Source organism: Sceloporus occidentalis, unplaced genomic scaffold, assembly GCF_023333645.1.
Source record: "Sceloporus occidentalis isolate IW3139 unplaced genomic scaffold, rSceOcc1.0.p SCAF_2, whole genome shotgun sequence".
In the NCBI taxonomy this organism is placed as follows: Eukaryota; Metazoa; Chordata; class Lepidosauria; order Squamata; family Phrynosomatidae; genus Sceloporus; species Sceloporus occidentalis.
Genome location: NW_028316982.1, coordinates 176,494,105 through 176,638,283, shown reverse-complemented (window position 1 = coordinate 176,638,283; position 144,179 = coordinate 176,494,105). Strand labels below are relative to the sequence as shown.

Genomic DNA, 144,179 nt, shown 5'->3' with positions numbered 1-144,179 from the left:
AATATCTTGGTCCAAAGATTGTCAACAGTCAGTGCAACACAACTTTTTTTTCTTTTAAAGAAAAGAACAATTGTCCCTCCGAATTTTATAAAAGCTCTGTAGACGCAAAGGGGGAAGGGAACATATGAAAGAGAAAAGTCCTAGTTCATTGCTTTATTTATTCTGCTACTTTTCTTCTTTCACATTTTAAAAACAAATGGAACAGAGCAGTCAGACATTATATCTTCTCTCATTAATCTGCCTAAGTACAAACCATTATGTTACCAAAGGACTATGAAAATGTATTTCCTCCTCTTTCCTATTCATGTATGGATCATGTCTGAAAGAGCATTCCCATTTAAGGAATAGAAAGGGAACACAAAAAGTGAGGGAGGGGATCTACTGTACAGACCTAAATAAACCAAAGAATTGTGGTTGATCACTGATTTATCTTGTATTCCATTTGACAAAAAAAGGTGACATCCACAATTGTTCTAATAATTCTTTATGTATAATAGGAAATTACCACTTTGATAGCACTTGCAAAACAGGAGTTTTTAACAGATGTCATAGAGATGTTAGGTTACTGTTCTGTTTCCCTCTAGATAATAACCTCAAGGGCGGCTTTATGGTAAAAGATATGATTCTAATATTGTGAGCATGCCCTCTGTAAACATCCATTGAATTTGGATGAAATAAATCACATTTGAAACAAATGGGAATCTTTCCATTGATCTTAATGAGTTTTAAACTAGGCCTTTCATCTGTAATTCCACTCCATCCCCATCCTATTCAGCAGATCCATTTGCATGCACAGTGACATATGGTTAATTTTGAAATAACCTTTCTGCTCTAATCTTGTTTCTAATGGTCAATTTTTCTCACCACCCTTCCACAGAGCACAATTTGCTTGCCAGATGCACAAACCAGATGTGTGTGCTCTTTTCCTCCCTTCCCTGGATGCTTATTGTAGCAGTAGCATTTAGAGATGTGCTTAATTTTCTGCCAGGCTCTGCAACTAGCAGGAGCAGCAGATGTAGAAGAGCCTGAGGGGTCACTTTGGTAGTGTTGTACTAATAAACTGTTTCATACATTGTGTGTGTGTGGGGGGGGTGCATGCATGTGCATGCATCCACATGTGTTTGTATCTTTCTCTCTTTCTCTCTCTGTTTTTTTATTTTTTTTAAGAACTAGAGGATTTATATACAGCAGATCAGCTGTGGTGCAACCAATATCATGTTGGACTGAGACATGGATTAATTTCATTTCTCGTCTTTGAAGATCACTGTGTCATATTCAGTATATCACTGTTTGTTAATTTCATCAATTTCATGATGTTAGTGTAGGGTTAGGTAAACTCCATGAAACTAGTGTCAGAGTTTTGAAATTTTATTTTTTTGGATTACATCTTGTATATTCCCTTGATCAGCTAATTATAATGAAATAAGTAAATAAATAAATACATTGAAACCTTATCATATTATAAAACTAAGCTGGGATGAAGTGATAAAGAATCAGCTTTTTGCTTACCTCTCAGCAAGCCCTTGAATCATTTCCATTCTGTTCCTGAGGGAGATGGCTGTAAAAACCCACTTCTCTCTCTCACTGCATCTCGCTGTATTTTTTGTAATGTGATTCAGCTCTAACTAATAATTTTAATGATAATAAAATTTATTTCTATCCCACCTCTCCAATAAGATCGAGGCGGCTTACAGCAATAAAATCTATGCAATACAATAAAATAAATCCCACTATCCTCTCCCTCCTTAAAACAAATCAGCATAATAATTTCAACATGACAATAACAAATTACATTTAAAATCATTAACACAACCAGAGATAGGAAATAGGACATCTTGGGGTAGTCACTAGGATGGTCCATATCAGTGGGGCGACTGAGTTAATTATTCAGGGAAGGCTTGTCGGAAAAGATCCATCTTGACAGCCTTTTTAAAGCCATCATGGTTGGTAATATGTCAGATCTCCTGCAACAGGCCATTCCATAATTTGGCAGCAGCAGACGAAAATAACAAATTCCAGGAGAACATGATCACTCCCACCTAAGGATCCCACCACATTGGTTAGGATCAAATTTAAAATAGCTTGTCCCCTTGTTGCCTCTTCCACCTTTTGGACAATGAAATTGTCTTCCAGGCAAGTGAAGAATTTGCTAGACCTTTAGATTTTGGCTGAGTTTGACTTCCAGCAAATATCAGGATAGCTGAAGTCACCCATCACTACTACATCTCTCCTTTCTAAGTGTGTGGTTATCTGTTCTAGAAGGACATCATCCAATTCCTCAGTTTTACTTGGGGGTCTGTAGTAGACTCCCACAATAACATATCTGTTGTTTCTCTTCCCTTTAAATTTTGTCCAGATGCTTTCCACCTAGCTTCTAGAATATAAGTCCTGGATCTCTTCACAGGGGTAAACATCCCTGAGAATTAATGCTATTCCCCCTCCTTTTTTGTTTGGCCTATTTCTCTTTAAATGGTTCTACCGCTTTATTTCTACATTCCAATCATGAGACTCATCCCACCAGGTTTCAGTGATGCCTATTATATCATATTTGTTTTGTTGTGCTAGGAGCTCAGGTTCATCCTGTTTATTTCCTGTGCTCTGTGCATTAGTATAGAGACATCTAAGACCATGGGTGGTCCCCACTTGCTGCCTATGTAAGGATTTTTGCCTCTCATTGTTGGATCCTTGCATTATTTGGCTTGTTCCCGCTATAACAGTTTGACTATTATCTTCAGCACTTGATGAACTCCTGCCTTCCAAAATACTGTCTCCCTTCCCCATATAACTCAGTTTAAATCCCTCCTGATCAAATTTTTGAGACTATTGGCAAAAACATTTATGCCAACTGGACAGCAAACCATCCCTTGCCAGAAGTCCCCCCTCATAGAACTACATCCCACAATCCAAGAATCCAAATCATTCTTGGTGACACCACCTGTGGAGCCAGTTGTTTACATCTGCTATTTTCCTCTCCCTTCCTAGACCATGCCGTTCAACAAGGAGAAGAGATGTGATGACAACCTTTCCACCCATCCCTTTCAGCTTACTACCCAGAGCCTGATAAGCCCTTCTGATATTCTGAAGGCTGTACCTTGCAGTATCATTGGTTCCCACATGAACCAAAAGAAAGGGCTAATGGTCAGTAGGCTTGACAAGTCTTATTAGCCTCTCCACATCATGGATCTTTGCCCCAGGGTGACAACACACCTCCCAAGACATCTTGTAAGGTCCACACACCACTGTTTCTGTATTCATAAGCAAGGATTCCCTCATGACCACTACCCACCTCCTCCGAGGCTTAGCAGCAGCCATTTCCCATTTCTACAGGGATCTCTTGCACTTTCACAGAGGACTGTCCCTGCTGCTCTCCCTCATCATCCCTGATAAAGGATAGCACTTCAAATTGATTGTGTAGCTGCAAGCTCCCAGAACAATTCCTGGTGTTCCTATTTCTGTGTGTGACATTCCTCCAACTGTCTACCTCCTGTGTATGTGAAGTGACCTCCTCCCCAGAAATTTCCTCCACATTTTCCCCAACCAGGACAGTCCATTCTGTTCTGTCCAGGAAAACTTTTTGCTCTCTAACAAGCAGAAGGGTTGATACCCGGGCCTCCAGCTGCTGGACCTCCTTGTCCAACAGGGCTACCAACTTGCACTTGGTGCAGGTGAAGTTCCCCACATCCCTAGGCAAGAAGACAAACATCCCACAAGTGTTGCAGGTAGCTGCAGCAGCTCCCTCTCTGTCCATCCTCAGAAGTCTTAAGGAGGCACTGAAATAGGACTGTGAACTTTCCCCTCAAGAACTGATTATAAACACCCAGGAAAAAGACCACCATTGGTCTGGGTCTATTGCTAAATAGAGAGGTCCTGGCTGCTAGCTCCTTCCCGAGGCAAGTCTATGACTCGTGTCCGTCCAATAAAAGGAGGAGGAGGAGGAGGAGGAGGAGGAGGAGGAGGAGGAGGAGGAGGAGGAGACCAGAATCCTGTTGGTCCATGTGTTGATTTCCCCTGCACTGCAGAAATAATGCAGTTTGACATTGCTTTAACTGCCATGGCTTAATATTATGAAACCCTGGGATGTGTATCTCCTTGTGGTACTAGAGCTCTCTGACAAAGCAGGCTAAATATTTCATAAAACTCTAAATCTCAGAACTCTATAGCAATGAGCCATTGCAGTTAAAGTGTTTCCAAATTGCTTTATTTCTGCAGTGCAGCTTAGACTTTGGTTTAATTGTGTAACATTAGCACTCAACATAAGCAGTGAAAAGCAGGATTAATGCATAACTGTATGCAGAACACTATACAGTCCCAATGTAGGACCTCAGCTAAGTGAGGGGGCAGACCCTATCTTCTTCTGTGAAAATCATTAATATACCACTGCCACAATTCTGTGCCACCATTGTGTCTGGACAGTGTTGTCCATTGGAGCTGTCTCAGATGGTCAAGGGCCTGTTACACTCCGACCCACAAGAAGAACATAAAGAACATTCAATAGCCTGCTGTGACAAATTTGCATTACACTTTACAGACAACATAGTTCAGATTCATTCTGACTTGGATGTTGTAGTTGAGACAGATCCAGTGGATGTAATCATGGGACCTGCTTGCCCTGTATCATTGGCCCCCACCCTCTGGAACTTGCTGCCCACTGAGCTCCATTCAACAACCTCCCTGGCCCAATTCAAGAAGGGGTTGAAAACGTTCTTTTTCGAGCAGGCCTACCCCTGATTTACCTCCCTGAATGCCCTCCCCCCCCCCCTCTGTTAGCAGCTGGTGACCTGGCATGAGTTCTTTTATTGTTTTAATGGTATTGTTTTTATATGCTGCATTGTATTGTTATATTTATTGCTGTTCACCGCCCTGATGTTTTGAAGGGCAGTATATAAATAAAGCCTTTATTATTATTATTATTATTATTATTATTATTGGATACCATTCAATCTGTGCAGCCTGAGGATAAAGACAGGATCCTTGAAGAAGTGACAGACATCACAGGGATCAGTGCCTTTCCTGGCTTTTGGAAAGCAGCCAGAGGGGGTCTGGCCACGTGGGTAAGGGGAATGGTGAATGCATCATAGCAGCAAGGGAGACTTCCTCTGGAATGCCCTTTCATAGGAGGTTAGGCTGTCCCCCTTCTTGTTTTCCTTTCACCAGCAGACCTTTTGTTTTTTGTTTAAGCAAATGTAGTAGAAGCAGTGGGTTTCCATGACCAAACTGAGATTTGAACCCTGGTTTTCAAAGTTGGAGTCCAATGCTCAAACCACTGCATCATGCTGTCTCCCTTAGACTCTTTGATCTCCCAAATATTTTGGACAATATTTCCTATAATGCTTTACGATTGGCCATTCTGGCAGAAACTGCTGGGGGCTAAAGTCTAAAATATCTGGAAGGCCAAATCTTCCCACCCTGCCATCAATCTTAGGTTTGGTGTACATGTACAGCAAAATGAGGCAATGCATATGCTGCATGTACATTGAACTGTTCTGTAAAAATCCCCTCAAGCAGCTTTCTTCCAGTCTATCACAAGCCTTATGGTCGTCTAGAGGGAGAACTGCTATTGATTTTTTTATTTCTCTTACTATAAAGGATGATATTCAGTATTCTCCTATGGGGTCTCAAATTTGCTGATGTGGTTTAAATCTAGACTGATCTGTATTGACCCTACCTCTCTGTATGAACCGGCCTGGGCACTGTGATTCTCAGGAGAGGCTTTTATCTCCATCCCACTCTCATCACAAACATTGTTGGTGGTAACATGAGAGAGGGCCTTTTCTGTGGCTGTCCCTAGACTGTGGAATTCCCTGCCCAGGGAGGCCAGAATGGCCCCTTCCTTGTTCTCCTTCTGCTGGCAGACTAAGATCTACCTGTTCATACAGGCCATTAAAACAGAAAGTTTTTAAAGCATCAGATGGGGTATTGCTCTATTGTTTTAAAGTATTTTTTAAGCATTTTATCTTTTTAATTGTATTTTATTCTTTTAACATGTGACTTTTTAATATTGTAAGAATTTAATTCTATTTTAATGTACTAATTTTTGTATGCTTTTAATTGTACTGTTTTTTTTAATGTTGTGAGCCACCCTGAGTCCCAGTTTTGGGAAAAGAGTGGAATAATAATAATAATAATAATAATAATAATAGAGAAGTTTTTATTGGGATGTTTTATCAGTTTTTAGAACTTTGTGTATCTTTTAAATAATGTTATATTGTTGTGTGATTAATTAAATTATTTTTAATTCTTCCATGGGTCCCACTTTGGGAGAAAGGTGGCATACATATGAAATAAATAAATAACACTGGAAAACCCAATGTCCTACCAAGTGAGTAGTTCTGTGAATTATTATTTAAGTCTTAGAACAGCAGCTTTGCTTTTTCCTCCCACTTTTTCCCATCAGTTTAAGAGGTATCCATCATAATGGGGCTTATTTTTATGCCTGCTACTATAGTATGAATTATTTAATCCAAAGGGATAGCTTGACCTCATAAATAATCATCTGGATTAAACTGGATAGTTTTTTCAGAGAAGCGTCAGAAAGCATTTAATCCAGCATTCCTAGGACATGTTTTCTCAGGAAAGCAATGACAATCTTTGCCATTCTACATGGATTCATGTACAATTCCTTGCATTTAATATATCAGCCCAACAAGTGGTACAGTATTATGTTACTAGTGGTGTTTGTGCAATGGAAAACGGACAGATTTTCCCATATGGACCCCCATTCAAGTTCACACTGAAGCAATATTTTCATTGATGGATACACATTTTGATTGGACATTAAATGTCTGTTCTCAGCAAAGAACTAGGCTGCTTCTCTGCAATTCTTTGTTTCATTTTTTAAAAGGTACAGTGCACTGTATTTACACCATTTGGCTATTGATTATTATGCTGTCTAATCTGGTTTGTGCATCGGATACTAATAAATATTGAAAATTTTGGAAGCTCTAGGGAACATGTGAATTCTCTGTTTTTTAGCAATAAGCTACTGTATACCTGTCATACAAAAGCTTATGCTAGATATATCTGTTTCCCAGTTAGTCTCAAAGGTGCTACTGAATTCTTTTATGTTTTTTACATAAGGTAGAGTTCTTAAAACATATATCCCGTCATAGATATTATTGGAGTAGATCCATCAAAGCCCTTAGCTGTAATTTATCACTCCCAAACATTGGTTTGCCCTAGATAGGATTACTGTAAGATTTATCCCATGGAGTTAACCTGGTGGGTACAGTTTCATATGTGTATTTGCCACTTGGTGACTGCATCATTGTGAGGACAGTTACAGATGTGAAACACCCATTAACAATCAACCACTACTACCACCAGAAATTGTAATAAAGGTTTTTCATATTTCATGCTATCCTTTCACATTCTCACAATGTGAATAGCCTCTAAGGTCCATATAATGAACTGAACCTGTGCAGATTCCTTATTTCCTAATACAGTTGGCCCTCCTTATCCATGGATTTTTTATAAACAGAGTCAAGCATCCAGTTAAAATTTCAAGTCTCATACTTTGATTTTTCCATTTTATATAGGCGACACCATTTTGCTATGCCATTGTCTTTAATGGGACTTGAGCATACATGAATTTTGTTATTCATGAGGGTTCCTGGTACCAAACCCCAGCGGATAACAAGGGTCCACTGTATTTTTAGATTTAAGAAAACAACTTGCCATTCAACAAACAGGAGAATATCTTTTAAAATCTGATTCATATAAAAATATTTTCTAAAACCCATTCAACAATGCTATGGTAAAATTTCCGTATACAGTGGACCCTTGTTATACACTGGGGTTTGGTTCCAAGATCCATTGAGAATAACAAAATCCATGTATGCTCAAGTCCCATTAAATATAATGACATAGCAAAATGGTGTCCCTTATAAAAAATGGAAAATCAAGGTTTGATATTTGAAATTTATACTTTTTTTGAACATTTTCAAACTGTGGATGCTTGAATCCGTGTATAAAAATCCATGTATAAGAAGGGCCGACTGTACAGTCTTAAAAACTTAAAATATGTGCTTAAAAGAATATACTATTACTTTATTGCCTGGCCACACTTCTAGTCACTCTAATTCCATGTATTTTCAAGATTATGTGGATCTCCAGTACTCCCCCTCTCATTTTATAATTGTATTGTTGATTGTTCTCAGAAATTAACCAGGTGTCAGGGAAAGTTCCTCAGTACTGTACTTAAGGAATGATCTCTGAACAGGCATTTCATAGGCATAAGATAATGCTGAAAAGTTGAGGTACCCATATCATGGGTGTAAAGGTAGCGGATTTTTATTTCAGATTGTAAAGAAGCTGTCCAGCTCCTGGATCTATATTGGGATCAGCTTCACATTCCCTTGAAGTCTGAAATAAAATCTTGCAGATTCAGCACACCACTGTATTGGTGTATTGTATTGGTAGATGGTCTACTATCTTTACTTTCCCACAATGTGGGGAGTTGTATGTTCCATAGCAGTGCAATGTGTTAAAGATGGCTGCTATAAACACATATGTGTGCACAAGAATATAGAACATGGTGGCTTAGGCATTTGCTTAACTTCTGAAAACAAGCAACAATGCAATTATGAAATAGGAAAAAAAAAATAGTGATCGGCCTAACTGATGCTTGCCTTTGTAACTTTTCATCATCATGCAAAATAAAATCCGTTCTTCTGCTTTAATATTTTTCTTATAGATTTGATTCCATTATATTGGTAATATTAATACTGCTGTAAGCTTCCTTGAAAATACTCCTGGAGAAGAGAAACATGTTAAAAAATATTGATCATACTAGCTGTGCCTATAGAAGATGTTCTCAGGTTGTGGTCAACGGGTGGCCTATTTGTTCCATTTAGTTGGCCTGCAGAATGGTTTTGGATCAGTTGAGAATAACACCTGTACTAGGACCTACATTTCTATTTTCTGCAGTGCTTGGCAAATTTACACCTTTTAGGACTCCAGCTCAAAGAATCCTCCAGTCAATATCCAATATTCTGATTTTCTGATAACAAGGATCAATGACATTCTGAAAGACCAAACAATATCCTTCTTGAGAAACTCTTTCTTTCTTTTTTTGGTCTTAGTCTTGCTTACTGTGAAAATATTTGCTGCTCAGTTTCAGAGATCCATTTTATGCCACTTTATTTTTAGCCTTTGAGATCTTCCAGCAATATCCATAGTTGAAGGAGGCTCAGCAGAGGCTTGCCTGGCACATGCACAGCCAAACAATCACAGCACTCAGAATGCTAGGATGCCAGCTAAAAGGAAAATTATATACATAGAGAAGCTTGGCATTCTAATTGTCTGATAGACTGAACTTGTGACCTTGGTTTTCTGGGAGCTGTGCATGTTTGACATTGGAGAAAGGAGGCTGTAGTGCAATATCTGAAAGAGAAAACACTGGGAAGTTATACCACCAAATTAGCAACAATTCGTCACAGTGAAATAACAAGCAAAGCAACTTGCATGCTTGATGTTTGGAGTATATACAAACTATTGTTAGTGTTTTACATCTCTGCCTAAGCAGATTTTGAATAAAGTTTTTGAAAAGAAAATGATCATGCATATACAAAGCTGACCCCCATCTCCAAATTGTGACATGCACAAAGGCTACTTTTGACAAGCCTGCCAAGTCCTGCAAAATTTCTTTCTGTGGGAAAGTAGGAAAAGGAAAGAAACCCCTTGTGAACACCAGCCAGCCTGCCTCCTGAGAGGAACCTCTCCTGAATGCTGACCTTCCCTCCCTCTTCCCACTGCTCTGGGACTCCTTGGAAGTAGCAGCAGCATCTCCAGCTCAGCAGAGAGAGAGCTGGGGCAGCATCCCCTCAGCCATCCCTCCCTCCCTCACCCTTAGAACCTGTGACGTCCAGAGGCTCTTATAGCTACCCTTCTCCTCCGTCAACTCCCTCATTTCTTGGGATCGTCAGCCCATCCCATCCAGCACTGTTGGACTGTACCTTTATTTTTCTGCTTTTCTCTTTTCTACATTTTCTCCTGCCATCTGTTTGTCACCCAATCCTCTCTTCTCCATGGCTCCTCGCACCTCTCCTTCTCCTTATCTCATCCCTATCCACCCCCTCCCTATCTCCCAACTCCCATTTTCTTGCGCTCTCTGGAACTGCCGCTCCGCTGCGCCAAAAGCAGCGGCAATCTATGATCTTTTTCTTTCACAATCATTTAATATTCTTGCCCTCACTGAAACCTGGCTTCCGGCCCACGATACTGCTACCTCTGCTGCCCTTTCTCTTGGCAGTCCCTCTTTTACCCACACTGGCCGCCCTGAGGGTCGCGGAGGAGGGGTCGGCATCTTATCATCAAAGTCCTGCCAGTTTCAGGTTCTCTCTCCACCCCCCAGCTATTCCTTCTCTTCATTTGAATTACACTCCATTAGACTCTTTTTTCCTCTGCAACTTCGGGTTGCCATCATCTATCGTCCTCCTGGTTCAGCATCTCAGTTTTTCACAGATTTCGAGTCTTGGTTGACATTTTTTCTTTCAGATATTGTCCCCTCCCTGATCTTAGGTGACTTTAACATCCACCTTGACGACCCCAAGAACTCCGCAACCTCTCGCTTCAGCTCTCTCTTAGCTTCCTTCGGTCTTCAACCCCATTCCAACTCTCCAACCCATTCCCTTGGTCACTGTCTTGACTTAGTCCTCCCCTCCAAGTGTGTCGTGTCCGACTACTCGTCCTCTGATTTTCCACTATCTGACTATCACCTACTTTCCTTTACTCTTACCTACATCCCACCTCCCCGTCATACCGTCCTCCGCCAGTTCCGCGATCTTCATTATCTTAACCTTAACCATCTCACTCAGTCCTTGGACTCATCCTTCGCTTCTCTCAATCTTGGGGACTCTGCTGACTCAGCTATGTCTTTACTGAATTCTACTCTCTCTTCAACTCTTGACAGCTTTGTCTACGCACGTGTCCTCCTCTTCCTCTATGACTAGGCCTCAGCCCTGGATCACTCCCATTGTTAGATTTCTCCGGTCCTGCTCCCGAGCAGCCGAACGTCTCTGGAGAAAGTCCAGGGAGTGGGCCGACTTTATCCATTTTAAGTTCATTCTTTTATCCTTTTCACGCGCCCTGTCGATGGCAAAACAAGACTACTTCAAATCATTGATCTGCGCCAATGAGAGGCGCCCGCAGCGCTTGTTCTCCTGTTTCAACACACTGTTAAACCCTCTCCTCCCTCCGTCTCTCCATTATTTTCTCCCTCCGACTTCGCCAATTACTTCATTACAAAGATCACCACCATTCGTTCTGAGTTAACTCCTCATGATTTGGCTCCCACCATTAATCTCCTCGCCTCTCCTACTAATAAACTTTCTGTGTTTCCTCCTGTTTCTTTGGAAGAACTCTCTTTGCTGCTGAACTCATCAAAACCCACCACCTGCTCTCTTGACCCACTTCCTTCTCGTCTTCTAATCTCTATAGCCCCCTCTTTGTTACCCTTCCTCCTCTATATCTTCAATCTCTCTCTCTCCTCGGGTTCCTTCCCCTCAGTCTTCAAACATGCCTTAGTTTCCCCTATCCTGAAAAAACCCTCTCTCGACCCCTCTTCCTTGGCTAGCTATCGCCCAATCTCTCTTCTTCCTTTTCTCTCTAAGGTGTTGGAACGAGTTGTCTATTCATGCTGTCTTGAGTTTCTTGAAACCAACTCCATTCTGGATCCCTTCCAGTCTGGTTTTCGCCCACGGCACTCCACAGAGACGGCCCTTACTAAGATCTCGAATGATCTTTTGCGGGCCAAGGCGAATGGCCTTTATTCTATCCTTGTCCTTCTCGATCTGTCTGCGGCCTTCGACACCGTGGACCACTGTCTCCTAATAGATGTACTCTCTGACCTTGGTTTCTCGGGCCTTGTTCTCGATTGGTTCACATCTTACTTGTCAGATCGATCTTTTTCAGTGGTCTCGGGTGGTCAGACCTCGTCTTCTGTTCCCTTATCTGTTGGAGTTCCTCGGGGCTCTGTTTTGGGTCCCCTTCTGTTCTCTTTATACACACTCTCCCTTGGCAAACTTATCAGTTCTTTTGGTTTCTCCTACCATCTGTACGCCGATGATACCCAGCTGTACCTTTCCACCCCTAATCTTTCGCCTGAGCTAGAGCAGCAAGTGTCATCCTGTTTAACAGCTGTCTCCCACAGGATGCACCATCGGTGCCTGAAGCTCAATATGTCCAAGACCGAGCTTCTTGTTTTCCCTCCTAAGCCCACCCTTCACTACTCCTTTTCTATTTCTGTCAATAACATCTCTATCCAGCCGGTCCAGGAAGCCCGCAGTCTTGGTTTCATATTTGACTCCTCTTTGTCATTTATCCCTCAGATCCAGACTACAGCCAAAGTCTGCAGATTCTTTCTCTACAATATCGCCAAAATCCGTCCATATCTCTCAGCTTCTACCGCAAAGACACTGGTCCATGCCCTAGTGGTCTCACGACTAGACTACTGTAACCTCCTTTTGGCAGGGCTTCCCCTCTCTCATCTCCACCCATTAATTTCTGTTCAGCATTCAGCTGCATGCATTATTTCACTCGCTCGCCGTTATGATCATGTCTCCCCTCTGTTGTCCTCCCTTCACTGGCTCCCTTTTCCTTTCCGCATCAGGTACAAACTCTTGCTACTCACCTTTAAAGCCCTGCATGGGCTGGCCCTTCTTTATTTAACCGATCTTCTCTCTCCCTACATCCCTACTCGCACTCTCCGCTCTGGTAGCCAAAGTCTCCTCTTTCAACCCAGGATCTCCTCTGCCCCATCCCGGATCCGTCCCTTCTCTCTTGCTGCCCCTTATTCCTGGAACCATCTTCCTCTGCATGCACGGCTCATCACTTCCCTAACCAGCTTTAAGGCTGAGCTGAAAACCATATTGTTTAGGGAAGCGTTCTCAGGAAATTTGTGATTGTCATCTGGCTGTCTGACAATATTTGATGTGATGTGATTTGTTTGATATTTGATGTTTTTAATCTGTTTTTTCTTTTCTATATGGTAATTTTAACTATTTCTCTTTTAATTGTTATTACTTTAGAATGTACGCCTTGGGCAGGCTTTTATATTCTCTCTAATTTTACCGACTTTGTACAGTGCTGTGTATAATTACAGCGCTTTAGAAATAAAGTTTAATAATAATAATAATAATAATAATAAAAGGTTAAGATTTGTCCATCATTTTGTTGTTGTTGTGTGCCTTCAAGTTGTTTCTGTATTATGGTAACCCCAAGACAAAACTATCATAGGGTTTTTTTGTTTTTGTTTTTTGGCAATGTTCTTCAGAGGGAATTTGTCATTGCCATTCTCTGAGGCTGAGAGTGTGTGACTTGCCCCAGGTCACCCAATGTGTTTCCACGGCCATGTCAGGATTCAAACCCTGGTCTCCCAGTGTCCTAGTCCAATGCCCAAACAATTACACCACACTAGATCTACACAGGAGCAAGAATTCTTTGCTAGTTCTAGAATACATCAGGAAGTTATTCTCCTATTACCTGGGCAGCATTTACCTATTTATACTCACCACTATGAGTTCTTACTGTGACTATATGGATGGATATAGAATGGCTGCCTAAATGGACCAAGGGAGACCAATGAATTCTAAGAACCTGTCCCTTATGCATATCAAGACACCAGATGTTTTCCCTCAAAGGAGGAAGCAGGAGCTGTTTTTATTTATATGTACATTTTTACAACACTTGAATAAAAATGCATTAATTATTCAGTAAATCATTTCTTCTGAAACCTGCTGTCAGTTTTCCCTGGCTACAGATCAAACTAACCAAATTTGCACTATTGCCTGTTTTCATCTTTCATCATTGGTCAAATCTGCATCAGCTTAGGCTGCTGACACTGATTTCAGTTTTTCAAAGAGGAAATACAGTCCAGTTCATACAGTATTTACTGAAATCCACTGTGAGAAGACAGAAATCCACTGAGAATGCAAATGTTACTAGGAGGTAATATATGATCCAATGAGACCACAGAGCTTCCCGGTGGCAATTCATGGTAGTATGGAAGGCTGTGTTTCTGTACATATATAACTGTTGTGTCGTTACTGCTAGGAAGCAGTGATATAAATATTTGCTTATTTCATTTGGTGTATGCAAGAATGAATAATTTCCAAGATTTCTTCTTGACTCTTCAAGAACACAAGGCTTTCTGGTTAATTTTGGTATACATCAGGACTTCATTGGCAAATATTCATTTACACAAGAACACATATGGTTTTGTTGGGCAGAAAACATACTTTTAGCATATATTTTTATGCCTTTTTAGCATGTATTTTGTGAAAAATACTTTGATTTCTGCACATTTTTTTTTTTTTGCACTGAAGAACTGCAGGAAAATTGTACAGGACAACTATAGGAAAGCTAGCTACCCTGTCAATTTTAAATCATGAATATTTAAGTGTATATTTTAAAGAATGTATCATATGAGAGTATTTTAATGGTTTAATAATATTGTATTTTAACTGTTGGTTTTATGTATTTTCATTTTTAATTGTATTTTCTATTTTTATTTGTTGGACCCTGCTTCAAGCCATTAATAGAGTCAGGAAAGAAATATCAATAATGTTGTTGTTGCTATTATTATTACTGTTCAATAGTTATGATAGCATAAACTGGACCTAGGTTGTCATAACTACTGAGGATTCATGTTAACAGTCTCTAATGACCAGTAGTGACACCCCCCAAACCACCTTTTAAGCCAGGCAGTACTGCAGCGGAAAGATTTTCTAGGTGATGCAGATTGGGCTTCTGGGAAATGATGTCCTTTGCACTTTCCTGGTTGTAGGCTGCATTGCCACAAGCAATTTGCAGCAGAACTCAAAGGGGGTCTCCAGCTGCGTGTTCTTTATACATGACTGAGAGAGTATTGCAATAGTGATTTTCAGAACTCCAAACTGCAGCACCCCAGAAACGCTTTTGTTGGGTACATTTTTGGCAGGTGGCTTTTTCAGACCTAACTATGATGAAGCATCCCTATAATGCTAGTTATGTCTGATGATGCAGGATCTCAACCACGATTTTCCTTGATTTAAAGAAAGCTGATTTCTGTAAGCTTAGGGAAATTCTGAGTAAGATCCCATAGTCAAAAGTACTCATAGGAAAGGAAGGTCATGATGCATGGGAGTTTCTTAAACTTGAGATATTTAAGGCACAGTTATAAACAATTCAGAAGAAGAAATGTGGGAGGTGTCTAAAGAAACCAGAGTGTTTGTACAAGAAGTTTGCAGATGAGCTGTGATTTAAAAGAGTCATGTGTAAGAATTGGGGGCAGGGGGACCAAAGGGGAATACTAATGAATAGCCAATATTTAGGTGGAAATCCAGAAAAGCTGAAGTTGAGCATTATTCCAGGCACACTAGATAGACTAAAAATAATAAAAAATAAGAGTTTTGGCTATGTTCGGAGCAAAAGGAAGAACATGGAAACAATAAGCCACTGCAAAGAGGAGGAGATAAGATTCTAACAGGGACAGAAAGAAAGCCAAAATGTGTAATACATTCTTTTCCTCAGGAGATTATCAGAAGGGGGAAAATTGGGGATGAAAACCATATTTTCAGCAAAGTCACGTGATTGCACTGAAGATTTTCAGACAACGTTGTGCTTATCCAGAACTTAACCCATGAATATCCAGGAATGCTTGAGCAACAAACCATTCCTGCGACTTCCCTGTGAATGGTTTGTTGCTTCAGCATTCCTGGATCTTCATGGGTTAAATCCTGGATAAGCACAATGTGTCTGAAAATCTTCAGCACAATTGCACAACTTTGCTGGGAGTAGCCTTTTACTCCCGCTCCCCCCATCCCGATTTGATAATCTCCTCAGTCTTCTCTAAAAAGGAAAACAGTATTCTAACTGGTGAAAATAAATTAAATCAGGCAATAAAAGGACTACAGCCCAGAAAAGTAAAAAGATATTGAAAGAATACCTAGCTATTTTTAATGAGTTAAAATCTCCAGGGCTGGATGAGCTGCAGCCATAAATACTAAAGGAATTTACAGATGTAATCTCAGAGCCACTGTCAATAATTTTTGAGACTTCTTGCAGGACCAGAGAGGCTTTTCCTTTTTTTCCTGTCTCCTGTGAACCACGCAAGGCCTAATCTAATCAGCACAAGCATGCCTATATACAAGGGTCATTCAATAAATACTTAGCCTACAAAAGAAAAACGAAAATTTTGGAAAAGTGGCAATTTATTTTTCAACATAGTCTCCTTTTAGCTCGATACACTTGGCCCAGCGATGCTCCAACTTTTCAACCCATCTGAAAAATACGTTTTCCTGAGGTCTGCAAAATAGGCCTCCGTGGCGGTGATGACCTCCTCATTCGACCCAAATCTTTTCCCGACGAGTGACTTTTTCAGGTTTGGAAACAAAAAGAAGTCACAGGGGGCCAAATCTGGAGAATACGGTGGATGGGGCAGCAATTCGTAGCCCAATTCGACCAATTTGGCAACCACGGAGGTGTGAGCCGGCGCATTGGCGTGGTGGAGCAGCACTTTTTTCTTTGCTAAACGGGGCCGTTTTTTCTTCAATTCGGCGTCGAATCGGCCCAATAAGTCGGCATAGTAGATCCCCGTGACTGTTTTACCCTTCTCAAGGTAATTGATGAGAATCACACCTTGTGAATCCCAGAAAATGGTGGCCATCACCTTTCCGGCCGATAGAACAGGCACCTGGCTGTGGCTCATTAAAAACCGACGTGCGGCCACAAACAAACTTGTTGAACCAATTCTTGATGTTCGCCATCGAAGGAGAAGAGTACACAGCATCCAAGCGCTCTTTGATTTCACTGTGCGTTTTCCCTTCCAAAAACAAGAATCGAATCACCGAACGATACTGCTCTTTTTCCATTTTTGTAAAACCGACCGACATGCTCGCTTCCAAAGGCTATCAAAACAAAACAAATGAAGGGAATTGACTGAAACTTTGACAGTAGGGTTCTAAAAGAATGTACTGCACAATGGTAAAACTCTTTTGTAACAGCAGCGCCATCGGGCAGTGAGGCTAAGTACTTGTTGAATGACTCTCGTACCTTATACCTTGCCCCTTGGCTATTTCAGAGAAGACAGTGACATTGCATAGATACTGGAGCCATTCATTGACATTTCTGAAATATGTACCCATGTGCACACACAATCCAGATAGCATACTGTTCATTTCTGCTGATACAGGCTTTTTGAATAAATCACTTGACTTGTGTTACACAATGTTTTCCACACCAAAGAAATTCAGGTCTCCCACATGTTAGACAATCAACTGTTTCACACTATCCTCCATTTCAACATTTTCTATTAGACAAATGACAAGAAGGTTTCAGATGAAAACCCTAGAATCTGTGATTTGTACTGGCTGAAGATGTTGATCAGCCTGAAGATGTTGATCTGTTGTTGTTCAGGTCCACACTATCTAAAAGCAATTTCAAGAAACATTCCTGTGCAAAGCGAAAAGGAGTATTTGGTCATTTATTTCCATATTGAAGAGCAATCAACAACATGTATGAATTGTAGGTGCTCTTTCTGAGCGCATTGAAGTTATAAAAGGAACAGTATTTTTTAAAGATTGAAATGGATTGTAAAAATTCCACAGAGTAACCTCTCTGTTCATAAATGATCAAACTGGGTAAAATCTGACCTATTCTTCTTCTGGGGAGGGAGATGATTGTTTCTCAAGAGCAAGTTACTCAACTCACACCATACAGAATAAAGAGTTATGAAAAATGAAGTTTAGAACACCTTGTGTTTGTTGTAATGGCATACAGGCATTAATGCATGTCCAGCGGTTGTGAACTGTGTTCAGCATAAAACATGAGGCTATATGGAAGTTAATCAAAGGTTTTTCAATGAGTATATTGATCATGGCAGGAAAACCTCTATAATGCATGCCTGAACATGGGCATTTGACAAAATGCTCTGAAAGAGAGCACAATTGGATGGCCTCAAGAAATAAGAGGGCAGATTTAATTGGCCCGTTTGGGTGGCCGGATGTGACTTAAGATGGGTAGAGCTACAGGTGTTTTATGGCCTCTCCTGCAATCTCCACCCCTTCATGAACCCCCTTTAGATGTTCTTCTTGGTTCTATCTTAATGTCCTCAGGGCAGTGAGTTATGTTGATCACTTGGGGTCAGGTAGGAATTTCCACCTACCTGACCTTTTACATGGGATTTTTGCCTACTCTACACAGTAGCTGAGGGACACTGGCTCAGGTGTTCTCTGTAAATAGGTTTCACACCAGGACGATTGGCAGAGCCTTGAGGAAGGGTGGGGCTTTGATGCCCTCCATGATAGAGACCAGAATTTTCAATATAAGCAAGGTCCATTGGACTTAGCTGAGGCATGTGATGGGAGGCAGAGTCAGTATATAAGGACAGTGCACCCCTCATCCTGCCTCTTTTCCATGAAGCAGCCCACCCACCCACCCTAAATGCAGTATGAACTTTGTTGGTCGCTTCGGGGCCGAGTAGGATTTTCTCCCCTTTTCCCGGGGTTTTTTGCCTATCCCATACTGTGTGCCGGGACTGGTGATTGGCTTTGGGTGGCTGTTAAATAGATTTCACTGGCCCATATGGGGTTAAAGAACTGTTTGGTACGCACCATTGGCACCCCTTCGTGGTGAAAGGTTAGGCTCTTGATCAGCTTACGTTAAGGGGCATGGAGTTGTGAGAGAACCTGCCTTTGGGGTAGACATGGGGGTTTTGCTCAACCTTACAAATTCGTGGGGGTTTGGGGGAGAGTGCCTTATGTTTACCTTCCTAGGACTGGACTGAGGATGCAATCCGAATCATCGGATTTACCTTGGGCTTCAGTGTTTGTGCCCAAAGGGAAGGCTGAAGAGGAAGTCTAGGATTGACACCTGGCTTCAGCTGGACCCACACCAGGCTTTTCACTTTAATCAATTTGCTCAGAGTTTGAAGTTAAGGTTGAAGTTCAAGTGCTTAGCTTTAAATAGATTATAGGTCAAATAAATGGCCCTTTATTCATCCAATTTACGTGTCTGGTCTCATTACTTCATGGTTGGGTATCAATTGCCATTGACAGGTTAGGGAGTGGGTATCAAGATTTGGTGAATACCTTGATATTCTTTTGGTGAAATGTCAGGCTCTGAATCCACTTCCACAGGCTTGGGTTGTGGGGAAAATGTCTTCTCTTGAGGATGTCCAGGATGACCATGCTCTCTCCTGTAATGTCCACAGACTTGGGGGAGGGGCTGCCCTTGGTTTGCCTTCTAGTAAATGGGTGGCCAGGGAACAATCATGCTATGGATTGTCCTCAGGCCAGGTGTTACACCCAAGGGAAGGAGGTGGTCACATGTTGATACCTGTACTCAACTGGACCCACATCAGGCCCCTCACCCCATTGTTTAACCCCAGGTTCAGTTCATTAAATATGGTCTTAGGTCAAATAAAGTTGTTAACCCATTGCTTAACCCAATGCCATGTGTCTGGCCTCGTTATTCCATGGTTGGTCATCAAAAGTCAATTATGGAAAACACTTGCCACCTATCCTGTGCTTCAGAGATTTCCTGATTATTTTCCACAACTGCATCATTATACACATGCACACTGCATAAAGTGATACATATTATTCTGAATAGCTGAATATATTAATATCTTAACTCCATCCAGGTTTCCATTCAAGCCCTTCTTCATCTCTCCCAATTTTTGAATGACTTTCAGCATGACTTTCATGGGACCCTTGTACACTACAGTGTGATTCCACTTTAACATTCATGGCTGTATCTTATGAAACCCTGGGGTTTTAATTTGGTGAGGAATTAAAACACTCTTCCAGATAAATTGAAATACAGTTGGCCCTTCTTATACACAGATTTTTTATACACGGATTCAAGCATCCATGGTTTGAAAATGTTAAAAAAAAGTATAAATTTCAAATATCAAACCTTGATTTTCCATTTTTTATAAGGGGCACCATTTTCTATGTCATTATATTTAATGAAACTTGAGCATCTACGGATTTTGTTATCCACAGGGGATCTTGGAACCAACTCCCAGCATATAACAAGGGTTCACTGTACATTTAACGGTAACCAGCACTTTAAGTGGGGCTTGGATTGTGCATCAAGCTTTTAAATGCAGCTCAAAACCTTAGCTATTGAGCATTTGTACTTGGAATCATCTTTTCTAAAGCCATAATGTTCAAGGTTATATGCAAGACACTAACACTACTACAAGACTTTCTCCCTTCTATGAATGGTAATGCTGCATCCATACATTGCCAATTCAGGAGTTATTGTGCTATATAGATTTTTGTTTACTCTGTTTGTTTAATGGTGCACTCTCTTCACAATGGCAATACATTATTAATAACTGAAACACAAGAGACTTGGAAATAAGCATTCATTACAGAAGAAAACTATCCGCAGAACTGGGAGGTGCATTTTCTTCTCTCAGTGGAAAATGAGCTCCTGTCTCTTTCCCTCTTCTCTCTCCTTCTTTTGCAGATTCTTAATTTAAAGTCACTATAGAGTATAATTTCTTGTCAAACAAATTATAGTGGCCACATATTGCCACTGAGTGCACATTAGAGGACACACCATTTAGTACTAATCAGATAGGCTTTTCTGTGAACAATGTTTTAATTTCTGGAGTGTTTTCATGACAGCAATTCTTTTCATTTCCCCAGGAAAGACAAACCAATGCGTTGTTGATGAAGAGCTTTGGGAGGATTCAGGCAGGTGGACTGCTGAATTTTAAAGGGTAGTTCATGCATGATGCTTCAAACTTTCTTGTTTAGAAGTCAAATGATCAGCATCATCTTCTGAACAATCCAGGGTACTTTACTGTCATCAGCTTAAGTGCTCCCCATTTTTGATATCAGTTACAAAAATTAAAACAACTTTGTTGATGTAGTTCTTTTTATTCATGATTTTATCATACTATCAAACAACATAATTTTGTGTCATTTGAAAATTTGATAAAGATGCCTTCTATGCCATAATTCAAGTAATTGATAATAATGTTGAATAGCATTGGGCCCAGGACAGCCCTATGGCATCCTTGGGTTCAGTCAGTCAACCAATTATAAATCCATCTAATAGTAGCATTGTCTAGCCCACATTTTATGAGCTCATTTACAAGAATACTATGTGAAAGAGACACCAATCTGAATGTCTCTATTTTTTCTAAAAAAACAAAAACAAACCAAAAAAGAGAGAGAAACAAATGCCTCATTTAAAAAAGAATACCAGGCTTGTCTTATTTGAAATCCAAGTAAAAAGTATACTAAAGAAGTAGTGTTGCCAGGTTTTAAAATAACAATAAAGAACATTCTACATTCATGCTAGGCAGGCTTGATAATCAAGAAGCAGCTATTTACAAGTTTGTGACCCATTTAACTATTAAATGAATGCATTGATTTCTGTTAACTCAGCCATGTTTTTGGTACATTTAACATATTGTCCACATTTATAAATTCCATGATACACATATTTCTGTCATATATATGATTTTGGCACCTTGTTGAGTCTATATAATAACAAAAGCTTTCCATAAAATAGGATATTTCCTTTGTAATAAATCTGGCACATCCGGTATTCTATATCCCCAGCAACACAGTGACATATTTAATTTAGCCTCTCATACTAGGGTTTCAAATTCATACTGGGCTTCTGTAAAATGACTTTGTAAAAAGGAGCTTCTTTGTTGAAGGCTTTGTTGAGCGAGGAATTCCTGCCGTATTTTCTGTGTAGAAAAAAGAAAAAAAAGAAAAAAAGTCTGTTTCCTGCAGAAAGCAACCATGTGCCAATTTTGTGCAGAATAAGTCCTGAACTGTGAATATTCTTTGAAAATTACACAGTTTGTTTGTTTACTGTATTTATACCCCACTCTTCACCTACAAAGGCTCTCAGATCAGCTTACAGATAGTTAATTAGACATTTCCCTTTCTCAGGTTTACAATCTAAAAAGACATGACACAAAAGGAGTAGGGAATGGCAGTGGGGAAGGGGAATAAGTCCATCAGTTCTTCTCTCCCTTCAAGGCCCGCTGATGTCACATGGCAAAGAGGGAAGGCTCTTCTTCTTACTTTAGGCCAGGCCTGATGGAGCTGGCTGGCCTTGCTCTCCCTCTGAGGCTGGATCATGTCAGATGGCAGAGAGGGAGGGTTTCTCTTCTTTAGGACAGGCCTGATGGAGTTGTTGTTGAAGACTTTCTCACATAGTAGTTATCTCCGGATTTTCACCCTGCTCCCAGCTAATTTAAAGCCCACTTGGTAACATGCGTAAGTCTCCTACAATAAACATACTTTTCAGATCATGTCAGGTACACACCACTTCCCATAAGAAATTCTTCTGTTATCATAGATCATCATCCAAGAGATCATGGACCTTGAGATCTTATTTCAGCCCCCAGTCCACTTTCAGTATTCTTCTTTCCTACTAATGTCTTGACATTTGACAAGAAATGCTACCTGTGTCCTCAGTTCCTTTACTTTTCTACAAAAAAACTTTATATTTTAAGGATATCCTTGCAACATTTCATCTGACATCAGCAGGAAAGATTCACGAAGCCGTTTGTTTCATAAGTCCCGGTAACTTCTTTATTAGATATTGAATACATGGTTTTTATTCTATTTTCATCCAACTTTATTTATTTTATTTTATCATTATCTGTATTTATCATTACCTATATCTGTATTTTAGCATTACCTGTATTTAACACATTTTTATGGGTAATTCCTTTCTGCAACTTTACCCAAGTAATTTATCCTCTAGAGAATTAAAATAATTGTATTTATGTATTCTTAATCAGCATTCACATCATTTTGCTCTCTCTCTTTCCATGTTGAAGTAAAACCATCTGCTATGAAGGCCACTGCTGCACTACTAGTACCGTTTGGCTATTAATAAGATAAGGTACCGTTCAAGATCATATTGGATAACATTTAATCAGGAGCTCTGCTGTTAGACATCAATGCTTTCTGTTGATTCCAGCCATTTATTGTATTTAGCTAATTGAGATTATATCTTGCTACACACTTTAAGTCACATAATTTGCCTGGATCTAAATCAGAGATAATTGTCCTGAGTAATTCCATTATTGTTTTCTAGTGTGAGAGCCCGTAAGTGAACCTACTTGATTAGTATCAAGCAAAAGAACCAGTGGTTTCCAAAAGCATAACTTTTTGGACAACAATTCCTGATGTCAAGTTAAAACTTGTAAATGTAAAATTGATTCCTGACCAGTTTTGTTCATGTTGTTCAAAATTGTTGTAATCCTCATGAAACATAAACAAAATTGTTCAGGAGTTAATTTTACATTTATCTTTACATTTACATTTTACGCAATGTAAAGTTTTAACTTGACATCAGGAATGTGTCCTCAAAATAATTACAACACAGATGTATTTATTTTGTTCATTTCTTAAAATACACGTATCTCACCCTTTATTGTGAGACTTTTGGGCAGCATGCAGATAAAAAAATGAACAATCTAAAACAATTCCATATTACAACAGTAAAATAGCTTAACCAGTATAAAAACATATTAAACATAACAACAACTGCTTAAAGGGCTACAACTGTTAAAACCATGCACTTGAAAACTATATTAATCATAGAATCATAGTGTTGGAAGAGACTGCAAGGGCCATCCAGTCCAACCCCCTGCCATGCAGGAACTCTCAATCAAAGCATCCCCAACAGATGGCCATACAGCCTCTGCTTAAAGACATCCAAGGAAGGAGACTCCACTACACTCCGAGGAAGGAGTGTGTTCCACTGTCAAACAGCCCTTACTGTCAGGAAGTTCCTCCTAATGTTGAGGCGGAATCTCTTTTCCTGTAGCTTGCATCCATTGCTCTGGGTCCTAGTCTCTGGAGCAGCTGAAAACAAGTCAGCTCCCTCCTCAGTATGACATCCCTTCAAGTATTTAAACAGGGCTATCATATCACCTCTTCACCTTCTCTTCTCCAGGCTAAACATCCCCAGCTCTTTAAGTCATTCCTCATAGGACATGGTTTCCAGACTTTTCACCATTTTAGTCGATCCTTTGGGTGCCCAGAACTGGACACATTATTCCAGGTGGGGCCTGACCAAAGCAGAATATAGTGGCACTATTACTTTCCTTGATCTAGATACTATAATTTTTCTGATGCAGCCTAAAATCGCATTGGCCTTGTTAGCTGCCGCATAGAACTGTTGACTCATGTACAACTTGTGGTCTACTTGGACTCCCAGATCCCTTTCACACACAGTGTCGTTCAGCCATGTGTCCCCCATCCTATATCTGTGCATTTTATTTTTTCGCCCCAAGTGCAGTACCTTACATTTCTCCCTGTTGTAGTTCATTTTGTTAGCTGTGGCCCAACTTTGTAGTTTATTCAAGTTATTTTGAATTTTGATCCTGTCCTCTGGGGTGTTAGCTACTCCTCCTAATTTGGTGTCATCTGCAAATTTGATAAGTATGCTCCAAATTCTGTCATCCAAGTCATTGATAAAGATGTTGAATAGCACTGGGCCCAGGACAGAGCCCTGTGTGACCCCACTCGTCACTTCTCTCCAGGATGAAAAAGAGCCATTGTTGAGCACCCTTTGGCTTCGGCCAGTCAACCAGTTACAAATCCATGTAACAGTTACCTTGTCTAGCCCACATTTTACAAGCTTGTTTGCAAGAATGTCATGGGAAACCTTGTCAAAGGCCTTACTGAAATCAAGATATACTATATCCACAGCATTCCCTTCATCTACCAAGCTGGTAATTTAATCAAAAAAAGAGATCAGATTTGTCTGGCATTGACTTCTTTCTGTGAAACCCGTGTTGACTTTTTGTGATTATGGCATTGCTTTCTAAATGTTCACAGACTCTCTGTTTAATGATCTGCTCTAGAATCTTTCTTGGTACTGATGTCAGACTAACTGGATGATAATTGTTGAGATCCTCTTTTTTCCCCTTTTTGAAGATGAGGACAACGTTTGCCCTCCTCCGGTCTGCTGGGACTTCTCCTGTTCTCCAGGAGTTCTCAAAGATTATTGCCAATGGCTCCGATATTATTTTTGCCAGTTCTTTATCCCAAGGGCTTTAATAAAAAGTAATGTATTGACTTGGCTCAGAAAATCGATCCTGGAACTAATTGAACCTCTCAGGGAAGGGCATTCCACAAGTATGATGCTACAACCAAGAAGATTCTTTCCCATATTCTCCCACATCTTATTGTTCCCACTGAAGAAGCACAGAGAAGGCCACTTCCAGTAGACCTCCATTCGTATGCAGGTATATATAGGATTTAATTCCAGATCACCTTGTTTTTATATCAGTTAAAATTAGCTTGCCTACCTTTTTATTTGGATTCAGCTCTAGAACCAGTGCAACTCCTTCCCCCATTCTTTTATGAAGAAGAAAGCTGTAAATATATTATCTTCAAAAATGATGCAATTGAAATTCTCGCCCATCTGTATAGACAAAATTCAACAGATCAGTGTATTCCCACTGTAGACAGGCACTATGTTGTAGCTAAATGCCTTTAGCTGCTAAGGTAAGGATTCTGTTAGAAAGAAGAGGTGTCAGACACAATGCAACATTGTAATCAGAGGAGAACATAGAGATTTTAGCAAAGTCTTTTAAGAAATAAGCACTCAAAATTTTTTACCTGGATAGGGAAATCGGTAACTGAATCTGGCCACCCATACAGAAATATTAGAACAGTGTGTGTGTGTGTGTGTGTGTGTGCGCGCGTGTGCGCATGTGTGTACGTGCGTGTGCATGTGCGGGTGTGTGCACCCACGCACATGTATGTGTGTGTGTGAGAGAGAGACGATGCTGCTACACCTCAGAATAAATGCAGTTTGACACTGCTTTAACCATCATGGCTCCATTCTATGGAATCCTGGGGTTCTGTGGGAGAGAAGCTAATTATCTCACAACATTTCAAATCCCACAGTTACATAGCATTGAGCCATGGCAGTTAAAGCAGCATCAAACTGCATTAATTCTGTAGCGCAGACACACTCAGCCCCTGTGCAGACTGACAGTTTGGATCAGGTTGAGGGCGGAGTTGGGGTGTAGCATCTACATGATGCACGCACCAGCTCCGCGTCCCAGGGTGGTGTGACACTGCGCACTGTATTGCACGGCATGCAATGTCACAGCAGTCCTCTGGTGGTGCGTCCACATGGCACAGTGCCAAAGGAGCACCGTAAGGCCATGGTGCTGTAGCTATTGCACTTGGAAAGGCCAGATCAGGGCCACAGTGTGCAATTGCCATGGCCCAGATCTGGCTGTAAAAGGGGTGGCTAGAGCCTGCCCCTTCAGGGCTGTCTGCACAACCCCTCAGAGAGCTAGAACTAGAGAAAAGACAGACTCTCCTTAGGAAGTAAAAAGCTGCACCAGACCACATACATCTTGAGTGATTTATGAATAGATCAGGTGTCTGCACTGTGCCTTACACTCAGGAATACTTAGACGGTTTGCCCAGGAAGAAGCATGAGGGAAATTAGATTCAGGAAGAAATAGTAGGAGGAGAAAATGGCAGGGAGCCATGCCACTGCATCCTGTGGTTCTGAGCATGTTAGCTATGGGATCCTATTTGCAAAACTTACCTTCCAGTGGCTATTTTGGGATGGCTTCATATTACCTTGACAGCCTTCCAGTAAACGATACTGGCTGTACATGTCACTGGGTATAGCTCTCTTCCTCTCATCATTCTCCCTTATGAGAAAATAACAGTTTTCTCAGGATAGGATTTTATTTGGAGATGATTTGTCCTATGAATATGTTTTGACTGGTGGCCTAACCAAAATGTAGCAGGTAGTGGTGGCAAGGCTATATGTGTGTACTTGTGAGAGAGGAAGAAATAGAAATCGACTGACCTTTGGGCACTTTATATTTAGAAGTTAGATCTTTCCTCAAATACACCTGGGCCCCCAAATTGTCTGAAATATCCCTCTTCTCCATTTTCATGGGAAGCTAATGGATCTGTAAAAGTGTGTGTGGGAGGGAACTGTTTCAGTAATAACAGTCCAGTAGCTAATGCAGAGTTTCAAAGTGTTGTGAGAAGACTCACTTCTTGCATCTAAAATTCCTGACATAAAGCATGAACCCATAAAGAACAGAAGAGAACAGAACAGGTGGCCATCGTAATCACAGCAGCATCTGTGATCTTTCTTAAAAAGAAATTTCTCAGTCTTTGATGGATTTCTTCAAGGCACCCATGATCCTCCCTCCTTAATTTCAGAGATATAGGTCTCCCATCTGCATGCTGGAAAACAAGCAAAATAACATTTGCATTTTAAAGTGTTGTGGCAAAGTGTTGTTCTTGGATATTTATATGCAACATATGCCATCGCCTTCCATGATTACATAATGCATTCATCTGTATAGATAATAATTATCATCTGAATCCTTGCAGGTGCTGCAAAATGGCATGACCTGTACCACACATTAATTTTGGCAGGTATTTCAGGTTATTAATATGGCTTTCTTTACAATAAATATTATCACACTTCCTAAACAAGATGTTCCCCTACCCCAAGTTATTTGCGAATGCGACTTTGAGTTTACTGTGCAGTTGACTACTTAAAATTTTCTTGTCTATGGGCATAACAACAGTAGCAATGCCTTCTGTTTCAGATACATTATTCTTAGTTATTGTTTTTGTTTTAATAGTCAAGGAATCATCTTAATGAAATTTTGCTATTGTTCGTAATTGGATGCCAGTTGATAAAAGTCCCAAGTATCTCCAGCCAGCATGACCACAGCACAAGGCTAGAGGAGATCCATCTATATATTTCTGTGTCCCACTTCTCTAGGGAATTATTTCACAAGCAGCACTACAAAGCCAGATGTAAGCACTACTTAATACCCAGTAATTTAAACAACAGAGCAAGAGAAAGACAGAGGAAGAATTCATACAAAACCTATCCTACTTGATAAAAATCTGAGGTCTTCATGCTCCAATGATTCATTCTCTAATCCACAAAGTGATCTGCCATGCTAGTGCCATTCATTTCTTTGAAATGGGATTTGCTCAGGTAATTTGAAGATCAGGCTGCAAAATTATTAATGGAACATTAAGTATAAATGTTGCAAGAAAACTGAAATGATTATGTCCAGTTGCTTCTTGCTGCATTATTATGGAGGTATCAGGGACAAATATCAATAAATAAATCTTTCTAAATATACCTAGGCTACAAAAGGGGCTCAATCAGTCAAACAATTATTACTAGCAATGAGAGAAGGATGGAGCAAATGGGAACAATATGACTTTAAAGTCCCCAATAAACTCACCAGACTAGAGAGGTTTTGTTATTCAGCTTCAAAAGCCTCTGAGAGAACTAGCTGGATGAGGTAGAAGTGGCATGCTAGGAAAATCAAGATTAAATCATCTTTAATTTTAAACCGACAAGTAGCAAAATAATATAAGAGGTGCTATTTTGAGAGAAAGAATCAAAAAGCTAGCAGGAATTATCCCTTCACTAAATGAGGCAGGGAGGAATGGGAATTTAAATTAACAGGGACAGGAAGGAACTTACCCAAAAAGGCTTAGAAACCTTAGGAAAATGTTACTATGTTTAGAATAGTGTTACACTGACAGAGGCAGAAGGAAATACAGCATACTTTAGATTACATTTTTGTAGTGTATTGCATAAGGTTGAGGAATATTTCAAAGGAAGGAACAGGCATGTAACAAAAATCAGATTTTATATTTGTGGGATTTTAGTTCACAACAATGGATGTTAACCTTTATTACTAGTTGAAATGTTTACACAGAAACATGGGGATTTATACACTGTTTAACCAGCTGATTCTTCAGCGAAAACTGTCCAGCATGATTTAAAGAACTCTTTCATAACCTCCAGTATATTTAATGGGACCAGCCCCCTGGTAAATGTACAAGGGATTGATGCCTTTGCTGATAAATTCATATACATTACATTAGAAATGGGCTTGTGGGATATGGGGCACCACATTTGATTATCTTGTGTAGCTCAATAGCTTCTGATGTGTTAGCCTAATGGGAATTAGGACTATGCATTCATTTTATACTCAATGAAACATTGTGCCAAATCAACCCCATTTGGCTCCATGCATTATGAAACTAATGTCTAAAATAATGAATGAATAGGATTTGTTTTCATTATACTTTTCCTTTTGTCACTTATAAGGGTTGGAAGGAACTTACATTTTCTATTATCAGTGCAGGTCTTTCTCAGTAGCTATATCTTGGCAGTTGCAATAATGTCCTGTATGTTGTAAGGTATTTGGAGGGAGGAGAGATGATAGCTCCCATGAAAAAAGGGTGACTGTCAATGTTTTTGTTTCTTTCTATGGTTGCCATTTTCTCTGCGAAGAAAGAACAGCTGGAGCCATCTGGAAAAAAATGGCACTCATACGGACTTCTGCTGCTGCTGAAGCCACAAGCAGGACAAAAGACCAAGGAAAGAAAGACACACAGATTATCAGAAGTAGAGTTTAGGAAGCAACAACTGAAATGTGGTATAAAATAAAGGCTAACAATGGGGGTTTTTAAATTAAAAAAATTACCAAAATGTACGGTAAAATTAAGCATAATTAAAAGTTCTTTCATGCATGCACCTTAAATTGGTAATGCAAATCTTAACTTTTTTCTGAATAGGAATGGGTTCAACTCTGAGCCTGGAAGCTCAAGTATGAATTTGCATAGTTAAAGCTTGTTTGTCAGCTTCATTCCTTATTTGAAACATCAGATCTGGCCAGGGTGACACATGCCTTAGTTACATCCCAGGAGCATGACTGCTCTACTCTCTCTTTGAAGAGAGTTCAGAAACTTCAGCTTATCCCAAAAACTGCTGACAGATTGCTAACTTGGAACATAAAGGTCCCTTGTTGCAACAGCTTCATTGGCTGCCTGTCCATTTCTGTGCATTATTCAAAATGATGGCTCTGGCCTATAATGAAATCCACAGGGAAAAAAGGGGGAAGATGGCAATGGCAAACCCCCACTGAAGAAACTTGGCAAGAAACCCCCCATGATAGGGTTGACATAAGTTGGAAACAACTTGAAGGCACACAACAGCAACAACAACAGCTTCTCCAAGTGCTCAGTGAATTGCTATTTTTATTTTATTTTATTATTTTAGAAAATGCACAATGGAGTCTATGGGGATCACATTGCTGATGGGAGGGGCAGTAACTTGTTGGTGCAGATGTAGGACAGCTGCCCAGTCAGTCTTAATCACATTGATTGGCTGAGGTACAACCCCTATTAAAGGATTTAATGGGCAGGAGTGGGGGGACCCTCACTGTACAATTGGCTAAGTATCAAGCTGTCAGGCCTCATTTCCCTTCTACCTGAGTGTACATACGTCTTGTCATGAGTGATGATGTTATCTCGGCAATGATAGAGTTATGATGACATTATGATTGGTTTATGACCCCTGTAGTATGTATTAAATTTGTGGCCATCCTGATAACCCCTGCAATGGTGTCCAGTCCCCCTTTATTCCTATGCATGTAAATCTTAATCTTTTCTCTCAGGGTGATTTCAAGTCTGAGCCCTGAAGGTCGGGTAACAGCAGCAGCCAAGAATAAATTTGCATATTGACCTCATGGAATTCCATTTGTGGGTGAATTCTAGGAACGCCAATATACAATTTGATATAGAATTCAATAAATCAGATTTATTTATTTATTTTATTTAAAGATTTTAGAAAAAGCAGAGGATCACCTCACAACCTGTTTATACAGAAAACCTACAGATTACTACACTTATTTAAGATTTGACACTTTAGTTCCAGTGAAAGTGATTTCAGAAAAGAAATCTATGTTCAATCAATCAATCACCAATCAATCAATCAATTGACAGAGAGTAATCACGTGATGTGGTGGTTCAAGATTTACACAAGGCATCTCAAAAATCCACATTCTGAGCTTCTAAAAAGAAAAGCCCAGGGTAATCCAGTTATTTCAAATGCACTCTCACTTTCAGTCATATCACCAACAGTTTGCAGGGTTTCATTTAAAACACACACACACACACACACACAATAGCATATAGTTCAACACAAGCCTGGTTGTCAAGAAAAGCCCCAGATTTCATTTAAAATAACCAAAAACATCAGTGATATTTTGGTGAATAATAATTTCGGGGAACAAAAACAATCTAATCTAATCCTATTAATGCCCTGACTCGACTCTTTTGAATCTTCTCTTTATTATGCCTTTTTCTGCAGGACAAATTACTTTTATTCCAAGTATCTATAGCAGTGAAGAAAACAGTCATACCTTTTTAGGTTCCAAATTCATTCTTTATTGGCAGAATAACACTGACAATATGAAGTATTCCTATTGGACAAGAAGAACAAGGTGAAGGAGGAGAAGAAAATGCTCAAAAACAACTCTGAACAGAACAACTTCATTCACCTGCACTGTTGCTGCCTCTATAGCACTTAAGTATATAGCACATCAAGCCTAAAAAACTGGACTATTATTTGTAGACACTTCAGAAAAACAAGTCTTAAGCAATGGTTTAGTGGTAAATTTTGAAGTACAGACCTTCATCACAGCAGGTTCTATAGCAACACCTGTCTGGTGCCTCCAGATATGAAGATAGCTGTGCTGATTTCTATATAGAATGATAAATCATAGAAAAATAGAGTTGGAAGAGACCTCAAGGGCCATCAAGTCCAGCCTCCTGTCATGCAGGAATATACAATCAAAGCACAAAGAAGGAGACTCCATCACATTACAAGGTAGTATATTCCACTTAGGAAGATGGTTCTTTCTAATGTTAAGGTGGAATCTCTTTTCAAGTAGTCCTGTTGAGGTGGAAAGTCTTTTCCTGTATCCATTGCTCTGGGTCTTATTCTTTAGAGGTGCAAGAAACAAACTTGCTTCATCTTCAGTATGATATCCTTTCTTAAATTTAAATACGGCTATCATAACACCTCTTAACCTTCTATTCCCCAGGCTAAACATACCCAGCTCCCTAAGTTTCCCATGACAGGGCTTGGTATCCAGACGCTTCACCATTTTGTTCACCCTCCTCTGGACATACCCCAGCTTCTCTTTGAATTGTGGTGCCCAGAACTGGACACAGTACTCCAGGTGAGGCCAGACCAAAGCAGAATGGAGAGGTACAATTATTTCCCTTGATCTAGACACTATACTTCTATTGATGCATTGGCCTCTTTAGCTGCCAGATGACACTGTTGACTCATGTTCAATTTGTTATCTAATAGGACTCCTAGATCTGTGTCACATGTAGTCTTGTTCAGCCAGGTATCTCCCATCCTATATCTGTGCATTTCATTTTTCCACCCTACGTGCAAGTACCTTACATTTCTCTGTACTGAATTTCATTTTGTTAGCTTGTAAACATATGCTGCTCCCATGAATTTCATAGGGTTTTTGTGGACAAAGAATACTCACAAATGTTTTTGCTGGTCCCTTCTTTTGAAATATAGCCTACAGCACTTGGTAGTGATTGGAGGTCTGCCATCCAAGTACTAACCAGGGCTAATCATGTTTAGATCAGATGGTATCTGGTGCCTTTAGGGTACATCTCAGCCTTAGAGGTAAGCAATGACTAACTTATTCTGAATAAGTATCTTTCCGATAAACCCATATGAAAGAATATGGCATAGAAGTATGCGGCTGAATTTTTCCTAGGCAGGACATTCTGTTCTATCAACAGGGACCTCTCATCATCCTTCTAAGGAAATACCCTTCTTTGGAGGGATGGCTTCCCAAGTGATCCCCTGTCCCCAAAGGCACTCTGATCTCTGGCAGATCCTCTTTCTCTGGGCTCAGTGTCTTCAGCCATGGAGATTACTCCAGCATGGAGTAATAATAATAATAATTTGTTTTATTTATATACCGCTATTCCAAAGATCATAGCGGTGAACAGCAAGTAAGCTAATTAGCAAGTAAGCTAATTTGCCCCCAACAGTCTGGGTACTCATTTTAGCGACCTCGGAAGGATGCAAGCCTGAGTCGAGCTTGGGCCCTTTTGCTGGTCTTGAACTCGGAACCTTGTGGTTTCGAGTGAATGGCTGCAGTACAGGCATTTAACCACTGCGCCACCAGGGCTCCTGGTGTATACAACAATGAGTACAATTAGTTGTATTCAGGTGAATCTAGAAATGATTTTACACATTATTATTTTTACTGCACTTCTATACTTCCTAATAATGCAGGGCTGGGCAACCTGTGGATCTCCAGGAAATGGTTTAATAATGGATTCTGGGTACCCCTCACATATCAACCAACTCTGGCTCTGTTTCTTAGATCCTGCTTTTCAACATCCAATGTCTGCTTCATTTGCTGACTCAGTTTGTGACTAGACATGGTTCAGATTTCTGTACATTGCTTTTGGATCCTCCTTAGATGCTTTTTCTGACTGTGTGAAGGCTTCTCTTGCCTCTGTTGGAATTGCTGATATAGCAAAAGACACTTGCGACCTGGAGCCTGGATGCTTTTTCTCCCTCAATAAACTGTTGATTCAAGTACCCTAATCTCTAGTTTCCTGCATTATTCCGTTTTCTCATAGGTGGTTAAATATCATACTAAGAGTCCCTTCAATATATAGATTTATTGTCATAGATGTGCAGAGAAAATATGTGGTAACACTGAGAGATAGATTTACAGGAGGAATAAAGTTTTAACATTACAAAAGGCTGTGACTGCATTTTTTGACCAGATCATGATCTACCTTGTTCACAGTGAGCTATCTGATGCATGCCTAGATTTAAAGGATACAGTGACTTATTTGGATCACAGGATCCTTTAAACCTGGGGGTGGGGACCCCTTTGGGGGTTGAATTACAGTTTCATAGGGGTCGCCAGGGACACCCCCCCCCCCTTAGAGCACCACTTCCCAAACAAAGGGCTACCAAGCTAAACTCATTAAAGCAGCAGCCACCTCCAGGCCCCTCAGGTGCTTAGCAAATGCCCGCAACATCCCATTTCCTTCTTCTCTCAGGAACATAGAGCTCTGCAAAAAGGAAGAGAGACAGTACATCCAAAGAGTTCCAGTTTCATTTTGAAGCACTAACCCTCTGCCCATCTATCCTGGAGAAACCTGTCTAGAAAGCCCAAGGCTCAAGGCAAACCTATCCTGGGGCTTTCTGGACAGGTTTCTCCAGAGGGGTTGGCCATTGCCATCCTCTGAGGCTGAGAAAGTATGGCTTCATGCCCAAGGCTCAAGGTAAACCTATCCTGGAGCTTTCTGGACACGTTTCTTCAGAGGGGCTGGCCATTGCCATCCCCTGAGGCTGTGAGAGTGTGACTTCTTGCCCAAAGCTCAAGGCAAACCTATCCTGGGGTTTTCTGGACAGGTTTCTGCAGAGGAGATTGGTCATTGCCATCCTCTGAGGCTGAGAAAGTGTGGCTTCATGCCCAAGGCTCAAGGCAAACCTATCCTGGGGCTTTCTGAACAGGTTTCTCCAGAGGAGGTTGGCCACTGCCATCCTCTGAGGCTGTTTTGCGATTAATCACTATGCCTTACTTATGTTCAATTTGTAACAATGAAAATACGATTCATAACAGTAGCAAAATTAAAGTTATGAAGTAGCAACAAAAATAATTTTATGGTTGGGGGTTACCACAACATGACAAACTGTATTAAAGGGTCACGGCATTAGAAAGGTTGGGAACCACTGCTTTAAATCTAGATATGCATAATCTGTGTAGTGTTTTAGATTAAATACTTGTCTTACAAATGGAAAAAAATGAGTTGGATTAAGCTTTCAGGGTGGTGTAAGATTCCCCTTTCAGTGTATTTGAGACTGAATCTACAGATCTGAGTGTTACCTGGAATCATGTACAGAAAGAGAACTACACATAACGAGCAGAATATTTTCCCATCTACAAAGCAAGACAAGAATAAGATAGTAGGTTCTGTCAGTTCAATAATTTCAAGTGAATGCAGTCTGCTGTAGCAAACCAGACAGCCTGTGCATCTACAGTACTTGAATTTTGTCTGGTAGCATTCTGGCTTTTATTTGAAGAATGTGATATGAAGTATATTTTGTAAATGTATCTATGTGTGAGCCAGTATGGTGCTGTAGTTTGAGTGAATGGCCAGGATTTGAATCTGGGAGACCAGTAGTCCAATCCCTATTTGACTATGTAAACCCTCTAGGTGACCTTGAACAAATCACTCTCTCAGACTAAGAGGAAGGCAGCGACAAACCTCTGAACTTATCTTGCCAAGAAAGCCCTATTGGTGTGTGTGTGTGTGTGTGTGTGTCAGAATAGGGACTGACTCAATCAGCCAGTCTTGTGTTGAATAAGCAGAACTTTATTGAAGGAACCAGGGTCAGCAATCCACACCATTCAGCATTTAAGCTTAGACTGCCCAACATCACACCTATAAGCAACCGTAAAGCTCACCCCACCCCCTCAGTCAAAGCCTGTAAACTTCCCATAGTTCAGTCTCCCTTAACCCCTAACACTCCAAGTCAGCAAACTAAACTTTCAAGGCCTCAACTGATAACAGCCACCTGGAGATACTTAGCTCCTGCATGCTCAGTCAGCCAAACAGTTATAGTTATAGTTGAGTATGTATGTATATGAACATCCAAGTATGTATATGAACATCCAAGCATATAACTTGTAACCACTCCCAGTTATATATATGAGCTTCCAAGCATATAGCTTGCACATACAGATACACATGATTATCTGGTAGAATTCATTGCCCCAATTTATAACATCCATGGATCCTAACAATGTTTTACTAGAAAATGGAGGAACCACAATGCATGATAAAATGAAGGCTCTGGTACATGAAGTGAGAAAAACTGAAATTGTTGAATTGGAGAAGGAAAGGAATGTGCATAAACAAACTAAGAATAAGGACTACCTGGTGGAAGGAGTCCATGACATGAAACTGAGATGTACCAGAACAAGAATAGACTGTGAAAAACAAGTCAATCATCAAGAAAAATGATGCACATGTTAAAAAGTATAAAGGAGTCCTCAAAAACATAATGGGGGTGCCAGAAAACAGTTGCTTCTGACTCCCTTGTTCTTACTGAGAAATCAGTCTCTGGGAAAAGTTGGATGTGTGAGTACTGAATGAATGTATGTATGAGGTCTCTTCATATGTGATTTGTTAAAATAAATGTTACATGCAAAGTGTTCAACCCAGATCTGGTCTCTCATGCGTCTTATTGAAAGTCCTATAGTCTAATTCTGTATTTATTCACCTCTCTGGATTTAAGGAACAACACCTAAATTTAAAGAATAACACCTAGACACCATGAAAGGATTGCTTCAAGTCAGAGTTGAAGACACATAGCAATAAATAAATAAATAAATAAATAAATAAAATAAAAAAATAAAAAAAAATCTCTTCACTGCAGAATGTTACAAAACTATGTGTCTGGGGTCTGTTGGATCCCATATATTAAACAATATACTTCTTCCTCCTTTTCCTTTGTCTTTCTTGATATGGGGAAGAAAAATAGATTTGAGGGCAGTGTTCTCAATCTCAGGATCCCCTCAGTCAACCTGTCTTCTAGCCATTTATTGCTTTCCAGGTTCAAAGTTCAGCAGGACAGGATCTCACCATTCCTTCTACATCAATTCATTCTGAGTCAGAGGAATCCTGACCTACACCAAATAACATAAGATTCTAAGAATGATAAGCCAAACAATAGTCCATGGTCTAAAGCCTTAGAGAACAGTAACCAAAGCTCCAAGAGGATAATTCCTACCAAGGCATAAATACATTTAGCACCGAAATGAGATGAGTCTATTTATACAAGATAAGAGAATAGAAATGAATGTTTATAAACCAAGATGTTCTTTGCAAAATATGATTTAACAAGCAGAAAATAATGAAGATGGTGTGTATTAGCAGGATCTCCAACCACAAAACATATTCTGAATTCAATACTCAAAATAACAAGGCAGATACAGTGGCGCATATACTGTGTTGAGTCAAGAGCATTCTGTGAAGCAAGAAACGTGAGCTAATAAAAGCTTTTTCTCTCTCATTCTCCAAGCAACCATGTGGGCTTGATTAACCAATCAGGAAGACACAGGTTTCAAACCTTCCTGGGATGATACATGTGTAACTTCACACAGTATTTCAGCCATCAGCGTTTTTGCTTAGTAACTCTCTGTCTGACTTTAACTAGGCCAAAACACTACTTTGAAAGTGTTGATAATAATGAAATAGCTTGGCTGGAAAGTTAATAATAGCAACAGATTTTTTTCTCTTCTCGCAACCCTTCACTATGTAGAAAAAGAAAGCTGGAGATCTATATTAATATATGCACTGTATCTGCAAAAATCATGTTTAAATCTACTATTTTGGCTAAATGTTTTAGATTATCTGCGTGTTAACATTGGGGGGGGGGGATTCTGTATTTCCAGTGACACATCTTACAACGTGTTATGGTTTTTCCAGGTTTGCTTTTGTCTTTATTGTCACCGATCATTCACTTTCAATGCTTTAATAAAGATTTTGTTATTCTGATGCTTAAAAACGCATCAGATGGGCGGCGGCGCTCGTGGGCGGCGGCGCGGAGGGAGAAGGAGAGGCCGGAACAGCTGGGGCCATAAAGCCCCCAACGCTCCTGACTCCGGTGGCGGCGGCGCTCGTGGGCGGCGGCGCGGAGGGAGAAGGAGAGGCCGGAATAGCTGGGGCCATAAAGCCCCCAAAGCACTCGACTCCGGCGGCGGCGGCGCTCGTGGGCGGCGGCGCGGAGGGAGGAGGAGAGGCCGGAACAGCTGGGGCCATAAAGCCCCCAACGCTCCCGACTCCGGCGGCGGCGGCGCTCGTGGGCGGCGGCGCGGAGGGAGAAGGAGAGGCCGGAACAGCTGGGGCCATAAAGCCCCCAAAGCACCCGACTCCGGCGGCGGCGGCGCTCGTGGGCGGCGGCGCGGAGGGAGGAAGAGAGGCCGGAACAGCTGGGGCCATAAAGCCCCCAACGCTCCCGACTCCGGCGGCGGCGGCGCTCGTGGGCGGCAGCGCGGAGGGAGAAGGAGAGGCCGGTACAGCTGGGGCCATAAAGCCCCCAACGCTCCCGACTCCGGCGGCGGCGGCGCTCGTGGGCGGCGGCGCGGAGGGAGAAGGAGAGGCCGGAACAGCTGGGGCCATAAAGCCCCCAAAGCACCCGACTCCGGCAGCGGCGGCGCTCGTGGGCGGCGGCGCGGAGGGAGGAGGAGAGGCCGGAACAGCTGGGGCCATAAAGCCCCCAACGCACCCGACTCCGGCGGCGGCGGCGCTTGTGGGCGGCGGCGCGGAGGGAGGAGGAGAGGCCGGAACAGCTGGGGCCATAAAGCCCCCAATGCTCCCAACTCCAGTGATCTCCCATGCTTAGTGGTGAGACAGGCGCCTTTTGTACATCAGCCACCCCGACGCCACGTATTGGGAAGGCAGACGAGAGGTGATGTGAGATATAATCTCACTAGCCCTTCTGTCAGTGATAAGTCAGGTCCTTATTAGGATTCTGGGTTTCCGCCCCACGAAGGGGGGTTACTTTGGGGGGCTCGTAGGGGGCCTGTGCTACCTCCCTGACATTGATTCTCATGGGGAAATTGGTGTGGGAGGTAGAGAGGGCCGCAGAGTAGCCATTATCACTGCAGAAAGCCTTTGGCTCCAGTTTGCCTTTTTTTTTCTATTTAGCATCTACAAGAAAGGAAGAAACAAGGAAGGAAGTTCTAACTCAATTGCATGAGAAGTGGCCCGGACTATAAATCATACTTCTTAGTGTAAATGGGATAAACATAGAGTGAATGTTGGTTTGATTGATATTATTGCTGCAAGGAAGGTAAAAGATATAAATAAGAAGAAGGACTTGATGACACACTGGCCTAGAAAAATAAGAACTAGTTAAAATATGGCAACAGGTACTAGATCTAAAACACAAACTCAACTGCAAACTTTTGGCCAAACAAAAAATTTTTCAAATTCAAACTCAAGAAGGGGGTCAATGGAATTACCGACCAAACAAACTGATATCACAATGACAATATTAAAAGAATTGAGAGAATTCAAAGTACAGAGTAGACAGGAACTCAAGGAGACCAGGGAAGAAATCAGGTCAGATATGCATAAAGAAATTGAGGGATTAGCAAAAAAAATAGACAAGATTACAAGAGAGGTAACGGAAATAAGAGAGGAAGTAGAGGAATTAACAGGGAAAACTAAAGAATTAGATAAAAAGACAGAAAAAATTAAAAAGGACAGAGAGCAAGACAAGAGAGATATATTACTGCAGGACATAAGATATAGGGAAAGGAGTGCCAAGATTAGAGGATTACCAGAAAGAGAAAATGAGCAATTATTTGAGAGACTGATACCGGAACTAGCAAAAATTATGGAAATGACAGATGATTTTTTGGATATGCAAGTTGAAAAAATATTCAGAATAAACTCAACATTTGCAAGGGAAAGAAACTTACCGAGGGATGTGGCAATTTGTTTTACAAATATAAGAATTCGAGAGAGGTTATGTCAGTCAAGCTACGAGGGGAAGTTAGTGATTGAGGGGAAAGAAATTGAGGTTTTTCGAGATTTACCTGCTTATGTGTTAAAAAAAAAAGGCAAGAATACAGATTCCTCACACAACTTCTACAAAGAAAAGATATAAGATATCGTTGGGAAAAGGTAGAAGGCATTACATTGACATACAAACAGAGAAGATATAAAATAAACACTATAGATAAAGCAAAGGAATTCTTTAGGAGATTAAGAGGACAGATGAGAAAAGAGAAAGAGGAGGATCTCATAAAAGAAAGAGACGAGAATAGAAAAAAAGAAAAATTCCAGGAAGAAAGGAATAAAAGTAATGAGGATATAGAACCATTGGAATTAGGAGAAGAGGAAGATATACTAGACACTGATTTAGAAAGACAAAGCTCAGTAGGAGAAGAGTTGGAAGAAGGTGAAGTTAATTTGGTAGAAGAGTGATTGAGAAAAAATATACGACTATATGATGGGGACAGAAGGAATTAAAATTAAAATTGGATCCCTTAATGTAAAAGGTTTGAACAAAAATCAGAAAAGAAGGGAGATATTTCATTATTTGGAAAAAAGTCAATTGGACATAATATGTATTCAAGAGACAAAAATCAGGGATAATGAAATAAAATACTTAAGAAACCCGAAATTAGGAAGTCTCTTTTATTCTTCGGATGAGAAAAAGAGGAGAAGAGGAGTTGCAGTTTTTGTTAATAGAAAATACGAGGCTACAGAGATTTTCAAAGATAAAGATGGCAGATATGTTGCCATTGAACTTACAGTTGGAAATGAAAAAATAGAAATAATCAACGTATATGCTCCCCTAGAAAATAAGAATGCATTTTTTAAAAATTTAAATAAAGACTTGACAAAATGTACTAGAAATAATATAATCATAGCTGGTGACTTCAATGGAGTTTTAAAACCAAAGAGAGACAGGCAATCAAAAAGAAAAATTAAGAATAACCAGGGAAAGTTACCTAAGGCTTGTTTTGAGATGATAGAGGAATACAATTTGATGGACGTTTGGTCATTCCTGTATGAGAATAAAAAAGGATTTACTTTCTGTTCAGAATCATATACCTCCCTTTCTAGTATAGACTTATTTTTAGTTACCGGAAATATGCTTACAAAAACAGAAAAAATGGATATAGCACCTAGGGTGCTATCTGACCATAATCAAATAGAATTGACTTTGAGATTACCTGTGGAGAAGAAACAATGGCATTGGAAACTAAATGATAGAATAATTAAAGATGATAAATTTAAAGAAACTTTGAGGAGGGAAATAAAATATTTTTTTAAAGAAAATCTTACAGATGAGGTAAAAGCAAAAACAGTATGGGATACATTTAAATCAGTGGCACGAGGACTATTAATTAAAAGAGGGGCAGAAATAAAAAGACAAAAACAAAAGGCAGAGGAAAAAGATAGACAAGAATTAAAAAAATTAGAAGAAGCAATAAGACAAAATAAAGCTACCAACAAAATTAAAAAACAATACATTTTGGTAAAACATAAACTACAACGGAAAAATACAGAAGAACTAGCCAATAAATTAAAATTTACAAGACAAAAATATTTTGAAGGCGCAAATAAAACCGGAAGATGGCTTGCATACAAATTAAAAAAGGAAAGAGATAATAAAAGGATAAATAAGATCAAGGTAGGTGAGAAAATCATAACTAAACAAGATAAAATTATGAAAGTATTTCAAGAGTACTATAAAGAATTATTTAAAGAAAATACAAATGATAGTGACATGGTTGGGAAAATAAAGAATTATTTAGAAAAGAAGAAAATAAATAAACTCATGAGAGAACAAATAGAAGATTTGGAAAGACCCATACGAAAAGAGGAAATTATACAAGTAATAAGATCATTAAAGGAGGATAAATCTCCCGGACCAGACGGCTTTACGCCAATATTTTATAAAACCTTTGAAGAGGAGGTGGTAAATGCATTAAATATAGTATTTGACAACATTGTAGAAGAAGGGACTCCTGATACGTGGCATATGGCTAATGTCTCGCTTATCCCTAAGGAAGGAAAAGATATTACAAATGTGTCAAACTACTGACCGATAGCCTTACTGAATATTGATTATAAAATATTTACGGGATTACTAGCCAATAGATTGAAAAAGATATTATGTAAGGTTATTGATAAAGATCAGAATGGTTTCTTACCAGAAAGACAAATGAGATATAATACAAGAACGATAATAAATATAATAGAATATTATACTATCAATAAGAATAAAGAAATGGCATTAGTATTTGTAGATGCCGAAAAGGCCTTTGATAGCATACGGTGGGAGTTTATGTTAAAAGTATTACAAAGTATGGGAATAGAATCTCGCTTTTTGACAAATATATCTCAATTATATACAAAACAGAAAATACAATTAATAATAAATAGACAAAAAACGGACTATATTTCAGTGGAAAAAGGAACAAAACAAGGATGTCCGCTTTCCCCCTTACTTTTTATAGCAACCCTCGAAGTTCTAAATAATGCGATCAGGGATAATAGGGAAATAAGGGGAACTAAGATTAAAGGGTGTGAATATAAACTCCGCGCATATGCGGATGATATGGTCATAATTCTGGAGGACCCATTAGAAAGTATAGACAACTTATTAATGGAATTGAAAGAATTTGGGGAATACTCCGGTATCAAAATAAATAAAGAAAAGACTCAGATGATTACTAAAAATATGAAAAAGGAAAAGGAGATGGAATTGACTAATAAAGCAGGGATTAAAGTAGCGAAGAAAGTAAAATATTTGGGCATTTGGTTAACCAATAAAAATATAGAATTGTTTGAAAATAATTATAAAAAAACTTGGTTACAAATTAAGAAAGATCTTTTAATGTGGAATAATTTAGATTTGTCATTATTGGGTAGAGTGGCAACTCTGAAAATGAATGTATTGCCAAAAATTATGTTTTTATATCAAAATATACCTATTATAGTTAAAGATAAAGTATTTACAGATTGGGATAAAGATATTAAAAAATTTCTATGGAAAGGGAAAAAACCCAGAATTAAGTATCAAATTTTAAAGAAGGGAAGTGAAAAAGGAGGATGTGCCTTACCGGATTTAAAAATTTATTTTTGGGCATGTGGACTACTGTGGATTCAGGATTGGATAAAAGTGGATAAAAATACAATGTTGAATGTAGAAGCATGTAATATGCGATACGGATGGCATGCGTACCTATGGTACCAGAGGCACCAGATTAACATAGATTTTTTACATCATGTGATTCGTAAATCTCTATTTAGAATATGGAATATAATTAGGAAACGATATTATTAAAAAATCCCTTTATGGATATCAACTCAGGAGGCATTCTTTGGTAGATGGGAAACGAAGAACGACTGGATGAGATATAGGGACTTGTTAAAAATAAAAAAGAATGGGGAAATAGACATAAAAACTAAAGAAGAGTTGGAAAAAGAAGGAAAGAATGTACAATGGTTCGGATACTTACAAATTAAATCCAAGTTTAAACAAGATTTAATGAATGATGGATTTGAAACAAAAGAAAATAATTTGGATAAAATTTTGTGGGGAAAGGATAAAGGTAAAATTGCAAAGTTATATAAGATTCTTATGGCATACGAATTAGAAAATGAAAATGTCACTGACAATATGACGAAATGGGCTCAAGAGATAGGGCGGATAATTCTGATGGAAAATTGGGAGAACGCATGGAAAAGAACTGCCAAATTCACAGTAGCACAAGACTTAAAAGAAAATTACCTGAAAGTGTATAATCGCTGGTATTTTACACCGGTAAAAATTGCTAAGATGTATAAATTGGTAAAGACAAATGCTGGAAATGTGGAAAAGAAAGGGGATCCTATTATCATATGTGGTGGAGTTGTTCCCGAATTAAGTGCTTTTGGAGAAAGATACATAATATTATACAAACAATGTTAGATATTCATTATACTATGCGACCGGAAATTTACTTATTGAACATGACAGTATTTTTGGGGGAAAAAAATGAAAAAAAATATTGGAGAATTATGCTCTACCTAATAACAGCTGCCAGAATATTGTTAGCAAAAAACTGGAAAAATAAGATGGTACCGGACATAGAGGAATGGTTACAAAAAGTTTTGGACTTAAAGAATATGGATGAGTTGACATTGATATTACAAAATAAGAAAGAAAAGATGGATGATTGGAAGATTGTAGAAGATTTTTTGAAGAAATATTGGCATTTAAATAGAAAGCAATAATATGATGACAATTACTATATGTGAGGAAAAAGAAATTCAGAAGAATGATAACAGGAATGAATAGATTGATGAATTATGGTGTATCTTGTTATTAAAAGAAATGAAAGCAAGGATGGGTTATACATGGAATATATGATTGCAATTGACTGGGACAACAGAAAATAAGATGTAACAGAAATATCTGGAAGTGTGGAAGTGAAAATGTGTAACTTCAATGTATGCTGTGTTTTAATTAATAAAATAATTAAAAACAAAAACAAAAAAACGCATCAGATAGTATCCCTCCAGAGCTTTATGTGCACATAATCACACAATTTCAGGACTGAAAACAAACAAACAGTGGTCTGCTATTGAAATTCTATATTTTCTAGCTTTTACATGGAAATCAAAAAGAATTTGCATGTGGTGGCATTTCATACACTGGTTATGGCCATTGCACTAATGTTTTGCTGGCCATCTTCTCATAGGCTCATAGGTTGGCTACTGTGATGTTGAACTCAATCGGCCTTTGGTCTGATCCAGCATAACTCTTATATTTCAATAGCCTTACATCCATCAACTCATTATTATTTTGGTTGCATCGCCATGTGAGTTCCATTTGCCAGCAGAGATATGTGACTCAGGCGCGTTATAGATAGGCCCATGAGGCGCCATCATTGCGTCGCGATTACATGTGAGGGGCAGCGCTTCCGGACGCGCCTTGCCCCTCGTGCGTAATCCATACGTTAAAATGGCGGCGCCCTATACAGATGGGTGCCGCCATCTTGACGTAGCGGACGCTCTGTGTCCGCATGTCCAAACCCAGAAGAGACATCGCGAGTGCGCACTTTAGCACTTGCGATGTCTCTTCCGGGTTGCCGGAAGGAGCGCAATTTTCGCGCTCTTTTTTGCAGCGCAGAAGAGTCGTGCGGTTTGGCTGCTGCGGCTCCTCCGCGCTGCAAGTGGCAGCAGCCTGAGACCGCCCCTTTTGGGAGGTCTGTAACGGGCCTCAGATTTGATCTATGTGATAAGCAGGGTTTATTTTTTTAAAACTATATTGAGTTCTTCACAGAACATTTTTTTTACTGACCATCATGGACTGTTCTGAATATTTGTTTACAAATATACTGCACATGCACACACACAAACATAAACTCTACAATTTTTTGGGATACAAAATCACAGCTCATTCTCTATAGGGATCTTTGTAAAACTCTGCTTGTAGTTGTTTTTAGTGAATGTATCCTTGTTCAAAGTTTCTTGTCTCCACACTGACCAGCCAATCAGTAATTACAATGTTTTTACTCAATTGTTTATTGGATGCATATCTCAAATACACATAGCCACTTTGAAAAGTTTCTCTCCCACTTTCCAGTCTGACAAGTATATATTAAGTAGGATAACATCACGAAATTACCTAGCCAACTGCATACCCAATTTTATTACATGAAAATCACAAGAAATCTATTTATAGAGTGATGGTAAGAAGCACTGTCAGCACTCTGAATAGGTGAATATTTTTATCCAATTCACTGGTCCATCCCATTAACAATTACTAAATGGTGGTTGACTTTTGCATGTCGTGAAAGTTTTCACTCAAATTACCCTCCCATTTTGGGTTTACTGTAGCTGCATTAAATCAGAGATGTAGTTCCTCATTTGATGTGGATACAAAATATATTTCTTGGAATGTCGTTTTGAATATTTCCAGTAGATTGTTGTTTCCCATATTATCTGGAAGGAAATAAGATTCTTGAAAATGGAGAGACCAAGGCCCAGTGCACCTATGCATGGTCATATTTTGGTGACTGAAGAATCAAGCAATTACTTGGAAACAGATTAACACAGGCTGTGTCCACACTGATGAGGAAACGGTTGGAACCTAGCATACCATCAGGCATTCAAGGTCCATGGGGACTATGAGATGTCTGTATAACCAGCACCCACAATGGGACAATATCAGCAGCACTGTCTACACACTCTGCAAGAGATCCCTCTTCCTCCTTTGCTCATGGGAGCAATGGCCATCCTCTTAAACATCGGTGTGCTATACTGATAGTATTGTGCTAACAAGTGCTTGTGAAAACAATTTGCATGTCTGCAAAAGGAATAGCACCACAGGAACCACACAAATGTGAAAGGAAAAAGTGCTGTTGCAGGAGTTGGCATTGCCATGTGGGAAGAAGTCAGTTGCATGCCCAGCCCAGGGCACCTTCTGTTCACCCAACAATGCTTCTTCTCATCCACTGGCATATAGTTTACATGCTCAGGGGATTCTCTGGAATTTCTGCCCTGATTCAGAGCAAACTAGGACACTTATTATTCCAGAGAATCACCTTGGAGCACAAATTGGCCCAGTTCTGGCCCTGTGCTTCATCTAAACAGGTCAGTGAAGGAATGGGGAAGAAATGTTTATTTTCCTCCTTTGGGGTATACTGAAAGATATAACATAACATATAACTTTATATCTGCTGGTTCACAATCCCATCTTTCAATTTCATCATGTGTGACTGTGTTGATGTATATGAAGCAGGTCAGCACAGGTCAAATGTCAGAAGAACCAGAAGAACGTGCAATAAAATTGTCTTCCTGTCTAGAAAAAAAAACCTGTTTTTCTGAGCAACAATATTTATGCAAAATGGTAATGTACATCACTCAGTTCCTCTCATTAGTTAGCCATGATAATATCTTTAGTGCATGCACACTTCCCCTTTATTCCGATTTTAAAACTAACAGACACTTCAAGAATTTCTCAATCCAGCTTTCAAATTTATTTTATTTAATTAAAGCAACCACCTTCCAAATAAAACTTGGGATTTTGAAAGTGTAAGAGGCAAGCCAAAATTATGTAACTACAGTATCCCCTGGTGGCTCCTTGGTGTTACTTCAGGATTTAAACTGTCCATAGCTATTATGCAAATTCATTGTGGCAACAGCCTACAACATCCATACTGTGACATAAAATAGATTACTTGGCAGCCACAATGGTGAAGGGTGTGAAAACCATGCCCTATGAGGAGCAACTTAGGGAGCTGGGTATGTTTAGCCTGGAGAAGAGATGATTAAGTGGTGATATGATAGCCCTGTTTAAGTATTTGAAGGGATGTCATATTGACCCAGAACAATGGATGCAAGCTATGGGAAAAGATTCCACCTAAACATTAAAAGGAACTTCCTGATAGTCAGAGCTGTTTGACAGTTGAACACACCCCCTCAACGTGTGGTGGAGTCTCCTTCCTTAGAGGTCTTCAAACAGAGGCTGGATGGCCATCTGTCACGGATGGTTTGGTTGTACGTTCCTGCATGGCAGGGGGTTGGACTGGATGGCCCTTGTGGTCTTTTCCAACTCTATGATTCTATGATTCTTTGGTGGCTCCATGTACTAAGTATTCAAAAGTAGTTGAAGTGACAGATACTACATTAAGACAGTGGAATACAGTAAGAGCTTTTTAATGGGCTGAAATAGATTTCTGTGATGGAGACCAGAAAATCAGGTTCTCTATGTTCCATGAAAAGCTGGGGATTAAGTACAGTACATCCAGCTTTATGAACATCCTTTTCTTCTAGAACCACAGTTATTTATCCTGACTCCACCCTTCAAACTAAAATAACTAATCAGGATGCATCCAACAATCCACCAGTATGAAATAATGCATATTTGTTGCACATTGTGTCTCTTCATCTTCTGCTTTCATCACACTTGTACTCTTCCCTACAGTGTCTATCTCCTCTGTTTTCCCTGTTACTCTAATTGGTTTGACAGTGAAGGAGAGAGTCTGGCCCGTTCAACTGTTGTGTGGTGTCATGGTGGAACTGAGGAATCTGCAGAGCCAATCAATGGAATGCCATGAGAGACTAGTGAGGCCTAGGAGTTTAATTACTGTGTCAGTGACCAAAGTTGAAACTATGTCCTCTACAGCCTTTACACTGGGGCCAGTTGTAAGCAAGGGTGATCAGCAGTCATGCAGCAGGTATGGGCAAAAACTATGGGAGGTCATTAATTCTAGGACTTCCTGTTCTAGTAGCCTCAGTGGCCATGGCAATCATCTTTATTTTCTAAAAAAATCAATACATTGGGAGCTCTGTTTCTGATAAATTGTGAATGAATGAATGAATGAATGAATGAATGAATGAATATGATCATACCCAGATGCCCATATCCAAGCAGGGCTGGGGTGATACCCCAATTGATAGACCAATTCTAGCAGCTAGTTGTTTATAAAAACTGACAACATCAGATATGGATAAATATTCTTATTCATATCCAATGAGGAACTCATGCTCAGCCAGATTATTGTCACAGTGCAGTTACACATGCATACCCATATTCATGACATATTTAGTTGGATTGGGTTATATAGTTTAGGATTTAAGGCTTTCATTAAGAAACATATAGAAGGCATTTGATGCCTATCTTGAAGGGTAAGCATCTTTGGGGCAGAACAGACTGGCACGAAGGGATGACTTCAAACCACCCCTGAAAAAGCCTGATTGGGGCCACTGCAACTGCACACTGTGGCTCCTATCCGTTTTTTGCATGCCTAAAAAGAAGCGGCAAAGAGCCATTCTTTTTTGTGCCAGCAACAAGCTGGCTTTTCTGTGCCTTGGAGGCTTTAAGGAACTCCGGCAGTGTGCTGAGTCTAAACACCATGCCGCCAGAGCCCCTGCATACACCACCACTCCAAGCCAGCTGGAAGCTGGCTTTACATGCTGATCTGTACCAGCCCTTTGTTTCGTAGTATAGTGATTCGTTCTAAGAATGTAAAACTAGTCAGCAATAATATTAAAAATCTTAAATGTACATATTTGTAATGCAGACTCTGGAGTCAGAGGGATTCAATTCACAGGATCGTCAAGGAGGAAATGATGTGTATAAGCTATTCACACCCATTTTCATCTGCCCGAATCAGCCCACGGAGTAGTTTTCACTTTGCTTGGTAGCATTATTCATAGCGATAACAGTTGCAACAAATTTCGGCTCTAGCGTATGAATTGCATGAACAATGCAAACACTTGTGTTTATTCAAGCAGTTCTATTTTTGAAGTGTATGCCTCAGAGCCCATTTTCTCTGCAGTCTTTTATTTCCTCCAAATGAGTAATGCCAAAACTCTGTTTCCATTCAGGTTTTCTCTTCTTTACTGAGAACCAGCTTCAGTGTAGCAGAGCAAGATTTTTCTACATTCCAGGATATTTAACACTTGAGCAGTTTCTGTTTGTGGTTTTGTTTACTCTGGATTCCTTGAGTGTATTTTGGAATTAAACAATTTTCTCCCCCTATACATCTGGGCTGAGTACTTTCCCCCTCTGAACAGGAAGACAATCAGATGTTAGGCCTGCAAATGGATACATAGCCTCTAGTGGTCTCCCCTTATTAAAGTACTGCACAGCTTGGGAGGCCACCTGTGGTGAGGAATTGAAAATTCCACAAGGCAATCTGGTGGAGACATACTGATATATGAATCACCTTCCATCCAACTTAATTCTTTGCCTTTAGGGAAAGAAATATGAAGTTGAAGATATTTTTAACACAGCCAAGATGGTGCTATCAGAACCTCCCTTTCAAGTGTAATAAGACACAGACTGCAACTAAAGAAGGACCCATTAATAATCTATCTCCCCCCATTCCTTTTTTAGTTTTAAAGAAGATCCTGCTGCAAATACTTTTTCCAATGGACAATAAATATCACTACCATCATACACATTGTTTGATTGTAGTCAGTTATAAATCTAGAGTGGGGGTGCATGTAGGGTCAACAAAGTGGGTAACCTACATCATTGGGTTTACTGGATACCATTTTTATGTATCCTAGCATCCCTCAGTGTGCCTTAAATTCTATATTGTTGGGGAAAAGTGGGAGATCCACAGTTTTGGAATGAATACTTTTTATTTATAGGTTCAATTCTGACCAGTCTGACCCAGAAGTGGCTGCAAAATGTCTACAGAAAGCAAGCAAATATGCTAGCCCTGAACACTTTATTTTTTTTGTTTTTTTTTTAAAAGAAGAACCACGGAACATATAGGTATTGGCTTTCAATAAACCAGTGGGAAAAGTGATTTGTAACCCAGTTTGCACAAGCCTCAGGCAGCTGTCTATTCACTGGATGAGAGTTGACTGGACAAAAGGATTCCTAACATACGTAAATGCAAAGAATGTGTGACTCATGTCATTGTATACTGTACCTCTCAGTGACCATCATCTTAGCTAATCTGTGGGGCAGGGATGGGCAGGGGAAAGTCTGAAAGAAAAAACAGATGGATCTGTCCTTTAGTAATAAATTATATGCAATTTCTATCACTAAACAAACTAGGTGACTGTGAGCATAGAGGGTTGCCAGAGTAAAACCTGGAGATGCTTCCTATACATTTAATGGTTGTGTAGAAGAGGGAATTTCAACAGGCTTGCTTCTCATGAAACCAGGTAACACATAATACCCATTGAAATCCCCTCTTCTACATAAATATTAAGGTAGATGAGCCATTAAAAGTACAGATTTTTCACTCTGTCAACTCTAACATGTATACATATTTCAGCCTTGAAATGGCACAGGCAGAACTCTTATTTGTATTTTACTGTCAGATATTCCAACAAAGCATGCCTTGCATCTCTTAGTACTTGTTTACAGGGGTAAAGAGGTATTTCTTTTTTTAAAAAAAAAAATCCTACTTTTAGATGCTCTCAGCAGCATCATATTAATTTTTAGGAAGTTCAGCAGATATCCAGGAGACAATGCTTGCATGTCATTTTCACTAAAATATTGGCTGGCACTCCAAAATAAAATGTGCATCTACAGTAGGTGTTCGAATCTTTGCCAATTTGACACCTGCACAGAGCAGCTGACTTCCCCTGGTGTAATTTAATACAATGTCTTTTGTTATTAAAACCAGAATTTTAGATTGCAAGCAGTCCACCGGTAGAGTGGAAAATAGGTCCCAAAGGTTGCTTTCCATCTCTTCTACCTGTAGTTATTTTTAAAGAGGTTTAATATTTAAAAGTCTATTGCTAATTTCACTGCTTCCCTTCCCAAACCTGCTTTGTAGTGCTGTTGCCAAATTATCCCTTCAAGGCAAGTGCTGTAAATAATTCCTCAGTTCTGTTCCTAGTCACTTGCCAAGGTCATTATCTAACTTTCCCAGATCCCCTTCATTCTGCCTTTGATTGTACGTGATAACTATGGCACAGTTATGGGATGCACTCACAAGCTGTGACAGTCTTATCAAAAGCTGAAGACAGTCCCAGGGCTCTGCAATGAAGCTGGTGGCTCAGCTGTTCTTCTCTCCTTAATACTTCATTTACCCTACATGTTAGTCAGTCAGCAGAGTGAAATAGGAAGAAACATTAAAGAAGTACACTTCCACCTTGAGTAGAAATAAGGGCCTAAATCGAATGAGGATCCTGCCAGGAAGAGCGAGCAAGCAAAACAACACTTTGTTTATATAGTACTAATGTAAATTTCCCAGTGGCACTCCACATAGCAGCACTGATTAACTCTGTTTCTATTCACACAGAATTGCTACTGAAATATCCATATTGTAGTTTGTCTAAGAACATTTCTCTGAATGTATCTTACATCCTTCACTGCCTTAGATATCTAATGTGGGGGTAGGGGTGGTATCATTGCCATCACAATATAATATAAAGAGACAAACTGTACCAATGATATATATAAAAAGAAAAGAAAATATGTGTCTATGCACACACCTTTGGGTAAGTGTGTGTGTTCTGCCATAGCACCAAGACCATGAAATGTAAACACCTAAAACCTGGTATACTTTGTTAGGAATGTACATCTCAGAGTTATGTGAGGGTTTTTTTTTAAAGTAAATTCAAAAGAAGACTTTGGGCAAACCTTGCACATCTATTTCTTTACAGGGCTTGTAGGTAATTTTTGGAATCAGAAATGCATTTCATAATAAAGCTGATTCCCTTATCCCCAATTCACCAATGGGCTCCCATCTAAATTCTGAGGTGACAAAAGGAACTTTTCCTTAGCACATACCAAGTTAGGAAAGCATCAATGAAGCTTATTCCATAATAAAATCATTAAAGTGTTACAAAATTGCTTATTGCTTTTGCTGGATAAAACTTAAATTCTGATGTGTGGAATGTGATTTTTGGAAAACAATAACTTCTTTCTGTCCTGAAAGAACTGCTTCATTCATTGTGGGTCTCCAGCCTTTCTTTGAATTGGCAGCATCAAAACAGACTTAGATATAGTGGTGTTTCTGTGTTTCCTTACTATGCATATGCTCCAATAAATAATCCCAGCTTGCCATGTTGAGACTGAAGGAAAACTAAAAAGTTCTGGCATAAGAGATGGATGTCTCTCCCATCCCATTACTGATAAAGGTTCTTCTTCCACCTCTTTCTGTCCCTTGTTTTCACATTTTCTTGTTGCTTGTATTACAGACCAAATCAAATGGTACAAGCCCTTGCATGCTCCTCACTTCTCACTTGCAACAAAGTATGTAAGAAGGGGAAAATGTTAGTATCTCATCATAATGATAATTCAAATCAACATATTCCTGTTTGGGGCATGTTTCTGCAGATGTTTAAATGTTTGAACTGTTTTCTCCATCCCCCATCTCAAATGAATGAATCATTAAAGAGGATTCAAGTCAATGCAAGGACAGTTCTTTGTTTCAGATTTATGTCTCAGAATTCAGAGATAAGATTTCTCCAATGCATTCTGTGTAGGCACTCTTGGACAAATTGCACAGACCACAGATGCCAAAGGCTGGATAATCAAGGATAGGGAGATTGTCACTCTGAGGATATTCACAGCAGTCTAGGTGAGACCCCATATTACTATCCCATCAACGCACAGCATCATATCTGCTAATTATGAATTTACCATTTATCATTTATTAGTTACATTTGATTTGAATTATGCAGCATTTGTGGCTTTCTTCCTCCCCATTTTATCTTTACACTAATAATGTGAGATGTGGTAGACAGAGGAAAAATGGCTAGTCTAAAGTCAGCAGTGAATTTTAGTGGAACTAGAACCAAGAGACTGCAAATCCCAGTCTAACCTTAACTATTACCAGAGACCATCTCCCTCTCTCGGTCTTGGTTTTGGTCTCTCTCTCTCTCTCTCTCTCTCTCTCTCTCTATATATATATATATATATATATATATATATATATATGAAAAAAATTAAGTAATGAGCCGACAGAACTTGGTAAACTTGGGTGGGGCAGAGACTACAATTCCCAGAATTCAGGGGGATTCTGGGAGTTATAGTCCCAATAATAACTTCTCCAAGGCCTGCAAGCAGCCATAGGCACATCATTCCTCAGATGATAAAGCACAACACAGCACAGAAACAAATGAAATACTTACAAAGCTGTTCCAAGCAGAAAATCCAGATCAGAAAACCAAGTGCATGAGGTTAGTGCAAGACACAATTTGTGAAATGGTGGGTCAGTGTTTCTTTTCCTTACTGACTTACTGCATTATTAAGTCAGTTATTAAAGGATAGCGCAACCCAAACTACAGTTCAATCAATCAAGGAGAGAAAAATAATCTCAGGTCATCTATGTTGGCCAGAATACAAACTACAAATCCCAGGATTTCATAGCACTGAGCCATGCAACTTAAAATGCTATCAAGCTACTTTATTTCTGCAGGGCAGATTAGACCCAAGTCAGTCCATTAGTCCAGCTAGCTCCGCACTGGCTACCTCAGGGGAGACAATCATGTAGCTCTCATCTGTGTACTTTGAAAGCTATCTAGATGACGACTCTCACCATTCCCCATTGCATATGCTTTTTGGACAAGAAGTCAAATAATATTTAAAGGGACATATGATTCTCAGCCCTGGTTTCCACTGACTGTCAACATCTCCCCAGGAATTCAGATCACTGACTTTCACAGAAATATCTGAACTCAGGAACATTTGAATGGAATGCCACCAGTTCTGCCACTAATTCATACCGGCCTCTTTCTCCCTCAGTGTGTGTGTGTGTGTGTGTCTGTGTGTGTGTGTGCTGAGAGAGAGATGGCATGCATGTCTTTCTACTTCCAAAATTCATCTTCATACTAACTTGTGAAGTAGACCAGGCTGAAATAGAGTGACTGGACCATAAAGTTTCATGGCTCAGTGGGGACTTGAACTTGGATCTTGTCAGTCTCAGTTCAGCACACTAGACAGTAGGCCTCACTGGAACACTCTTGATGAGAGAGCTCTGTATGGACATTATACCACCTTCAAAGGTTTTCATCACAGGCAATGATTATAAACCCAGAATGTTTTTTGTTAGATCAATGGGCTTTGTGCCTATGAGTGAGGGAGTCTAATATCACTCTAAAATAAATGTGTGTGCGGGACCAATTTCAAAGGATTAAGTTTAGCAATTCATTTGACTTTTCCAAATTTCATTCACTTTGAGATATATTACTAATACTGTAAAACAAGATGGCAGTAGACCAAATTTCAGATGTGCATATAGGATCAGAAAGTTCAATATAATCTGTTTGTATGAAGTTCATTTTGAAAGTTGAAATGGGGTTGGGGGGGGGGTTGCTCATTTATTTACAGCACATAAAGAAACATTTGATAATGACCTGGATCAGAAACCAAATATCACTTGAGGAACAACTCCTTTTAAACACTGAATACATTATTACCTCTTTTGAAGATATGGCCAAGCTCAAAATCTCCAAAGTATGTATTTAAATGTTGAAAAAAATGTTTGTGTGCACCGAATTATTATGTTATCTAACAAAGGGAGACATGCATTTGGTTCTGGAGCAAATCTACATCGAGGAATGGTTTTCCGTGCAGCAGTTTTCAAATTAGGAAACTACACTTTTCACCCAGTTGCATCTCATCAGCTACTATGAATCTGATATGAGAAACGTGTCTGAGAAGTTGCATCAGAAACTGTGAACAAAGTTAAGGTCCTGGTTTTAACCTTGTCACCTTCCAGAGAAGTGGCCTCAATCATTGATCATCTATCAATAGACAAAGCCTAATATCATCTTTTCTTGGGGTGCTCAAGATTGTAGGCAGCAAATGTGGGCACTTTTGTATACTGGAACACAGGGATGGCCAGCAAGGAGAAAGGATTCCACATTTATAGCCACTCATCCTTTAGCCTTCTGAGTTGGATAAGTGTAATCCCACTACTGCCCAAAGAGATTTAACATATCTCAGACAGAGTGCAGAAGGTGTGGCTATAAATTCAATCATAAATTTTTCATCCCTCTGGGAGTGAGAGGCTGTGCAGAGTGCACCTAAGCATCCTGTAGCTGCCTCCAGCTGCGCCGCATTGAGCCATAATAACTGCATGTCTCAGCCTTTCCAGGGCACAAAAAGGAGCCACAAAAAGGGAGGGAGGGTAAATGAGGACCAGTGAAGTTCCATTGTTCCCAATGGTGGCATGGCCACACCACCATTAGAAATAATGGAACTTGAGGATTTTGGTATCTGTGGGGCTGGGGCTGGAACGGATCCCACACAGATACTGTAAAATGGCATTTTATGTTCACAAATGTTATTTTTCATGCAGACAGTGCTATTTTCTGCCCCTCCCCCCATCCCACTACATTGGGAGAGAATAAGTCCCAAAGTGTAAAGATGCTTTTCCATCTAGGATTCTCCTCATCAGGCTTTCCTGATTTTTAAACACACACACACACACACACAGAGAGAGAGAGAGAGAGAGAGAGAGAGAGACAGAGACAGAGAGACAGAGAGACAGAGAGAGACAGAGAGACAGAGAGAGAGAGAGGAATACTCTCCCCATCCTTATAGGTACCATGTCTATTGTGCCACAAGGAGCAGACAGACCTAAAAAAAAATAGTCCTTCATTACCACCAGACTTTCCTGTCATCATTTCCCTTCTTTTCCATCTTGAGTTTGAGAAAAGGGAGGTCAGAAAAGTAGAAAGGAATACCAAGAACTGTCAGGAAAGAGGTGAACTAATTATGAACTCATCTGTGTTTACAGCTTGGGAGTGCTCCTGGATCTGTCTTTCCAAATGTCAGCACAGGTACATGTGACAGTCAGGAGTACTTACTATTAGCTTTGGCTGATATGGCAGCTGTCCCCTTCCTAGATCTGGAGGACCTAAAGATAGTGGTGCATGCGCTAGTAACCTCAAGGTTGGACTTCTGCAATGCACTTTATATTGGGCTACCTCTGTGTCAAGTTTGGAAACTTCAGTTGGTTCAAAATATGGCAGCCAGATTGGTTACAGGAACATCCAGCAGGGAACATATTGCACCCATACCCAAGTCACTCCATTGGCTGCCAATTAGTTTCCAGGCAAAGTACAAAGTGTTGGTTTTGACCTTTAAAGCCCTATGTGGTTTGGGTCCAGGTTATCTACAGAATCGCCTTTTCCTGTACAATCTGCCCCGAACACTGAGGTTCTCTGGGGGGCAGTTGCTGCTGCTTGCAAGAACCCAACTGGCAGCCGTTACCCAGAGGACCTTCTCATCAGCCTCCCCAAGACTGTGGACTGACCAGCCGGAAGAGATCCAACAGCTAAACCATTTGAAGCCCCATCTCTTCTGGCAAGCCTATCCAGGCAGTTTTTAATCATGGATTTTAAACATAAATGTTATTGTTCTACGTATTGTAATATGAATATTGCATAAATTTCTTAATTTTATGCATTTATGTATTTTATGCAGCTTAATATGTGTATTTTATGTAAGGATTGTGTTTTAAATATGTTGTAACCCTCTTCAAACCATGAGGAGAGGCAGGTAAGAAGTATCATCATCATCATCATCATCATCATCATCATCATCATCATCATCATCATCATCATGTCAGAATTGCCACAGTCTTTCATTTCCAAGGGGTCTTTTTCCAGTCTCCCCCTAAAAACCAATTCCTTTCACAGTTTGCACATACATAATAAAAAAAGAAAATTGTAAATTTGTACCTTATGGTAACAGCCTCCTTGACACATTTCAAAAAGTACCAAAGAAATGTCAAGAGATGATTAAATCTAAGCAGCAGACAAATTCAGCTGTCTTTAGCTTTTGACTAAATGAAGGACATAATTCACTGAAAGAGTGGAGAAGGTTACACTTATTTATTATCTTGGAAGAATATCCTTTCACATTCAACCCTGTTCCTTTCTGTGGAATTACACTTAAAGGATTTCTTCCCTTGAAGTCAAATTGTAAATTACGGAAACTTTAAAGAAATTGTTCTCCAAGAACTGTTTCATAGTGATTGTCTAGTAGTGTGACAATTACAGCTGATACGTGCAAACTGTACCGGTCTATTGACACACTCAAACCTCTGCAGTGTTAGATTATGGTGTTTCTGTTACCTAGGAACTGAAAGCCAATAATGTTAATCCATCAATGGAATTCTTAAATCCTGCCTGTGACTCAGGAAAATGGCAGTATTGCCTATAACCTTGCACGTTACTGTGCTGGTTAATATTGTTTCCTGACAGCTGGTTGAATAAATAACCATCTGCTGAGAAAGGGATATTACTTTTAGAATTGCTTATGTTCCTTTGTATTTAAGAGGCTGGTCTTGAGAAGAATTTTGAAAAGAAGATGACTTTATTCAGCACCACCATGTTCTTTGCAGATCTTCAGAGGTCGGTAGATCACAACATGGGATTGTAGAGAGAAAATGACAGCTGTAAGGCACCTCATCTTCCAAATAGCAGCCTGTCTTAAAAATGACAAGCCCTTGAACTGGCAAAAGTATTTTCTTCCTTAGAGTCATAAAATTTGTATTATGTTTTTGAAACCTGACCCTAATTCATATTACATGAATTAAATACCAGACTTTGAGAGTTTCTAGCTATTTTTCATTTGCCATTTGATCCCCTGCAATCACTTGCCAAGTGTGGATGCAAAAATAAATGAGTAGAATGTAGGCAGGGTTTGTCTGTATATTAGGTGTAGCAACCTTCATTGTTTATGTAGGCCAAGTAAAATGGAAAGAAATATTAATAAGCCTTTCTATTCAGACCCATTTCCCAGATTTACTGGGTACAAACGAGAAGTGCAGTATTCCTTTTTTTAAAAAAAATCTAATACACAGATTTGATATGTTAGTTTCAAGCTCATTTCAAATGTATTTATATTTTATAATGTATAAAGTCCTATATGGATGAAAATTTCATCATTTTGAAAGATTATGATTAGCCTGTGTACATGTGTCATGTGGCTGTATCTCATTCCCACAGTGAATATTAACCCATTATGATTCTTAACATCTGAGATATGACATTAATATTGCTAGGAAGGAAGGCCTCATTGCAACAAAGTGATCTGGAATACTTTAAAAGGTTGCTTGCTCCTGTTTCCTTTGCTTGGCCTAATCAGAGTATTGTACTGATATGTATTTTGGCAATAGCAATTTAATATGCCAGAGCAGCCCTTCCCAAATCAGATCAAGGGATGGATTATTATATGTTCTGCACTTCCATGTCATGCCCACTACCAAATTCATGTAGGTTATCCAGTTTCATGTTCTATGTTCTACAAATTCCATGTTCTGTACAAAGTTCATACGCATATGCTGAGACAATCACAGCCTCTGAGCTTAAAATATATCACCGGATAAAAATGTGTGTGTGGAGGGGGAATCAAAGCCTAAATACCCTAAAGACACCAGATCCCTTCTGATCTTGGAAGCAAAGCAAGATCAGCCCTGGATAATACTTGGATCAGAGACTGTCAACAAATACCAGGCTCTCCCACCCCATCTCATTGCATCAAAAAATACAATTAAAAAAACAAGTGGTATAGATTAGAGAAAAAGTTGCTGAACCAAAGTGGGCTAGTTACTTGTCCCCATCAGTTACTTGCATTCTGTCATCTTGGCTTCCTCACTCTTTCCTCCTCATTGGCTGTTTCAGCCCACCTTTTTCATGGGTGCGAAATACCTTGTGAGACAGATAGACAGCAATTAATCTCAGAAGAAAAGCTGAAGGTCACTGGAACCTTGACAGCTGTGGAGTGTTGTCCATTGCATTCCTTGCAGCCCTTCTGTAGTCACCTCTGCTACTAAAGGCTATGTGAATCCAATGCTAAATCCACTCTAAAAGGTGCCATATCTGTCACGGCGTGGCCTGATTACCCCTTTTGGTGCTGCATCATGCAGATGCAGCACCAGAGTGGAGTCATCATGGTGCACACCGTGTTAACAGGCAAACACCAAAATGGTGCCATGGGGACAGGGTCACAGCATCAAGCCATGACTCCACCCACAGGCCATGACTCCACTCCACTTTCGGGCAGGTCTGTAGAGGCTCTCCGTTAATTCCACAGAAACTCCCTCAGGCATAAGGCTTACTCTGTTGGGTACTCACTTATGGTACCCAGTAGAAGACTCCTATAGAACACTCTGGGTCATAGATACACTAAAACTTCCCAATTTTTCTGGGCCTCATAGTAGACACTTTAGATATTGCTTTCAATGGAGAAAAAATTAGATTAAAGATTAAAATACTAACGATTAAAGAACCACCAGGCAAAAAGCCCTAGTTTTATTCTCTCGCCCCCCCCCCCCAAACTTCCCATAATATTATTCTGCCTTTAATAATACTTCCGCTTAGCCCAAGATTTAAATGGCAATTAAGTTATAATAAGTACAGTATTCTTCAAATATGCAATAGTCCAAAATCTGGCAAACTTCACATGATAGAAGTGGAATCAATACGTCTACTTTCCAAAAAGGAGGAGTAAATATCCTTGTAGAGATTAAATTCTTATGCAAGCCTTCTCTAATTAATCCTAATATCAGAATTCTTCCCTTATCATCTCCACTTAAAAATGTATAGCACTGGGAATAGTAGAAGAGAATAAAAGGATAAAAGAATCAGAAATTACTTTTGTAATGGTCTTAAAGCCTGGTTACTGTTATTTATTTATTTAAAATGATTTGTTACAATCCTTGTCTCCTGCCAATCAGACTGACAGGTCCCCTGAAGTCATTGGAACAGATGGAAACAAACAAACAAACACACACACACAGAGTACACAGAATTAAAACAGCCCTAAATGTTGTTCTTAAGGACATCCAAAGCAGTGTAACAGTGCCCTCCAGATCTGACTTCATTTGTGGAGGAATTTCACAAGCATGCTGAAGGGAAACTCCTGTCTATTTGCTCATATAGCCTCTTCAAAGGCCTCAAATGCTAGATATCAAATTTTAGGAAGGCTCATGTGGGAGGAGGCCCACTATTAAATATGCTGACTCTTAACTCTTTAGGGCTTTTAATGTCAAAACCAGCACCTAGAATTGACTCTGGAAGCAACTGGTACAACACATTGACATGTGTGGTTTCTAAAACACACACCAGACAACAGTCTGACTGCTTACACACCCTTTTCAAATACTCCTGAATACTTTTCAATTAGAACCACACAGACCCCATTACAGTAGTTTAATGAGGACATGATGCAGCAGATCCATTTCTTGATCTAGGCCAGATCAGTCAGAATGTTCTAGATTAGTCATATTCCATATATTTGTTTTAGCCCCTGGGTGATCACATCATATAGTCTTATCCTCAGAGACAACCCCCTTCTTAATAAATCTTCTTGAGAAAACCTCATGGTAGTTTAGCCTTAGGGTTAACATATCAGAAATGTCTTGAAGACATATAGCAGCGGCAGAGACAACAACATTTGGACAAATATGAATCTAAGCAATGTAATGCAATGATGGACTTACCATCTGAAGAAATTCCTCCTTCACGTAGCTACAGGGGGCAATTCCCCCATGTATGTGTCAGTGTCAAGAGGTTGGATATAGAGGTATCATGCATGAGGGAAAGGACACTTTCCCTTTAGCTATGGAGTGGTTTTCCACTGGCTCCTCCTGACACCTTCTGGCAATAGTTGCATGATATTATTATTATTATTAACCTTTATTTATGAAGCGCTGTAAATTTACACAGCGCTGTACATGCAATCTTTTTAGCTAGACGGATCCCTGCCCTCGGGCTTACAATCTAAAAAGACATGACACAGAAGGAGAAGGGAGTGGTGGAGGGAAAGGGTAAGAGGTCCAGCAGTTCCTCTCTACCTCTGAGGCCTTTTACCATTATGATTTTCTTGTCTGGAGGGTAGCAGGAGATACAGAAAGGAGAAAGAGTGGGGAGGTCCCATTCCATAAGTGGAAAACAGTTTTCTGCATAAAAGTCAACTGTTGATTTTATGGGCGGTCAGATGCAATCCAATCTCAGAGAAGAACCAAGGGGGCAGGGTTGGTGGTATGATATGAGTCCAATAAGATTCAAGCATACTCTGCAGTATCCAAAGCTCATCCAGTTATCAATCATGAACCCAATAGAGGGAAGCATTTAAATTAGCCTTGTAGTTTCTATAATATGTTTCCTTCAAAGTGGTAAAAAAAAACTTTAAAAAGCCAGAATAAACAGAGGAAGAGTGGCAAACATCACATTTCCCTCCTATTTACCTCGATAGAAGAATGGCAGGTCTTTGAGTATGTTGGAGTGCTCTGATCCTGGAAGAACCCTCCAATTAAATTTTAAGAAAGTCATGTTGTTGTTGTTGTTGGTGGTGGTGGTAGTGGCAGTGGTGGTTTTCCTTTAATTTACCTCTGATTTCATATGGTGCAGTGGTTTGAGTGTTCGACTACAATTCTTGAGAGCAGCTTTCAAATCCCCACTTGACCATGGAACCCCCACTGAGTTGGAAAATTTACACTCTCTCAGCCTAGAGGATGGCCATATCAAACCCTTTTTAAGAAACTTGCCAAGAAAACCTCATGATAGGTTCACCTTAGGGTCACCACAAGCCAAGAAACTACTTTAAGGCATACAGTAACAACTGATTGACTTGTCCAAGGTCCACCAAACTTACCCCTAGGCCTTTGCATTAGGGTTTACTTCAACTTCGCTGGCTATTTGTGATGCCTTCTAAGGTATACTGATTAAGTGCACTGGAGCAAATGAAGAAGCAATTTATTTTCCACAGTATTTATTGTAACATTGATGTGTCATATTATAAGTCTCCAAATTACTTCCCATATTTCATGATTACAATTTAAACACAGCTGCATGTTTTTGTTTTTTCTCCATTATAAAATTCACATTCCTTATGACTTCACACATCAAGCATTGATTGTTTTATATTCTAATTGCTACTTAAGTGATTCATGGCCAAAGGGGAATGGTTCATTCTATAGTCTTGACATTTATATACACTTTGAGCCTCCATAGCTGCTAAACATTAAAGTGCTGCTGCAGTCTCTTAAGAAACCTTACTTGAGTATGACAAGAAGAATTTCTTCACATTGAACCCATTGTCATCTGATATTCAGACCAAATCCAGTCTGGTGTATTCTATACAAATATATGTCAATAGTTCTGGATTCTGGACTTCAGTTCAGGTTAAATTCTAAATAATTAATATAAATGAAATATATCCTGATTACACAAAGTGTCACTTTGTTTTTGTTTTTTTACACTGTAAGCATTTATTTTTATTCCCCCTTAGATTTTTCAAAGGCAAAATACAAAAACCTGTGTGGGCAGATTTATCTCATACCCCATGGCTATCCTTTTCTGGGTAGTGAGACAGTCTTCAGAAGAAATCCCCACAATACTTACAATGACACTACCTGACATAACCTTGCTGTTCTTGCATCTTACTGTCTCTGACCTTAGCAGAAATGAATTATGCTTCTTTCTGAAATACTTGAGAAATCGTGGGGTTATAGGGGCCTAGCTACTCATCCCTGTTCTATTTCTTAATAGCATACAAGCATAAAAGGGGGATTTGTGGAAATTTTGAAATGTTCCCACATGATACCTGTTTCTTGAAAGATTTATACCTGCTACTTCATCCAGAAAGAAAAATGTGTCTGCTTCAGCTGGTAGGCCAGCTACTACTACCAGAAACCTCAGAGCTTAGAAGACACAGCTCTAAGGTCTTCTCCAGCTTACCCCCAACATTAAGTTTCTCCGGTCCTGCTCTAGAGCAGCCGAACGTCTTTGGAGAAAGTCCAAAGAGTGGGCTGATTTTATCCATTTCAAATTTGTTCTTTCTTCCTTCTCACGCGCCCTCTCTATGGCAAAACAGAATTATTACAAATCATTGATCTCCGCCAATGAGAGGTGCCCACAGCGTTTGTTCTCCACCTTCAACACTTTGCTTAAACCTCCCTCTCCTCCTGTCTCTTCATCATTCTATCCTAACGACTTTGCTAACTATTTCATCTCTAAGATTACCACTATTCGCTCTGAGATAGTCCCTCCTGATTCTTCTTCTGCTCTTAATCTTCTATCGCCTTCGCCTAACAAATTTTCTGTGTTTCCTCCTGCTTCTTTGGATGAACTCTCTACACTTCTGAACTCTGCCAACCCTGCAACTTGCTCTCTTGATCCAATTCCTACTCGTCTTCTAATCTCTATAGCTCCCTCCTTTCTGCCCTCACTTCTCCATATCTTCAATCTCTCTCTCTCTACAGGCTCCTTCCCGTCGGACTTCAAACATGCTCTCATTTCCCCAATTCTGAAAAAACCTTCTCTTGACCCCTCCTCCTTGTCTAGCTATCGTCCGATTTCTCTTCTTCCCTTTCTTTCTAAGGTTTTGGAACGGGTTGTCTATTCGCGCTGTCTTGAGTTTCTTGAAGCCAATTCCATCCTCGATCCCTTTCAGTCTGGCTTCCGCCCAAGGCATTCTACAGAGACAGCTCTCACCAAGATCTCGAATGACCTTTTACAGGCCAAGGCTAATGGCCTTTACTCTGTTCTCATCCTTCTTGATCTGTCTGCAGCCTTTGACACCGTTGATCACTGTCTTCTAGTTGATATCCTCTCTGATCTTGGGTTCTCAGACTCTGTTCTCGACTGGTTTAGATCTTACTTGTCTGGCAGATCTTTTGCAGTAGTTGCAGGTGGTCAGACTTCATCTCCTGTTCCCTTATCTGTTGGAGTTCCCCAGGGCTCTGTTCTGGGTCCCCTTCTGTTTTCTCTCTACACACTGTCCTTAGGAAAACTCATCAGCTCTTTTGGCTTTTCCTACCATCTGTATGCCGATGACACCCAGCTGTATCTTTCCGCCCCTGACCTTTCTCCAAGGCTTGAACAGCAAGTTTCGTCTTGCCTCACAGCTGTCTCGCAGTGGATGTGCCATCGGCGTTTGAAGCTCAACATGTCCAAGACGGAGCTTCTTGTCTTTCCTCCTAAGCCCATCCTTCAACACTCCTTTTCTGTCTCTGTGGACAACATTTCTATTCAACCAGTCCAGAAAGCCCGCAGTCTTGGTTTTATCTTTGACTCTTCTCTGTCATGTATCCCTCAGATCCAGACCACAGCCAAGGCTTGTAGATTCTTTTTATACAATATTGCCAAAATCCGACCATATCTCTCCGCCTCTACTGCCAAGATCCTGGTCCATGCCCTAGTGGTCTCACGACTTGATTACTGTAATGTCCTCCTGGCTGGGCTTCCTCTTTCTCACCTCCGTCCTTTAATCTCTGTTCAGCATTCAGCTGCACGCATTATCACTTCCTCCCACCGCTCTGACCACATCTCTCCTGTGTTGGCATCCCTTCACTGGCTCCCCCTCCCTTTCCGCATTCAGTATAAGCTCCTGCTGTCCACGTTTAAAGCCCTCCATGGACTGGCCCCTCCCTACTTATCAGGCCTTCTTTCTCCTCACCTTCCCACCAGGGCGCTCCGTTCTGGTAGTCAAGGTCTGCTATCTCAGCCAAGGATTTCCTCTGCCCCATCCCAGATTCGCCCCTTTTCACTTGCTGCCCCTCACTCCTGGAACCTTCTTCCCCCACAAGCAAGAGCCATCACTTCTTTAACCAGCTTCAAAACGGAGTTGAAAACCATCCTGTTCAGAGAAGCGTTCCCAGGCATTGCATAATTGTCGCTCACTATTTGATGTTCTTGTGGTGCCTGTTTATTGAACCCTTTCCTGTATTGCTATGTACTGTATATGTATTATCCTACTTGAGAGTATGTATTTTCCCTGGAAAATGATTAACCATCCATTATGAAGCCTCCCCCTCCCTCCAGTCCATCTGCCTTGGTCCAGGCCTTGGAGGTAGAGAGGAACTGCTGGACCTCTTACCCTTTCCCTCCACCACTCCCTTCTCCTTCTGTGTCATGTCTTTTTAGATTGTAAGCCCGGGGGCAGGGAATCGTCTAACTAAAAGATTGTATGTACAGCGCTGTGTAAATTTACAGCGCTTCATAAATAAAGGTTAATAATAATAATAATAATAATAATAATAAAATTTCACCTTGGGGAGAGGGGAATAACTGCAAAGACATTAGTGCCATGAACTTTTCCAAGTCTGTTTTCCCCTGGTAGTATTGATACTACCATAAAATCATGGACTAGTTTCATAACAATAGGTTTCTTAGAATCGCTGAATCATAGAATTCAGCCATCCAGTCCAACCTCCTGCCATGCAGGAACTCACAATCAAAGCATCCCCGAATGATGGCCATCCTGCCTCTGTTTAAAGACCTCCACTACACTCCGAGGGAGTTTGTTCCACTTTCAAACAACTCTTACTGTCAGGAAGTTCCTCCTAATGTTGAGGTGGAATCTCTTTTCCTGTAACTTGCATCCATTGTTCTGTGTTCTAGTTTCTGGAACAGCAAAAAACAGGCTTGCTCCATCTACAGTGTGACACCCCTTCAAATACTTAAACAGAGCTATCATATCACTTCTTAATCATTTCTTCTCCAGGCCTAACATACCTAGCTTCTTAAGTCTTTCCTCATAGGGTATGGTTTCAAGAGTCTTCATCATTTTGGTGGCCCTCCTCTGGACATGCTCCAACTTGTCAACATCTTTTTTGAACTGAGGTGCCCAGAAGTGGACATAGTATTCCAGGTGAGGCCTGACCAAATCAAAATAGAGTGGCACTATTATTTCCCTAGATCTAGACACTATACTACTATTAACACAGCCTAAAATCACATTGACCTTTCTAGCTGCCACATCACACTGTTGACTCATGTTCAACTTGTTGTCTGCTAGGACTCTTAGATCCCTTTCACATGTAATCTCATTAAGCCAGGTGTCCCCCATCCTATATCTGTGCATTTCATTTTCCTACCCTAAATGCAGTACCTTACATTTCTCTGTTTTGGAATTCATTTTGTTAGCTCTGGCTCAGCTTTTTAATCTATTAAGGTCATCATTAATTTTTATCCTGTCCTCTGGGGTATTATCTACTCCTCCTAATTTGCTGTCATCTGTAAATTTGATAAGCCTGCCCTCTATCCTATCATCCAGTTCATTAATAAAGATGATGAACAGCACTGGGCCCAGGCAGAATCCTGTGGCACCCCACTAGTCACTTCTCTCCAAGATGAAGAGGAGCCATTATTGACGATCCTTTGGGTTCGATTGGCCAACCAATTACAAATCCAACTAACAGTCACACTGTCTAGCTCATATTTTATCAGCTTGTTTGCAAGAATCTTATGGGGGACCTTATCAAAGGCCTTACTGAAATCAAGATATGCTATATCTACAGCATTCCCTTCATCTACCAAACTAGGTAATTTTATCAAATAAAAGGAGATTAGATTATAGTTTTTTGTGGGTTTTTCGGGCTATGTGGCCATGTTCTAGAAGAGTTTCTTCCTGACGTTTCGCCAGCATCTGTGGCTGGCATCTTCAGAGAGTGCTGGCATGGAAGAGATTGGGGTATATACACTGTTGCTTAAGAGAAGCCGACCCCAAATCCCCTAAATTGACTAATCCACAGGTCAATGTAATTACTGAAGGGAGAAAGTCTAGTAGTAATATTAGTGTCTTGCAGATAACCTTGAACATTATGGCTTTCGAAAAGATTATGCCAAGTACAAATGCTCAATAGCTAAGATTTTGAGCTGCATTTAAAAGCTCGATGCACAATCGAAGCCCCACTTAAAGTACTGGTTACCATTAAATGTACAGTGGACCCTTGTTATATGCTGGGAGTTGGTTCCAAGATCGCCCGTGAATCATTCACAGAGCAGCAATTTCCTATGAATGGAAATGATTCAAGAATGCTAGAGGTGAGGGAACAATTCCCTGACGTTTAGAAGCACATCAAGCTTTCACACAGGTGCACCTCCCTGATGTTTTACTGTCATTTTACCAGTGGTAAGAGCTGGTGTGAAACTCTTCTTTATGATGATGGAGGTTTGTTGCTGATATAATACAAAACCATTTTAGATAATTATGTTGTTGTACAATGATGTATAGCATGATGTTGTGGTTTAAGGACTGGAGCGTGGCTTTGGTGTGGCTTCCAGACTCTTAGGACACATGGCTGAAAAAGAAGTCCTCTTGTTGAAGGAACCAACCAGGTAATTGGCTGACTGGAGTAAATGTCTACCAGAGCACATGAGTGTACAAGGTGTTTATATCAGAGGAGGCAATCCTTCAGGTGACTGGGCCAAAACATGTAGGGCTTTAAAGGTAATAACCAACACTTTGTACCTTGCCTGGAAACTAACTGGCAGCCAGTGGAAGGATTTTAATATTGGTGTAATATGATCACTCCTGGATGTCCCAGTAACCAATCTGGCTGTTGTGTTTTGAACTAACTGAAGTTTCCAAACTTGATACAGAGGTAGCCCAACATATAGTGCATTTCAGAAGTCCAAACTTGAGGTGGCACTACCTCACGGACATGCACTACCATCTCTAGGTTCTCCAGCAGAGCTAGCATATCAGTTGAAGCTGATAGTAAGTTCTCCTGGCCATCACATCTATCTGAGCTATCATTTGGAGCAATTAATCCAGAAGCACCCCAAGCTGTGAACACAATCTTACAGGGGGAGTGTAACCCCATTTAGGACTGGTTGACACAGCTATGAATAGGTGACCATAGTGTGAAACATTCCTTGAGATACCTGGTTGCAAACTACTGTTGTTTTTTTAATCATTTTATAGTTTTGTTTTTCTTCTGCATCTACTCTATCTGCCCCAGCTATTTCCCCATACATGAATGGTTCCAATCCAGCATTTATCCTTTCTCCACATATCTGGACTGTCACAGGGGAATCTTGGGCCAAGAAGGGGGAATATCCATGAAAATGAACAGGTGAGAAAGGTCAAGTATCTCCTCATGCACTGCTTTCCAGATCATACCAACCTAAACCTGTTCTCCCTAAAACAAGTAGTGGCTGGGCTTCACTCACATGGATTTACATTTAACAAATACAAATTGCACACAAAATCTTCTCTTTTATCAAAGAGAGAACAGACTTTTCCAGTTTAGCCTGGACTTTGATTTAAACTTTTATCTACAGCGCTATTGTCCTAAACAAATAAAGCAAGAATAAGAATTTGTTTATTCAATATGATAATGAACTGGGGCTAACAGCAAGAATCGCTGGACTATTTTTCTCCTCATCAATAGATGCCACCATATCACTTGAGAATATGTTCAGAGATAGATATCTTTTTTGAAAAAGAAAACCTTGAGATATCCCATCCAAACAAACCCATTTCATGGGAATGAGATCCGAAACAGTCATGTTTCAAAATAAATTCCAATTCAGTCTGCAGAGAGATTGAGAGTGCACCAATGTTTTGTCAAAGATATTGTTTAGAACAAAAGAGAAAATCTATTCCATAGGACCCTGTGCATGTTTTGTTCTTGCAAATGCAATACAGAAAAGGTCTGCAAGGGAGAGAAAAGCAGGGTAGAGGGGATAAAATGTAAGAATTTCTAGCTGCTATTCCATAAAAAAAAACTGTCTTGCTTGTTCCTCATGAAACACATTGAGTTCTAACTGATTTTAATGTTTTCTGAGGAGAATATGTTTTTAAAAGGGCTTATTCAAGTTATATTCTTCCAAGTGCAACTGGGATAACATCTTTGATTTGTCTTCACTTCACAGTACAGGAATGTGAGGAGCAGAAAATAAGTTCAGAGTCTGTTGTTCACTTCACAACAACAACAACAAAAATGTTTTTATTAAAGTTGGTGGGGGGGGGGGACCAAACAGACACAACACACAAACAAGACAAGCACCCTGAATGAATTTATTCAACCCACTTCATATTTGTGACTCAGTTTGGTACTTTGTGAACCCCAGGGACAGGTGTACATCCATCTTTCAAATAAAAGTCTAAAGAAGGACTGCCTCATTTGTCCCACTCCCTGACTTCATTGTGTCTCACTGATCTTGGTCTGAGAACTCTAAACATTAGTACAGAAGTCTGAAAGAAATATTTGCACTGTGAGTTAACACTTAAAGGGCTGAGTGTAGCAATTAGAAAGGAAAAGAATACTAAACATTATTCTTTTCCAGGTATAAAAAAATGGGCTTCCTGACACTCAGGAACTCCAATCAGGAAGATTAATACAGTAGCAAGATTTTTTCCCAATTTTCAAGTAGTATTCCCACATCCCAAAGTGTTTTAAGAAATTAATCTGAGCAGAAATGTGTGTAGGCTGTTATTCATTTCAATATACATGGAATCATAACTTATGATCTCATAACTTTTGGGATACACATTTGTACAGTAGACCCTTGGTATCCACTTGGGTTTGATTGCAGGACCCACCATGGATACCAAAATGTGTGGATGCTTATGGCCTGTTACAGACTGCCAAAATAAAGCTGCTTCGGGTCTCTTTGGAGGTATGCTATTTAAATGATGCATGGGTCCTAAGAGTCCGGAGGTCGCGCCAAAGCCACACTCCATTCCTAAGCACTGGAGTGCAGCTTTGGTGCAGCTTCTGGATTCTTAGGATGCATGCGTCATTTAAACAGCATACTTCCAAAGAGACCCGAAGCAGCTTTATTTTGGCAGTCTGTAACAGGCCTATGTCTATGGTTTTCATATGTCAGAAACAACTTGAAAGCACACTACTACTACTACTACTACTACTACTACTTTCATATTGGATTCTGGCTGATATTTTTTCCTGCCCAAGATTTTTTGTGTGTGTGTGTGTGCAGAATTTATGTTGTGCAAGATGGCTTCTTTTGTTTAAACATAAGTTTCGAACTCACATTCCCATGGCTATCAAGAAACAATGGATTTTGAACAAATCCCCACAGTTATCATATAAGAAAGTGACACATATTCCCATACAAAATAATTTAAAAATCTATGCTGGCTAGCAGTAGAGAAATACAATTCTAATCACAAGTCCCATTAAGTTCAGTGGAATTAACCTTCAGCTAAGTGACTGCAGCTGAAGCGGCATCAAATATTCTCCGATTTAGAATACTAATACCACTGCACTTTTTCTTCTTTCATTGTTAATGATTACAGTAAAATGTTACATTATTGACGGAAGAGCAGAATATTTAAAATGTACAGAATTATTTACATCTATTTTCTTAACAACATTTACAAACAATAAATAAAATAAAAAGATACATGAAGGTGCATATAATAATATAAAAGTATTTGCAAACCTTCTGGAAATTCTAAGAGCCTTAAAGCTTCCTTTTAAAAAGTTCACTTACACATCTTTGATAATTAAAAACAGTGAATCAGATATAAGATGATAGATTATGAATTAATATTCTGTCAAAAGAGGCAGAAATAAGGTGCTATTTAAAAATACTTTTAATTTTTGAGGATCTTCTGGTTTAGGAATGTTGTCTTCCTGATTCAGGGGATTCAAGGCAACAGTTGCAGATGATCAATGGTCTTTGAGTCAACTCCATGTGTAACATGATGTTGTGTAAATTCACCTGCTTGCTTTCAACTTGGGAGTGGACTGCAAAGCATTTTTTGTATTCTCCCAGTAGACAAAAACAATGACACAGTAATCATGGGAAAAGGACAACGCAAAGCAAAAAATCAAGGAATTCCTGGATTCTGCAATATATATTTTAAAAAAAACTGAAAGAAGACCTGATCAACAAAATCACCAGGAAAACAAACACGTTGATCAAGATCTCCTCAATTCAGCCAACCACATGGCAAAGTTTATGCAAATCGGAGGCTCTCCCACCAAGACTGTATGGACTTCCCAAGATCCACGAGGATTCCATTCCATCCCAACCCATAGGGTTGCTATTGGATCTCCACATATGACTTGGTTACATTTCTGGCCACATACTTACAAACCCATGTAGGGCAACTCCCCCACTACATCAAGGACTTAGGCTACTTCATTAAAAAAATCAACAACCTTGAACTCAAACATACTAATCAGCTTTGATGTGGTCTTCCAGTTTACCACAGTTCCCATAATGGACACTATGGGGCTTAACAGGCGCCCCAAAAGGGTGGACTGGAGCCATCCGTTTTAGCTTCTTAGGGAGCCCGCAGCAGCCAAAGCACATGGAATTTACAAAGTTGCATTATTCACAAATTATTTAATTAAAAAAATTTACATTGATTTACAAAAGTTAAAAAGAAATATCAATATTATTAAAACATGACTAAAGACAGCTAAAGACATTTCAAGAGTGAGTTATGATACCAGTCCCCACAACAGCTCAGTAATGTAGATTTGTCAAAGTGTATTTACAGTTCTTTCCATGACTAAGCAGAGATTTGAATTGGGGTCTATTCTACATCCAGCATTTTAATCTCTACTAGTTCTATCTGAAGAGTACTTACTATTTTAAATGGGACCAAAGCTGAAAGAGAGTCATAGAAACAATGCAATTATCAATGGATTGAATTTACATAGTTATAATTACAATAATAATAATAATAATAATAATAATAATTATTATTATTATTATTATTTATATACCACCTTTCCAAGGATCAAGGCAACAACACAGTTAAAAACATCCACATACAGTTAAAATCGACAACAAGATAAAACACAATTACATCGTCACCTAAAAAATCTCAAGCCAGCTTCCAATGCTGCTGAGAGGGGAGGGGGGGAGTACTTCAGGGGTCAGGGGTATGCCTGCTGGAACAAGTGTGTCTTCAGCCCCTTCTTGAATTGGTCCAGCAAGGCAGCTGAGCAGAGCTCGCCGGGAAGCGAGTTCCAGAGCTTGGGGGCAGAGATAGAAAAGGCCCTCTGAGTAGTGATGGCATACCTAGCCTCTGGAACCCTTAACAATTGCTTCCCGGCTGACCTGAGTGTGCGAGGCGGATTGTATGGAGAGAGGCGGTCCTCCAAGTACCCTGGGCCCAAGCCATTTAATTATTAGATGCTTAGCTTTGAGAACCTGAAATATTGTAACCCTATCCTTTGCCTAATTATTTTAGCAGGAATGTATAACTTCATAACCATTAATGTCATTATTTTTGTTATGCTCAGCAGTATCGCGTTAAAATAAGACCAGTAAAGCATTTCATCTGATCACATTGCGAGCAATTCAAGACATGTGTTTAATGTCTTTTTTTCAATCTTGTATGCATGTAGATACCCTCCACCACATGTGAGAAAAGTGTTACAAGTTTAACTGAGAACATCTTGCAGTTCTTTGCTTGTGTTAAATGCCATCTAAGCATTCATTTGTATTGTGTTTCAAGCTCTGGGAGGCTTACAGCAGGGGTAGGGAACCTGTGATCCCCCATATCTTGGCCTTTAGATAGTCAACATAGCAAGTACATGATGGGAGCTGTAGTTCAGCAACATCTAGAGGACCAAAAGTTAACCATCTCTGAAATATGCAAGCAATGAGAAATGTGGAATCAGGTACAGAAGTAATAATCCTTGCCAAGAGAAACTTTAGCCTGGTACAAACGGGCCTTTCTGATGCCCTCGTCACGTGCTAGGATTGCCTGGGGAATGGAGCACCCACCCACACCGGAATCCTCACATGTGATGAGGGTGTAACAATGGTGGTGCCCTGTATAAATGGGCACTGCCATTGTTACGTAAGTGCCGTGTGGTGTCTGCCTGGAGCAAGGCACGGTGCTTATGTAATGAGTGCGCCGGTGGCTCACTCATTACACCACCACAAGAATCTGCTTTTTGTGGGTTCTTTTTCCGCCAACAGGAAGCCGTGCAGTTTGGCGGCTGTGGCTTCCCTCCAGAGGAAAAACAGGCACCGGGAGGCCACCCTTTTGGGGTGGTCTGTACCATGCCTTTGTTACATTACAAGTGCATCTATGAGTTTCTCTGATTTCATCTGTAGTGTTGGCTAGTAAGACAATTTGGACACTGAAAGTAAAGCCCTTCAAAAAAGCTTCTGGAAAATTAAATCAACTTCTAAGGTGCTCTTTGGACTTCTGTATCCAACTTATACTGCATGACTGATTATTTACCTTAGAGACAGAGACAGAGAGGGGATGGAATGAATGAAGAAGGTGGAAAGACATGAATGTACAGGGAGTGAAGTAAGAGATGAAACTGTAGATCTACCCAGTTGAATGCACTCCAGGAAGCATATTCAAATATGATAACCTTAACTTTAATCCATAGAAATGATCATCACATCATTCTACCTTTCCCATTTGAGATAAACCACATGAAGCAAGATTATCAGTACTTTTTTACACTTTAAGAGTGAATGTCGGTTGAAGAAACCCATGCATGACAGATGTTGCACTTTCCCTGAAGCCTGTCAGCACCAGGACAGAGTCAATGGGCATGTGCTGAATTATGTGCCCAAGGGACTATACATGAATGCCAGGCAGAGTGTTCTAAAAGAAGCAACCAATATTACCTTCACATGAATTACCTACTGTGTTATGATGGCACTCTTATTTCAAATCACATTACAAAGAGAGAAATTGCATGTCCGACGATGTTTTTTCAGGTCAAATATTCTGTTCTGAGAAAACTTTCTCAAACTGGTCAAGTAGCATTTAAGTTTTGAATGCCTCGGTTATACTTTATGAGCTGGATTTATTATTATTATTATTATTATTATTATTATTATTATTATTATTTTAACAAATTCAGCTATGTATAGACTTTCAGTGCTTAAGCACATGATACTGGTAGTTTTGAAGATTTGTATTTCAAACCTATTGCCATATTTGATTCAATATTCTACAAGGGAACCAAATTGAACTATTCCACAATAATGCCCAAAATGTGTAGCAGTATTCTGAACAGAATTCATGCAATTCCATCTAAAATTGTTCAGTACAGTTTATAAGTTAATGCAAGCTTTTTAAATATTTCTTGCCCCAAAATTTATTTTGCTTATGGTGATATTAATTTATAATAATACACTCTCTCTGCTTGGGTTTGTAATGTTCTTAATATTTACTAAGATTTCTTACTGAATGTTCAATAAACCCACATTCTTTTCCAAAGAATTGTTTCTAGTCCTGTATGCATGCACATTTATAGTGTTATCTCCAATTCAGCAAATGGAATAGTTTAACTAATTACCATGAGCAGTTCAGAAACATATTTATTCAAGATGGATGTTTAAACTTCCAGGACAGTAAAATATCCAAACATCAGTATCAACTGACCTATTTAGTTTTATGATTCTCTCCCTGCCTGTGTCCCACTATGGCACTATTTTTATGCAGTGATGGGATTTTGTGCTCATATGAAGCAAGATTCGCTCTTGCTGATAGTACTGCTTTGGGTAGGGTCTCACTTGTCAGACAGGATTTTGATGAAGAGCCAGACTAAATGTGGCAAAAAGCTACTGTAGTTGTACAGTTACTGCAGTAATAATAGTAGATAGAGTCACTGGTGGAGAATCTTTCAAATGAAAAATGGATAGAAAAGCCAATTCACACCAGCACCACACAACTACTTGAGCAGATGAAACTTCATCTGTACAGTCGGCTCCCTTATCCACAGATTCTGCATCCATGGGCTTAACCATCCGTGGCTTGAGAATATTGCATAAAGCAAACATTGATTTTATTAAGGGACATCATTTTACTATGTTATTATATATAATGGGACTTGAGCATCTATGGATTTTGGTATTCATAAGGATACCAAAACCCAGTGGATATACCAAGGGCTTTCTGTATTCCCTTTAGGTCTTGACAGCTCTCAGATGACTAGGCCTAAAGTTCATTCTTCCCATTTTCACTCTAGGTTACACTGGAGATTATTGAGGGGAGGGGAAGAAGGAAGGACAGAATCTATTTTGCCTCTGTGAGTTTTTCACAGCCTCCACTCATATTTCTGCCCTTAGAACGAACAGTATGGTGGTTTTTGTTTGCATGGTGGAAGGTCTGGTGAAGAGAAGAGAAGCAGGGGTATGTATTTGTTGGATGACATCTTTGAACAGAAGAGAAACAAGGGTACATAATTATTGGATGACATCTTATTTAGAGTACTTAGAATTCAAGGAAGAGAAGCTCAGAGAGCATGCTTTTGGTCAGTTGTTCCATGTAATCAATAGTGAGTCAAACTCTGTCCAACTCTTGTGCATTCCTAATTAAGATGGAGATAAAGTGAAAAATAAACAAAATGTCCTCATGAATTGCAAAACCACCAGAACATAAAACAACCCTAAACACTCATAGCTATAGGGTACTGAGATGCAAAACTGGACAAAGTTCCTGTACTGATAAGAGTTTTGCAGAAGACAGTATTTAAAAATCTGTAGCTTGGCCTGATGAAAGACAGCTATTAAAGCAGAAGAGTCCTCTATCACATAGAGCTACCTTATATGTTTGTACACTCCACAGAAAAGTAGAGCAATCTTACTTGAAAAAAAATACTTAGAAAGGATTTTATATTCCTACTGTCATGTGTCATTTTCAGTTATGGCTGGATTGATATAGAAGAATAAGAAAGAAGGAGAAAATGCAGTTTGGCAATTTTTGAATTGGCAACTCTAGCTGAGCCTTTAACAGCTGAATGATCCATAGCAATTAGGAGGTGATGATTATGCTTTAAAACTTTTCCTGGTCATTTCAACATATCAAGTAACCTTTAAACAAACAACTATGGCCCAGACATTTATTTATTTTTCTTTCCAGTTGGCAACCCTAAAAGCAGAAACAAAGGATGAAATGGATGTTTAGAAAAATATACACAGTGGGCCCTCAGTATCTGCAGGGGATCTGTTCCAGATCTCCTACGGATACCAAAATCAAAGGATGCTCAAGTCCCATAGCACTCAATAGTGGCACAGCCATGCGGCTGCACCACCATTAAGGACAATGGCACTTTGCCCTCTGCCTCTCTTGAAGCCAGCCTCGCTGCTCTCACCATGGCAAGCAGCAGGGGACTACCTTTTCTTCCTCCTCTTCTCTTCTTTCCCCCTCCCATTGCCAGGGCTCTTCCTCTTTTTCCCTTCTCTTTTTTCCTCCTCCTCTTCCCCCCTCTGTTGCCGACACTTGTCCTTCCTCCTCCACCACCATCCTCCTCCCATAGGTTTGCCATGTGTGAATGCCCAAATCCACACATGGCAAGTCTGTGGATATGGAGGGTGGACTGTATGTGACAGAATCAACTGATTAATCATTTTGTGGAAAATCATAAATAGCTTTGCATTTGTGAAGTTTCTTCCAATGACTCTGGCTGAATCTACATTGCAGAATTAATACAGTTTCACGCCACTTTAACTGCCATGGCTCAATACTATGGAATTATGAGATTTGTATTTTTTAAAAAAACATTTCTCTGTCATAGAATTCTGGTGCCACAATAAACTGCATGTCCTAACATTCCATAGCATGGAGACATGATAATTAAAGTGGTGTCAAACTGCATTAATTCTGCTGTGGCGCAGCAGCTCAAATAGCCAATTGTTTTGCTTGCTGTTATGCAACATGAACACATGAACAATGTTCTTTACTAAGTAAGTATCCTTGATGATGGTCAACATTCTATGGGTAACATCTGTTGATGGGACTACTTTCATCAGCAGCATTGAAGGAGAGCAATGCCCTTCCCCCCACTGCAGCTATTTTGTACCCTTTGCAAACTTCTTTGGATGCTGGAAAGCCCTTGAGAGCCAGTTTTCTAAGCATTCATAATGAAGGTTATGTTCTGGAATGAGCAAGAAGATCAACCATGCTGGATCTGCAATGCCAATGCAACTTTGGCTTTCTGCCTATGATTTTAGATGTTCCGGTGTGAAAACTAGCAAGGACCTGGGTCAGGCAGTCAAATAGGTGACCTAGCTGCATACTAGGCTCCAGTTCTTTAGGAGTAAACATGCAGCTAGTCCACAGAGCCCCCAGTTGAAGTTCTCTGGAACATGGACAAAACAAGGAACATAACACTATAATACATATCTACTTAGAATTCATTCATTCATTTACAGTCATAGACCAAATATAAAAATAAAATTGCTTCTCAGCCTTTTGGCTGGGAAAGAATTCTCTACTATTTAAAGTCCCACTGGATTTTATGGGCTTATTCTGAAGTAAAATAATATAGAGTTGTGACCTAAAAATTTTTTGCCTACTCTTTGAACAATACCTTTTACTCTCACCCCGGAAAAAATAAGGGGGGGGGGGAGAAAAAAGAATACAAATCTTTGTTTCATGGACAGTCAATTAAGTCTAACATTGGTGGTATCCAGACCAGCGCAAAGCACCGGCCTGGATACATACTAGAGTTGCCTCAGGGCGTCCTTTCCAGACGCTTCGCAACCCTAGTAGGTTGTAATGGTGGCACCCTTTCTACATGGGCGCCACCATTATGAGGTCACAGCCACACCGCAGCCAAATGGCATGGCGCATACGTGATGTCCTGACACCGCTGGAGGGCACTTGTGGCGCCCTTTCAGCTGCTCCAGAAGGAGCTCCATTTCGGAGCTTCTTCGGCCGTGCATATCACTGGTGTGGCCTTTAAATGGCCACGCCAGCGATACAAAGAGAAAGGGCCTGAGCAGCCCCTTTCTCCCTTTCCCCGCCACTGTCGGAGTGTCCTTGGGGAATGAAGCCCCAAGGACACCTCTTTCCAGGCCACGGGGAAGCGGCTTTTTGCCGCTTCCCCGAGGCCAGGAAAAGCGGGGGATTGGGGCCTCTGGGGCTGCCGCTGTGGCAGCTGAGGCACCGATCCATTGGGAAAGGGCCGCCCCTGCCCAAAGGGGCAGCCTGTATCCCGCCATTGAGAGTCAATGTGGTGTAGTAGTTTAAAAGCATTGGATTATGATTCTGGAGCCCCTGGAGCCTCTGAAAACCACATGATAGATTCACCATTAGGGTCACCATTAAGTCAGAAATCGCTTGAAGGAGCACAGCAACAGCAGCAGCAGCAACAACAACAAAACAACAATAACAACAACATGCTATATGACAAGTGAATGAACCTCTTCTCAGCACAGTTCAGTACAACACATTAATTCCATCTTTTCTACTGGAAACATTATCTGTATACTGACGTTAATCAACCATTTTGCTTTTTGAGGCAAACACTTCCAGTGCTATAAACAAAATCAAGCTGATATAGATGGGATAGACAAATGATGGCCCAATTATTTTTAAGTAATATTAGTGTTTCAAAATTTGCAATAGCAGCAACAAATTTCTCTCACATTTGAATTTTGTGACAAATACCGTTTGTTTGGTTTTTTTTTTTTTTTTAAAAATGGAAATGCAGAATCTAACTGCTCACCATGGGATAGAGACCAATACCCATGGTAGAACATCTTCTTCTACCATACCTAATGGTGATTAGAGACAGAAAGGAAATTATATGACTTTCCTGCCCTCCAGTATCTGCCACTGGGGCAGATTATTTATACATCCTAATGGTAGGGTCAGTCTTTGTCACTAAAAAGAAGGGGAAGGGCGTATGTATTCAAAATTCTTCTAATATTAAATAGCATTAATATGTGACTTGTTATGCAAACAATGTGGTACAGCATCCCTGTTCAAAGTCTCTAGGTTATCAATACAGGTTCTCCTCTTTTTTGAGATTCAACTGAATTCTGAACAAAAAAAAGTCCATCCCACATAAAAATTATTCCAAAATGAATTTTAACCAGCTCTTCAGTTTTTTTTATTATTTCTTTTTTTAAAAATGGTTTTAAGTAGACAGGCCTTCAAGCAATAATGCAAAGTTTTGCTGCTACTGCAATTTCCAAAACACTAATATTACATGAAAATAATTAGGCCATCATTTCATGACAATGTATAATTCATCCAAGACTATCCTGAAAAGAGTTTCTTAAACTACAGAATGAAAGTTTCACTTTTTCTGAAGATTAATGTGAAGCCTGAAAGCACAGTTCTCCATTCTAATTTTTCATGTTCCTCAAATGTATTCTATGATTTCTTTTCTGAATAGTGATGTTACTCACACCATAATTAGCTGGACTCATTCATTCATTTACAATCCAAAAATCTGCCTAGTGTGCAATGATTTAATCAGTGTGGTAGCCATCTGTAACCTAGACCATCCAGATGTGATGGACTTTAACTCCCACCATCCATAGCCAGCATGACCAACAGGCATGCTTTTTGGGAATGAAGAGAGTTGTTGGCCAACACATATGGTTGTTGGAAGTGAAACACAATTGGAAGGCACTAGATGGAGAAAGCTGTGATATGAACTAAGCATTTGAACTATTAAAAACACTTGTTTTTATTTGTGTCAATGCATTTCAAAATCAAACTGAAGGTATTCTTCTCCTAGTCAGACTTCAGTGTGGGATTTATAGATGCATAAACACCTTAGCTGCAGTAATATGCAGTGAATCCTGGCACAATCCCCACTTGCCAGGAAGCAGCCACTGCAAACTACAGACTTAGAGGACTGTTCTCCTGCTACTTGTGAAGCAGTCCCACTTCCACGAGCAATCTCCAGTGTCCCAGTCAAAACAGGATCACTGTTGCAATGTCCCTTCATGCCAAAGACTGCTCCTGGTGTGTGGTGGTGGGAGACCATCAGCCAGCTGCTTCCTGAGTACCAGAGGAACAGAGTCCCCTTGGATTGCAGCAGCTTTTACCTTGTAAATTTCCACCAGAAACGGCCACTACGTAATTCCTTACATGATACTTAAACTATACAACAGCACAAGTGTAGAATATGAATTTATAACTGCCATACAGGATTCTGGCCTCAATCATTAATTTTTACTAGGCCTCTATTAAATATTTTGCCTGAATTTCAATTGACATGTTTGCTTGTCTTTTCCACATGTCTGAGGTATTATGTTCTTTCAGTGACCAACTGTTACATTACATTAGCAAAGCCATGTATCTGAATGTGCCATGGATTCCACAGGGATTTCTTAGGCAAGGAACTAGCCAATTGCCAAATATTTTCTTCTCACATTGCTCCAATAGTGTCAAAACCTGAAGACAGCTTGAGAAAAACATAAAGCATTTATAATTTAAAATCAGTGATGGACAACCTCTGGAGCTCTGGGCCAGTTTTTGATCCTTGGGACCTATCATGTGTTCAAGTCCCAGAAAATGTATTTTAAAAATCAGAATCCATCCACAGGAAACATTAAAAAAAAAAAATATGAAACCCAATTTTGTAAAACCACTTATCCTTCTCTTCCTCCTCCTTTTTGCCCCCCCCCCTTTTTTTTTGTCATAAAACAAGGTGGAAGGGAACAGTACACTTTAAGGAACTTTTTAGGAGGGGGAAAAAAAACATATCTGGCCTGCATCTACACTGCAGAATTAATGCAGTTTGCCATCACTTTAACTACCATGGTTCAATGCTATGGAATTCTGGGATTTGTAGTTTTGTGAGCTATTTAGCCTTCTCTGTTACAGAGGTCTGGTGCCACAACAAACTAAAAAAATCCTAGGATTTCATAGGATAGAGCCATGACAGGAAAAGCAGTGTCAAATTACGTTAATTCTGCAGAGTAGCAGCAGACATGACCATCCAATCTCTGTTTAAAACCTCTCAAGAAAGATAGTTCATCACCCTCCAAGGCAGTCTATCCCATTGCCAAGCAGTCTTAATCCTAATGCTTAGGTGGAATATCTTTTCTTGTAATTTGAATCCATTAGTTCATGATCTAGTTCATGAGCAGCAGAAAAGAATTGCCATATTCAGCAGAAAACAATCTGCACAGCATCTTCTACATTGCATCTCTTCAGATATTTAAATATGACTACCATGTAGGCTCCCAGTGTTCTCTTCGCTAAGCTAAACAGACATGACACCCTAAATTGTTCATCATCATTAGGCTTGGTTTCCAGACCAGTGATATTCTTGGTCACCCTCTATTAGAGTCACAAAATCTAGACACTTCTATGCAGTACAAGCCATTTTTATTTCTCTGATGAATATCAACAGATCTTTTGGGCGGGGGGGAAATCCTTTAAAGAATGGGGATTGCTAATATATGTTATACATTCAGTTCTTCAGTTATATACCAGAAGCCTACATGAGAGCTCTAAGCTGCAATGCTGCAAAAGAGCCCATTACAAGTCTTTTAACCTTGAAAGAGATCCACAGAGATTAACCTCTTGAGGAGCAGGTATCATATACAGCATCTTTAGCCTCAGGTTAATGGGATGAATAATTGAAGTAAGTATGCTGGGTAATGAGGTGAATTTTAACATTTTAATATAATAATCTGCTTCAGCCTGCAGTCAAGCTTTTCAACAAACCAGGAATACACTGAAGGATGCAAATTATTACAAGATTGTGTCAGCCCTGGACAAAAATAGAACACAGGGTTTTTTTCTGAATAAAAATCCTCATTACATCTATTTGTTTTGTTTTGGTTTTTGTTTACTTTCCTCTGTAGCTATTGTGAACATATCCTTTAAAAAATCATATTTAGTGCCTTCACAGTTTTGTCAGAATGTGATGTGTGATCAGTATCCTTTAAAATAACATCTTTTAGCAGTCTTACTACTGGTTACAGGGGCAAGACTATACAAAATACTTGCATAGTATTCAACAGTGGTTGTGATGCAGAAACTGCAAGAGCTTATCTTTCATTAAAGATAATGATATTAAATTTCCTTTTATTTTGTTCACTTCCTAAAAACCACCATGGTTAATCACTGTATGAAATCAAAGTAACCAAAGTTATTAAAACAATTAATGCAGACTATAAGCCAATTAATGCAGACTATAATCCACAGCATCAAAACAACATTATTTAACTCTAAATAAATTTTTTAAAAATGTAGTTTCAACACAGTAACATCAAGAGCAGTCAACAAACTGAAAGGGCAGTTGTTGCATTGAGAAAGTTAAAGCTGAAAGGGGGTAAGATGAAGTTAGACGAATTATTAATAAGGTATTACACATTATGGGTAATGGGTTCTAATTTATTTGGTCATAGCCATTAGAGAGGGAGGAGGGAGAGAAGGGGGAAATAATGACAATTACATCAGCATTCTCTGAAGATGCCAGCCACAGATGCTGGCGAAACATCAGGAAGAAACTCTTCTAGAACATGGCCACATAGCCCGAAAACCCCACAAAAAACTAATAATGATAATATTTATTATATATGTGGTATTATGAACCATAAAATTTATAAAGTAAGTTAAAAAGAACATCAATAATCATTACAATATGTTGATTCTAATTGATTTTTGGGAAATTATATATTTTCCCCACTGTTTATGTGTGGCAATATTGGGACCAGTTGGATATTCCAGGATTGGACATTCCATAGACTAGATTATGCCACAGTAGCTGCTGCAACACTGCAGAATTAATGTAGTTTGGCACACTTTAACGGTCATGGTTCCATCATATGGAATCTTGCTATTTGTAGTTTGTTATGGTGTCAGAGCTTTCAAGGCTAAATATTGCACAAAACTGCAAATCCCAGAATTCCATGGCATTGAGCCATGGCAGTTAAAGCAGTATCAAATAGCATTAATTCTGCAGTGAAACTAGAATCAATGAGGATACACAAAGCACTACTGAAAAAGAGATATTGGGAGGTACAGAAGATGATCCTTAAAGGGCTCAGGTCCTAAGTAAGGGAATAAAAACATTACAGTTATTTTCATCCTTGACAAGAAAATGTATCTCAAGTATAGGACAGGATACCTTGTCAAAAATTATCAAGTAGTATGGGATATGTTTCCCCAACAAGAAAGAAAGAAAAAGTGACCAGACCCAACCAATATAATCTTGAACATCTTTCCCTTTTATTTAACTGTGCACATCCAATATTTGCTTTCTGGTAGGGTTGGACATTTGCAAAGTAAAGCTGGACAGATCCCATAGTTCAGTGTATTTGACAGTGCAGCTTTATTGAACTGGTTGTGATGGGTAACAGGGAAAGGGGACCCATAGTAGCATTGGAATTAAATGTTTTTATGACCTGTTGCTGATGTGTGAGGTTAAACAAAGCTTTACAAATACTTTTATTTATGTTTTTGGGGATTGTTGAAGGCAATCAAGATAGAGAGAACACCACTAATCTAAGGAAGTAGTCAAGTCAACTATGTCACCAAGCTGGAAAGAGAAAAATGGCTGCTTCTTTTTCTCTGACAGAAACACAAATTTGAATTATCTGTGGTTTGGAGAAAGGGCCACAATGTAAAGCTATTATCCTTAGCCTCCACTATGCTGGTCAGTCTCTGCAGGGGAACTGATGCACTAGTTCTTTCTTTTGATAGAGCATCTGTCTGATCTGTGTACTTTTCTCTTAAGCCATGGGAGTAAACATATTGGGAAGGTCTGAATGGTTCACCCTGCAGCCCTGGCACAACAACACACTTTTAAAAAGTTTTTAATTGCTAGACATGACCCATGCAAGGGTAACAAGCTGTGAAAGGTTGACTGTTTTAGCCTGGAGCCATGTTAAGGCAACTTACCTTTCTTTTGAAGATTTTACTAGACATGAGTTACACAAGGGCAATATACTGTGAAGTTTTGACTGCTTAGCCTGGAGCCATACTTCTCTTTCAAGGCTTTAGTAACACAGGCCTGCAATAAGATTCACTCCCCACTCCACTATTTTATCTGTTTTTAATGTCTCTTTGGATGCTGAATTAAAAAAACACAATAAAAATGTTGAACCCCACACAGTCCTTTCACTAATTTCATATTTTTATCAAGTTATTTGTTACTCAGCTTTGGTTAAGTGTGGATGCTGATATTCCATCACAATTTCTTTTAGTGCTTTTCAATAGATTTTTGTGTTTTATATCAGCAAATTAAAGTGTTTTGAAAGTCTGTTAGAAGACTTAAACCCCTTTCTTTCCTCTTTGCAGAATACGTCTCTGCAGGATCATTTCATTCAGTCACATACTACAACACAGAAATGTTATTTTTTTTTTAAAAAACAAACAAACCTCTGAACACAAATATGAGGTCATTTTTGGATTCAGAATATCACATTCCTATCAAACCAGCATACTGTTTTTGCAGGCCTGTGTAATTACTGCACCTGAGCCTCAGGAAGGCAGTAGATGTTCCAGGTTAGCATGGAAACCTGCTAGAAAGAAAGTTGCTGTAAATCAGAGAACTGCCCATTGCCTCAGTCTCTCCTAGAAAGAGACTGTTTCCAGAATGCATTGCTAGATGTGACCCATACCTTAAACACTGTCCTGTGAGTTGTTCAGCTTGCAAGCTCAACTGAAGGTCTCAGGCTATTTGTTTTCTTTGTTCTCTACTTTTCCTTTCCTTTCCTTTTTTTTTCCTTTTTGTATTTTCAAGTATTTGTGTGTGTGCATGCACGCACACATATGTACTGTCTAATGCAGGCTTCTGGAAGACTCAAAAACTTGCATATGTTTTGTTGCAGCTTTGCTCATCCCAATAAAAGTTTGTCTCAGTGGAGGAGTTTGCATTTCTTTGTTCTCATGGACCAGCAAGGTTACTTTTTATTTTTATTTTTTAAAAAAATATAATATAATTTACATTTTCCAAAAAGGGCACCTGGTGAACATTAGTGGAAATGACACATTTGCATTTTGAAAAGATCCACTATTTTCCTATTAACATCACAAAGCAATCCTGTATATTCTTGCTCAAAAGTAAATCCAATTGCCTTCAATGGAGCGTATTCCCAGGGAAGTGCCTAAAGGACTGTAACCTCAGTCTATTACTGGAAGTGCCTATTAGAAAATTGCGCATCTATTTTTATACATGATCTGTAGAACAAAAGCTAACAATATAGCAAAACCTATCACAATAAAACAGTAAAAGGAAGTTTTTATTTGGTTTTGCAATTGGAAGAAAGAATTTAGCTGCTTTATTGGAAGGAGAACTCACTTCAGGTGCAATACATTGCACACTGTGGAGACCAATTTATCTTAGAATTACATTGAAGTCAGCTGTCTATTGCATTGTGGGAAGCTTTACGATTGTTCTTTGTTCTTACTGGTAATCAGCTAGAGGAACACAATTTCTGTACTGCGACTGTTTTCAGGTAGCCTTTATGCCATAGTGTTAGACCTGTACTAAATCTCACTTGCAGTCATCAACCTACAATGCAATTGTTTAGCACAAAGCCTGGCTTATCTAACATCTTGTTAAATAAAGTCTGCATCTGAAGTTAACAACTTTATATTTAGCTTGAGACTGGAACAATTATAATGCTGTGAAGTGTGTGTGTGTAGCACCTTCATAACATTATAATTCTCTCGGCTGGGGATGTTTAAGAAATTTCTCTTGGTGGACATTTTTTAGCAGATTCCTCCTAGTCCTCACTCCCAGGCTAAGTACAGACTGGACAAATATGATATCCTGGAATCTGCACATTAGTAGATAAAGTTCAAGGTGTACATAGAAAAATGTGAATATTTCATATATACACAAAACAAAAGTGGCTGGGAAATTTCAGGTGTTCTTGCAGAAAACTGTCATACTGAAACCCCAGACACTTGGACTACCTAACGATTGTGCTTGCTCAAACCCTGATGACCCTGCTTTCTGCTATTCTGAACTCTTTGTATGCTCTGATTTCTTGGCCTTCTGATACTCTAGACCAGTGGTCCCCAGACTCTGCCCTTTAAGAAATTTTGAATTTAAGCTCCCATAAGCCTGAGCCATGTTGGCCAATAGTCTGGGATTCTGGGAGCTGAAGTCAAAAAAATCTCTTGAATACAGTTTGGGAACCATTGCTGTAGACTTTGGATTCTTTCAGACACTATGTTCTTGTTTCTCCTTTGCCTGGTTGTCACTTTACAACCAAAGACTCTGTAGCCCCATTGCTATGGGCTGCTGGCAGCTTTCCAAGACAATAATGTGGCCATTAAAATATTACACTTTTACAAGGACTGAACTTTTATCTCTCTTTGAAAGGCTTTGTAATGGTTTTCGCACAGTGGAACATTACAACCTTAACAATATATTTAGTCATATATCAATCAGCAGCAGCACCACCTCCACCACCAGGTTATTTCAGATTTTCCATAGTATCTGTTAAGACATTATACAGACATTTTATAAATGCTTTCACTTGCACAGAATTCTGTCCCTGTATCAGTTCTAACTGTCTCTCCATCAAGAATACAATCTCATCCATTGCAGATACTACATATTTCTAAATAGGCTTCTGTGATCATGCAGGCATTCAAAATATAATCTCCTTGAGTGTTGTTAAATCTCAACAACATGCATCTGTTACACTCATAAGCACCCTAACGGCATCCAGTGCTCTCATATGAGACCTATATCTATTTCAGCATAGCCTCAAATGAATTTTTTAAAAAATAAAAAAACTCTCTTCCCAGCATGATCTATCTTTCAGCATGTCTAGAGAGTTTATCAGTTGTCAGGCTAGCAGAAACAGCACAGCTGTCAAGGATAGCATTCTTCATATCTTGAAGACTACCAATCTATTCTGATTCTACCTTGGCTCCTCTATCCATATCCTTGCACAGGTTATCAATTATCCAATCAAAATAACCAAAACAAAGCTGCTGATGAGATCTTAGGCATAACAGCACGTTTGGTACACCTGGAGTCTTATATCTAAATTTTGTGGTACACTAGAAGTCTTTGACTGGCTGCCATAAGTTGTTACACTTCACATGAAATTATCTTCAATAAAATCTGTAATAAAATCTACTCACATATCATAGCACTAGAGGTTATTATAGGGCACATCACTTTTCTTACTTGCATTGTACTTGGTATTTTCCCCAGACTTTGGATACCACTGGGTTCTCAGTTAATACATACACACATTATAATACATCTAGCCTTATCTCATACCATATATGCTACACTCTACACATTATATCAAGTTACACTCTAAAGTTCATAGGTTTATTTTCAAGATGTAAAGTTGGCAATGGAATATGCCTGGCTTGTAGGAATTTTCCCCTGCATTTGGTACATTATTGTACCACTTCACCATCTTTAAATGGATACTTAACACATTATGATTAATAGAAACCTTTTCTGAGACCCAAAGACCAAACAAAACTTATTTGAAATAAAAAGCACCTTGATTATTTTAAACATGTTACACACACACACATTGTGATTTATAACTAATATTTATAAAATAAAAGTTTATTGTGTTATTAGTCTAAATGACTTCAATCTTTTTTTTACTAAATGATATAACCATTTTACCAGCCACAATTCAGGCTGACTGAAAAAGCGTAGAGAAAATTGTTCATTACATACATTTAATTTGTTTGTAACCTGAACAGTTAATAAACTAAGAAAATGCCAGTGAATTGGATAAGTGATTAAATAAAATAAAATTCAGTTACAAAAAACAAATGATTAGATCAATCTTAACAAGATTGCATATAATTTGGAATAGTTCATTACCTAGAGGAAGTCACTTTTATGCTGTAACTTCAAAATATGAGGGGAAAATAGTGAAGTTTTCTTCTTATTTAAATTTAAACCAATCAAGACCTTTTTTTAAAAAAAAATCATCAATCTTTTCCAAAGTATTCTAAATAAGAATGACTTAATATTTCAGTTTTTTTCTCCTACATTTGTTATCTAAAAAAAGTCTTAGGGTAAAATTGATAGGGAAAGTGTGATTATTTGAAATTTCATATAAAAAATTGAACCAAATTAAATTCTCACTTAGCTGTAGTTCTCATCATGTATTTTGGAATATGAAATGCATAATGAATTAGACCCAGGACAAAATTAATCCTATGCAGAGCTATCTCATGGAATCAATTGTTATCTGGTTGACTGAACCCAGACAGGGTTCAAGAGTATCAGTTAATTATTTGGAGTAAAGTGGCAAGAAGCAATATGGCTGAGTGACATCAAAATGTTGTGACATGAATAGGTTGATATCACATGTCATTCTAAAGCTGTAAATAAATAGATCAACTCTAGTCTACTTAGGGGACTATGTGGTGTTGGTTAGATGGAGGGTCTTGAGATCAACCAATACATATATCCATCAATTTATGTTTCAGGGGAGTGGTTAGATGTTTTCACGGAGCGGCAGTTCAAGTTGTGCGGGGCAATGGAAGATATGGTGTTAGCAGGGCAAAAGGTCGTGACAGAAGAAGACGCGTTAGATGTCTGATATCTATCCCACCTTCCATTCGCCCTGCTACCTCAAAAGATCTGAAGAGCATGCCTTATCTGCTCTTATGTAATGCCAGGTCAGTGAAGAATAAGTCCCATATCATATATGACTTACTGATAGATCACACTGCTGACCTGGCCTGTATCACAGAGACCTGGCTAGGAGCAGATAGCTCTACAACTTGGGCTCAGGCCTTTTTGCCTGGGTACTCTGTCAATGAGCAGGTAAGGGGAAGCGGGTAGGAGGGCGGGCATAGCCATAATCCAATCTCACCTTTACCAGGATATCTACGCTGATGACACCCAAATCTATTTCTCCGTATCTCGTTCATCGGCCTCAAATTCCGATGGCATCTCTTCTCTCAATGAATGTCTTCAGGCGGTAATGGGCTGGATGAGGAAAAACAGATTGAAACTGAATCCAGACAAGATGGAGGTGCTCATGGTAGCGGCCCTGAAACCAAGAATTGGGTTGCAACCTCCAGTCCTGGATGGGGTCACACTCTCCTCCAGCGACTGTGTTCACAGTCTGGGGGTGCTCCTTGACTCATTGCTCCTGATGACAAATCAGGTAAATGCGACGGTCAGGAGTGCCTGTTATCAGCTTCGGCTGATACGTCAGCTGCGCCCTTTTCTGGAAGTAAGGGATCTCGAGACGGTTGTGCACGCGCTGGTAACCTCACGCCTTGACTTCTGTAATGCACTCTACATGGGGCTACCCCTGTGCTTGACTCGGAAATTACAGCTGGTTCAAAACATGGCAGCCAGGCTTGTCTCAGGAACATCTAGGAGGGACCACATTACTCCGGTTTTGAGGTCCCTCCACTGGCTGCCTATCAGCTTCCGGGCCCAGTACAAGGTGTTGGTTATCACCTTTAAAGCCCTAAATGGCTTGGGTCCAAGCTATCTCAGGGACCGCCTCCTCCTGTACAATCCTCCCCGCGCTCTCCGGTCCTCTGGGAGGAACTTACTGCAGCCTCTAAAATCTAGGCTTGCGGCGACCTCCCAGAGGGCGTTCTCTGCTGTCGCCCCCAAACTCTGGAACAACCTGCCGGATGAGATCCGTCAGATAACATCATTAGACAGCTTTAAAAAAGCGGTCAAGACGGATCTCTTCCGGCAGGCCTTTCCAGATTAACCATCCCGGCCCAGGTTCCCTGATTCCCTCATTCCTCCCATGGCCCCATCTTAGTGATGGTTGAGGATCAACAGAGGGATACCAGGGTTTTTAGTTTTTAATTGTTGTTTTTATGCTTTGATATTGTGTTTTTAATATGTTATACTGTTTAATACTGTCTTAAGGGGGGAGGGATAAAGTGTTTTAATTGTTATATTTTATATTTTACTGTTGTCAGCCGCCCGGATTGGTTTGCCATAGGGCGGTATACAAATAAATATTATTATTATTATTATTATTATTATTATTATCCATGCATTAAACAACTTCAAGTGCATTTACCTTAGCTTGAAGACCAGGGAGAGTCTGGGGATTCTGTTGGTCTACCGTCTACCCCGTAACTTAACAGACTCCCTAGCCGAACTGACACAGCTAGTTTCGGAGCTGGTGTTGGAATCGCCTGGGCTGTTAGTCTGAGCGACCTCAACATCCCCCTCAAGGCTGTGAAAAAGAGAGACCCAGTTCCATCAGGTCTAGCTGTGAATTCTGTGACTTCCGTCACTCTCTTTTATCTTATCTTAGTATATTGTATTCTCTGTATTTTTATTGCTGTAACCGACCCAGATTCCTTGTTATTGGTTGGGCTATAAATTATTATTATTATTATTATTATTATTATTATTATTATTTAAATGATCTCCCTCAGTAGGTTTGAAAAAATACTGAATACAACAACGTAAGGGTTAGAATAAAACTCATGATTATATCCTATGTGACCCTGGGGTTTGTAGTTTGGTGAAGCACTAGACTTTTCTCGATGAGAATTCTAAGTACTCCACCCTAAACTGAACATCCCAGGATTCTGCCAGAGGTTCCCTAGGGAGCTGAAGTGTGTAGTGTAAAAAAGTAGTGTTGTGAAACAATAGTGTAGTGAAAAAAAGGCTCTACACTGAAGATGTGTTACTAGACCACTCACTTGCAGTGTTGTACCCAGGGACCTGTATAGTTTACCTCTCCCCACTTTTCTGCCTTATAAGTTATATATTTATTTGATTCATTTATTATGATGATTTTAATGCTGGCTGACTGTAAAACCTATGTACAATCATTTATACAAAGAGTAAAAACAGTGATGTCTCTCTCTCTCTCTCTCTCTCTCACACACACACACACACACACACATCACTCAGTCAAAAGATCAAAAGCAACCTCTAGCAACTAAAAGCAATTTTAAAAGTCAAGCTTAGAAGATGTGTCTTCTCACTTTTTGCAAAAGAAGAGAGAAGGCTGAGGGAAGCTCTGAAGAGAATGTGTTCTCCAACTTGAAAATGGTGAAGAGGGGGTTTGCTTCTGACTGTCAGTGGGTATCAACAAAGAGGATGGGAATGATGTGAGCAGTCAAAAATAAGGTGGCATATTTCCAACAATATGTGAAAGATCTGAAAGAGATGCCAGTTACCTAATCAAGCATAGGAGGGAGAGAGGACAGAGGGGGCTAATATGGCAAACCTCTTCCTCATAAAACAAACAAAAAAAGAAGCAAGCAATAACAAGTCTATGCTTTGAACAGTGGCCAGATACTCAGCTTTATAAAACCTAAGGCATTTGGGGCTCTGGGAATGGGAGGAGGGAGCTCTCTTCCCAGTGGCTGTGCAATGCATTCATTCATTCATTCATTCAATTCATTCATTCTCCCACCTGCATCAACCATTCATTTATCCTATTCATCTCTTCCGCATCATGTGTTTGTTTATTCTATTCATTCTAATTCATTCATCCCTCTCTCCCTCACTTTCATTCAACCTTCTTTTTTTTTTTGAGACATTCATCTTCATCCTTATTTTTCTCCCTCTTCAGTCTCATTAATTCTTCTTCCCCTCTTTCATCCCATTCACCCCCCAATTCATGCATTCATTGGGGCATTTCTCCTTTTTTTCTTAAACACCCACGCTATGTATCCTCTCTGTTGCTTTGTCATCATCAACTCATCTCCCCCTTCACAGTCTCTGTTTTCCCATGTCCATTTCTCTATTTCCAATCCCTTCCATTTGTTCCATGTCCCTAATAATACTCCACACTATCTTGAGTCTAATTAGGGGGATTCCCCTTTGTGAAGTATTCAATTTTAAAAATTATCCTAAATAATCAAAGGGGCCATAGTTTCACATGTGTTGATAACAATGAAAGAATCTGGGAGCAAATTACAAACAACATCTAAATATGAGACTTTAAATTGTAGGATTTTATTTTATTTTATGAAAGTACAACTCACACCCAGTAGAAACTTTATCAGGTAAGAAATACCTTTCTATTGGCAGTTTTGGGGGTGTTTTTGTTAGATTATACCAGAGCTTCAAAGGACATGTCTTTAAAAAATAATTAGCAACAGCTACTTGTAATTAAGGCTAGAGATGAGTCTGGGCAATTCATACTCTCTTAACCTGAGAGACAAGTAATAGCAAAACTCCTTGGAATAAAAATTGCCAAGAAGACCCTATTATAGGGTCACTATAAGTCAGAGTCAACTTAAAGGCGCAAAACAACAAATTTCTAATGAATTTCTTTCTTCTATAATGAATATATAACAGAATTATTACTTTAGGAGTGTATTTTAATGAGGGCTAGGATCACCTCTTTTGTGGTGTTGTAACTTTGTAAGTAATCATTTCCAATCAGTAGTGGCCAATGGTTTCCATGTAGAATTATAGATTGACTTGGGCTTTAATTGAATAAAGAATTGTCCATAATTCATTGTTGTGTGCCTTCAAGTCATTTCTGACTTATGGCAACACTAATAGGAATATATCACAGGGTTTTCTTGGCTTTCCACTGAGGCTGAGAGAGTGTGGCTTTCACCCAGGTCTCCCAGTGGGTTTCCATGATTAAGCAGAGATTTGAACCCTGGTCTCCAGAGTTGTAGTCCAACACTCAAACTCCTATACCACATTGGCTCTCAACCATGAGGATTCTTTGTGCTAATGTCTGTGGTGCCTTAAGAAAATAGTAGAATTTGATGGTCTTTTGTTCTCTTCTGCTTCTAAGATGCCATGAACCTATACCCCCTCCTCCTCTGTGTGTGTGTGTGTATGTGTCTGAAAATGGCAAGGAAAACCTGCTTGGAAGTTCTGTCTCAATTTTTCTAACACAGGCTTTATTAGGATTCAAATAAACTGGTCTCCAGAATCATAGTCCAATATTCAAATGACTACACCACATTGGGTCCACTGCACATAATGTTGAATCTCGATTAGAGGTCTGCTCCTTGGATAATTGCTTTAAAGTTTCGACTAAAACTGAGAACAGATTCATAGCCTTGCTTACATAAAAGGGAGTCCATCACCAATGCTTCCAACCTCTGAGCAAAGGAGAAGCGTCTAAAATCCTCCAGAGTTCCAAGCTCTCTGAGAGTATATCCCACCGAACGTACAGAGACATACTTAAGAATAACAAGAATAGGATTGTTTTCTTAATCAAGAGAATGTATACCACTAAAAGATTTCCAACAAGATTGCACATTATTTAAATGTTGTATCAGCTCTCATTGTAAATCTCATGTTGAAATCTGTTTGAAACATGTTCTGTGATGGCCAAATTTACTTCATTACACCATGCTGGCCAAATTTATTTCGGTGGTTCTCTTTATTCTGATCACTTGAAAATTTTGGTTTTTGTTCTGATCATTTGAAAAATATGCATTAATTTTTTTGTGGCATTACAACTTCGTTGTTTATTCTCTTAGAAAGAATTCATCTGTATGCTGTCTGTTGATCTAAGATGTGAACACACCTTATTCTTTTTAATATGTGATTTTCTTCTCTCAGTAAACCCACTGATTTTACATGTTCTATATTTATGAAAACATTTGCAGGTAACCTGGCATTATTCTACATGGCAAAATTCTGATTAATACCTCTATTTCTCATTGGGATTATTGTAACAGCTTACGAGTACTTGCCCAAGTTTCATAATCATCTATTTGAACTGTGCTTTATTTTTCACTCCTAGAATAACTGATTACTAAAGAGAGAGAAAAACATCCTTCCTTTCATTTGTACATAATTATTGACAACTGTAGTAAAACTTCATTTCAAGTGCTTTTGCATTCAAATGATGGAAAATGACATTTTCCTTTTATGCAAATAACTTCTCTTTTCTATTACTCTTTGAGCCAACACTACTATTTCTTTTTTGTTAGTTTAGCATAGGCAGGTAGAAGGTAACCGCTGAATCTGAAGAAGTAGACTCAAGTCTATCAAATCTCATTCTAGAAAGAAGTATTCTTTCTTTCAGTTAGTCTCAAGGATGCTACAAAATCTTGTTGCATGTTGATTTTCCAGAATAACATGCTTATGTTTCTAAATTCTACCACTGTGGATTTTGTTGTTGTTTCTAGATTTTTTTAAACTCAAGATCCAATGGTTTTATCCAATTTCTCCATTTATATTGTTTTAACTATTCTAAATTGTTTTGATTTGTTATATCATTTAATTTGGTTTAGACTATTAAAAGGTTTTTAATAGAGTTTAATGTATTCAGACCTGAAATCCTTGGATATAGAGCCAGGCATACATATTTTATAAAATAAAAAATAAATAAAAAGGTTCTAATAATTTGAGGGAAGATTTCTTCTGAACTTTACAGGCCTCCAGAGATTCCAAAACTACAGTTTCTGTTGGTCCTAAGCAACTCAGCAAGTTGTGAGGAGCTATCCATGGTGCTGTAAAAATTGGAAAGAAGGTTGAGTGTCTTTGGGGTGAACTAGCATCTTGGAGTGGCTTCTGGCTGATCTAGCCCGGGGGTTAGCCCTTCATTATCCCAGGACCGCAGCAACCTGATGCCACAATCCTGAAGGTGGTTGCTGCTGTGGACCTGATGCCACAATCCTGAAGGTGGTTGCTGCTGTGGACCTCAACAAGCTGCTAGCAAGGAGGAGCTTTTTACCGCTCCTTCTCTAGCTTGCTTTGGGCTGCCTTAGACAACTGCAGAACAGCTTCTGGTTGATCTGCAGGCATGCATAGTTTGCATGTTATGCCCCCAAAGTGTCTGGAAGCCACACTTTTTGGCCGGTCTGTTTTGGGCCTTTGCCATCTCCTTTAACAGCCAGATTAAAACCTAGAACAGTTACACTGCTTTACTGACATAAGAGCCTTCAGGTCAGTAAGGAGGTTAATGCAGTAAACACAGTAACAGGTTCTTGCAACCTGCAGAGAATATTTTAGGTTGTGAATGTCTGTCTTCATAGCTTATCTATATATTCAGAAAGCAATCACATAGTGGCCCTATGGAGAAATTCAATGTTTATTTATTGTGGGGGTGGAAATGAGGAGGCATACTGGCCTCAGCCCTACTAGCTATCATTTCCATCACCTCTTCACATGGATGTCAATGTTATGAATAGTATTCATTCTGTTTAACTATGGAGATTCTCTGCAGGAGTTTCAGTACTGAAACATCAACATTCAAAGTCAAGTGGAAAGCCTCTAGGGATACAAGAAGCTCTTACTTTCAGGGAAAGAGGCAATGAAAATGATGACAAAGTTGGTAGCGAGAAGATCAAACCTGCAAAGCTCCAAAATAAAGATGCAGTATTTCTTTCCTGAAAAAAAAAATTGATATTAGGGAAGGGAGTTCTAAAAATAAAAAGAATGTGTTTATTGCCCGCTTTTTTCCTGGTGGCCCTAGATTAAAAAAAAACACCTTTCAAATAGGGGAATAGTTGCAAGGTTTTAGAGAAAAAGGGGGTATTGAAATGTAATCATTGAGAGAGGTTTTATTTTTCCCATGCCTTTCCATGGGTTAGGAGGTAGTTTGTATAGAAATGGCATACACCATAGACATGTTCCTAGGCAAGAGGAAACATGTCCTCAGTTGATGTCACAGAGATGAGTGGATTATGGATGTGGCAGAAGCAGAAGGATGTGAAAGTGAGCACATACAAAATGCTGCACCTTCCTAGGCCCAACAGATTCCATTAAAACACATTTAATCTTACTGTTCTTGGGAGAGAGAACTAGCAAAAACAACAACAAAACAAAACACTGAGACAAGAATCCTTTCAGCCTTGTAATATATAATTTCAGGATATCTCCCACAAAAACTAACAAACAACAAAACACTGGGATTGAAGAGCCAGAGTAAAAGCTTTTAGTTCTATTAGAAGTCGCCAGTTGCAAAATTGCATTCTTCTCCCCACTCTTATTGTTTTCCTCAGTCAAGGTTGGGGGCTTCAATAGCAGGGATGTGATGAATCCATTCTGTTTCATTAGAACTTAAAGCAACTACCTAGGCTTCTGAAGTTGATGCCTAAAAATAGACACCAGATCCACCAGCCTCCTACTGGTTTCCTTTGTGTGGCAAATTTGGAGAAAAAATTAACAGTTTTGGGAAACACACAATCTGTTTTTCTGTCACTTCCAATCTACATGGCTAACTTAACTTCAGGAGTTCTCAGATTCACTTGTGCTCTGACTCACTCAAATCCTTCTCCTGCTATTCTGAGTCTATACAAACTGGCCTGATTCAGTTTTGAATTCATTTCAATATGAAACCCAGACTGGTAGTTATCATTTCAAGTTATTTCCATAGGAAGGTATCTGAACATCGACATGAAATCTGTTTAAGAAGGGATTCTCTTGGTTGATTTTCATCAGTGACACCTGTTGCTTTGTCATAGTAGGGAGTGATGTGTTGTAGAGTTCCAGGAATTTATATAAAAGGAAGCTGAAAGCATGGTCTGATTTCATCACAGCATGGTGCTATAGCAGTCCTGTCCTTGGCAAAGAATGTAACTTCCGCCCAATAATCAATTCTTCTGGAATCCAGTCTTCTACAGTCATGGATGATTCAGGTGCTGATCTTAAAAGTTTCTATGTATTCCAGAGATAATGCTGATTCAAGTTAAAAATGGTAAGTGTTCTAAAGGTAATGCAAAATATTATAGTACTAAAATGGCAGTTGATGAGTTGCTGGTGTGAAAATACAAAAGTTTATATCTTGAATAGCAATGTAAATCCTCAAGAAGTATTTAATTTGGCAATTATAACAGATGACATTGTCAATATTATTAAAATATGTGAATTTATTTGGTTCATAAATGAAAACTGAACCAAAGGAAATCAAAAACAGCTCATATTATATATATATATATATATAGGAGATTTTCTAACTTGCTAGGACTATTCAGGGCCAAAACAGACTGGTAGGTTTAGCTAGCTTCAAGATGGCTTGGGGAATGGCATTTATATATGCCATGCCCCCAAGTCACCTAGAAGTCACATCAGTAATTACATGCTGGGCAGCTTCTGAGTGACCTGGGGTTGTGGTGTTTAGATGCCAGATGAAAAGCTGGCTCCAGAGGCAAATAGGAGTGGATTTCGTTTGCTCTTATTTAGGGCAGAAGCTGGCTGGATTGGGCCCATGCATCTGTTTGCCACAGCCCAATCCAGCCTAAACGGGGCAGCTCCAAGCCACCTCATCAGAACCCCTTAGTGTATTTTTCCAACTGATTAGGTTTGTAATCTCTTATACACACCTATGCAAATAATTCTTTGATAGTCAGTTCATGGTGAAAGAAATTTTTGTTCCTATTGTGTACAAATCAGTGAAAAGAAACTTGAATCTCACCTAGAAAAAGATGCTAACTAAAAATAACTTTCTGAACCAGGTTTGAAATAAAAGACAAATTGATACAGCAGCCTCAAGTGGTTTCAAGATCAACTTGAATGAATCAAATTAAGAGACTGTGCATAAATGGTTGTGCCTACAATTGTCAAAGAAGTGCAAACCTAGAATAAAAAAGTGAATAGCTCAGGCTTTTAAAGCCTTTTTTTATTTCTGTTTGGTTGTTCTTAAATTCTTTATTGCTCTTGGATGCTATGCTAAAAATACATCCCATTGTATTATCATGGGAGTCTTGAATGTGATGATGAATTTGACATGAACCTCTAAAAGTATTGAAGTGGCTTAGCAATCTCAGCTATTTGATGTCCTTGAACAGCAAACAGACATGGAAGAAAAATAGGCTGGTAGGTATCTTCTATCAACCTCTTAAAACAGTGTCCAACATAAGATTTAGGAACAGAACAGGTCTATCTAGTCTAGTATCTGTCTCTGATATCAGCTATTGCTTGAGGCTTAATACTAAGGCATAAAATCCACCTTCAGCTTGAAGAATGGATATTTATGCTCTAAAACACATCTAGCCAATTCCCTGTTGACAAGGAAATGCTTGGTCATGTCCATTTGTTGTGGGAAATGCCTCAGCCAATGCCTCTTCTGTTTTAAAATGGATTTGTGAACAAAAAGAAAAGATTGGTAAAGACAGCTGAGCAAACAATTCACAATGAGCAATTCATTTGGCCCATTGACCACACTTTCTTGTTTGCGAACTGCTTACAAATAGCTAACAAATTCCCAAAGAACAGTTTGCCTACACAGCCTTGGCTTGGTTTCAGGGCAGGAAAATTCCAGTCCTAGAAATGTCTGTATGCTTATACCATTTTGGTTATATCAAGTCTACTTCCTAGAAGCTCAAGGACTTTTAGGTCACTTGGTACTTTTAAACAGAGGTACACACCTCTGTGCACATGTTCTTTGTCTAACGATATTACTGCTGTTCATGAGTGAGTTTCCTTACCCATCTCATGAACATTAGCTCTGAGAGCCTTTGTGGCTGAAGAGCAGGGTATAAATATTCTAAATAATAATAATAATAATAATAATAATAATAATACAGTGGACCCTTGTTATACGCTGGGGTTTGGTTCCAAGATCCCCCGTGGATAACAAAATCCATGGATACTCAAGTCCCATTAAATATAATGACATAACAAAATGGTGTCCCTTATAAAAATGGAAAATCAAGGTTTGATATTTGAAATTTATACTTTTTTTGAACATTTTCAAACCATGGATGCTTGAATCCATGTATAAAAAATCTGTGTATAAGAGGGGCCGACTGTAATAGAGGAAAAATTAATTGTCATATGTAATTAATACAGTGGAATCATCAACATATGTACATTCTGAGGATGCCTCTACCACCAGCAGCTCATGGTGCAAATGGGGGGGGGGGGCTAACCCCATCATTTGATGATAGTCCTTTGCCTCTTGGACCACAGGTCACCTCTGGTAACCATAGAAACATGCTAAATAAATTATCATAAGAAATGATGAGTATCCAGTCATGGGAGTCTCTGGTGGGAGGAGGGGGAGAAAGGATAGCATATAGTAGTCTCATGAGAGGGTGAATACATTTGGATACAGCAATGTATCAAATACAGCAAGAATGAAAAATCCTACAATCCTTAGGGATTTCAGATGAGAAGAGAAAATAGCTCCTTTATATCATCATTGTGTCATTATGTGTCCTTGTCAATACATGAAATGCTCACATATTAAACAAGAAGAATATGTGCAAATAAAATCAGTCCAGATTCATGGGGTGCAAAATAGGAATTAGGATGCTCAGGTGTGTGTGGCAGCAGGACTGGGACAAGTGAGAAATTAGCAATAAGAACAGAGCCAGGGATTAACATAATGATGGATAGTTCATTTCAAATATAAATAGAGTATTTACACAGTCAGCACTCAGATAGCAACAATGACTATTTAATTAACTCTGTACAGGACTTTGCGTCTGGGTCTAAAGGGCTAAGAGATTAATTCAATGTGATGGTAAGTGGAAGACATGATGGCACAAGTGGTTGGATGTGCAGGAGGTGGTTCTAATTGAGGCTATAGGGACTTGAAGGCAAATAACTAGACCAGCAGGCGACCTGTAGGAAAGCTAAAAGGAGGAAAAATAAAAATACAAATATTGTTTATTCCAGAACAAAGGGTATGAACAGGGACTGTTCCTCTGATAACTGCTGTTATCTAGGAGCTCCTTTTGAAACCCAGAATACTAGTATCTTTAACTGGATCGCTAAGTATCCTGACCCTCAAAGCACATTCTTGATCTCTTCAGGCATTTACTCAAGAGGACTCTACAGCGGACTATATAGTATGGTAGATCATGTGTTTCATGGAATGGAGTTGGACATACATTTCTACTCCTTCCTCTCCCCTCTCTCTTGCCCATCTCCCCATGATGAAAGGGAAGATGTACAGATGTGGTACAATAGAACAGGGCTCCACAGGACTTGAAACAAAGTAAGTCAGGATCCTTCATCATGTGGAATAGTGTAAGAACATCCAAAATCCTTGGCACTAAGATTTCATTCATTAATAGCTCCAATAGCATGGAAAGTAAGGCATGATACAAAGGGGCAACAAGCGCTGTCCTGGGGCTGAAAATAGGGCTCGGGAGCGTGGAGCAACCACATGCTCCGGAGTCCTACCGTGCCATAATGGCACGCCCCAACTACACAGGGGACGCCATGATGACGTAGTGTGGTGCAGCATCCAAATGGTGAAGTGCTGCATGGACATCATCAGCATGTGGGAGGACGCCAATGACACCGTGCACACGCACACTAAAAAGAACCGCCAGGAGTGGGTTCTTTTTAGGGTTCCCGGAGGCCATGGCGTTTGGTTGCTGCAGCCTCCGTGTGGGGCAGAAAGGGATGGCGTGTTGCCGCTCCTTTCTGCCCGTTTGTATCAGGCCTAATTCTCTATAAAGTGAGCACTCCATATCCATGGATTCTTTATTCATAGATTCAACCATCCATGGCTTGCTATTTGTTGTGTGTGTGTGTATGTGCACACACATACATATATATTCCAAGAAGCAAACCTTGGTTTTGCCATTTTATATAAGGAACACCATTGCATTTAATGAGATTTGAACATTCATAAATTTTGGTATCTCTGGGGGAGGGGTTTTTTTTGGAACTAAACTATAACAGATGCCAAGGGCCCATTGTATTATAATTATTGGAACCGTGCACATTAAACCAGTAGAACAGATTTTTCCCTGACAAATCTTTACAAATTTGCTGACAGAATACGTTAGGCCTATCCAATTTGTTTGCTGTTGATTGTATATTTTTTTACATTTAGTTTTCTGTATAAGAGAAAAAGTTGTTTTCAATAATGGTATTATGGTTTCAGAAGTTGCTAGTTTCAGTGAATAAATGTTACTCTGCAAAATGTTAACTTGTTTAAATTTATTGAGCTGCATTTTGGAAGACTTCCCAGGTTTCAAAATTAGTTTAACAAATATTACAATCGTTTTTGTGGCTATGTGGCCATGTTCTGGAAAAATTTATCCCTGACATTTCACCTGCATCTGTGGCTGGCATCTGCAGAGGTTGGTAGCATGGAGGTGAATGGGGTATATATATACATCTTAGACACTATCATGTGTTTGTTTATGTGCATGTGGTGGGTTGGAAATATTCTGCTTTTTTCTATACATTCTGCATCCAGAAGAACAGTATATGTGTAGATGTATATTTCAGTGCATGGATCACACATTCTGGATTAAAATACTAGTTAATATATTATTTTAAAGGTTAACTAGTTCACTATATAAACAAAGTGCCTAACTGGATGACAAAGGTCCATCCAATTTTTCTGTTTACAATGAATCCTGTTTCTGGTAATCTCAAAGAGGAAAATAAGAAAGCAATAGTCTGTTTCTTCCATTTGCATCCACTATTCACAAGCATAAGACTTAAATACATAAAAGCGACAGATCCTGCCTGTCTGTTGTCAGACCAACATGCATTCATTGTGGCCATTTTCTCCAGGCGATGTGTCATTTACACCAGTCTGAAGGGCATATAAGCATACCAATTCATGAACGTGGTACTCCTGAGCAACCTGATCTCTCATGAAATCTATGATCAGTTAACCAGGGTTGAGTGGTGGCATAAGTGGAATCAAAATCAGTGTCTCAAGAAAAAGAGTAGTTGGATATGTGTTGCAGACTGACATAAGAGAAACTCTTAAGTTAATTGAAATGGGGTCAGCAAAATGTGGCCAACAGTATCAAAGGTCTTTTTGCACCCCTCCAACTCCTAATATCACCAACCCTCTGTGCATGTTTTCATGAATTTTTGGGAGTCCCTGTCTTCTTTTTATGCCTGTCAGGGCTTTCCATTAACACATACAGGACCCCCCCCCCCCAAAAAAAAAAAAAAAAAGAAAACCCCAGGAAATATTAGCAATAGAAAGTTGAATCGCCTCTGGATTTGGAAAAAGGCACTGACAGGCCTAAAAGGGAGGTGGGGGAAATAACTGAATAAATGGCAAAATGGCTTAGAGTGTGATATTGGTCTTTTAGAAGCAATAATTCCACCCCATTGTGGGGGTGCAGAGGTGACAATGGAGGAGTGTGTCTTTTTAAGGTCTCACAGGGGACCAATATGCCATCGCTGTTCTAGATTAAACAAATTGTGCACCTTGTTTCTGCTTAGCATTCTAAGCTGAAAATACAACCACCATTAATTTAGTTACTCAGAAGAACGAGGTGTCAGTATTATATAAATTCAGTGACTAAACAATTAAATGTGAATGGTACTATCACTTTATTTCAATTTTGCCTTGAAATTTTATATATATATATATATATATATATATATATATATATATATCAGTAGAATCTGGCCAAGTAATGAGTTCCCTATTTCTGTTAATGTGAATCAATATTCAATCCTGTTTCGGTGGCTTATTCCACACACTGATGCAACATTTGATTAATTAATTGACCCAGTGCCGAGCAACCATAGCATTATGAATTTGCATTGCAATTTAAATTAAACAAAATGATTTGTTCCACTATGTCAAATTACTATTTGCAAGGTGTCCTTGAGTTTGCCATATTTGTCAAAATCCAAATGCAAAACAACATGTTTAGTTAGTTATTTTCAGTACTATTTCATGGTGTAGTTTTGCAATTTTAGAATATCCCTACAGCAATGCTTATATCCTGTTTACAGTTAATGTATGCTGTACATGACTTTTGAAAGAACATGCATTTTGTGTGTGTGTGTGTGTGTGTGTGTGTGTGTATACACATATATATAATCTGGATTTGTATGCTTCCCTATCCCAAAAGCTCAAAGTGGCATGCAATATATAATTCCAAGATATAAGTCATAAGACAAGAGAGCTCCTTTCCCCACAGGCCAGTAAACACCTATAAAATGACTATTTCTCCAGCTGAATAGATTCACAAGCTTCAGGAGCCCTAACAGTGGTTAAATGCCTGTACTGCAGCCACTTACTCATAAACCAAAAAGTTGTGAGTTCAATACCAGCCAGGGGCTTAGGTTTGACTCAGCCTGGCATCCTTCCAAGGTTGCTAAAATTAGTACCCAGCTTGTTGGAGGCAACTAGCTTACACATTGTAAACTGCTTAGGGAGTGCTTAAGTGCACTGATAAGTGGTATAGAAATATAGTTGCTTGCTATTGCTATTCACTGAACCCTGATCATTAATTGCTATCTCAAATCATATTTGTAACACTGAAAGTTTTTTGGGCTTTGGTGAATTTCTATCATTGGAGATTCTATTTAGTTGTCCAGTCAAAAAGGAGCACAAAAAGCTTTACACATAAAGGGAAATGAACAAGAAACACTTTTAAATATAGCAAAAAATATATGATTGTGATATCTAGATTATATTCACAAAGCTCAGATATTGCATGCTTTCAGGCTGCTGAAATGTGTTAACATCATTTATAGTTGAAAGTCTGAACATAATTTCTTTGAGACCATTGTACCTGCATGGTGTTTTCAACAGAGAACCTTTTTCTTCCAATTTAGGATTCTGTTATGGTGGTCAACTGAACAGGGGGAAGGACCCAGTTTTCCTTGTAGACTCTCTGGGGACCATAACCTCCTACAGAAAAGTGAAATACTCTATTTTCTTCTACAGTCCCTCTCAAAATCTCACCACTTCTTGTCACTGTTTTGAGAGGAACTGCATGGATTTGGGGCTACATTGCTTGTGGGGTATTCTCATATGTTTACATGTGATTGGAGGACTGTCTGTGATGTCTGGGAGAGCATTTGGAGGATAGGTGGATTCCTTTTCGGGGGGGAGGGGGAAGAGGCCTCATGCTGCTCCAAGGTTACTTTTTATCCACTTTTTTCTGTAGTAGAACATGAGAAAATTCTACACCTGAAATTCACATAGGTCTATTTAATTGGCAAACCATTGTCTGCGGGGAAACCCCTTGAGCCTGGGTGGTGCTCATTTGCTTGTCTTGAGTTTTGACTTTGGTGTTTTTCAGGACTAGTAGCCAAATCTTGTTTACATTCAGCATTTCTTCTTTTCTGCTGACATTGTCCATGCGTTTCTGGATTTCAATGGCCTCCCTCTGCATTGGTAGTTTTTGGCCTGGTGCAAAATTTCAGTGTTTTCACCCAGCATTCTATGCCGTGGGTGGCTTATAACATGTTCGGCTACTGCTGATTTTTCTAGCAAGCCTAGACTGCTTTTTTGTCCCAGTCTACTTAGGACAAGAAAGGAGCACAATAAAAACATTGGTAGACAGTACAAAAAGGATCTGCACACCCTACTTCCTGGAAGATGAACTGAAGCACCTAAACTGGGCTCTACAGGTCAATGGTTATGCCAGCTGAGATATCAAAAGAGCTAACAGAGCCAGAAAAAAACCCCAGAGGAACGAGGACAAACAACTATCCAAAAGGAAGGTATTTTAACCATCCATCAAAGGAGGCACGAACAGAATAGGGAAACTGGTGAGGAAACATAATCTTCAAATGATCTAAAGATTGAACAGGAAAATCCAGCAAACGCTGTGCTCAGCGAAGAACAGGAGAGACCCTCTTATGGCTGCAGGTGTACCATATACTGTGCAGCTGTGGGCAGGACTACATAGGGACCACCAAACACAACATTCAAAGACAAGTCAAGGAACACAAGAGACACTGCAGTCTGGGTCAGCCAGAAAAATCAGCAGTAGCAGAACATATTATAAACCATCGGGGCACTGAATGCTATTTGAAAACACAGCCAACAACTACTGGGCCAGAATGCACAGGGAGGCCATTGAAATGCACAAACACCTGGACAACTTCAACAGAAAAGAAGAAATGCTGAAAGTAAACAAGGTTTGGTTACCAGTCCGTAAAAACACCAAAATTAAGACTCAAGACAAGCAAATGAACACCACATAGGCTCAAGGGGTTTCCCCATAGACAACAGAATACCAATTAAATAGACACAAATCCCCCTCGCATATCCTTCACACAACACACCTCCAGGCTGTGCCATTCCACACAGTACAACACACATATTAACTCCACCATTAACATATAAAAAACAATGTCTTCCCAAACAAGGATCCTGCAGGCATATATACTCCATGCACTTCCACACCACCACCCCCTGTCACAGTTGCAGGTGAAACATAAGGAATAAATTCTTCCAGAATACAGCCACACAGCCAAAAAAAAAAAAAAAAAAAAAAACCCACAGAAAAGTAAAGACGACATTCATGAAAGCCTTTGACTTCACATTGAACATCTACAGAAATTCCCTCTTCTGCATAACCATTAAAGAGACAGGAGCCTTCCCCAGTTTTCAGTCTGAAAAACCTAGAACAAGATCTTACTGAACAACCCAGAGGCTAGAGAGGCTTATCAGTTAAACTGCACTTGCACTCAGTTAAATTGCACCAGTTTTGCCCCTGTCATGGGTTTCCCTAGTGAGGAATAATAGTAAAAGTTACATGTTGCATGTTACATATCTTTTTATTTTTGTATATAAAATAGACTCTACTATTGTATTTGAATTAGTGTATGTTCATTTTTGCACTTAATGCCTTTCCCTCCAGTCTTCAGGCATATTCAAAACATTCAAGTAGTTTTGATATGACTCTACTCAATGGGAGATTGCCTATGGAATATACCTTAACAAAACCTCTTCCTGTCATTTGCTCTAAATGAATGAATGAATGAATGAATGAATGTGGAAGGATGGAATAGTGGAGAAGGCTAGACTAAACACTAGGAAGGAAGCAATTTAGATAGATTTGTCAAATGTGAGATTGGTGTATAGAAAGGTTTATTTTTTTAAAAAAAGTGTAGAATTGGGGGGAGTAGTATTTGAAATTTCATAAAATTATAAAATTGAAAGAACCAAAAGAAAGGATAAATGACATATTACATGAAAGCAGAATATTAATTAACAGAAATAATAGAATACTACAAGTTGCCATTGCTTACTTAAAACATTCTCTGAAGACATATGTAAATTTCAGTAAACTTAGAGAAGTACTGAGGGCGATTCCATGGTCAGAAATACTAAAAGATAAAGGAGTTCAGGACGGATGGGACTTTCTCAAAAGGGAGATACTGAAGGCACAATTTCAAACAGTTCCAGTGAGAAAGAAAAACGGGAGGTGTCTCAAGAAACCAGGATGGATGACTAAGGAACTTTCAACCGAGCTAAGTTTGAAACGGAACATGTATAAGAAATGGAAAAAGGGGGAAATCACGAAAAAGGAATTCAAAGAAATAGCAGGCATGTGTAGGGGTAAAGTCAGAAAAGCTAAAGCGCAGAATGAACTCAGGCTTGCTAGAGAGGCTAAAAACAATAAAAAGAGCTTTTTTGGATATGTCCGCAGCAAGAGGAAGAAGAAGGAAACGGTAGGGCCACTGCGTGGAGAAGATGGCAAAATGCTAACAGGAGATAGAGAAAAGGCAGAATTACTCAACACCTTCTTTGCCTCAGTCTTCTCAGAAAAGGCAAAGGGTGCTCAACTTGAGGATAATGGAGCAGAGGACAGAATAGGGGAATTTCAGCACAGAATAAGTAAAGAGAAAGTAGAGGAACACCTTGTTAATCTAAATGAATTTAAGTCTCCGGGACCAGATGAACTCCATCCAAGGGTATTAAAAGAACTGGCAAAAGTAATATCGGAGCCATTGGCAATCATATTTGAAAACTCCTGGAGAACAGGAGAGATCCCAGCAGACTGGCGAAGGGCAAACGTTGTCCCCATCTTCAAAAAGGGGAAAAAAGAGGATCCCAACAATTATCGTCCAGTTAGTCTGACATCAGTTCTAGGAAAGATTCTGGAGCAGATCATTAAACAGAGAGTCTGTGAACATCTAGAAGGCAATGCCATAATCACAAAAAGTCAACATGGGTTTCAGAGAAACAAGTCATGCCAGACAAATCTAATCTCTTTCTTTGACAAAATTACCAGCTTGGTAGATGAAGGGAATGCTGTGGATATAGTATATCTTGATTTCAGTAAGGCCTTTGACAAGGTTTCCCATGACATTCTTGCAAACAAGCTTGTAAAATGTGGGCTAGACAAAGGAACTGTTAAATGGATCTGTAATTGGTTGACCGGCCGAACCCAAAGGGTGCTCAACAATGGCTCCTTTTCATCCTGGAGAGAAGTGACCAGTGGGGTCCCACAGGGCTCTGTCCTGGGCCCAGTGCTATTCAACATCTTTATCAATGACCTGGATGACAGAATTGGGAGCATACTTATCAAATTTGCAGATGACACCAAATTAGGGGGAATAGCTAATACCCCAGAGGACAGGATCAAGATTCAAAATGACCTGAATAGACTAGAAAGCTGGGCCAAAGCTAACAAAATGAAATTCAACACAGAGACATGTAAGGTATTGCACTTAGGGCGGAAAAATAAAATGCACAGATATAGGATGGGTGACACCTGGCTGAATGAAACTACGTGTGAAAGGGATCTAGGAGTCCAAGTAGACCACAAGTTGAACATGAGTGAACAGTGTGATGCGGCAGCTAAAAAGGCCAATGCTATTTTAGGCTGCATCAATAGAAGTATAGTGTCTAGATCAAGAGAAGTAATAGTGCCACTGTATTCTGCTTTGGTCAGGCCCCACCTAGAATATTGTGTCCAGTTCTGGGCGCCACAATTCAAAAAGGACATTGAGAAACTGGAGCGTGTCCAAAGGAGGGCGACAAAAATGGTGAAGGGTCTGGAAACCATGCCCTATGAGGAACGACTTAGGGGGCTGGGGATGTTTAGCCTGGAGAAAAGAAGGTTAAGAGGTGATATGATAGCCCTGTTTAAATATTTGAAAGGATGTCATATTGAGGAGGGAGCAAGCTTGTTTTCTGCTGCTCCAGAGAACAGGACCCGGAACAATGGATGCAAGCTACAGGAAAAGAGATTCCACCTGAACATTAGGAGAAACTTCCTGACAGTAAGGGCTGTTCGGCAGTGGAATGCACTTCCTCGAAAGGTGATAGAGTCTCCTTCCTTGGAGGTCTTTAAACAGAGGCTGGATGGCCATCTGTCAGGGATGCTTTGATTTGGATTTCCTGCATGGCAGGGGGTTGGACTGGATGGCCCTAGTGGTCTCTTCCAACTCTACGATTCTATGATTCTATGATTCTATGAAATTAATGATGAAATGTCAAATTTACTCACTTTGTGACATTAAGTGGAGTTTTAAAATTACCTAGCAATCTCATGTGTGAAACAGCATGTGGTCAAAAATGAATTGTGGCAAAATTCCAGCTGTGCAAACAGTTTAATATGCAGCTGCAAACATTTCATGCAGTAGGAAAATGAAACATACATTAGGAAACAGGTTTTAGTGCAACTGGCAATACATACTTATATTTTTAAAAAGCAAATAAATAGATGGAAAGAGACAAAGAAAGAGAAAATTGAAATGACCATGGTTACCTTTTAATCTTCATAAATTTATATTAATAGTGTATTACTGAAACCAACTTCCTACCTGTTCTATTTGTCACCAAAGGAGACTATCAGAAGACATGTCTGTCTTCTTTGGAATCAGTGCTGTAGGCATTGTCAACTGCATCCAGAGCTCCTTTTGTACCACAGCTTCAGGATTTACTGGAACATGGAAAATACTACTATTCGTCATTATATTTTGTAATTACTTGCACCATTACCTAACTTTGCTCAATTCTGGTTTGGTCCACAGTGCTATCACACTTCAGGGACAAGTATATGTCTGGTACTTGCCTTCTGGGTTGTTGTGCAGTAGGAAATAAAGCTTGGAGTAACCCTATTCCCCTAACAGAGAGATAAATCAGATAGATAAAGTGAATTTTTTACAAAAAAGTTACCAAAATGCAAAATAATAGTATAAAGAAAAGTGTGAAGATTTGTAAATGTACCCACCAAGGAGCAAATTGTCAATATTTGTCATTTTAATGTGTGAATTTACATCCCTAAAACCAAGTGACAGCAAACTGTTTTATACTGTATTGTTGCACCATCCCCCCCTCCTCTCTCTCTCTCTCTCTCTCTCATTCCTCACAGCTTGCTTGCAGAACAGTGAAAAATAGACATAAAAGGGATATGCAGGTATGAACTGGATATGCTGTAGGAAAGACAGAAGGAAATCAAGCTATAACTGGAAGCCTTGCCAATTATACAATCTGGGGAGTGAATATAATTGTTTCAGACACCAACTGATGTGAGAAAAAGGGTGACTGTTGTCCCTCTATGGTTCTCACTAGTTAAGCCTTCTCAGGTTTTGCCACCCTCCTGCTTCATCAGATTGGCAGTGGTTCTGCTCATCACAGGAGATGGCAAAGAAAAGTAAAGAGAAGGACTACAGAGGGCAGGAGATGTGCTGGCTGGCTGTTCTTCCTTCACTGAAGATTTAAAGTAGAGATTTAAAATTTTGTGCACAATTTTTCAGTTGCCCTGACAAGTTAGAACTGTAATAGCAAGTCTTCTTCCTTGGCCTCTTCCTATCTAAGGAGAGAGTTTTTCGCATAATGGATAGTAATCCATCCTTGGTTAATACAGATGGATCTCGATCACTGTAGTGTATTGATCCGAGGAACATAACTTCTGTGCACTGAATCTGTTGCCTATTCCACTTGGAGGCATTTGATGTGTGCAGCATGAGAGTTTAAACTAAAAACAGATGTCTAAAAGGATGTGATTTAACTGTGTGAAAGCTAGTGTAAGTCAAAGAAATCTCAGGTGCCTACATCAGAGTTCATTCAAGGGTCAGCCTCAGAAAACAACAGTAAATAGTTCCCAAACTTAGTCAAACAACACTAAATAACTTTCCATAGCTTCCCACTATATACTGACTACTTTCACCATATGCCAGTAATTTGGATATGGCTCAGAAAAACATCTTAAAGCATCTCAAACCTATCATTAGGTAATACCTGACTTCAAAAGGTTGAGTTTTATTTTTTTTAACTTTTATGTGTTTCAGTTTTACAAAGAACATTAAACCAACAATAACAACAAAATGTTCAAACAGACTTGACTAAATTCTATAATTAAGTGTGGTAAAATATGCTGCTCCCTATTGGAGTTGCTAACTCCTATTATTTCATTTAAATGTAAATTAATATACAGTCATTCCTCCATATTTGCAGATTTGATATTTGCGGATTTGATTATTCACGGATTTCATTAATATGTTCTCTCTAGAACTGTCTAGGTCCTCCAGTGCAACTCTGTGGTCAACTTTAAAAGTTGCACTGAAAGACTACTCCAGTGCCATTCTATGGTCAGTGTATGTTGGACATTGACCACAGAGTTGCACTGGAGGACCTAGAGATTCCTAGAGAAGTGTCCTCTCAGGTTAAAACAGTGTTTTTGTTATTTGCGGTTTTTCCATATTCACAGGGGTCTTGTTCCCCTAACCCTAGCAAATATGGAGGGACAACTGTACAACTTATTTACCAAATAACTGATCATAGCAGTTGAAACGAGTAATTAGAATAAAGATATAGAACTACAAATACTGGGTTATATCCAGTGATGTTTATTCACCAAAGGAATGGATGCTGTTGTTCCAACAGCTTACCTCTCCCACTCCAGAACCCTTTTCACCCTCAAAATCTATGCTTGGGAGTCTTTCCAGAGCTGATTTTACTGATATTAAAGTGTGTGTTTGGGGGGGGGGGGGAGGGGTAGGAAAAGAAAAGAAAGGAAAATAACTTAACAAATGTAGATTTTAAAATATATATATTTAACTCACAAACTGATGGTCAGAGAAATGCTCTTTTGTCATTGCAAGTTCTGGAGAAAGCAAACTTAAGTAAGGTGAGGCAGTTGCAGACCATACAGAGGTCGTTATCCAAAATGGAGAGGAAGTATAGTAGCAAGATTTCAGTTATTTCAAAGTCACGGACAAAAAGCAAGCAGTCACAGTCACAATGAGCAAAGATGAAGAAGGGGGAAAAAACAAGTGCACTACTTTAACGAGGGGACAGCAGTCAAGGAAAGCATATACCAGTTTGCTGACATCTTGCCTTACAACAAGATTCCCCTCAGTTTCTGGGAGATTTATCACTACTTGACCATGACATGGCAGGTGGCTGGTTAATGCAATGCTTCTTATCAAAAGATCCAATATGGTGTAGTGGTTTGGATGTTGGACTAGGGCTCCAGGAGCCCTGGCTTGAAATGGCCTGTCAAGCATGGAAATCCACTGGGTGACTTTAGGCAAATCACACTATCTCAGCTTAGGAAGAAGGTGGTGGCAAACTTCCCCTGAATAAATATTACTAAGAAAATCCTGTGACAGTTTTGTCATAAGTCAGAGTTGATTTGTTGCCAGATAATAACAAAACAACAAGAGGTGTTATTGATGCTGCACACTGCTGTTTTTCTTGACATCAAGGTGTGATTCCTCACCACTATCTCTTTAGGCTGGGAGACTGGGATTAGTCAGGTAACATGTATCTGAATTTGTCAGGTAACCTGTATTTGAATTCAGAAAACTTGTAGGGGTAGCTGTGTTGAAATGTTTGGTGTGTAACATTTGGGCTGATGAAAAAGCCAATGGAGCTTCGAAAGCTTGCAACAAGTATATTGTGCATTTCAGTATCATTGTTTGGTGGAATTTTGTTTGAATTTACTAAATGGCAAACACAGTTACCCCTGCATGTTTTCTGGATTTTGAGATACCGCATTATAGCTGCAGCAGGGGAACCCTGAAGAGTGAGCCAATGGACTGGGACTTTCAAAGAAGGTAATTTTTTTTCTTCTCAGATTTGGACTGGATTGCCATGTTTTACCTCTGCACCTAACAAAATGTTCCTGATGTAAAAACATGGAGACTTCTTGAGGAATCCATTGGCCTCTGCCTAAAAAGAGGCCTGTGGTCTCACAGGAATGGAGACATATTGTATTGCAAAAGAGGGGTCTTAGTTGATATGCAAATGCACTTTAAATTTTCTTGACTTTGAAAATCTCCCTATTGCCACATGGCCAGAGGAGGAGGGGCCAGCCTGCTAAAGATACTATCCTCATATCATCTTAACTAAGGACAGAAACAAAAAAAAATGCAGACATCTTACTAACATCTCCAATTTTTCTCCTATTTGGTATGTAACATCTTGCCTGATGAATAAGCCATTGGAGATTTGAAAGCTTACAACAAGTATATTGTGCCTTTTGGTTGGCCAATAAAGGTATCACTCTGTGGTGAATTTCTCTTTTTATTATTATTATTATTATTAACCTTTATTTATGAAGCGCTGTAAATTTACACAGCGCTGTACATACAATCTTTTAGTTAGATGATTCCCTGCCCTCGGGCTTACAGTCTAAAAAGACATGACACAGAAGGAGAAGGGAGTGGTGGGGGGAAAGGGGATGAGGGCCAGCAGTTCCTCTCTACCTCCAAGGCCTGGACCAAGGCAGATGGACTGGAGGGAGGGCGAGGCTCCATAATGGATGGTTAATCATTTTCCAGGGAAAATACATACTCTCAAGTAGGATAATACATATACAGTACATAGCAATACAGGAAATGGTTCAATAAACAGGCACCACAAGAACATCAAATAGTAAGCGACAATTATGCAATGCCTGGGAACGCTTCTCTGAACAGGATGGTTTTCAACTCCGTTTTGAAGCTGGTAAAAGAAGTGATGGCTCTTGCTTGTGGGGGAAGAAGGTTCCAGGAGTGAGGGGCAGCGTCACCTTCTAGTTCTCTGGGCTCCCAACTTACACACAACAGTATAGTCCAAGCAGGTACATTTAGCATCAGTGTTACACTTTGCACTCTTAAGTAGTGGAGGCTAGGATTTTTACATAGGAGAATGAGCAAGGTTTCTACTATTCTTTCAGGTTATTTTATTGAAATGCAGAAAATAGTAAATACACAAATACATACTTCCCTTAGGGGCCTAGACTTTTCATTGTCTAGGCACATAGCTTATCATCTACTTTATATTTCATGTAAGGCATTCCATATCTTACATTATATTCCTTCATATTCAGCATAGCAAATAGTTACTAAGAGGCAGCTATATATAGTCAAACATTTATAAGGAAACGAACCTTTATATGTCTTCTGTGTGTTAAACACACAGGCATTAAAATTCATGGCGTCATTGGATATATATGTAACTGGCATTTCTCTATTGTAAATAAAAATTGAATTGGCTGCATCTTCACTGAATAAATAATATATTGGATAGCACTTTAATTGTCATGACTGAATGCTATGGAATCCTGGGAATTGTAGTTTCTTGTGACACTAAAGCTCTCTGACAGAGAAGGCTGAATGTCTACAATTCCCTAGCACTGAGCCATGGAAGTTAAAGTGGTGTCAGACTGAATTGTTTCTGCAGTGCGAATGTGATCATAGTGACTATCACTCATTTTAATGATAATTGGAAAGGTTTTCTTATTCTTATTCTTCATCTTATTATTATTACTCTGCTTTCCCCCAAAAATTTGGACTCAAAGCATCTTACAATTTAAAAACACAGTACAATTAAAAAAAACATATGAAAGTGGTCATTAAAATAGAATTAACTTTAAAATTGATCACTAGTAAAAAAAAGATTAAAAAGATAAATGCACTTTAAAACCAAACACTTTAAAACATTACAACCCCCCCCCCCCCCATAGGTTCTTTTAAAGCTTTCTTATCTTAGAGCCCAAGCCAGCTCATACACGGGCTATTTGTTAGTCCAAACAGGATGTAACTAAGCAATGTTCCACAATGGCCAGATCTGTTGTCTCAAGGAATGGGTGCAGTTAGGGCACAAGCTTTAGATATCCAAAAGCATTCCTGGTAACTGCAAAGACCTGGGCCTCCAGGTTCAAAGTTGAGCTCAAGAGTTCATCCAAACTGTGAATCTGCATCTTCAAGGGGAATGTAACCCCACATAACATAGGCTAAATCTCTATTCCCTGATCTGCCTTCTGACTGACCAGGAGAACCTCTGTCTTGTCTGGATTATTTCAATTTGTTTGCTTTCATCCAGTCCATTACTGATGACAGACACTGGTTTAGGACCAGGACAGCATTTTTGGATTGAGTTGGAAAGCAGTAGTAGCGTTGGGCATCACCTGCATATTGATGGCACCATAGCCCAAAACACCAGATGACCGCTCCCAGCATTTTCATGTATGTGTGGAATAGTATAGGGGTCAACACAATGGCCAGGGGTAGCACCCCTAGCACCACTCCAGGTTCACCTCTTTAGGAAAGAAGAGATTCACTGTGAAATAATACCTTCAGGTCCCATCCCAGAGAGGCAGCCCAGAAGGATACCACAGTTTATCTGGAATAATATTATCTTGCAAAGATTTTTATTTTCCTCTCAGTGACAGAATGATTATTGTTTGGTTTGTACAATTGACCTAACTTACACAATTGACTTAACTTATCACGGACACATCGGTCACATTCTTACTTGGTTTTGTTTGTCTCAGCTTACAGTAGCACATAGTCAAATCTGTTTGACTTGTAGTGTTGCAACTGCATCTTTTGTTGGGGTGGGATTATTCCCGTGAAATTAATAAAGAGAAAGAATAAGACCCATCTAAAAAGACTAATATTGCACCCCAGCAGCAGCACATAAGGGAAAAAATGTGGCAGGAAGCAGAATAGAAAGAACATAAATATTTGTCCATTGCAAGGATTTGTTGGAAAGCATTTCTCCTGAAAACATTATTTCTTAGCCCTCTACTTGAACTACAGTTTGGCACAGAACTAATGAAAAATGTAAATTCATTTGCTTTGTATGGGTAAGGATATAGGACAATTTGCAAGTCAATCTGTAAATTCCCAAAGTTCTCTGTTACAAAGGCTGGGGAAAAATGTCATCTTTGTAGCTTAAAGAAAATAATTGGAAATTGCATTTGGTCTCAGCCAGCAATCATACTATTAGTCTTACCCTGCTATTTTGTACTTTAGCACACAATTTCCAGTAGCAATCCATACTTCATACTGCAGCCACTATGCAGACTTATTATCCTAGAGATGTATTTTCTCTGCAACTGATGAATCTGAAATTTAATGCATTTTTCTTGAAAATGATTTTCTCCCTATCACTGTCAACTGATCATGTGGTCAACAATCAGTGGAAAGATGATGCCTTTTATAATAGGGAGAAGGTCAATATTATGAAAATATTTTAATAATAATAATAATAATCTTATTTTGCAGTCTCAGTATCCAACACTGATATCTTGTACTTTTGAGAGATGTTTCATTCTGCTTTTATCTTCTGTCTTAAAATCCAATACTTCTGAGCACATTTACTGTGTTATTCCAATAAAAGTCTTCCTACAGTATCATAAGGAAAGGGATTCCGGCAGTCTTTATGGTCTTGATTTTTCAAAAAGAACAGAAATCTCACGTCTTGAAAGAAGCAATATTATCAAGATAACTTTCACCCATTTCTGAACAATCTCTTTTGCCTTTTTCAAAAGTTTAATCTGTCAGTGTGCACTAAACTATAACTTTGCATAATTGGCCTCTGCCGGGTGTTTTCAAATTGATTTCAAAGCAGCTACATTTTCTTTGTAAGATGTGTTACATGCTGTTGCCAGTTGCCCACATAGGCAATGTCAGTGGAGATGTCAGATTTTTCTTCTTGGACTGTCACATGTTTCATTTTCCCCCCACCTCCTCTGTGTCCAATTATATTTGACATTTAATGTAAAATTCACAGCCAGGATATTATAATCTTTTGAGGGGTAATGTGAGATGATGCTAGGAATTTAAATTGTGAAAAAAAAATTAATAGTATTCCATACACTGCAGACAGCATTATTTTAGACTTCCATTCACAATCTCTACTGGTGTTCTTGCAGAAATCGTAAAGATCCAATGGTATACCTCCATATTTCATGGTGTACTCCCATATTTAATGCCAGTAGTACTGATATTAATTTTGTATCTGTGTCCAATACAGCCTTTACCCACTCTCACTCTGTTGCTTTATCACTTTTCTTTCACAGTCCTTTACAATTACCTCAGGAAATTACCTCAGGGACTGGTATTATTATTATTATTATTATTATTATTATTATTATTATTATTATCTTGTATTTATAAAGCGCTGTAAATTTACACAGCGCTACACATGCAGTCTTTTTAATTGGACGGTTCCCTGCCCTCAGGCTTACAATTTTAAAAAGAAATGACACAAAAGGAGAAGGGAGTGGTGGGGGGGAAGGGGATGAGGGCCAGCAGTTCTTCTCTACCTCTGAGGCCTGGACCAAGGCAGATGGACTGGAGGGAGGGCTTGGCTTCTTAATGGATGGTTAATCTTGTTCCAGGGAGGCCTGTTGGAGCTAGCCTGCCTCTCTGGTAGGATAATACATATAAAATACATAGCAATACAGGAAATGATTCAATAAAACAGGCAACAAAAGAACATCAAATAGCAAGTGACAATTATGAAATGCCTGGGAATGCTTCTCTGAAGAGAATGGTCTTCAACTCTGTTTTGAAGCTGGTTAGAGAAGTGATGGCTCTTGCTCGCAGGGGAAGAAGGTTCCAGGAGTGAGGGGCAGCGAGTGAAAAGGGGCAAATCCAAGACGGGGCAGAGGAAATCCTGGGCTGGGACAGCAGACCTTGACTACCAGAACAGAGGGCCCGAATGGGAAGGTGAGGAAAAAGAAGTTCTGATAAGTAAGGAGGGGTCAGCCCATGGAGGGCTTTAAACGTAGACAGCAGGAGCTTATACTGAATGCGGAAAGGGAGGGGGAGCCAGTGAAGGGATGCCAACAAAGGAGAGATATGGTCAGAGTGGTGGGCGGATGTGATAATGCATGCAGCTGAATGCTGGACAGAAATTAAAGGATGGAGGTGAGAAAGAGGAAGCCCAGCCAGGAGGACGTTACAGTAATCAAGTTGTGAGACCACTAGGGCATGGACCAGGACTTTGGCAGTAGAGGCAGAGAGATATCGTCGGATTTTGGCAATATTGTATAGAAAAAAATCTACAAGCCTTGGCTGTGGTCTGGATCTGCGGGATACATGACAGAGAAGAATCAAAGATAAAACCAAGACTGCGGGCTTGCTGGACTGGTTGAATAGAAATGTTGTCCACAGAGACAGAAAAGGAGAGTTGAAGGGTGGATTTAAGGGGAAAGACAAGAAGCTCCATCTTGGACATGTTGCGCTTCAACCGCTGATGGCGCATCCACTGCGAGACAGCTGTGAGACAAGACAAAACTTGCTGTTCAAGCCTTGGAGAAAGGTCAGGGGCGGAAAGATACAACTGGGTGTCATCGGCATACAGATGGTAGGAAAAAACCAAAAGAGCTAAAGAGTTTACCTAAGGACAGTGTGTAGAGAGAAAACAGAGCCCTGGGGAACTCCAACAGATAAGGGAACAGAGGATGAAGTCTGACCACCTGTGACCACTGCAAAAGATCTGCCTAACAAATAAGATCTAAACCAGTTGAGAACAGAGTCTGAGAACCCAAGGTCAAAAAGTATATCAACTAGAAGACAGTGATCAAAGGTTGCAGACAAATCAAGAAGGATGAGAACAGAGTAAAGGCCATTAGCCTTGACCTGTAAAAAGTCATTCGAGATCTTAGTGAGAGCTGTCTCTGTAGAATGCCATGGGTGGAAACCAGACTGAAAGGGATCGAGGATGGAGTTGGCTTCAAGAGACTGAAGACAGCGAGAATAAACAACCTGTTCCAAAACTTTAGAAAGAAAGGGAAGAAGAGAAATCGGAAGATAGCTAGACAAAGAGGAGGGGTCAAGAGAAGGGTTTTTCAGAATTGGGGAAATGAGAGCATGTTTGAAGTCCGACGGGAAGGAGCCTGTAGAGAGAGAGAGATTGAAGATATGGAGAAGTGAGGGCAGAAAAGAGGGAGCTATAGAAATTAGAAGGCAAGTAGGAATTGAATCAAGAGAACAGGTTGCAGGTTTGGAAGAGTTCAGAAGTGTAGAGAGTTCATCCAAAGAAGCAGGAGGAAACACAGAAATTTTTTTAGGTGAGGGCGATAGAAGATTATGAGCAGAAGAAGAATCGAGAGGGACTATCTCGGAGCGAATAGTGGTAATCTTTGAGATGAAGTAATTAGCAAAGTCATTAGGAGAGAATGATGAAGAGACAGGAGAAGAGGGAGGTTTAAGCAGTGTGGTATTAACACTTCTATCCAGCATGGTCAGTTCCTAGCTACTGGAGTAATTTCCTGAAGTAATTGTAGTGGACTATACAGTAACCTTGGCCATTACGTCAGAGACTGATACCTCTTCACTTTTAAACCACTGAACTTTTATACTCTTAAATTCAGATGAAATCCTTGGGTCACTGGTCACTTGAACTCAGACACCTGTAACACCTATTTTCTGCCAGCACACCTCTAAGCACCAGATTTCATGGATCCCAACATTGCCACCAATTTTATATAATCATAGAATATAGAGTTGGAAGAGACCACAACCATCCAGTCCAACCCTCTGCCATGCAGGAACTCACAATCAAAGCATCCCTGACAGATGGCCATCCAGCCTCTTTTTAAAGACTTCCAAGGTAGGAGACCCAACCATGCTCCAAGAGAATGTGTTCCACTGCCAAACAGCGCTTACTGTCAGAAAGTTCCTCCTAATGTTGAGGTGGAATCTCTTTTCTTGGAGCTTGCATCCATTGTTCCCTGTTCTAGTTTCTAGACCAGCAGGAAAAAAGCTTGTTCCATCCTCAATGTGATACCCCTTCAAATACTTAAACAGGGCTACTTAAAAGTGATGGCAGTTTGTCAACATCCTTTTTAAATTGTGGTGTGCAGAACTGGACAGAGTATTCCAGGTGAGGCCTGACCAAAGTAGAATAGAGTAGCACTATTACTTCCCTTAATCTAGATATTATACTTTTATTGATGCAGCCTAAAATAGCATTGACCTTTTTAGCTGCCGCATCTCACCATTGAGTCATGTTCAACTTGTGGTCTACTAAGATTCCTAGATCACTTTCACATGTAGTTTCATTAAGCCAGGTGTCCCCATCCTATATCTATGCATTTTATTTTTTCTACCTAAGTGCAGTATCTTACATTTCTCCCTGCTGAAGTTCATTTTGTTAGTTTTGACCCAGCTTTCTAATCTTTTAAGGTCATTTTGAATTTTGATTCTATTCTCTGGGGTATTAGCTACTCCTCCTAATTTGTTGTCATCTGATTTGATAAGAATGCCTTCCATTCCTTCATCCAAGTCATTGATAAAGACCTGTGTCTATATAACACTCTTAAAAATACAGGAGTGCCAATACATCTGATAGTCCTGATTTAAAATCTGTACTTAGGAAAAGAGGCAACTGTTAATACAGAATATGGAAAAACAGAATGATTCCTAACTGGCAAGGGGGTCAGGCAAGGCTACATATTATCATCCCACTTTTTCAACTGTATGCAGAAAATAACATATGATAAGCAGGCTTAGATTCAGAAGGAGGAGGAATAAAGATAGGAGGAAGGAACATCAACATTCTAAGGCCCTTTCCAAATGGGCCTTTTACTATGTACCCTGCACATACTAGGGTTGCCCAGGGGCATCTCTTTCAGATGCCTCCAACCCTAGTACGTACAGGGTTTGTACAAAATGGTGGTGCCCATTCTACATGGGTGCCACCATTAGGACGTCACGGCCGTGCCGCCTCCAAACGGAGTGGCGCGGACATGATGCCCTGGTGCCGTGGAAGGGCGCCTGTGGCACCCTTTCTGTGGCGCCAGAAGGAGCTCCATTTCAGAGCTCCTTCCTTCATTTGTGTTGCTGGTGCAGCCTTTACATGGCTGCACCAGCGACACAAAAAAGAAAGGGGCCGAGTGGTCCCTTTCTCTTCTTCCCCGCCACTGTTGGGGTGTCGTTGGGGCTTGAAGCCCCAAGGACACTCCTTTCCAGGCCACAGGGAAGCGGCCTGGAAAAGCAGTGGATTGGGGCCTCAGGGCTGCCACTGTGGCAGCTGAGGCCCCGATCCGTTGAGGAAAGGGGCGGGTACAGGCAGCCCCAAAGGGGCGGTCTGTAAACCGCCTAAGATACATGGATGATACCATACTTCTAATGGTAAACAGTATGGACTTGGAAAAATTACTATGGAAGGTCAATGAAGAAAGTGTAAAGGCAGGCTTGTTGCTGAACATAAAGAAAACAAAAATAGTAACCACAAAGGATTGACTTCAATTCAACCTAGACAATGAAGAAATCAAAATAGTAAAAAAATTCTTATACCTTGGATCAAACAGAATGGAGATACCAGTCACGAAATAAGAAGACAACTAGGAATGGGAAGGAAAATGATCAAGAACTATACATGATCCTAAAGAGTAAAGATGTGCAACTGAGCAGTAAAGTTAGAACCATCCAAGCCATTTTATTTCGCATCACCATGTACGGATGAGAGAGCTGGACGGTGAAGAAAGCTAACAGAAAGAAAATCAATGCATCTGAGATGTGGAGCTGCAGAAGAGTACTGAGAATACAAAGACAAATACATAAGTCTTTGAACAGATTAATCTTGAACTCTGCCTGGAAGCCAAGATGACTAAATTGAGGCTGTCATAATTAGGCCACATCACGAGAAGAAAAGGATGACTGGAAAAAACAATAATGATAGGAAAGGTAGAAGGCACAGAGGCTGTGATGTCAGGTAACCTTTTTCCCCCCACACCATACATGCACATCATCACACAAACACACCACCTGTGATGAAATACTTCCCACATCTGCCTAAATTTGATGTATTTGCATGGCTGTCCCTTTGATCTGCCACACATTCAATAGTGCTATTCTCTGCTGGTCCAAGGCATTGCTCCACCAGTGTGTGATACATTGGCAAAACATAATCTTGGAGCCCCTCACACATGCCCCTTTCACCCCCTTCACCCCATGTCCCCCTGTTGGACTGTCTGGATTGTGTATGGTGTGATACCATTAATTGGTATTGCACTTTCATTTCTTTGTTTTGCTACAGCCCTGCACTCACATCAGAATGCTTATATGCATCAGCAAAGATGTACATTTTCTGCCTTGCGTTGGACTATCATGTCTTCTTTTTGTTCTGGTTTTCAGGCACAGAGTACACCTTCAGTCCAGTTTCCAGCTGCTTTCAAATACCCTACCTTCAAAGTGGCTGGAAACTACTTCATTTTGCTCATCTGTATCACCTCCTAAGAGGCTTTTTATTATGGTATGAAGCTTCTCAGACTCATCTTACAGTATGTACATATTCTTGATTAGGTTCATCTTCAGGAGAATGTCTCTGATTGGGAACCCATGAAAGCAGTTATGCACAGGCTGTGCATTACAGAATTTAGCATTCTTAAACCCATACACTCAGAACTGGAGGAATATGAGACTTGGTCATGGGATGGAGTTAAAACAGACCAGTGCAACTCCCTATCATTACCACTCCCAGGATTTACTCACAGAGGAACCTGGGAAGCAAATAGTTTTAATCATCCCTCCTCACTAGTATTATTCCATTGAATTAATTTGGGTGTGAAAATGATAAAATTATCTCCCTCCACCACCCCGATCATCTACTATTTATACAGTGTCATCTGAATATTTTCCATTTCACTGAGCTGGCATTCATTAGTTGCACTTCCACCCTAGCTGCCCATTTAGGGTCTCTGAAGAGAAAGACTACATGGGCACAATCAACATTCCTTTCCCACAGTGGCACAACTGCCTCTCCTGACATATCTTCATCTTTCTTCTATAGTTAAAATGCGCGCTGTTTCCTTCCACCATCTTCCATATATATATATATATATATATATACACACATTTAAAAACCATATCTTTCTCAACACCACTGATTTAATAAACACATTCCAGTCAGTTATATGTACATAGAAACACTTCCTTCCTTCTCCCTCTGTTGTACTTATTTACCCTCAAAATAGTAAGCTGGTTCAAAGGCACAAGAAATCCATAGAGAAAGTCCTGAACCAGGAGATCCATCCCACTAGAAAACAGCACACACCTGTCTCAGGAGTATCTCTGGACAGCCAATGGTAAGCAGAGGATGGCAGACTATTCACAGTATTCATGGGCATGTACTCTCTTGCTCTTGCTCTTCTAGTGTTGTGTGTGCATGTGTGCGCACACACGCATGCTGTTTAATGTCTGTTGGAAACTGGTGGCAGTGTTATTCAGCAGTCTAGCTTCTCTTAATTAGTGTTTGTTTCTGTTCCTTCTGTGAAGTCTATGATAGCACTGTCTGACCTTTTCATGATGAAATTTCAAACAATGTTTTCACAAGAATGCAAGTGACATTTGTGTCAACACTTTTAGATAAAAGGGAAGCAAAGTGCTGCTCTCCTAGTTTACATTTCAAGTTAAATGGCTAGTACTTCAGAAACACCACACGTCAATATGGATATTATTTGACTATTTTACATATGAGCATAACTGTCTTTCCATATAATTTTAAATAATATATCACAGCATTACAGCTGAGCCTGTATGAGTCTTAAAAGGGTATTAATATGAAATATTATAGAACTACTGTTCAATTAAACCTGCATGCCGCTGATAGAAATTATGAGTATCACTTGATTAAAGAAATATTTTTGATTAATTATATAAGTTTTAAAGTTTTATTTGATAAATCTATTTATTAATTATGTATGTGTGTATACACATGTATGTATGTGCACACAATACAAGTTCAAAACTATTTCTTGGATATAGATTTGCTTGGGAGTAAACTCTGCTGAATCACTGAACTTCCATGTATGCTTCATTAATTTTCTGGGACTTTGACTCAAGGAAATAGCAATCCCCCACCCTCTAAAAAATCACACAAAACTAGATATCATATTATCATAAAGATATAGTGAAATCCAGATTACGTGATTTGAGGACTGTTGAATCAAGGAAATAGCATAGAATCATAGAGATGGAAGGTACCACAAGGGTAATCTAGTCTAGCACCAGTGCAGGAGTCCACTGCTAAACCATTCCGAAAAGATGGCCTTCCATTTTTCCCCCTTTAAAAACACTCCAGTAATGAAGAATGCACTGGCTTCTCAGATAGTCTGTTCCTCTGCCATACAAATCTTGCCATCAGGAAGTTCTCCTTCATGATTATTTGGAATCACCTTTCTTTTAATTTGAAGCTGTTAGCTTGGATCTTACCATCTGGAACACCAGAAATTATATGGCTTTATCTTGCAATGACAGCTTTTCAGATATCTAAAGACAGCTATCTCATACTACTTCTATCTTTTCTTCTGTATGTCATCCTTACCAGCAACCTCAAGTCAAGAGAGATTGGTTTCCTGACCCTTTATGATGGTTGTCCTCAAGTGGACATGTTTCCAGTTTGTCAATATACTTCTTAAACTGTATCCAGAACTGGATGTAGTTCTCCAGGTGAAGTCTTAGCAACACAGAATAGAGTGGTATTAATAATTCTCTTGATCTGAATACTTTATTTCTGCTAATGAAGCCTATAATTGTTTTATATTTTTTGCTGCTGCATCAAACTGTTGACTCATGTTTAGCTGGTTGTCTGTTTAGATCCCTAGCTGCTTTCCAGATATTCTACTGTTAAGCATGCTTTTGAACTGCTATGTTGGCAGAAGCTGAGACTAGTGACAGAAGCTCACCCCATCATGCAGCATCCAGGCTTCAAACTGCCAACCTTCAGACCTTACAATGGTCAGAATTGGTGTCTTTAACCACTAAGCCACCACATCCCACCTAAACCTTGTACCTTGTTTAAATTCATGTTGTAAACACTGACCCAGTCATGTAACCATAAATCCTGATTCTGTCTTCTAGATGATCAATCTCATCCATAACCTCCTGATATAGTATTGCTAACATACATTTCAGTACCTTGCCCAGAAATGGAATGTGGGAGACTGGCTGATAATTAGTCAATACAGTTGGATTCAAAGGTTGTTGAATCCTGTTTTGATGTAAAGGAGGGATTAATCATGTCCTCTATATACTCAGCCAGTCCTCCTCTGGCCTTTTTAATGAGTCTGGAAAATGGCTCTCACCTCTCCAAGGATCCTGTCCATATGCTTGGCCTGTAAAAAATGGAAAGTATTCATTAAAACCCAACAAGCAAAAGCAAAGGTTGCATCCATTGGACATGTATAAGCTGTAGCATCCAAATCAGGGCAAAGCCAAATAATTTTATTTGTAAGATGCAAAGCAAATTGTTCATTGGGCTGTCAAATAGTCTGAATTCTTCTGACATTTGCCAAGGGTTAAAAGAATTTTGAATCACTCACAACAGCTCTATGGCTATATGCAGATATAATAGCAGCAGGATTTTGTTGACTTATTTGGTTTTTATTTTATTGTATTGTATTTGTTGGTCAGTTTGCCCACCCTGCAATAGAAGGTTTCAATTAGGCTCTAGCAATGTTTGGTCAGAAGGAAAATAGGAAAAGAAAATATAAAAGAAAAATTTAGGGGAATAAATATGTCCTGGTTACATTTTATGCAAATAGAACAATGGTTTAAAAACCGGAAGGAAAAAAATATAGAAAAAGGAAAATATACACAATTTGAACAAATAATCCAGAAAGGAAAAGAAATGGAGGAAAATGAAAATATGAAAGGTACAACTAGTAAAATTTATAAAATATTAATGGAGAATAAGAGGGAAAAATTAAATCAAATTATTTTAAAAGAAACATGGGAAGATGAATTAGGATGTAAAATTTGTGATAATGAATGAAATAAAATTTGGGAAGAATGAAATTTGAAAAAAATATCAGTGCGAATTAAGGAAAATTATTATAAATTGATTTGGAAATGGTATTTGACACCAGTGAGATTACATAATATAAACAAAGATAATTCAAAATATTGTTGGAGAGGCTGTCAGGAAGTAGGATCATATATGCATATGTGGTGGCAATGTAAATATGTAAAAAAATTGGGAAATAGTAATATTAGAGATAGAAAATATAATGAATAAAAAGATAGATAGAAAACCAAATATCAATATACAATGAAGTTGAATGGAAAGAAGAAGAAAAAAACCTTGTAACAAATTTGTTTACTGCTGCGTGATTAATCATAGCAAGAAATTGGAAAACAAAAATAAATGTGAAATAGGAGGACTGGTATAAAGAAGTTTGGAAGTTAGCAATTAATGACAAATTAACATGTAAATTGAAAGTAAAAAAGGATTATGGAAAAGAAATGATTTTGATGAAATATGGAAAAAATATTGAAAATGTATTAAGAAAAGAAGATGGGAAATTACCTCCACAGAAGGAGTTAAAATTTTGGATGGAGTACAAAGAAGGGAATGGCTCTGGGGGTGGGGTGCACTGAGGGGATATTTAGGGTTTGTTTTTTTTTTAAAAATGAATAAGATGCAAAAGTACATGTATGTATGGAAAGAATATTAAATTTGTTTTGTTTTGTAAAATTTTAAAAGGTATTAATTAAAAAAAGAAGTGCTCTGAATTTTGTACCAATGTCACGTCACCTTCTCGTTTCACAGCCCACAGTTCTCTAGAGAATCAACAACATGATTTAATTCTATCCCATTAGAAGGATGGTCAGGATCAATCTTATTTATCATCCTTTCCATTTCCCCAGGCCTAAATTAACTGCCAAAGAAACAGAAAAATTCCATGATTCATCAGCACAGTGTTGGATCTATCAACCTCCTGGAGCAGACCATCTTAATCAGCTCCCCATACCATTCTTGATGTGGCTTTGAGTTCCAGTGTATCCACTCTAAACCCTTTCTTCTTCTTCTTCTGTGCTGTATGTGATAAGTGTGCTTTTGATGTGAAAGAACTTTCCCTAAGTCTGTTCTCATGGGATGAGCATTATCTTCTCAGGCTTAGACACACTGGAACTCAAAGCCACACTAGATCCCTGGTTATCTTAAATGAAGTCCTAAGTCACTCCTGAAATACAACACTGAATTCCCCCAATAACACTAGACAAGGGGATTCCAACATAAGTACATAGGCCACAAGGAGTTAACTCAGGAAGGGAAAACATTGAACAACAGGGCAATGCGGTGGATAGTACACCAGCAGAATGACTAGTCTGCCCTGGTACATCTGAATAGTTCCATGGCAGGGCTGAGGGCTTCCTCTGGCTTGGTCAGGAGCCTGTTATCTTTGCTGTACTCTTCCTTGTGCTTATCTGAGGAGGTGTGTTCCAGGTAGGTCATGGCACTCTATCCTATACAACTGCTCCTGCCTCAGTCTCATCACTCTTCCATTTTGAAAACATAGTTCCTGTTATCAACAGGCAAGAATGGCAGCTATAAAAAAGGCAAAATACAGTCAGCCCTCTTTATCCATGGATTCTTTACCCATAAATTTAAGCATCCATGAATATGGATGAATATCAGCTGGCTGTGTAATAGTTTTTAACATGATATTTTTATATATTGTTTTTATTGCTATGTATGTATTCTGATGTTGAAATTTTAATCTGTACGCCGCTTTGATCATCGTGGAAAAGCGGGATAAAAATTAAAATTTTATTATTATTATTATTATTATTATTATTATTATTATCCAAAAGCACACTTTGATTTCACCATTTTATACAAGGGACACAGTTTTACAATGCCATTTTATTTAATAGGATGTGAGCAACCATGGGGGGTCCTGGAACTAAACCCCAGCAGATACCAGGGACCCACTGGGCTGATGCTGAAAAGCAGAAAGTCTTTTTGTCCTCTTTAAGTCAATGAAACAAGCCCCTGTCTTCCCATTCTTTCTAAAGTGAATCATTGAAAAAGGTACTGCTCTTTTCTTTTTCTTTTTTCTTTTTGGTAAAAACCCACTGGTGGTGATCCCACCATATCTCACTGTGGTTTTATTACACAGCTTCCAGCCTTGCTAGAACTGGTGTGGGTGGCACTTTCTGAAAAAAGATGATAATTCAGCAGTCATAGTACTGAGTCTACAAGGAGGAGGGTAGTTGGAGCAACAAATTTCCACAAGCAGAATAAATGAAGAAAGGACTGCTGGACACACCATGTGCCTCCTGTTGCCTTTCTTGTTAAGATATTCCTGGAGAACTTCTTTTTCTTGAAGAATCTGCTATTCCCCCACACTCTAAAAATCACACAAAACTAGAGATCATATTATCATAAGGATTACCTCTATGGTTAAATCCAGACTAAGTGATTTGAGGATTGTAACCCCAGAACTGTTTTCTTAATATAAATAAGGTTATTGATGAGTTTCAGGCAAGAGGTGACACTTTATTTTTCTTTCAGTGTTGTGTAATCAAGGCTTCTGGTAGATTTTAGCTATAAATAATTTTCTTGTTATTTGAAGGAGGCAAGGGATTGGAAAGACTAAGGGGAATTTTGTAGCCTGAAGCATAGACAATGGGCTGGGAAAAGTTCAAATAAAAATTGTTTTGTCAATACTTTATGAGATGAATGAATCAATACCAACTCATCTGGCCTTTCCCCTGTTTTAAATTAAAAGTCAGAATTGCCTTGGATGCACTTTATGCATTCTTCACACTGTGTCAAAAACTAAAGCATACAAAATTACTGGCAAGTAGGGAGAAATACATTGGTTACTCTTGCCAGTGTGCAGACATCAACTAGATCATAAATATTTCATATTTGAACAGTTGAATTACATGTAGTTTTGGCAATGTATCTGTGCAACATAATGGGTAATAGCCCAGAAAGAAATTTCAGAACTCATACTTTATAATATCTTAAGAGGCATCCTAAAGCAGTGACTCCAAGATGCTAGGAACAACACATTTGCCAACGTGGGAATTTTTAAACATTATATTGTAGCCAGGCTTCCCCCATCCTATTTCTATGCATTTTATTTTTTCTACCTAAGTGCAGTATCTTACATTTCTCCCTGTTGAAGTTCATTTTATTAGTTTTGGCCAGCTTTATAATCTTTTAAGATCATTTTGAATTTTGATCCTGTCTTCTAGGGTATTAACTACTTCTCCTAATTTGGTGTCCTCTGCAAGTTTGATAAGCATGCCCTCTATTCCTTCATCCAGGTCATTGGTAAAGATGTTGACTAGCACTGGGCCCAGGAAAGAACCCTGTGGGACCCCACGGGTCACTTCTCTTCAGGATGAAGAGGAGCCATTGTTGAACACTCTTCGGGTTCGGCCGATAAACCCATTACAAATCCACCTAATAGTTGTATTGTATAGCTCACATTTTACTAGCTGGTTTGCAAGAATGCCATGGGGGACCTTGTCAAAGGCCTTACTGAAATCAAGATATGCTATCTATTCTCTTTGTCTACCAAACTGATATTTTTTATCAAAAAAGGAGATCAGATTAGTCTGGCATTGTTTCTCTGAAACCCATGTTGACTTTTTGTGATTATGTCATTTCTTTGTAAATGTTCACAGAATCTCTGTTTAATTATCTGTTCTAAAATCTTTCCTGGTATTGATGTCAGACTAGCTGGACAATAATTGTTGGGATACTCTTTCCCCCCTCTTTTTGAAGATGGGGATGACGTTGTCCCTCCTCCAGTCCGCTGGGACTTCTATTCTTCTGGAGTTTTGAAAGATTATTGCTAATGGCTCTGAGATTACATTTGTCAGTTCTGTTAATACTGTTGGATGTAGTTCATCTGGTCCTAGAGACTTATATTCATTTAGATTAACCAGGTATTCCTGTACTCTCTCTTTACTTATTCTGTGCTGAATTTCCCCTATTCTGTCCTCTGCTCCATTTTCCTCTGGTTGATAACCCTTTTCCTTTTCTGAGAAGACTGAAGAAAATAAGGTGTTGAGTAATTCTGACTTTTCTCTGTCCCTTGTTATTATTTCTCCATCTTCTCCATGCAGTGACCCTACCATTTCTTTTTTCTTCCTTTTGCTACAGACATACCCCCCAAAGCCCCTTTTGTTGTTCTTTACCTCTCTAGCAAGACTGTGCTCATTCTGTGCTTTTGCTTTTCTTCCTTTACCCCTACATGTGCTAGCTCCTTTCATCCACCTCATTACCACTCACAACAGAGTTGGAAGGTAAAGAATATTTAACAAAGCTGGGGATCAAGACAGCATAAAAGGGTAGACTCACCACAATAATATTTCTTAGATAACTTCTGAAGAGATTACTGTAATGTGTTATTTATAGAGCTTTCCTTGAAAACAACCTAGATGTTCCAGCTAATGCTGAACATGGTGGTCAGATTTGTAAACAATATAGCCAGGTGGAATCTTTTTATATCATTGAAAGAGCCTCACTAATTGTTTATTTGCTTCCAAATCCAGTTCAGAGTGATCCTATTTAACACCCATAATAGCGATTCTACAAAAGCTTCTTTTCCTATACCAGCCTGCCCATGACTTTGGATTATTAGGGCAGGGTCTTCTCCTAGTACTACAAAATTGCTACATTATTTGTAACAAGGGATAAAAAAAATTCTAAGTGGTATTCCAAATATTGAATACCTTTACATAGATGTGCAGTTGACACTTACGGTGCAATTGTTTCAGAACTAGCTTAAAGCATTTTTGCTTGCCCTAGTATTTCAGCTGCCTGAATATACTGCTTTATTTGTTTTTATTAGGATTCCATACTGTTTTTATTGTTTTAATCATATCTACATGCCACTGTCTTTCTTGAAAGGATGGAATCTAATTTTAATTTTCTTTAATAAATAGATAGTTGTGTTTATTTTATTTTATACTTATAATCTCTTCCCTATCCATAGATCCTAGCCTTCATCTCAAGTGTGAATAAAACATGAAAGGTAACTACTATGCTGCAGATGACATGGCCAAATGGAACTTTCTGTCCTCTATGGTGTGAACACAGGACATAAATCTTGCTGCAAACCAATTGATCTCAATGTAGGAAACTGTGTGTGTGTTATGTTGGGTGAAATGGGGAAAACCTTTCATGAAGGGAACTGAAATATGTGTGTCTGCTTTTATTTTCTCTCCCCTTATGAAGTGATATGTGATTGTGAATCTCAAGGAACTTGTTGTTCCTGAACAGTGCTATTCTAACTTCACCAGAGACCCCATGAATGTCAAAAATGAGTTTATTGTCAAATTTTGTTTTCTCATCACTTCCCAAGATCCTAGGAAAATGTCAACTAAATCCAACACAATTAGAAATATCCTTGACTGAAAGGCCAAAGCGTTCTCTCTCAAGAAGTTATTAAAAGAACAATTTAGAGGCAGTTTGCTCAGTACCTGTGGAAAATTGATAGCTTGTACTTCTCATGTTCTTGAACAGAACAACCCTCCCCCCACAAAACTACATTTGGCAAGGACAAAGTAGAAGCTGATGACAGTTTCTTATGTAACTAAAGCATGGACTGGGTGGGAGGGAAGTGCAGCACCTAGGCAACCTAATCCCATGTGATTCATATTCATAATGTTCTTTATCAAGAATATTACGGTGGAATGTTAGTACTCAGAAATCTGTGAACTGGAATTCTAAAAAGATTGCTATATCAGTAGGTTTTTGGCCCAGAGGGGAAAGGCTTGCAATGGCAGAACTGAACTCTGTCTAAACTAGATATAATGTCATACATAGCACCATAGTTTGCTTTGTTCCTTTCTAAGTTCCCCAATTTATTTTAAAATAATATTCAAATCGGCAGTGTATTGGGATAGCACTCTGTTCTGCCTTAGTCACTTAAACAAGATAGTTGCAGAGCTGATAGAGAAAATGACTTCAACTTTTCATCTACTATACTCAGCAACACTGTCTATGGAGATTATGACATTGCTTTTAAAGCACCTTTTCACTGATTGGATAAAGGCAAATTTAATATTAAAACCAGATGTTAGCATACTCACTCTTGGCTGGGCGAATGCAACCTGTATGCAGCCCAGATTCCCAACATGCTCATCCAATGAGATGTTGCCATTTTTGAAAAAACACTGGATAAGTGTGGCTGCGTTCTGGGCCAAATGCAGATTGCATTCACTTGGCCACCAGCAGCAAGTGTAATAACACCCGGTTTTAAAATTAAATGCACCTTTATCCCATTGAGGATAAGACAATTTAAAAGCAATGAAATAATCTCCTTTGTTGGTGGTGTCTTTAGATTGTCTTTAAGTCTTCATGACCCTAAGGCAAACCTACCTTGGGATTTTCTTTCCGAAATTTGTTCAACAGGGTGCTGCCTTTGCCTTCTTCTGAGGCTGAGAGAGTGTGATTTGCCCAAGTTTACCCATGGCTGAGCTGAGATTCAAACCCTGGTGTCCAGAAAGACATTCAAGGGTAGTCATGTTGACCATAAAGCAAATTAAAAAATCCACCAAAGAATGGTACCTTTATTGGGCCAACCAAAATGCATAATTACATGTTGCAAGCTTTTGAAGCTCCACTGGCTTCTTCACCAGGCAAGGTGTTAAAAATGATGCACAAGCAAAAAAAAAAAAAAAAAACTCATGAAAACTCCAAAAATGAAATACTCAAACCCCATTCAAGTGCTATGAATTTGTGAGGATGAGCATGCTCTTGAATATATAGACATAACACAAGTAAAGAAAGGTCTCCTCTAACATGATTCCTCTCTGTCTATGCAGAGCAATAGAAGGGATAGTTTTTTGTGGGTTTTTCAGGCTATGTGGCCATGTTCTAGAAGAATTTCTTCCTGATGTTTCGCCAGCATCTGAAAAACCCACAAAAAATTATGGATGCCAGCCATGAAAGCTTTTGACTTCACAGTGGAAGGGATGTGTCTACCCATCTCTCTCCATAGGTGTTCCTTCTGCCCAAACTCATACCCAAATAGGATTACAGTTTGCAGCACATGCATCTGAAACATTCATGTTGAAATGTTAGTTCATGCAATTACCACCTTCTCACAACTCCACCCAGACTGTGAATTCACTAGTGTGCCTGGAGACAACTGCCTGGAAGCCATTGATGTCTCATTTAGTAATTAAGGGCTCTGCATAAAAAGGCATGAGTGATTTTAAGAAAGCAGTTCTGCTGGTGGCAATATTATGTCAGGTTTATTTTATTAGTAACACTTTACATAGACAGTCTTGCATATATTGAGAATTTTTAGAGAAGCTTCAATGTTCCAAGCCATATTTTGCCTACTTGGAACTGGATTTATTACTGCAGATTAATAAATTCTGTGTTTGAATGCGTGTTTTTTTTTCCCCAGAAGTCTTTTTACTTTTTTTTTTAAAAAAAACTTCACTAGCTATATTTCTGTCATGCTATTTCTCAGTAGAAATGTCAAGCCCTGACCTATTTCTTTATTTTCCTACAACAGTTTGGCTATCTTTGACAGAGCAGGAGTATTGACACTACAGCTGATGTCAACACCTGAAATGCAGCTTTTCTAAGCACAGATTTCTCAAACCGTTGCTACAAAATTGGCAGATGGGTGAGGAAAGTGTAGTTGAAATAAATGTGTCACATTCTGCAGAGAAGGAAGGCAAGTCATGCTCTAAGGTATCTAAAATATGATTTGAAAGGTCATAATGCTTAAGGAGCTATCTTATACACTACCATTTGTCAATGAAAAGAAGTAAACAGAGAAATGGATTGCGAGGAAGGGTTGTGGAAGGTCACAGCCCTACAGTATAGCCAGACCCAAACTATCCCAAAAAGAATAACTGATGAAAGAACAGCAGCATGTTTTGAAATTATAATCTTTAGAACACTTTGGAAATAATTGTATTCTTTATATTCTTTAAAACTCTGAGTTTCTTCGAGCATTTATTAAGGTGTATCTGCAGTGACATAATGAACTGTTTACAAGATTCAAAAATTGGGACTTTATGATCTGCAGGGACTAGAGATGTCAAGAACATGTAGTAACCACATTGCAGTAATACTCTAAAATACATAATACATAATGCAAAGTTCTGTACTGAACTATATATCCCAAACTATGTCCATGTTCTTCCTCTGGTAAGAATTCATTATTATAGAGCTGTAATACATTAATTTGGGAGCTAATGAGTATTTCATAATGTTACTTTTATATTCAGTTTTTGTTGGAGGGTTTTTGGAAAACTGCATCTTGGATAATGATTTTTGGAGTTGATACTTAGCTGGAATACACCGTTGACTACTACTGATGAAGAAATATCAAAATGGCTTCAAAAAACTCTGGAGGTAGTCATCTTTCCACTACCATTGCTATTAATTTACTATCTACAGTTTCCACAATCTGTTTATTGTATTGCTGCAACCATTAATGTGTGGACTATTGTCTATGACTTCTGGAAATATATTTTTGAATCAGAGGTTGTGAAGATCTGAGAGAGTATATTCCACTTTCATCTGTTACCCGTCTACCACATGTGGAATAATTTGCCATCTACTGAATGTGGAAATCATTTTACTGGAAAAGAGGTTGTCAGAACCAGAGGAAGCACATGGACATATAAGTTTATTGCATGCCATTTCCAGACCATTCTGGGCATCGGATGGAATTGGCATAGAATGGGCGAGAACAGGTATTACCACACAGAAGAATGCCACTGATGCTGTTGGGAGTCCCCAAGCCATTCCCCATCTGTGCTATGGCAGGTGATTTTTAAGAACAATTTTGAACCATTCTTCAAAATTGGCTGCCATAGCATGGATGGGGAATGGCTTGGGGACTCCCAGTGGCATTGACGGCATTCTCCTGCGCGATAACATCCGTTCTCGCTCATTCCGTGCCAATCCCATCCAGTGCCCAGAGCACTCTGGAAATGGTGTGCAATAAATGTAATAGTTTGAGATATATTTCACTATATCACTTTATATTACGTATTCTGTATTTTACAGTATTACTGCAATGTGGTTACGACATATAAATATGTGATCACTGCATATATGTTAGAGTTGTGGTTTTATCCTTTTGGTAAAGTTCATTATATTGTCAGTTTCTCTCTGATATTCTTTCAGTATTTGTCATGAAACCCTCCGGTTGTGTGTTCTCTGGAGGGCAAAAGGTACCATCAATCTATGTTGCATGTTAAGTGTGTGCGTGCGTGTGTGTGCATGTGTGTATCATTGTGAGCTTGATCAAAGTCTGATGAAAGACATTTGATACTAAACTGCAGAACAAATGAAAGAAATTGCCAGTATCATAAATAAATTGAGTTTACTATCTCATCATTGATCCCCCCCCCATTCTATTCATGCAATCTAGGTAAGGTGGCTGAATGAATTATTTTGGTTTACTAATATTTATGAGTGGTTCATCACAGGAAAGTCAGACCTATCAGAACTTAAAAAGATTCTGTATCCTAGCTATGATGTAGCCAGTGGAATGGTATAAGGTAAACTTCCTTATCCACATTTGCACATTTGTTCTAGATTAATGTTGGCATCAGGCCCAGCCAACAGGACCTATGATGTGTGCATTGTCAAAAAAGGTGCAAAACACACCAGGTTGAAGTAAGCTGATTTAAAGGGTATGAGGAGAAATAGGCAAGGGAAACTGAATACTTCCAATTTCAGCCCCATGCCTATCTCTCCAGGTATCTTTTCTTTCAACTGGATTCTTCCATCATTAATGGAGGAGCAAAACATCTCCATACAATCATTTTCACTTTCAACACAGTGTGTGGAACATCCCTGTGTTTAAATACATTAATAGGTTTACCCAAAGTATCAGTCATAATTTTCTTTGACAACTGATCTTGTGATACTGGGGCTAGTTTGCTCCAGACCTATAAATCTATGAGTCTGGAACAAATATAAATCTATATTAGTTCAATTTATAAATCAAATTTCCTAATCAATGTAGTAAAGCAGTTTCTAGTTCATCTTTTTGACTGAAAACTGTTATTTGAATATCAACACCCAACTCCCATTCCAAATATCAGTTTTGATATTTGAAGCTCAAAAACTGGTCATCACTCTTTGATCCCACAATGAATTCTATGGCCGGTTACAAACCGGCAGTTGGGACGTCCTCTGGACGTCCCATTTTAAAAAAGGGGCGTCTCTTTTAGACGCCCCATGGCCTAGTACGGACTCCGTCCGTACAAGATGGCGGCGCCCCTTCTACATGGGCGCCGCCATCTTTACGTATCGGACGCACAGCGTCCAGACGCGTCGCGCCGCTGCTGACGTAGCGAGCGCGCCCCTGGCGCCTCGCTACGTCGCAAACGCGACGCAAAAAGAAGCTCCATTTTGGAGCTTCTTTTTTCGGTCCGCGCGGGAGTCGGGCCGTCTGAAGGCTCCGGCTCCCCCGCGGACCTTCTGGCGGCGGCGGCAGACCGCCGCAAAGCGGCGGTCTGTACCCCGCCTATGTGATGGTGAGTCCTATTAAAAGAGATAGCTTTGAAATTATTTTTAATCCAAACATGCTCTTCCCAAACTGATATTTTCAGAAACCATTGATTTCACATGAAACTTCACTAATATGGTGAAATGAAGCACAGTTTTGAGAGAAATCCCCCCCCCAAACCTTCTTTATATTAACTTGATTAACTAAATACATTAAGTATCTAGAAATGTTAGTGATGAATGCAGTGTGACTATCCAATTGGAAATTATTACTAGTTAACATTATGACCCTGAACTACTTGGAATGCTGAGAACTCAAGAACCTAAGAGACACTTGAACAAAAGTACACAAGGTAAAGATATGAGATGTACCGTAGCAGAGACTAGAGAAGTCACTAGCTAAATGGTCCAGAAAGTCAGCTCAATCTATAAATTTTTATTGGAGTCAATGGATGCCACTAAACTGGATCCTTTCTCTGAAATCTATATGCTTATTGTTGCAGTTGATGTTCTTACAGTTCTTTTTGCCAAGTACTGTGTGTCTGAGTTCAAACTGCTACTGTAATCCACTGTAATCTATTTCGGGCACCTTCTATTAAAGGAGCACTGGTGTCCATTCCATGTGGTTCCATGAGGAGGGACTTCTTGCAACAGACGGGTTGCATCTCACGCCAGTTGGAAGAAATGTTTTTGCCAACAGTCTCAAGAACTTGATCAGGAGAGCTTTAAACTGAGTTCCGAGGGGAAGGGAGACAATATTAAGGAAGGCGAAAGGGATGGCGAAAATAGTCAAACTGACATAGAGGAAACAAGGCAAACAGTGCAAGGACCCAACAGTGGGAGGCAAAAAAACTTGCACAGGCAGCAAGTAAAAGGGAACCATGGTCTGCGATGTCTCTACACTAATGCACAGAGCATGGGAAATAAGCAAGATGAACTCGAACTCCTAGTACAACAAAGCAAATATGATATAATAGGCATCACTGAAACCTGGTGGGATGAGTCTCATGATTGGAATGTGGAAATAGAGGGGTATAACCTTATTAAGAGAAATAGGCCAAACAGGAAAGGAGGAGGAATAGCACTATATGTCAGAGATATTTACACCAGTGAGGAGATCCTGGACATCAATCATGGAAGCCAGGTGGAGAGCATCTGGATAAGAATCAAAGGGGAGGGAAACAACAAGGGTGTTACGGTGGGAGTCTACTACAGACCCCCAAGTCAGACTGAGGAATTGGATGATATCTTTCTAGAACAGATGACCACACAGTCAGAAAAGAAAGATGTAGTAGTGATGGGCGACTTCAACTATCCTGATATTTGCTGGAAGTCAAACTCAGCAAAATCCTCAAGGTCTAGCAAATTCCTCACTTGCCTGGAAGACAATTTCATGGTCCAAAAGGTGGAAGAGGCAACAAGGGGGTCAGCTATTTTAGATCTGATCCTAACCAACAAGGATGACTTGGTTAATGGGGTGCAAGTGGTGGGATCATTAGGTGGAAGTGACCATGTTCTCCTGGAGTTTGTAATACAGTGGAAAGGAGAAGCCAGGCAGAGTCAGACACGCATCCTACACTTTAGGAGAGCGGATTTCAGTAAACTTAGAGAAGTAATGAGGGCGATTACATGGTCAGAAATACCAAAAGATAAAGGTGTTCAGGATGGATGGGACTTTCTCAAAAGAGAGATACTGAAGGCACAATTTCAAACAGTTCCAGTGAGAAAGAAAAACGGGAGGTGTCTCAAGAAACCAGGATGGATGACTAAGGAACTTTCAACCGAGCTAAGTTTGAAATGGAACATGTATAAGAAATGGAAAAAGGGGGAAATCACGAAAAAGGAATTCAAAGAAATAGCAGGCATGTGTAGGGGTAAAGTCAGAAAAGCTAAAGCGCAGAATGAACTCAGGCTTGCTAGAGAGGTTAAGAACAATAAAAAGGGCTTTTTTGGATATGTCCGCAGCAAGAGGAAGAAGAAGGAAACTGTAGGGCCACTGCGTGGAGAAGATGGCAAAATGCTAACAGGAGATAGAGAAAAGGCAGAATTACTCAACACCTTCTTTGCCTCAGTCTTCTCAGAAAAGCAAAGGGTGCTCAACCTGAGGATAATGGAGCAGAGGACAGAATAGGGGAATTTCAGCACAGAATAAGTAAAGAGATAGTAGAGGAACACCTTGTTAATCTAAATGAATTTAAGTCTCCGGGACCAGATGAACTCCATCCAAGGGTATTAAAAGAACTGGCAAAAGTAATATCGGAGCCATTGGCAATCATATTTGAAAACTCCTGGAGAACAGGAGAGATCCCAGCAGACTGGCGAAGGGCAAACGTTGTCCCCATCTTCAAAAAGGGGAAAAAAGAGGATCCCAACAATTATCGTCCAGTTAGTCTGACATCAGTTCTAGGAAAGATTCTGGAGCAGATCATTAAACAGAGAGTCTGTGAACATCTAGAAGGCAATGCCATAATCACAAAAAGTCAACATGGGTTTCAGAGAAACAAGTCATGCCAGACAAATCTAATCTCTTTCTTTGATAAAATTACCAGCTTGGTAGATGAAGGGAATGCTGTGGATATAGTATATCTTGATTTCAGTAAGGCCTTTGACAAGGTTTCCCATGACATTCATGCAAACAAGCTTGTAAAATGTGGGCTAGACAAGGTAACTGTTACATGGATTTGTAACTGGTTGACCGGCCGAACGCAAAGGGTGCTCAACAATGGCTCCTTTTCATCCTGGAGAGAAGTGACCAGTGGGGTCCCACAGGGCTCTGTCCTGGGCCCAGTGCTATTCAACATCTTTATCAATGACCTGGATGACAGAATTGGGAGCGTACTTATCAAATTTGCAGATGACACCAAATTAGGGGGAATAGCTAATACCCCAGAGGACAGGATCAAGATTCAAAATGACCTGAATAGACTAGAAAGCTGGGCCAAAGCTAACAAAATGAAATTCAACACAGAGACATGTAAGGTATTGCACTTAGGGCGGAAAAATAAAATGCACAGATATAGGATGGGTGACACCTGGCTGAATGAAACTACGTGTGAAAGGGATCTAGGAGTCCAAGTAGACCACAAGTTGAACATGAGTGAACAGTGTGATGCGGCAGCTAAAAAGGCCAATGCTATTTTAGGCTGCATCAATAGAAGTATAGTGTCTAGATCAAGAGAAGTAATAGTACCACTGTATTCTGCTTTGGTCAGGCCCCACCTAGAATATTGTGTCCAGTTCTGGGCGCCACAATTCAGAAAGGACATTGAGAAACTGGAGCGTGTCCAAAGGAGGGCGACAAAAATGGTGAAGGGTCTGGAAACCATGCCCTATGAGGAACGACTTAGGGAGCTGGGTATGTTTAGCCTGGAGAAAAGAAGGTTAAGAGGTGATATGATAGCCCTGTTTAAATATTTGAAAGGATGTCATATTGAGGAGGGAGCAAGCTTGTTTTCTGCTGCTCCAGAGAACAGGACCCGGAACAATGGATGCAAGCTACAGGAAAAGAGATTCCACCTGAACATTAGGAGGAACTTCCTGACAGTAAGGGCTGGTCGACAGTGGAATGCACTTCCTCGGAAGGTGATAGAGTCTCCTTCCTTGGAGGTCTTTAAACAGAGGCTGGATGGCCATCTGTCAGGGATGCTTTGATTTGGATTTCCTGCATGGCAGGGGGTTGGACTGGATGGCCCTAGTGGTCTCTTCCAACTCTACGATTCTATGATTCTATGATTCTATTTTGTGGTTTTTCTGCAATTATATTTCTCTCTCTCTGAAAGCATTTTTGACAACCTATCAGGAGGATGGGGAGGAGTTTGCCCCCTGAAATAGGTTGCAGTGTACCCTTTCCTATCACAGGTAAGCATTACTTTGTCTTTCTTTTGGATAAATCTAAAGGAGGTGGACTGATTAGATGACTCTCATGGGTGGTAAATGCCTTATTCTGTCAAGAAGAGCAGCCTGTCACATTAAAAAAGAAATGTGGTGTGTCCTGTCCTCTAGCTGTGTACCATCCCCAAACCCATGTAATCTTAAACTGTGCCCTTTTTGATAGATAAATCAAGCAAAGGTGGATTGAGTGGATGACTCTAGTAAATGTCTCATTCTGTCAAGGAGAACAACCTACCACTCTGAAGCTGTAGTATGCCTTCTCCCAAAGAACACTTCCCCGGGCCCAGACATCAGTAAAATCAATCATCTTATTGCTAATACAAATGGTAATATCTTTCCATGGTGGTGGAATTGTATGCTCCTGTAACACAAGAGACTGTGCTGATGGCAGTGGTGTGCCTGGTAGAGTCTCCCATGTCAGATAGGCTTTTGTTGAGGAGCCAGACTAAATATGGCAATAAGCCAGGCAGCAAAAGAAATATGTGGGAGGGGGACAGGTTACACTGGCAGAGGATCTCTCAGAGGCAAAAGCAATGGCTCCATAGTTAACACTTGTTATTACTGCAAAGATGGAGTTATAGTAATTCCCCTTTAAATCTCTTTTATCACAAAACATATATGAAGAGACAACCCAAAATGAAACAAATGATATTGCCAGAAGATGAGACTCCCAGGTTGGCTGGCACTCAACAAGCTACTGGGGCATAGCAGAGGACAACTACAAGCAGCACTGTGACTAATGGCACAAACAGACTTAAGCTGAAAGGATGTTCAGTTCTTGATATTCTCAGAAGTGAAAGGAAGCTCTGTAGTTACACAAGACATAATAGGAAAATGGATTGTGAGAAACATGAATCAGGAGAAGCTAGACACAGGAAAACAAGAAATGATGTGTATAAATATTCCAATACTTGAGTGAGTGAGCTAAAATCGACAAGAATGTGGCATTTTGAGTCAGAGAATTACACAGTGTTTCACTCAGGAAATGAAAATATTAGAAGGAATGGGGTGACATTTATAGTGAACAGAGATCCAGCAAAAGCAGTCAAAGGATATAATGCACAGTCTGACTAAATCATATTAATAAGACTTTGAGGAAAAACACTCCACATAACTATAAGCCAAGTCTATGTTATCACTACAGAAGAAGAATAAGAAGAAAGTGAAACTTTATATGATGGAGTCCAGAAGGAAACTGGTCTCACAATCAAACAGGCTTTGTTAATCATAGGTGATTGGAATGCAGAAGTAGAAAAAAAATGGCCTAGGATCAAGAAATTCAACAGGAGAGCAATTGACTGAATTTTGTGAAGCCAACAACTTGTTAATCACAAACATATTTTCAAACAATCGAAGAGGTGACACAATATAGGCCAATATAGAAATCAAATATTTTACAAAATTAGAAGCAGACGATGGAGAAGTTCTACTCTCTTTGCAAGGACTCAAAATTCTATAGTGAAGTTTACCATACATGAAACAAGAAATGCCAGCTATCCAAGTTGGGTTCAAGAAAGGAAGAAGCACTAGGGATCATATTGCAAACATATATTGCATAATGGAGTGCACCAAAGATTTTCAAAGAAAATACTCATCCACTTCATAGATTATAGCCAAACCTTTGATTGTAAAGATCATGAATCACTCTAAAATGGGTGTACCACAATATTTGATTGTTCCAATGCATAACCAGTACAATAATATCCAGTTGGCAAGCAGGTCAGACAAGCATGCATTTTATTACTCTGCTGTTTAACTTGCATGCTGAATGTATCAGTTAGATAGAGTTAGATATTATTAGTTTGATTGTAATGTCTAAGATGACGACAAGATTTAAGATTATACATTGTTACATTGTTCTATTTTAGGATTGGAATGGTGAGTTGAGAAGGGCATAAATTTGTACTTATTGGATTGTTATGTTAGTTGCTATGCATTTTTTGTTATTTTTGTTGTTATCTGCTATGGGTTTTTTCCTGTTATTTACTGCTACTATGATTTGCTATGCTCTTTTGCCATGTTATTGTTATTTTTCCATGTTAATTGTTATGCTGTTTTTATAGTTATTATTGTTGTTATTTGCTTTGCATTTTTCTTGCTATCTATTGTTATTGTGAATTCCTAAGTTATTTTATTACTCTATTTATATTGCTTTGTTTTTTTGTTTTTTTTACTGTTGTATCCCACCCAGATTCTTCATGATTGGGTGGGCTATAAATCATCATCATCATCATCATCATCATCATCATCATCATCATCCATAAAGCACGTTTAAACTCTGCAGAAAGAGGTGTGAAAATTGGAAGAAGAAACATGAACAGTTTAAGATATGCAGGTGACACCATACTGCTAGCAGAAAACTGCAGACTTAGAAGGATTACTGGAGAAAGTCAAGGAAGAAAGTGCAAAGCCAGGGTTACAGTTGAACATTAAGAAAAAATAATAATCACCACATATCCCCATACAATCCGCCCCGCACTCTCAGAACATCTGGGCAGCAGCTATTGAGGGTTCCAGGGTCCAGACTAGCCTCCACGTCTAGGAGCACTTTTACCATCTCGGCCCCGACCCTCTGGAATTCCCTGCCCATTGAGCTCTGCTCGGCCACCTCCCTGGCCCAGTTTAAAAAGGGGCTGAAGACTTTTCTGTTCAAACTTGCATTCCCTGATACAGGCCCCAACTAGTCTTCCCCCCCTCTACGTCTAAGCCTATGTCAGCAGTGGCAAGCTGGCTTGTATTGTATTGTTTGTATTGTTTTTAATGTATTTGTTTTTATTGAAAGCTGTAATTGTAATTTTGTATTTTATAGTGTTGTGCACCGCCCTGGTTTATAGAAGGGCGGTATATAAATAAATTTTTTATTTATTATTATTATATCACTTTAAAGCAGATTATGAAGACATTGAAATAGTTCAAGATTTTCTATACCTTGGCTCAGTCATGAATCAGAATGGAGACGGCAGTCAAGAAATCAGAAGTAACTAGGATGTGGAAACACAGCTATGAAGAAACTAGACAAGATCCTGAAGTGTTAAGATATATCATTGGGTATTAAAGTTAGGATTGCCCTTGCCATCATATTTCCAGTTTCTATGTATGCTTGTGAAAGCTGTAAAGTGAAGGAAGTTGATAGGGAAAAAAATCAACTCCAGGTGGTACTGGAGAAAACTTCTACAGATACTGTTGACTGCTAAAAAGACCAGTAAATGGGTCCTAGAGCAAATCAAGCCTGTACTCTCCCTATAAGCCAACATAACTAAACGGAGAACTATCACACTTTAGCCATGTGAGAAAACATGACTCACTAGAACAGACAATAATGCTTTGTAAGGTAGAAGGCAGTAGAATAAAAGGAGGATGGATGGACTCAATCAAGGAAGCACTGAATCTGCAAGAGCTGGCAGGGCTGTTGGTTGTGAGATTATTTGGGTGTCCCTCATTTATAGGGTGGATATAAATTGACATTGACTTCTAGCAGCTAACAAGAACAATTTGCTACTACTCCCTTTTTGGGAGTAAGGTATCAAAGTGATGTGGATTTAAACTAATCCATTTCAGGCTGATTTCATGTGTCCTCATTGGAAAAAAAAAGTTTCCTCCTTGAATTCTGTGGTGCTGGGGTTTAAAATCCGAACTCAGAATGATTTGCAAAGGTTTTCTACAGCATCCTAAGCTCAGACTAATCTTTGGAATGTGTCTGTCTCCAATGCATATTGGGTCATGTTACTTTAAATATTGCAAATTTAATGAATCAGATTGATTCAATATGTCCAGAGGAGGGCAAAGAAAATGGTGAAGGACCCTATGAGGAGCTGGGTATATTTGGCATGGAGAAAAGAAAGTTAAGAGGTGACATGATAGCCATGTTTAAACATTTAAAAAGATGTCATACTGAGGACGGAGCCAACTTATTTTCTGCTGCTTTAAAGACTAGGGAGGGAAATAGACCAGCACAAAGAGGTGGCTTGAAGCTGCCCCCCCATGCCTTGGGACTGAGGCACCGACACACTGTGGTCCCAAGGGCACCCTCCTCCATGGGCCCAAATTGGACCACATTTCCACTGCCCAGGTGCAGCTTCAGCACTGGGTTTTGGGCCAGGTTTCCATGGCCCAGGTGCAGCTTTAGCACATCTTTTATTTGTCTTGGGGACATACATCTTTTAATCATCATACCACCAGAAGCTGGCTTTTTTGGCCTGTCTGTTCTGGCCCTAGGATGCAGCAATTGATTCAAGCTAAAGGAAAAGAGAATCCACTTAAACATCAGGAAGAATTTCCTGATGGTAACTGCTGTTGAACAGTAAAATATGATGCCTTGGAGTATGGTAGAGTGTCCTTTTTGGAGGAGACTAGATGGCTATCTTTCAGATTGTGTATTCTTGCATGGCAGGAGGATAGCCTTAGTGGTCTCTTCCAGCTCTATGATTATATGTATAGGCACAGAAACCAGCTATAGAACTATATCCAACTCTAGATACTCACTTATACAATAGTGGTGGGGGAGACAATAGGGGAAACAATCTGTATTTTTCACTGTAGCCCCCCTCCCCCCAGTAGGCTGGGATACCATCTGGAACAGGAATGACCTGTGCTGGTCACATATAGAAAAACCTACCTACCTTTCTTTCTTGTAGGGAAACCTCATATGTCTTGGGTGCTTGTAAGAAAAAATTTCCTCCCCACTACATCCATTGCCAATCCATGTTGATCTTCAGTTTCTTCACCCTGATGGGAGAGAGCCTGGGCATATCAACCTGCAGTACCCCCACTCACCAGTAGGATAGACTTCCATCACTCCAGATGGTTGACTGGTTTTCAATCTGGGTATCAAGTTAACCTGTGATCAGGGCAAGATTGTCATAATCACAAAATGAACAAGAAGGATAGACCGGTGGTGAGTGAAGAGAGAAAAAAAGGATGGAGAAAGAATAAGTAGGGCAAGGGAGGAAAGGGGGGGAAACAAGGATTCCTTGCTTCCATCAGCCCCCAACCATGCTTCTATAGTAAAAAGAAGAGAAGGGGGACTCAAAAGAGAAGAGAAACAGAGGCAGGGAAACATCAGACACAATGGCAATGGTCAGCTTCCATGTGAGCAGACATAAATATATCTTCAAAATAATGCTCAAAATCTCACACGATTTAACATCCTATTAAATTTGAAGAGATCTGGTGTGAGATCCCATTTGAAGTCTCACAAGCACAGCACCATAATGAAACTTTATGCCACATGATCTCTGAGCAATGGCTTGGAGTCCTGAGGACCAGTCCAGGAGATGCCCAGGGCAGATCGGGATAAGTCAAAGCATCATGATGTCCTAAACCCAATTGATGACATCATAACTGACTAACAAAATGTCAGCCACAATCTAACTCAAATGTTTGACAGTTTCTCTCCATCCTTCCATTTTTTAGAATATTTTTCTCCCGCGTTCCCTATGTGCTAGTATTTTATATCTGTGTACTTTCTTTTACATATGAGCCTAGAACTTACTTATAATTTCTCTGGGATTTTTGACTAGATAAATGTAAACTGTTTGACAAAGTCATGCAGGATTTCTTTGTTAGGTTTTGGAATGGAAAATTGAGATCATTTTATAGATTTTAAAAGGCACTCTAACCTTAAAAAAATAGTAAGATGGGAGACATTTTGAAACCCTACTTGTATTCAAAGCATGCTGAATAAGGAATAACTCTTTTGCTAGGCATGGAGAAAGTCAACATCTAAGCATGAATTGAATGTCATCAGTACTAGAGCCATGTCAGTTGGTCAGGATTAGTTTGTAATCTTCTTGCATATTACATTTTAAAAAATACAGAATAGGATTTGGAGAGAAGTTTCATTATTTTAGAAATGATTTAGTGAAATGGCCAGCCAGAAAAAATAATACACAAAATTATTGTATCCTGAAAAACTGATAGGAAGACATACAGACTAATACAGTATTAGCTTGTATTAACCGTCTGGTCCTTCTATAGACCTAGGTGATGAACTGAAGAGTGTGCTGTTCTCACACAAGTGCTGTGCAGGAGGGGTGTGGTTATTGGGGGTGG

General features: G+C 39.5%; 1 long non-coding RNA gene across 1 annotated transcript; it reads right to left on the bottom strand.

Annotated features, from left to right (window-relative positions):
• Nucleotides 1–29,135: 29,135 nt before the first annotated feature.
• On the bottom strand, nucleotides 29,136–88,138 carry LOC149319375 (uncharacterized). Its single transcript, XR_016279856.1, has 4 exons — nucleotides 88,083–88,138; nucleotides 49,823–49,878; nucleotides 31,211–31,270; nucleotides 29,136–29,355 (listed from the first exon to the last, which is right to left on the bottom strand). It is a non-coding gene; the product is annotated as an uncharacterized LOC149319375 (long non-coding RNA).
• Nucleotides 88,139–144,179: the final 56,041 nt, after the last annotated feature.